This window comes from Physella acuta, unplaced genomic scaffold (assembly GCF_028476545.2).
Source record: "Physella acuta isolate Inbredline_101_S28 unplaced genomic scaffold, ASM2847654v3 ptg000820l, whole genome shotgun sequence".
In the NCBI taxonomy this organism is placed as follows: domain Eukaryota; kingdom Metazoa; phylum Mollusca; class Gastropoda; family Physidae; genus Physella; species Physella acuta.
The window spans coordinates 541169-652653 of record NW_026732338.1 but is presented as its reverse complement, the minus strand read 5'-3'; the positions used below and the strand labels follow the sequence as shown (position 1 = coordinate 652653).

Sequence of the window (111485 nt, the reverse complement as noted above, 5' to 3'; positions counted from 1 at the left end):
AACCAGTAAAGATAATTGGTTACGTATTATTGAACTAAAGATCCATCTGATAGATATCTAGCCGTCCCGTCCAGGCCCTGGCCTATGAAAATAAAAAAAAAACCTATATGTAAAGGACCGTTTAGGAAATATATTAATTTTCCAATTAAATTTCTATATACAAAATAGGCCTATATACAAAATGTCTATTTACTAATATGGACGTTTGAGAAAATAACACATAACCCTAAACCTAACTATAACTCTAAACTTAACGCTAACCACAACCACAAACAAAACACAAACGCAAACGTAACGCAAACGCAAACACAAGATCAAACTTAAACGCAGCACACACGTAACTCAAAAACAAACACAAACGCAAACAAAAATGCAAACACAAACATAGTCATAAGCGCAAACATAAACGCAAACGTAATCTGAAAAGTAAACACGAACATAAACGCGAACCTAAGCGTAAACTTAAACTGAAATATAAACGCTAAAATAAATGCAAACGTAAACATAATCGCAAATGCAAACAATAACGCAGAAAATCAATCAAAACATGAAACACAAACATAAACACAAACTTAAATGCAAACTTCGGCTCAAACATGAACGCAAACATAAAAGCAAACAACGCAAATGCAAATATAAACGAATACATAAACACAAAATTAAATACAAGAACAAACATAGAAATTCAGAAAATAAAGCAAAGATAAACGCGATCATTAAAACAAACTTAAACGAAAGCATAAACGCAAACTGCTCACAGTATAGCCCGGGGCACCAAATCGCTCCCTACCGCGCCTGATTCAATTTAATGAACGACTAAATACCCTATAATATTCGGCCTCTTTAAAACGAACGTAGACGCAATGGCGCTCACGGGAAGACTATAATCCCCAATATTATACGTAATTGGAAAGATAAAAGTTAACATTGAGGAATTTAGGAACGGTATATAGACTGTTATTGATTAAAAATAATATTTAGTAAACAGTACATTCAGTGTATAAAAGGTAGTATTTTAAATATCTGTGTTTTACCTAACACATTGCACTTTATCAATCAGTGTTTCTTCCAGACTTTTTTCTCCGGGGGGGGGGGGGCACTTGAAATTTTCGGGGGGGGGGGGGGGCGGTAGACTTTCTTCGGGGGGGGGGGGGGGCGGACACTGTTAAAAGTATATATTTTCTATATAAATTATATAAATTTCATTTCGTTCGGGGGGGGGGGGGGGGGGGGGGGGGCGGTAAAAAAATTTCGGGGGGGGGGGGGGGGAGACGCAACTTCAACTTTGTGCATAACATCCTTTAAATGATAGGCGTTTTATGCAATTATGAATAAATCTTATGTACATTTTTTTTTGTAAATTGCTTTGTATATATATATATATATATATATATATATATATATATATATATATATATATATATATATATATATATATATATATATATATATATATATATATATAACTACAGACTCACACACATGTTGAAGTTAATCTTTTTAATTGAGACAATTATAATTATTTTTAAATATAATTCAACTTTAGATATTAGATTGGCTAGGTATTGTTTAACTAAAGATCAATCTTATAGATAATTGGATAGATCTTGGTATTATCGAACTAAAGATCAATCTTTTAGATAATTGGCTAGATATTATTGAACTAAAGATCCATCCGAATTTCAACTTTAGTTGCTGACCACTCCAACTGAGTACACACCAAACAAATATAAGTCTACATCTGGTCAAAAGTAAACAGTTAACAAATTTCTCGCTCCATTGCTATAGTGGCCGGCAATTTTCACCGGATCCCACAGCTGACCAAAAAATGACGCCATCTTAATTAGTTAAATAATCCATTTCATGTGATCTTGTCAGGCCGGATATTTACAAGGAAACGTAAACAGGTACAAGGATATCCCAGCGTGACGTCATACGGAGCAATCCCATTGGAGAAAGTTCACAGAGGTCACACCGAAATGGGCGTTATGTACTAGACTAGAATGTTTTCCACACATGTACACATGTACTAGAGCAGTGGTTCCCATCTTGTTGTGTGTACACACACCTCCATTAAACACGTGTACTAAAGCAGTGGTTCCCATCTTGTTGTGTGTACAGATACCTCCATTAAACACGTGTACTAGAGCAGTGGTTCCCATCTTGTTGTGTGTACACATACCTCCATTAAACACGTGTACTAGAGCAGTGGTTCCCATCTTGTTGTGTGTACACATACCTCCATTAAACACGTGTACTAGAGCAGTGGTTCCCATCTTGTTGTGTGTACACACACCTCCATTAAACACGTGTACTAGAGCAGTGGTTCCCATCTTGTTGTGTGTACACATACCTCCATTAAACACGTGTACTAGAGCAGTGGTTCCCATCTTGTTGTGTGTACACATACCTCCATTAAACACGTGTACTAGAGCAGTGGTTCCCATCTTGTTGTGTGTACACACACCTCCATTAAACACGTGTACTAGAGCAGTGGTTCCCATCTTGTTGTGTGTACACACACCTCCATTAAACACGTGTACTAGAGCAGTGGTTCCCATCTTGTTGTGTGTACACACACCTCCATTAAACACGTGTACTAGAGCAGTGGTTCCCATCTTGTTGTGTGTACACATACCTCCATTAAACACGTGTACTAGAGCAGTGGTTCCCATCTTGTTGTGTGTACACACACCTCCATTAAACACGTGTACTAGAGCAGTGGTTCCCATCTTGTTGTGTGTACACACACCTCCATTAAACACGTGTACTAGAGCAGTGGTTCCCATCTTGTTGTGTGTACACATACCCCCATTAAACACGTGTACTAGAGCAGTGGTTCCCATCTTGTTGTGTGTACACATACCTCCATTAAACACGTGTACTAGAGCAGTGGTTCCCATCTTGTTGTGTGTACACATACCTCCATTAAACACGTGTACTAGAGCAGTGGTTCCCATCTTGTTGTGTGTACACATACCTCCATTAAACACGTGTACTAGAGCAGTGGTTCCCATCTTGTTGTGTGTACACACACCTCCATTAAACACGTGTACTAGAGCAGTGGTTCCCATCTTGTTGTGTGTACACACACCTCCATTAAACACGTGTACTAGAGCAGTGGTTCCCATCTTGTTGTGTGTACACATACCTCCATTAAACACGTGTACTAGAGCAGTGGTTCCCATCTTGTTGTGTGTACACATACCCCCATTAAACACGTGTACTAGAGCAGTGGTTCCCATCTTGTTGTGTGTACAGATACCTCCATTAAACACGTGTACTAGAGCAGTGGTTCCCATCTTGTTGTGTGTACACATACCCCCATTAAACACGTGTACTAGAGCAGTGGTTCCCATCTTGTTGTGTGTACACATACCTCCATTAAACACGTGTACTAGAGCAGTGGTTCCCATCTTGTTGTGTGTACACATACCTCCATTAAACACGTGTACTAGAGCAGTGGTTCCCATCTTGTTGTGTGTACACATACCCCCATTAAACACGTGTACTAGAGCAGTGGTTCCCATCTTGTTGTGTGTACACATACCTCCATTAAACACGTGTACTAGAGCAGTGGTTCCCATCTTGTTGTGTGTACACATACCTCCATTAAACACGTGTACTAGAGCAGTGGTTCCCATCTTGTTGTGTGTACACACACCTCCATTAAACACGTGTACTAGAGCAGTGGTTCCCATCTTGTTGTGTGTACACATACCTCCATTAAACACGTGTACTAGAGCAGTGGTTCCCATCTTGTTGTGTGTACACACACCTCCATTAAACACGTGTACTAGAGCAGTGGTTCCCATCTTGTTGTGTGTACACACACCTCCATTAAACACGTGTACTAGAGCAGTGGTTCCCATCTTGTTGTGTGTACACATACCTCCATTAAACACGTGTACTAGAGCAGTGGTTCCCATCTTGTTGTGTGTACACACACCTCCATTAAACACGTGTACTAGAGCAGTGGTTCCCATCTTGTTGTGTGTACACACACCTCCATTAAACACGTGTACTAGAGCAGTGGTTCCCATCTTGTTGTGTGTACACATACCCCCATTAAACACGTGTACTAGAGCAGTGGTTCCCATCTTGTTGTGTGTACACATACCTCCATTAAACACGTGTACTAGAGCAGTGGTTCCCATCTTGTTGTGTGTACACATACCTCCATTAAACACGTGTACTAGAGCAGTGGTTCCCATCTTGTTGTGTGTACACATACCTCCATTAAACACGTGTACTAGAGCAGTGGTTCCCATCTTGTTGTGTGTACACACACCTCCATTAAACACGTGTACTAGAGCAGTGGTTCCCATCTTGTTGTGTGTACACACACCTCCATTAAACACGTGTACTAGAGCAGTGGTTCCCATCTTGTTGTGTGTACACACACCTCCATTAAACACGTGTACTAGAGCAGTGGTTCCCATCTTGTTGTGTGTACACACACCTCCATTAAACACGTGTACTAGAGCAGTGGTTCCCATCTTGTTGTGTGTACACATACCTCCATTAAACACGTGTACTAGAGCAGTGGTTCCCATCTTGTTGTGTGTACACATACCTCCATTAAACACGTGTACTAGAGCAGTGGTTCACATCTTGTTGTGTGTACACATACCTCCATTAAACACGTGTACTAGAGCAGTGGTTCCCATCTTGTTGTGTGTACACATACCTCCATTAAACACGTGTACTAGAGCAGTGGTTCTCATCTTGTGTGTACACACACCTCCATTAAACACGTGTACTAGAGCAGTGGTTCCCATCTTGTTGTGTGTACACACACCTCCATTAAACACGTGTACTAGAGCAGTGGTTCCCATTTTTAAAAACTGAAATAAGTGAGATAAGTAAATTTATTTATAGTTGAAGCGTTAACAAACATTAATTGAGCAAAATAATTTTCGTTTACAAAAATTATGTCAAAAGCTTCCTCGATATAAAATCATCTTCTTGACCCAGTAATTGATTGTTAATTAGTTGTTCCTGGAGCATCCCTAACGATGTCACTTAATTGTCACCCTGAGAATCCTGCATGAACTTTTAAAGCTTTTAAGTTGTTTTTTTGTGTGCTACTGTCGTGTGGAATTTGAACGTCCCACTTGATGAAATTGGATTTAGAATGTCTTACATAGTAACAATTTTAATAAAATTGTCCTTTTCAATTTTTAGCACCCTAAACTTTCTTTGGCAAGTAGGTGAATAAATAGATAGATCAAGATTAATTAAGTTTGGTTATTCATTATTTTTGCGGCAAGATGCAATACGACAATGTTAGCGTAGGTGCAGAGGAGTAGCTAGGAAGGCGGGGGTGGGAGGGGGGGGGGGGCGCCGACCCTTGAGAGCGCCAAAAGGGGTGAAAAATTTAAAAGCTCATTTTAAGTTTCGGTTTTGAATTAAAAACAGTTAAAGTTAGGAAATTTAACGGCTACAAGGCTACATATTTAACTGGTTTTTTAAAATTTGATTATGTAACTGTAAATCAAATACCATTAAGAAACAGTGACCGGCAAAAACCGCTTTCCAGGTTTTCGACAATTAAAATTGCAAGGTTTACACTGGCTTGGTGATTAGATAACGTTTACAACGTAGAAAAGAAACCGACTGCTCGAAAGCATATTACATAAAAGAAAAAGTGTTAAAACCCGATGCACCGACTGTCCAACATGGAGGGGGGGGGGGGCGAAGGGGTGGGCGAGGGTCCGCTTTTTCGTCAACAAAAATCCCAAGGATTTGAACTAAATTGATGAATAGATAAGTGTTCTAGCGCTTAGATAGGAAACCAGTTGTATTGAAGCGTATTGTGTAACAGTAACATAAGAAAAGGTGGGGGGGGGGGGGCGCTTTTTCGCCGATGTAAATGGGAAGAATTTACAACTGAACGGTGACTAGATAAATCTTTTAACACTTAGAATAGAACTAGCCGTTGGTACCCGTTACACGTGAATTATCGGTCTATAAATTTTTAATGGTATACATTTTTTAGAAGAATATTGTATAAAATAGTTATTGGCCAAAACGCAATGTACTTTACTACAGGTGTAACGATATTAGTGACAAAGCAAAGAAATAACCAAATAGCTAAAAGTCCGACACATTTAAAATAACATAGGCTACCTATTAGAAAAAATAATATACATGATTAGTCAACACAACACCATATTAAATGCACACACTGATTAAAAGACTGAAATGACTTCGTTGAAAACCCGGCTTTTCAATTGTATTTATGTTGTTTTTTAAAGTAATTTGTATTAGTTTTGGCCGAGAAAATTATATAAATTTCATAGATTACGTCTCGATAAGTAAATCTATAGATCTAAATCAAATTTTAATGAAGTAGTTCATTTCTTCGTATTCTAAAAATTGGAAAATGACGCCATTGGTTTTGTGTACTTTCCGTACTTCAAACATATGACATGTGACGTCATCGATTTCGGCGTTCTTGTTTCAAATATAAACACTTTTCCGGTTGTACAATTAAAACTGTTTTTCTACATTCGAATATGCCTTTATTTTTTATTTTTCTTCTTTAAATAAAATTTTGTTTATACATTTAAAACATCTACCATATTATTTTCAACAAAAGTCCGTATCAAGTTCTCCATATATCGCTGAAGATTCTGATGTGATATCCTGCGAAAATATTTTGCGGACAGAGAGAAAGAGAGAGAGAGAAGTGCGCACATGGGCTTTTATATATTAGGATGTACGATTTTAACTAGCCAGTTTTGTTAAGAAATATTACTACTAGTTCTCTGTACGATTTTTTCGATTATCCCAACTTCAACATGGAAGATCAGCAGATATTTTTACTTGATTGCACTAGCTTGTTTCATTATACAATCCAAAGATAGAACATAAAAGACTGAACTAAACGAATTAACGCCTGCAAAGAACTATCCTCAAAACTCAGATCAGGTATATTTTTCTGACATTGTTTATCATTTTTAAAGAAACCGGGAGTGATCTCCCCTAAACTTTCTCGAATCTAATATATAAAGCTCAATTCTGTATGTAACATGTAATAAGTTTGTTTGTCGTTGACATACTTCTATGGATTTAAGTGTTAGACTATTACCGTGCTCATAGTCTAAATTTATGAGTTAAATTACTATTGAAAGTGTTGGGAAATAATTTTCATTTTTCAAACTGATAGTAATAATTGTCGGCATGTTCATTAAACACAATTTTAAAAAAATAACAAAAATTCTAATTATGTCTGAAAATTATTTATATTTAGTCCTTTAGCACTTACTTCCCTTTGATAAATTAGAAAAAAACACAATTACTTCCCTTTATAAAACATTGCATTAGTGGAAAAGAATTTACTTTTTATTACTTTGCTTTGGTGTTGGGAAAAAAATAATTACATAATTAGCGGGGATTGATCAAGTGTAAATGTTGTAGGTATTTTACGAATAAGCTTGGAGTATTATAATTGTTCATTTGGTTTGGTTTGGCACCTACGTTCGTTTCAGTGAGTGCAATAGACTATGAATAAGTTGGGGTACTATAGTCGATTATTAAGCTGAAACAGGCGATTCTGCCCCGGGCTAGACTGTGAGCACTTTGCGTTTATGTTCGCGTTAGTGTTTTCTTTGTGTTTAGGTTGGGTTTGCGTTAGTGGTTGCGTTTTGATTTGGTTCGTTTTTGTTCTTTCTATTTTCGTTTTCGTTTGTGTTTTTTTCTTTGGGTTTGTGTTTGTATTTGTGTTTGTGGTTGGTTTTGCGTTTGGATTTAGTTTGTTTTCGTTTGCTTTTTCGTTTGTGTTTTTTTCTTTGTGTTCGTATTGGTGTTTGTGGTTGTGGTTGGGTTTGTTGTTAGGTTTTTGTTTTCGTTTGTATTTGTAATTGTGTTAGCGTTATGTTTGCGTTTTGTTGTTTTGGTTGGTTGTGGTTTGGGTGTGCAAGGCCGGGTTTATGATGATTACCAAACACACAGGTAATGGTCTTTAACAGAAAGGTTTTTCACAGAAGCCAGAGCAGGGCCTGGCCGGGACGGCTAGTATTCTTATATAACACTACGGGGGACGGCACGACGTGATATATACATGAGAAATCGGAAATTGCGTAAATTACTACTTCCGGTCGAAGGAAATTACTCAAATTTCGACAGAAGGCAGAGAATTAGATCTTTTACTTACATCTGAAATTCCATTTATCTATCTGAAATAGTACTCAAGTTATAGGCTTTTGAAAAATAGAAAGTAGAAAAAGTTCCACTTCCAGTTATCGGAAATTGCTGAAATGTTGATACAGATCTACAAATTCGATATAATACTTATATATGAAATTTCATCAGCCTAGCTGTAACGGTACTCAAGTCATCGTGTTTACACACACATACACACACACACACACAGACATACGGACAAGATGGCAAAATTATGTTTTTCCGACACAAGGAGGTGTAAACGTCGAGATTTGCAAATATATACTTTGTGTACGAGGAAGTAACAAACAGGTAGCCAAAATGTAATTTTTATATGATTAAAATTCGGTCACAAAATATTAAGCTTTGATTAAATAAAAGATACATTGATGCCAACGCATCACATTTTTTAAAATATTTAGATAATATAAATAAATATAAAATCCAATTTTAACATTTTCAATTACTTGCTATTTATTTGTTACATATTTGCCTTGGATTTCACTAAAATTTCAGCGAATAACATGGTCTTATTTTGCTTTCATTTTGAAAATGCTGAGTGTCATAAAACGACAATTTTACGGTCTCCCAGTCGTTATTGCCTCCGGACTTTAGGGCGTCTTGCCTGCCCCCTCCTTCACCCTGAAACCGACCGGGTCACGTGATAAACAATGACCTTGTCTCCTGCAGACGGAGGCCAAAGTTTAAGTTGAGAAAACGTCGGTCATCAACGAAAATACAAACATGATGAATCTATTGTGTCCGAAAGTTAAAATTTCACAATTTCACCAGAGGAGGAGGGGGATGTACGTTCCACTATTGAAGTGGATAAGGGGGGGGGGTCCACTACTGAAGGGGGGTGTAAGCTCCACTACTGAAGGAGGGGGGGTGTAGGCTCCACTACTGAAGAGAGGGGTGTAAGCTCCACTACTGAAGAGGGGGGTGTAAGCTCCACTACTAAAGAGGGGGGGGGGGTGTGAGCTCCTCTACTGAAGGGGGGGGGTGTAAGCTCAACTACTGAAGGGGGGTGTAAGCTCCACTACTGAAGAGGGGGTGTAAGCTCCTCTACTGAAGGGGGGGGGTGTAAGCTCCACTACTGAAAGGGGGGATGTAAGCTCCTCTACTGAAGGGGGGGGGGGTGTAAGCTCCACTACTGAAGGGGGGGGGTGTAAGCTCCATTACTGAAGGGGGTGTAAGCTCCACTACTGAAGGGGGGGGGGGTGTAAGCTCCACTACTGAAGGGGGGGTGTAAGCTCCATTACTGAAGTGGGGTGTAAGCTCCACTACTGAAGGGGGGTGTAAGCTCCACTACTGAAGAAGGGTGTAAGCTCCCCTGCTGAAGGACGTATACGCTCCATTACAGGGGGGGTGTAAGCTCCACTACTGAAGGGGGGTGTAAGCTCCACTACTGAAGGGGGTGCAAGCTCCACTACTGAAGATGGGGTGTAAGCTCCACTACTGGGGGGAGGGAGGTGTACGCTCTACTACTGAAGGGGGTGTGTAAGCTCCACTACTAAAGATGGGTGTAAGCCTCAACTTCTGAAGATGGGGTGTAAGCTCCACTACTGGGGTGTAAGCTCTCTGAAGATGGGGTGTAAGCTCCACTACTGAAGGGGGGGGGGTGTAAGCTCCACTACAGAAGGACGTATACGCTCCACTACAGGGGGGGGGTGTAAACTCCACTACTGAAGGGGGGTGTAAGCTTCACTACTGGGGGGGGGGGGTAAGCTCCACTACTGAAGATGGGGTGTAAGCTCCACTACTGAAGGGGGGTGTAAGCTCCACTACTTAAGGGGGGTGTAAGCTCCGCTACTGAAGGGGGGTGTAAGCTCCACTACTTAAGGGGGGTGTAAACTCCACTACTGAAGGGGGGTGTAAGCTTCACTACTGGGGGGGGGGTGTAAGCTCCACTGCTGAAGGGGGGTGTAAGCTCCACTACTGACGGGCGTGCACGCTCCACTACTGAAGGGGGGGGGGTGTAAGCTCCACTACTGACGGGCGTGCACGCTCCACTACTAGCAATGTGTCACCAACCGCTGAACTGTGACGAGCGTCCTTTTTGTTCTGATATCAATCTTTGACAAAAGCCAGTTCAAACCAGTCACGTTCATAGGCTGTGTCAGACAGTTTACAACTGACATGGGCTGTGTGTCACATAGTTTACTGCTGACATGGGCTGTGTGTCACATAGTTTACTACTGACATGGGCTGTGTGTCACATAGTTTACTACTGACATGGGCTGTGTGTCACATAGTTTACTACTGACATGGGCTGTGTGTCACATAGTTTACTGCTGACATGGGCTGTGTGTCATTTACTGCTGACATGGGCTGTGTGTCATGTAGTTTACTGCTGACATTGGCTGTGTGTCATTTACTACTGACATGGGCTGTGTGTCACATAGTTTACTACTGACATGGGCTGTGTGTCACATAGTTTACTGCTGACATGGGCTGTGTGTCATTTACTGCTGACATGGGCTGTGTGTCATGTAGTTTACTGCTGACATGGGCTGTGTGTCACATAGTTTACTACTGACATGGGCTGTGTGTCACATAGTTTACTGCTGACATAGGCTGTGTGTCACATAGTTTACTGCTGACTTTGGCTGTGTGTCACATAGTTTACTGCTGACATGGGCTGTGTGTCACATAGTTTACTACTGACATGGGCTGTGTGTCATTTACTGCTGACATTGGCTGTGTGTCACATAGTTTACTGCTGACATGGGCTGTGTGTCACATAGTTTACTGCTGACTTTGGCTGTGTGTCATTTACTGCTGACATGGGCTGTGTGTCACATAGTTTACTGCTGACATGGGCTGTGTGTCACATAGTTTACTGCTGACTTTGGCTGTGTGTCACATAGTTTACTGCTGACATGGGCTGTGTGTCACATAGTTTACTACTGACATGGGCTGTGTGTCATTTACTGCTGACATGGGCTGTGTGTCATGTAGTTTACTGCTGACATTGGCTGTGTGTCATTTACTGCTGACATGGGCTGTGTGTCACATAGTTTACTACTGACATGGGCTGTGTGTCACATAGTTTACTACTGACATGGGCTGTGTGTCACATAGTTTACTGCTGACATGGGCTGTGTGTCATTTACTGCTGACATGGGCTGTGTGTCATGTAGTTTACTGCTGACATTGGCTGTGTGTCATTTACTGCTGACATGGGCTGTGTGTCACATAGTTTACTACTGACATGGGCTGTGTGTCACATAGTTTACTGCTGACATAGGCTGTGTGTCACATAGTTTACTGCTGACTTTGGCTGTGTGTCACATAGTTTACTGCTGACATGGGCTGTGTGTCACATAGTTTACTACTGACATGGGCTGTGTGTCATTTACTGCTGACATAGGCTGTGTGTCACATAGTTTACTGCTGACATGGGCTGTGTGTCACATAGTTTACTGCTGACTTTGGCTGTGTGTCACATAGTTTACTGCTGACATGGGCTGTGTGTCACATAGTTTACTACTGACATGGGCTGTGTGTCATTTACTGCTGACATGGGCTGTGTGTCATGTAGTTTACTGCTGACATTGGCTGTGTGTCATTTACTGCTGACATGGGCTGTGTGTCACATAGTTTACTGCTGACATGGGCTGTGTGTCATTTACTGCTGACATTGGCTGTGTGTCACATAGTTTACTGCTGACATTGGCTGTGTGTCATTTACTGCTGACATAGGCTGTGTGTCACATAGTTTACTGCTGACATGGGCTGTGTGTCATTTACTGCTGACATTGGCTGTGTGTCACATAGTTTACTGCTGACATTGGCTGTGTGTCATTTACTGCTGACATAGGCTGTGTGTCACATAGTTTACTGCTGACATGGGCTGTGTGTCACATAGTTTACTGCTGACTTTGGCTGTGTGTCACATAGTTTACTGCTGACATGGGCTGTGTGTCACATAGTTTACTGCTGACATGGGCTGTGTGTCACATAGTTTACTGCTGACTTTGGCTGTGTGTCACATAGTTTACTGCTGACATGGGCTGTGTGTCACATAGTTTACTATTGACATGGGCTGTGTGTCATTTACTGCTGACATGGGCTGTGTGTCACATAGTTTACTGCTGACATAGGCTGTGTGTCATTTACTGCTGACATGGGCTGTGTGTCACATAGTTTACTGCTGACATGGGCTGTGTGTCACATAGTTTACTGCTGACTTTGGCTGTGTGTCACATAGTTTACTGCTGACATAGGCTGTGTGTCATTTACTGCTGACATGGGCTGTGTGTCATTTACTGCTGACATGGGCTGTGAGTCACATAGTTTACTGCTGACATTGGCTGTGTGTCACATAGTTTACTGCTGACATGGGCTGTGTGTCATTTCCTGCTGACATGGGCTGTGTGTCACATAGTTTACTGCTGACATGGGCTGTGTGTCACATAGTTTACTGCTGACATGGGCTCTGTGTCATTTACTGCTGACATGGGCTGTGTGTCACATAGTTTACTGCTGACATGGGCTGTGTGTCACATAGTTTACTGCTGACATGGGCTGTGTGTCACATAGTTTACTGCTGACATGGGCTGTGTGTCACATAGTTTACTGCTGACATGGGCTGTGTGTCACATAGTTTAATGCTGACATGGGCTGTGTGTCACATAGTTTACTGCTGACATGGGCTGTGTGTCACATAGTTTACTACTGACATGGGCTGTGTGTCACATAGTTTAATGCTGACATGGGCTGTGTGTCACATAGTTTACTGCTGACATGGGCTGTGTGTCACATAGTTTAATGCTGACATGGGCTGTGTGTCATTTACTGCTGACATGGGCTGTGTGTCACATAGTTTACTGCTGACATGGGCTGTGTGTCACATAGTTTACTGCTGACATAGGCTGTGTTTCATTTACTGCTGACATGGGCTGTGTGTCACATAGTTTACTGCTGACATGGGCTGTGTGTCACATAGTTTACTGCTGACATGGGCTGTTTGTCACATAGTTTACTGCTGACATGGGCTGTGTGTCACATAGTTTACTGCTGACATGGGCTGTGTGTCACATAGTTTAATGCTGACATGGGCTGTGTGTCACATAGTTTACTGCTGACATGGGCTGTGTGTCACATAGTTTACTACTGACATGGGCTGTGTGTCACATAGTTTAATGCTGACATGGGCTGTGTGTCACATAGTTTACTGCTGACATGGGCTGTGTGTCACATAGTTTAATGCTGACATGGGCTGTGTGTCACATAGTTTACTGCTGACATGACGAAGTATGTTTTCCAAATACGTAAGATTTAATATCGTTGTCAACTTTTTTTTTTAAATGAAATGTTAAAAGTGAAAAAAAAAATTAATTACATCAACCTAGCAGTTGTCACTTGTAAGATAAAACCCAGTGAACAAAACAAATAAATCAAACAAATTAAAAAATCTTAAATTTTGTGTGACGTTCTATTTGGTCTGACAAGGTGAACAAAATCTAGGCTACTCGAGATATCCCGGCAACTTTGGGCTACAAATGCAGTTCAATGTAATCCATGGGATAAAAACTAAAGCGAGATACCAACAGCTCCCCAGGGGGAGGCGTGAATTTAAAATAACCCCAGTCATCCATTAGCTGAAGATGTTCACACACACACTTTAAATTCTATTGCCGTTTTCTTGTAATTGAAAAGATAAATCTAACAGTAGGCTACTTACACTACACCTTATTTTAGAAGTTCTAATGATAAACCAAGCATTTAAACAATACACACCACAAACCTAACTCGATCATAACTTAATCTAATCCGAAGTCCGAAAACCTCACGGATCGTACATAGATCACGTTACGTTTTTCACCTCACAGCCCACCCCCAACCTATTTTATACATTCTCAAAATCTGAGACCCACGCCCCTAAAATGTACGCTGAAATCTCCATGTTCGTTAGAGAGCAGATCACCTTTTGAATCTTTTTGATACAACATTGTATTAGTCCATAACAGCTCGTGTGGACGGTAGAGCACCCGAAACTTTTTATTTCTTATTTCTGATGCCGTTAAATGTCCATGAGTCCTCCCCCCCCCCCTCCCCCCATTATAGGTACCCCATTACCCCTTTAAATACCGCGAACAGAAACCTGCCCGTTTGACTTATTGCCCAACAACAACTGTGAGACACTTTCTGTGTTGATGCCCCGCTTCAAGAGACATCGTGTAACATGTTGGCTTGTCAACCTTGCTAAAAGCTAAAACAGATCTACATAATGTATTGAATCAAAATTGGGTCAGGTTTTCTGTAGCTGCATCATTCAAAATGTGTTTTGAAAAAAAAAATTAGAATGCGTTAGGTCTAATCGGCAACTACAGACCTTGTGGATCCAAGTCCTTTCAATGAACAGCGTTCTGCCTGAATAAAAACGGTTGTATCGAAGTATCAACAACGTTGGTTTGCCCGTTTTAACGTAGCGTATTCATGGTCTCAACGAATTGAAATAAGTGTCAGCAAGTGCGAAGCAAAAATGTCAAGTGCTTTTGTCTTGGTTACTTTTGTCGTTTAAAGAACAAAATATGTTATTCAATACATAGTCTGTTGTGATACATTAATAACAGTTTTATTGACTGTAAGTTCAAATAATATTACAGCTATGCCCCCCCCCCAGCTAAACACCGCGTTGAGCCCCGCGTTCAACCCCAGCGGTGTGGGACGTAGTACAGCTCTGAAAACACAAACTACAGGCAATCGGACCAGAGTACAGCTTCAAGTTAGCGACCGTTGAACCTGTGTTGACATCTGAATGTCACGGTGACAAGATGTTGGTGTTATATTGACATCTAAATGCCACAATGACAACACGTTGTGGCATCTGATGGTCTTAAGCTGACAGGAACGAAACAAAATAAAATAAAACAAATATTTTTAAAAAAAACTTTATAGCTTCAAGCTTTTAAGTTCACTGAAAATAATAAAATAAAACTAGTCTGCTTTCTTTCATGAAAAGCTTTGGTCGCTCATGAGAACTTTTACATATTTTAGTGACCAAAGCAGATTAGTTTTTAATCTTACTACCTCCCTTTAGTTTCAAATCGTTTCAAAACTTAATTATCTGCACAGGTCACCAGGCTTTTAGGTTGATCGTCTCTAGAGAGGTATCTCCACTTCTGTTATTGAATATAGTAATCTATCGAGTTATTAATTGTGTTACCTTCTTTTAGTTTCTAAACCGCTTAACTAATTTTTAATGACTGATTAAACGTCCCATTAAATTTAAAAATGTATTGTCATCGAAGTGGAACGTATCTGGACAGTTTGAACGAAATCGCCGCAGTAGAAGTGGGTCAAAATTAAGCTACAAGATTTGCCACAAACCCATAAACAGACGTTACTAAATTAAAGCTTGTAAAAAAGGGGACCTCACTGTTGGTGTAAGATCAGACGATAAAGTGCCACTATTCCTCTTTTTCAATGCGGGTAGGACGAGATGAATGTCTTGATAGAGCTGGTAGAGCCACTGCAGTAACTCAATATGTCTCAAAGATTTTTCCTTTAACCAGAAGATAGGGTTATAAATAGTTTTAGTTTATTAAAATCCTGACGTCTGTGCACAAGAGCCGTCAGAATGAACAGTAAAGACGTTTTAAAATGAGCCAATATTAGCCTTTTTCTGGTTATACTTTATGTGTGCATCAGTCTTTTTCGCTATTTTATAAGATGTGTAAAACAATGTGTTTTGTTGCTGGTCATCTAAACTATTCTTGGTCTTTGAAATACCCGGAAGAAAGAAGTTTCAGCCGCTCTACATAAAAACAAGAACGACAGTCTTTTGGTTTCTTTTCACCAATGGCTAATGGGAAAACCAAAATAATCCCGACCCCAGACAGGTTGGGGGGGGGGGGGGATTTGACAGCCTCATCCAGATAGGTGTGTGTGTGGGGGGGGGGGGGGGTCCTAGTCTCCGAAATAGGTGGGGGTGTTGGCATTCTCTCCTCATAACGTCCCTGGCGAGTAATTAGAATATAACGACGCCCTTTCTTTTGGGCCTCTACGACATTTGACCACACGGTAGAAATAACATAATGGACCATGATCAGTAACAGCGCCGTTTGCCCAACGTAACTTGTGTTTACGTCTCTTAATCTACTCACTGGGATGTTTACGTCTCTTAATCTACTCACTGGGATGTTTACGTCTCTTAATCTACTCACTGGGATGTTTACGTCTCTTAATCTACTCACTGGGATGTTTACATCTCTTAATCTACTCACTGGGATGTTTACGTCTCTTAATCTACTCACTGGGATGTTTACGTCTCTTAATCTACTCACTGGGATGTTTACGTCTCTTAATCTACTCACTGGGATGTTTACGGTCAGACTTGAAGCATGCTAACATTAAGATTTTTCATTTTAAAATGAGTTATTGGGAAATTTTTTTGATTCAATAATGTTTCATTTTTAGATGAAATAATGATGTTACACTTAGATAAAATGATTATTTTACATTTAGATGAAATGATGATGTTACAATTAGATGAAATGATAATTTTACATTTAGATGAAGAGATTATTTTACATTTAGATAAAATGATAATGTTACATTTAGATAAAATGATGATGTAACAATTAAATAAAATGAAGATATTGCCATTACATAAAATGATGTTGTCCTTAGAAAAAATGAAGATGTTGCCATTAGATAAAATGATGATGTTGCCATTAGATAAAATGATGTTGTCATTAGAAAAAATGAAGATGTTGCCATTAGATAAAATGATGATGTTGCCATTACATAAAATTATGTTGTCCTTAGAAAAAATGATGATGTTGTCATTAGAAAAAATGAAGATGTTGTCTTTAGAAAAAATGATGATGTTGCCATAAGATAAAATGAAGATGTTGCCATTACATAAAATGATGTAACATTACAGATTGTCCAGAGGATTGGGTCAGCAACGATGTGTTTTGTTACCAGTTTGCGAGCGACACACCGGCGACCTACGACCGTGCCAGGGACACTTGTAATGTAAGTCTCAACTGGCTCAACAGCTCATTCTTTATTTTAAATATTAGCCCACTTTTACATATCTGTATTTAATAGATGGAACGACTTTTATATATCTGCATTTGATAGATGTAGCAACTTTTATATATCTGCATTTGATAGATGTAGCAACTTTTATATATCTGCATTTGATAGATGTAGCAACTTTTATATATCTGCATTTAATAGGTGTAGCAACTTTTATATATCTGTATTTGATAAATGTACCAACTAGCATATATCTGTATTTAATAGATGTAGCAACTTTTATTTATCTGTATTTAATAGATGTAGCAACTTTTATTTATCTGTATTTAATAGATGTAGCAACTCTAGCCTTTCAACAGTGGAAGTCCAAGTCTAACGAGTCAACGGTTAATTGAGGGATTCGTGATAATGATATAGCCCAATTGTTTCACACCTAATATTGTTTTGTCCAATTGTTTCACACCTAATATTGTTGTGTCCAATTGTTTCACACCTAATATTGTTGTGTCCAATTGTTTCACACCTAATATTGTTTTGTCCAATTGTTTCACACCTAATATTGTTTTGTCCAATTGTTTCACACCTAATATTGTTGTGTCCAATTGTTTCACACCTAATATTGTTTTGTCCAATTGTTTCACACCTAATATTGTTGTGTCCAATTGTTTCACACCTAATATTGTTTTGTCCAATTGTTTCACACCTGATATTGTTGTGTCCAATTGTTTCACACCTAATATTGTAAGACACAAACGTTTAGTGTGTACCAATATTGTAAGACACAAACGTTTAGTGTGTACCAATATTGTAAGACACAAACGTTTAGTGTGTACCAATATTGTAAGACACAAACGTTTAGTGTGTACCAATATTGTAAGACACAAACGTTTAGTGTGTACCAATATTGTAAGACACAAACGTTTAGTGTGTACCAATATTGTAAGACACAAACGTTTAGTGTGTACCAATATTGTAAGACACAAACGTTTAGTGTGTACCAATATTGTAAGACACAAACGTTTAGTGTGTACCAATATTGTAAGACACAAACGTTTAGTGTGTACCAATATTGTAAGACACAAACGTTTAGTGTGTACCAATATTGTAAGACACAAACGTTTAGTGTGTACCAATATTGTAAGACACAAACGTTTAGTGTGTACCAATATTGTAAGACACAAACGTTTAGTGTGTACCAATATTGTAAGACACAAACGTTTAGTGTGTACCAATATTGTAAGACACAAACGTTTAGTGTGTACCAATATTGTAAGACACAAACGTTTAGTGTGTACCAATATTGTAAGACACAAACGTTTAGTGTGTACCAATATTTACCCTGTGTGTAGACCGTGTAAGAAGTGTTGTATTGCATGTATGTGTAATGAGCCGTGCTAACGGCTACGGTTGCTTACATCTGTACACACCCGGCTGATCACGGCTAACTGTTCACAGCTACATGGCGCCGGGGTGCTGAGTGTTGAAACGGCCGCAGAGAGTTCTTTCATCTCGGGCTGGCTACAGAAGAACGACCCGCAACAGTAAGACACGTTAAGACATGGATTAGCACCACGGGTGGTTGGGTTTGGGGGTGGTGGGAGGGGCGGGTGATAACAATCGTTTTATTGTGAAGGTTGGAATTAACTCGGTTGTCTGGGAGGGGGGGGGGGTGTACACTCTAGTCAGACATCTGTGCTAGGATGGAGGTAGGTATAGAAGAGGGGGGGGGGGGGGGGTTTACAATTCTCTAGGTCACACCAATTTTACTTATTCTGGTTCTTAATAAAAAGACTGCATCTAACTCTGATGTTATTATCCTTAAGAAATGTTTTACTGAAGCGAATAATAAAGCTGTATTAGTAAATTATAAATAAATAAAAATGGTAATAAAACTGCTAATGTTAGTAGACATTGAACACAATTACAGGTACAATGGACGGTTCGATGAAATATCCTGTGCATCTAATCCACTTCCATACCTCCCTCCTTACACCACGTCCTTTATCTGCCTTCATCGCGCGTTTTTTTTTTCGGATATTGTGGCATTTAGACAAGACGTGTTTTCACTGTCAAGCTAAGTTCAAAATTATCTTACTGCCTTATTGTCGGGTCTTAGCCACGCTGTTGTGTGCTGTGGAAGACCGGTAAACGAAAAAAAAGTCACAGGAAAAAAAAACACAGAAAAAAAGTCACAGTTTTTGCTAGGAAAAAAAGTCACAGAAAAAAAGTCACAGTGGAAAAATTTTATCGGAAAAAAAGTCACAGAAATAAAGTCACAGAAAAAAAGTCACAAAAATCCTTTTTAGAAATATTTTGATTTATTTGTTAGGAATTGTAAAATTTTGTATGTTTATTGTTGAGGGTTGTATTTTTGATAGCATAAATTATTTATAGACGTTAAAAGCATTATGGTTTATAACAATTGTAAGTAAAAAATACTCTAAGATAATTTACACAACAATCTCAACTTTTGCTACGTATTTAGTGAAATACGCGGTAGAAAAGTTTATAAAAGAAATTTAAGCAAATTTTGCCGTAGGCTATTCTCTGGTCGGCCTCACATCAGTAGGCATTGTCCGAACATATTTTGTGTTGTTGACGTTATGCGTCAATGACAGCCTTTGAACCTTGTCGGCTTTCTGTTTGATCCTAAGTTTAGTTATGTAATGAGCGTGATAAATGTGGGCAGTAAAGGTGGTTGAACTGAGCGTAACTATTGTTGCCATGAGTTGAGGACAGCAAGTCAGATGAACTTACCATTTCACGGTAATTTAATGTTGGTATTTTAAAAAAAAAACACGATGAAAACCGTGGACATTGGAGCATTCTATTAAATGCTACTAATCTTAAGTTTAAAATAATTACAATCTACATACTTCTTACTAAATATTTTTAGATGAATTATAAAAATTACTATGCGTATACAGCCTACACGCATTACATTAAATTTAAATAATCCTAAGTTAATTTGCACTCACTAAATATTTAATGCATAAAAGTATTACCAAATATCAAGCAAATATATATTTGTGACTTTTTTTTCCTGTGACTTTTTTTCCTGTGACTTTTTTTCCTGTGACTTTTTTTCTGTGTTTTTTTTTCCTGTGTTTTTTTTTCCTGTGACTTTTTTTCCTACAATCGGAAGACCTTGGGTCGAAATGTCCATCGTACTTGTCTTTAATTTGTGAGGATACTAACACTGCCCGTTTTATTTTAATTATATTATCCTCAATTCGTTATATCCTCAAAATATTATCCGAAATTTTTATCCTCTAAACATTATCCTAAATTTTTATCCTCTAAACATTATCCTAAATTCTTGTTTAGTGTTCCTAACCTCGTGTCTGAGCATTTGTTTATTTCACCAGACACCAATGGTACACCAGCGGTATTTTAGATACGTCCCAGCCAAAACAGAAATTTTTTGTCTGGGATTCAACAGGAAATGCTATAGACACAACTCTCTTGGACACTCTAATGGTGCAACGTCCGAACATGTCGCTTGACTCAGGGGTCATCATCTACACACAAGGAGGTTCGTTTGGTTTTAGGTCGGGTGTCCGTGGTTGGTCTGTGTGTCCGGTGACATTTTGTTGTCCGTGTGTCCGGTGACATTTTGTTGTACGTGTGTCCGGTGTCATTTTGTTGTACGTGTGTCCGGTGACATTTTGTTGTACGTGTGTCCGGTGTCATTTTGTTGTACGTGTGTCCGGTGTCATTTTGTTGTACGTGTGTCCGGTGTCATTTTGTTGTACGTGTGTCCGGTGTCATTTTGTTGTACGTGTGTCCGGTGTCATTTTGTTGTACGTGTGTCCGGTGTCATTTTGTTATCTGTGTGTCCGGTGACATTTTGTTGTCCGTGTGTCCGGTGTCATTTTGTTGTCTGTGTGTCCGGTGACATTTTGTTGTCCGTGTGTCCGGTGTCATTTTGTTGTACGTGTGTCCGGTGACATTTTGTTGTCCGTGTGTCCGGTGTCATTTTGTTGTCCGTGTGTCCGGTGTCATTTTGTTGTCCGTGTGTCCGGTGTCATTTTGTTGTCTGTGTGTCCGGTGACATTTTGTTGTCCGTGTGTCCGGTGTCATTTTGTTGTCCGTGTGTCCGGTGTCATTTTGTTGTCTGTGTGTCCGTTTATGGCTTGTATGTCATGTGTCTGTATGTGGTCTGTGTCCGTGTGTTTTGTGTACCGGGATAAGTTATCCTCAATCACTGGATCATGACATTGGGGCAAATGGGTATATTTAGCAGAAATCGTGTTTTGAATCACAGGTGATCCCTGTGTAAAACCATATAGAGAAGATAAAACTGAACAGGATAAGAAATAAAGCAACCCAGCGTTTATTGGATCTCTCGAACAAGGAGATTTTTAAGTCTTAAAATATTATGACGTTGTAACTACTTGTCTCTATAGACTACTGGGACATGTATAGACTAGACTATTGGGACATGTATAGACTACTGGCACATGTATAGACTGCTGGGACATGTATAGACTAGACTACTGGGACATGTATAGGGTACTGGGACATGTATAGACTACTGGGATATGTATAGAATACTGGGACATGTGTAGGCTACTGGCACATGTATAGACTACTGGGACATGTATAGATTACTGGGACATGTATAGACTACTGGGACATGTATAGACTACTTGGACATGTATAGACTATTAAGACATGTATAGACTACTAGGACATGTATAGACTATGGGACATGTAAAGACTATTGGGACATTTATAGACTATTGGGACATGTATAGACTACTGGGACATGTATAGGCTACTGGGATATGTATAGATTACTAGGACATGTATAGACTACTGGCACATGTATAGACTACTGGGAAATGTATAGACTACTGGGACATGCATAGACTACTGGGACATGTATAGACTAATAGGACATGCATAGACTACTGGGACATGTATAGACTACTGGGACATGTATAGACTAATAGGACATGCATAGACTACTGGGACATGTATAGACTACTGGGACATGTATAGACTACTGGGACATGTATAGACTACTGGGACATGTATAGACTACTGGGACATGTATAGACTACTGGGACATGTATAGACTAATAGGACATGCATAGACTACTGGGACATGTATAGACTACTGGGACATGTATAGACTACTGGGACATTTATAGACCACTAAACTATGTATAAACTACTAAATATGGGGATGAGTGGTTAAATGACACATGTCGTTTTTAAGAAAATGTTTTCTCCTATATACAGCGACTGGTCCAGGGTGGTTGTTTACAAACCGAACAATGGCCAGGGCTTACATCTGTAAAATTCCACGGGCGGAGGCTTACAGGATCGTTCTCTCTAACCGAGGCTTTGGTAAGTTACGTGTGTCCTACATGACTGTCCTCTCTAGTCGAGGCTTTGGTAAGTTCCGTGTGTCCTACATGACTGTCCTCTCTAGTCGAGGCTTTGGTAAGTTCCGTGTGTCCTACATGACTGTCCTCTCTAGTCGAGGCTTTGGTAAGTTACGTGTGTCCTACATGACTGTCCTCTCTAGTCGAGGCTTTGGTAAGTTACGTGTGTCCTACAGGACTGTCCTCTCTAGTCGAGGCTTTGGTAAGTTACGTGTTTCCTACAGGACTGTCCTCTCTAGTCGAGGCTTTGGTAAGTTACGTGTGTCCTAAAGGACTGTCCTCTCTAGTCGAGGCTTTGGTAAGTTACGTGTGTCCTACAGGACTGTCCTCTCTAGCCGAGGCTTTGGTAAGTTACGTGTTCAACAGGACCCCTCCCCTCTATCATCAAATGTGTATTTATGGGGGTGTGCGCGCTTTTAGAGTTGTTTGCTTCCAATGTTGACATTATTTCAGCAATGAAAGTGACTTTATAAAAGGCTATGGGGTAAGGGGACTTAATATAATATATGCGCATGGAAAGGCTTTATCATTGATACTAAGGTATGGTTTGAGCTGAATGTTAGCTCTGGGGTATGGTTTGAGCTGAATGTTAGCTCTGGGGTTGGGTTCGAGCTAAATGTTAGCTCTAGGTTTGGGTTTGGGGGATAGGCACTTGAAACTTCCGGGGGAGCATGTAAAATTTCTGGAGGGGGGCGGGCGGACACGATACTTTTCTATTTGGATAACATATTTTTTATTTCGTCCGATGGCTGAGGGTGGGGTGGGGGTGGACTTTTTTTGTGACCCCCACCCCCGGAGAGATGCCTGAAAGAAACCATGGTCGGGTGGTCGGGTTACATTAAGGCTAAGATTGGGTGATTGTTACTGGCTAGTTCATAGCCGTGTTTGGTTTGTCGTCGATGCTTAAGTTAGGTTAGATGTCAACTTAGATTTTCACCAAGTAGATCAAATATGTGGTCATCCGTTTATGACATCAACAATTTGTTTTTAATTATTTTAGCTCTCCCTCCCCACCAAAACTGTTGGGGGTGGGATGATAAGCAGAGTTTTTAGAAACTACTTAAATAGACGTGTGCACTGTTTCTTGTAGATTACGGGATCGAAGGCGCCGACATGAAAAATTTAGAAACTGGTCCATTTTTTATCGAGCAACCAAACAGTGTGGTGGTTGTCAGCCAGGTCGAGGATGTGGTTGTCGAATGTCTGGCCACTGGCAACCCGCTCCCTGTCTACAAGTGGTTTAGGGGAGCCAACCTTGACCAGGAGGTCACAGAAAACACGGACCCCAGGTAGGCAGGTGGCTTACACTTGAGGCCCTTCTCTCTTTTTCCTTCTCTCTATCTCTCACTTTATTCCACCCTCTCTCTCTCTCCCCTCTCTCTCTCCTTCTCTCTCTTTCCTTCTCTTCCTCTCTCTCTCTCTCTCTCTCTATATATATATATATATATATCCTTCTTTCTCCTTCTTTCCTTCTCTCTATCTTTCCTTCTCTCTTTCTCTCTTTCTCTGGATGCAGGCATATGAATGTTCGGTGTTAATTTCCCAAACACAAAATTAAAATAAACCGGGAGTGATCTCCCCTAAACTTTCTCGAATATTTTTATATAAAATAACAGGGGATGGGAACTCGGGCTATAGACATGATTTTTAATCCATTTTAAATACTTAAAGTTTTAAAAATAGAATAAAATCTCGTAGACAAAAGAATTGCACACCAAGTGAACGCTAAATAAAAAAGTGCATAATAGTGCGCAATATTATTAGTACTTTAAAAATTTACATTAGTTTTTTGAGAAATCGGAAGTAGCGTAAATTACTACTTCCGTTCAACGGAAATGACTCAAAATTTAACAGAAGGTAGAGAATTAGATCTTTTACTTACATGTGAAATTTCGTTTATCTATCTGAAATAGTACTCAAGTTATAGGCTTTTGAAAATTTCAAAGTAGGAAAAGTACCACTTCCGGTTATCGGAAATCGCTCAAAAGTTGATAAGGATCTACGATTTTGATAAAATACTTATATATGAAATTTCATCAACCTAGCTGTAACGGTACTCAAGTTATCGTGTTTACACACACACACACACACACACAGACAGACAGACACACAGACAGACACACAGACATACGGACAAGATTGCAAAATTATGTTTTTCCGTATCAGTGAGATGTAAATCTCGATTATTTTTTTTGCACGATTACAATACTTTCTCTATACTTCGTATATACGAGAAAGTAAAAATGACCTACAGAAACATGACGGCATGTTTGTGTTGTTACAGCCATAAAACTTGATTTCAAATTGGTGCCAGATAACACTGCAACGTCGGATTGTTTATACTTACGTTTGTTTGTAGTCAAGTTAATTAAATGATTGTAGTTACATAAAGTTGATTGTACATAAAGTTGATTGTTTGAGTACAGATACATAACGTTGATTGTACATAAAGTTGATTGTATGACTGCAGGTACACACTGACCAACGGGAAACTGACCATATCGTCACCCAGTGAAAGATTAGATGGCAACAACTATCGATGTACAGCTGAAAACAAATTCGGAAAAATTATCAGCAACACGATTGAGATCGCTTTCGGATGTGAGTTGTTGCTATCTACTAGATGTTTAACCTCGGTAATAATACAATTAACCAGATCAAAAATAAAATGGCGCCTAGCAATTAATTGAGATATATGGCATAGATTTTAAAATTTACTTCCAAAAATTGTTTCTCAGTTCTCGGCGAGTTCAATAACGTACAAGACGCTGGAACACGGGGGAAGGCTTTTGAAGGCGCCACAGTTGAGTGCAGCAAGATTCGATACAAGCCAGGTACATCACCTTAACTCTTACAAAAACATTGAGTACATACCAGGTACATCGCTCTAACTCTTACAAAAACATTGAGTACATGCCAGGTATATCGCTCTAACTCTTACAAAAACATAGAGTACATGCCAGGTACATCACTCTAACTCTTAAAAAAACATTGAGTACATACCAGGTACATCACTCTAACTCTTACAAAAACATTAAGTACATACCAGGTACATCGCTCTAACTCTTACAAAAACATTAAGTACATTCCAGGTACAACTCTTACAAAAACATTAAGTACATACCAGGTACGTCGCTCTAACTCTTACAAAAACATTGAGTACATTCCAGGTACAACTCTTACAAAAACATTGAGTACATACGAGGTACAACTCTTACAAAAACATTGAGTACATGCCAGGTACAACTCTTACAAAAACATTAAGTACATACCAGGTACAAACTTTTCAAAATCATTGAGTACATATCAGGCAAGGGCGTAGCGAGGGGGGGGGGGGTGCGGACCGCACCGGGTGACACCATTTAGGGGGGTGACACCAAGGCAAAAAATAGCAAAATAATTAAAGAAAAACTTGAGGGAGGCGGGGGGATGCAAATCGAAAGTTTGAAGGGGGGGGGGGTGCAAATCGAAAATTTGAAAGTAATACGAGAGCCCGTGTTTTATCTTTTAAAACTTGAACTTTAATATATTAGACTATAGGTTTAAGTTCTTGCTAGATTATAATGTTTTATTCGTGCCTCCAAGTTTTGCATTAGTGTCTAATTAAATATTGTGTCTGTAATTAAATATTGTGTCTGTAATTAAATATTGTGTCTGTAATTAAATATTGTGTCTGTAATTAATATTGTGTCTGTAATTAAATATTGTGTCTGTAATTAAATATTGTGTCTGTAATTAAATATTGTGTCTGTAATTAAATATTGTGTCTGTAATTAAATATTGTGTCTGTAATTAAATATTGAGTCAGTAATTAAATATTGTGTCTGTAATTAAATATTGTGTCTGTAATTAAATATTGTGTCTGTAATTAATATTGTGTCTGTAATTAAATATTGTGTCTGAAATTAAATATTGAGTCAGTAATTAAATATTGTGTCTATAATTAAATATTGTGTCTGTAATTAAATATTGTGTCTGTAATTAAATATTGGGTCTGTAATTAAATATTGGGTCTGTAATTAAATAGTGTCTAATTAAATATTGTGTCTGCAATTAATATTGTGTCTGTAATATTGTGTCTGTATTAAAATATTGTGTCTGTAATTAATATTGTGTCTGTAATTAAATATTGGGTCTGTCATTAAATATTGAGTCAGTAATTAAATATTGTGTCTGTAATTAAATATTGTGTCTGTAATTAAATATTGTGTCTGTAATTAAATATTGTGTCTGTAATTAAATATTGTGTCTGTAATTAAATATTGAGTCAGTAATTAAATATTGTGTCTGTAATTAAATATTGTGTCTGTAATTAAATATTGTGTCTGTAATTAATATTGTGTCTGTAATTAAATATTGTGTCTGAAATTAAATATTGAGTCAGTAATTAAATATTGAGTCTATAATTAAATATTGTGTCTGTAATTAAATATTGTGTCTGTAATTAAATATTGTGTCTGTAATTAAATATTGGGTCTGTAATTAAATAGTGTCTAATTAAATATTGTGTCTGCAATTAATATTGTGTCTGTAATATTGTGTCTGTATTAAAATATTGTGTCTGTAATTAATATTGTGTCTGTAATTAAATATTGGGTCTGTCATTAAATATTGAGTCAGTAATTAAATATTGTGTCTGTAATTAAATATTGTGTCTGTAATTAAATATTATGTCTGTAATTAAATATTGTGTCTGTAATTAAATATTGTGTCTGTAATTAAATATTGTGTCTGTAATTAAATATTGAGTCAGTAATTAAATATTGTGTCTGTAATTAAATATTGTGTCTGTAATTAAATATTGTGTCTGTAATTAAATATTGTGTCTGTAATTAAATATTGTGTCTGTAATTAAATATTGTGTCTGTAATTAAATATTGTGTCTGTAATTAAATATTGTGTCTGTAATTAAATATTGTGTCTGTAATTAAATACTGTGTCTGTAATTAAATATTGTGTCTGTAATTAAATATTGGGTCTTTAATTTGGTGTTTGTACTTTCTGAAGCTGTCAGCTACAACTGGTACAAGGGCCCTAGCCAGCAGTTCGTCAGGACGGAGTTTCAAACCTACATTTTTATATCCAGAAATGGAAAACTCTACTTCTCAGAGGTGACACGAAATGACGAGGCTGAATACACGTGTGTTGGTAAGAACCTCAGACTCCATTTCTATTTTGTGAGACATACTTCACATAAGATACGAATGTTAGAATTATAAACTAAAAAATTTCTGGTTTCAGTCAATTTGATTGGAGTCAATCAGTTCACTATCGGCAGCAACCGTTCACCATCCAGGAACAGCTTACCCATCCCTCTGCTTGTCCAGGACCAAAGTAAGCACAGAGCGATACGAGCAGTTTATCACAGGCGCATATATATATATATATATATATATATATATATATATATATATATATATATATATATATATATATATATATATATATATATATATAGCCTACTTATAACTTCCCTGTAAATTGTCTACAGCTGCCCAAGCTGACTGGGGACCTGTCATACAAAATGATTTTATTGGTGTCTTCCCGAACCCAGCACTGGCAGGACAAGACATCAGATTAGAATGTTTTGCTTATGGCTCGTAAGTCATTTTTCTTGTTGAAAAATTGCACGTGAACATTTTTGTTGTTGAAAAATTGCACGTGAGCATTTTTATTGTTGAAAAATTGCACGTGAGCAAGGTAAATATGTTTAAAAGCTACATTTTTAAAAATTGTTTTTGTATTTAGGTTTTATGTCGCTTTTTGTACCGTATAAGAATCTATATATAGCGCTACAAAATCCGAACTGAAAATATTTTTTCTCCAAAAATCATTTTTCTTTTTTATGCGTCATTTTACCTTGCCATTTTCGCTTATTTTAAGTATTAAAGGTTTCATGATGGGCTTGTGACGACTGGTACAGATTCACAAATAGTAATACTTATTTCTGACATTTACTTTCATTCATTAAAGATAGTTTACTTAGGCCTATACATAATTTTTTTAAAAAGTCTAATTTCAATATTTTTTTGAACCTGGAAATGTAAATGTGTAATTAAATGGTGATTCAATGTTCTGTGGAGAGAAAAAAATGTAAAAAATAAACCGGGAGTGAACTCCCCTAAACTTTCTCGAATATTCTTATATAAAACAACAGGGGATGGGAACTCGGGCTATAGACATGATTTTTAATCCATTTTGAATACTTAAAGTTTTAAAAATAGAATAAAATCTAGTAGACAAAAGAATTGCACACCAAGTTAACGCCAAATAAAAAAAAGTGCATAATAGTGCGCAATATTATTAGTACTTTAAAAATTTACATTAGTTTTTTGAGAAATCGGAAGTAGCGTAAATTACTACTTCCGGTCAACGGAAATTACTCAAAATTTAACAGTAGGTAGAGAATTAGATCTTTTACTTACATGTGAAATTTCATTTATCTATCTAAAATAGTACTCAAGTTATAGAGTCCTTGCAAACACGTGACCTAAATCACGTGATACCTGCGTCCGCCGCCACGGTGGTGTACACCGGACGTAAACACAATCAGCTGTTCACCAGCGCTGGACGCGTTCACTGTATGTAAAGAACCGCCCCCGCGGAAAAGGAAAAATACGTTAAAAAACTTGAAATTGAAGATCCTTATACTGTTATTGACAGTTTCGTGGCTAATATAAATATTTAGCCGAAATTTCTAAATAAATATTCTGTTAGTTATACTGTTTGCGTTTAGAGTTTAAGTAGGTATATTATAGGTTATCTAATCTGGTTAATGTAGATTATAGATTCTCTGTTAAGTACAAGATTTAGTAGCAATAGATCTAGTACAACCACACTACTGTAGCAAACGTGAGACCACTTAACTCCTACAAAACCCACACTACAACGGCTAATATAATTCATGGGTAATAACCACTGCTGTTCTTAGCGCTCAGGCAATCTGGGTAGCATGTTATACAATTTAAGACCCTTAGAATCCAGAAGGGAAGTGATCAGACACATTAATACTGATGTTCAACCCTCATGATGGCCAGCCCCACCTTTTTTAGCCCACAATAAAACCAAAGAGTAGTCAGTACCACTGCCCTCCCCTGAAAATTTCTCACCTCCGTGATACCCTCAGGGCCCATCAGGGAGAACAAAGGGGAAAGTCCCACTGCTCTCCCCTCAACATTTCTCACCTCGATGTTATGTTATGTCATTTATAGCACACATGGCTTATCAGGGAAAAGCATTAAGGCATTAAGATTTTGGAAAAATATCGATGTTTAAAAAAATTCAACTGCAATTTTGAGGAGGGGGGGGGGGCTGTAGGCTGAGGTGTGACGTCATTTTAGGGGGGTCTGGCTTTTTGTGACAATGTGTGACTTAGGGGAGGGGGGAGGTAAAAATCGTCAATAAAGCATGACGTCATTTATGGATGACCCCCTATGTTAAACACGTTTGAAGTTATTTTCCTGTTCTTCTTAGTTCGACATCGCCATTTACCTACAAATGGACAAGGGAAGACAACCCTATGCCTTCGCGAGCCCAGACTATGGATAGCAACAGAGTTCTCGTTATTTATCAAGCGCAACTAGAAGACAACGGCATTTACCGGTATGTAACCTTTATATGTTTTTAAACGTCTAAGCAAAAACTTGGTGCTACGATAGATAATTCGGGCTTTGTGTTATACCAGTGTCTAATAATGCCATAACAATGAGATCTTCTTAAAATTAGATATATGACTTGCAAATGACAATGTCAACGCTAACAGTAACCCAAGTCCAACCATAGCCTAAGGCCTAACAAAAATCTCTAACCACACACACACACACATATATATATATATATATATATATATATATATATATATATATATATATATATATATATATATATATATATAATATATATAGGCCTATATATAATTTATTTTTCTGAACAGTATTATATTATCAGCCATTGGTAATACCAATACTCCGATTGAACTAAAGCTCAGGATAGGCATATAGAGTAAGATCTCGTATGTCAGTAGCCTCTTATGTTGAGGTTACAAGTGTAGGCCTACTAGATTTTCTACATGTGACTAAGTCTACATTGTACTAGATTTACATATGTTAGTTTTTCTGATGTATTGGTTTATAGATTCTAAATGTAACTGTTGTAATGAACAAATGAGATAAATAGGTAGATAAATAGTATATCTTCTATCTATCTATTTTCTATCAGAATGTATTTTACTGATGTATCACACATTACATTCAAACACATTTACATACATTACCACCTATTACAATCCAACACCTTCACACACAATGTCACACATTCTCACACAATGTCAAACAACATTCCCCCACAATGTCACACAACATTCCCCCACAATGTAACACATTTCACACAACATTCCCACACAGTGTCACTCAACATTCCCACACAATGTCACACAACATTCCCCCACAATGTCACACATTCCCACACAATGTCACAACATTCCCCCACAATGTCACACATTCCCACACAATGTCACACATTTCCACACAATGTCACACAACATCACCCACAATGTCACACATTCCCACACAATGTCACACAACATTTCCACACAAAGTCACACATTTCCACACAATGTCACACATTCCCACATAATGTCACACAACATTCCCACATAATGTCACACAACATTCCCATACAATTTTACACATTCCCACACAATGTCACACAACATCCCCCCCCCCCCCCCCAACAATGTCAGAGATTACACATTCCACACAATGTCGCACATTCCCACACAATGTCACACATTCCCCCACAATGTCACACATTCCCAATTCCCCCACAATGTCACACATTCCCACACAATGTCACACAACATTCCCCCACAACGTCACACAATCCGACAAAATGTCACACATTCCCACACAATGTCACACAACATCCCCCTGACAATGTCGCACATTACACATTACACAATACACACAATGGCACACATTTCACACAATGTCACACAACATTCCCACACATGTCACACAACATTCCCCCACAATGTTACACAACATTCCCCGACAATGTCACACATTCCCACACAATGTCACACAGCATTCCCCCACAATGTCACACAACATTACCACACAATGTCACACAACATCCCCCCCCCCATAATGTCACACATTACACACAATTTCACACCTTTCACACAACATTCCCCCACACTATCACACATTCCCACACAATGTCACGCAACATTCCCACACAATGTCACACATCCACCCCACAATGTCACACATCACTCATTACACACAATTGCTCACATTCCCACACAATGTCACAAAACATTCCCACACAATGTCACACAACATTCCCCGACAATGTCACACATTCCCACACAATGTCACACAACATTTCCCGACAATGTCACACATTTCCACACAATGTCACACAACATTCCCCCACAATGTCACAAATTCCGACACAATGTCACACAACATCCCCCCCCCCACAATGTCAGACATTACACATTCCCACACAATGTCACACATTTCCACACAATGTCACACAACATCCCCCACAATGTCACACATTCCCACACAATGTCACACAACATTCCCCCACAATGTCACACATTCCCACACAATGTCACACAACATTCCCCCACATTCCCACACAATGTCACACATTTCCACACAATGTCACAAAACATCCCCCACAATGTCACACATTCCCACACAATATCACACAACATTCCCCCACAATGTCAGACATTACAAATTCCAACACAATTTCACACATTCCCACACAATGTCACACAACATCCCCCACAATGTCACACATTCCCACACAATGTCACACAACATTCCCACACAATTTCACACATTCCCACACAATATCACACAACATTCCCCCACAATGTCACACATTCCCACACAATGTCACACATTTCCACACAATGTCACACAACATCCCCCACAATGTCACACATTCCCACACAATGTCACACATTCCCACACAATGTCACACAACATCACCCCACAATGTCAGAGATTACACATTCCACTCAATGTCGCATATTCCCACACAATGTCACACAACATTCCCCCACAATGTCACACATTCCCCCACAATGTCACACAACATCCCCCTCACAATGTCACACATTCCCCCACAATGTCACACATTCCCACACAAAGTCACACATTTCCACACAATGTCACACAACATCCCCCACAATGTCACACATTCCCACACAATGTCACACATTCCCACATAATGTCACACAACATCCCCCCACAATGTCAGACATTACACATTCCCACACAATGTCACACATTTCCACACAATGTCACACAACATCCCCCACAATGTCACACATTCCCACACAATGTCACACAACATTCCCCCACAATGTCACACATTCCCACACAATGTCACACATTTCCACACAATGTCACACAACATCCCCCACAATGTCAGAGATTACACATTCCACACAATGTCGCACATTCCCACACAATGTCACACAACATTCCCCCACAATGTCACACATTCCCCCACAATGTCAGAGATTACACATTCCACACAATGTCGCACATTCCCACACAATGTCACACAACATTCCCCCACAATGTCACACATTCCCACACAATGTCACACAACATTCCCCCACAATGTCACACATTCCCCCACAACGTCACACATTCCGACAAAATGTCACACATTCCCACACAATTTCACACAACATCCCCCTCACAATGTCACACATTACACATTACACACAATGGCACACATTCCCCACAATGTCACACATTACACATTCCACACAATGTCACACAACATTCCCCCACAATGTAACACATTCCCCCACAATGTCACACATTCCCACACAATGTCACACATTCCCACACAATGTCACACATTACACATTCCACACAATGTCGCACATTTCCACATAATGTCACACAACATCCCCCCACAATGTCACACATTACACATTCCACACAATGTCGCACATTTCCACATAATGTCACACAACATTCTACACAATGTCACACAACATTCCCCCACAATGTCTCACAACATTCCCCCACAATGTCACACATTCCCCCACAATGTCACACATTCCCATACAATGTCACACAACATTCCCCCACAATATCACTCAACATTCCCACACAATGTCACACAACATCCACCCCACAATGTCACACATTACACATTTCACACAATTGCTCACATTCCCACACAGTGTCACACAATATTCCCCCACAGTGTCGCACAACATTCCCCCACAATATCACACATTTCACACAATGTCACACATCACTCATTACACACAATTGCTCACATTCCCACACAATCTCACAAAACATTCCCACACAATGTCACACAACATTCCCCGACAATGTCACACATTTCCACACAATGTCACACAACATCCCCCCACAATGTCAGAGATTACACATTCCACACAATGTCGCACATTCCCACACAATGTCACACAACATCACCCACAATGTCACACATTCCCACACAATGTCACACAACATTCCCCCACAATGTCACACATTTCCCCACAATGTCACACATTCCCACACAATGTCACACAACATCCCCCTGACAATGTCACACATTACATATTACACATTACACACAATGTCACACAACATTTCCCCACAATGTCACACAACATTCCCCCACAATGTCACACATTCCCGCACAATGTCACACATTCCCACACAATGTCACACAACATTCCCCCACAATGTCACTCAACATTCCCACACAATGTCACACAACATCCACCCCACAATGTCACACATTACACATTTCACACAATGGCACACATTCCCACACAATGTCATATTCCCCCACAGTGTCGCACAACATTCCCCCACAATATCACACATTTCACACAATGTCACACAACATTCCCCCACAATGTCACTCAACATTCCCACACAATGTCACACAACATCCACCCCACAATGTCACACATCACTCATTACACACAATTGCTCACATTCCCACACAATGTCACAAAACATTCCCACACAATGTCACACAACATTCCCCGACAATGTCACACATTCCCACACAATGTCACACAACATTCCCCCACAATGTCACACAACATTCCCCCACAATGTCACAAAACATTCCCACACAATGTCACACATTCCCACACAATGTCACTCAACATTCCCCCACAATGTCACACAACATCCCCCCATAATGTCACACATTACACACAATGGCACACCTTTCACACAACATTCCCCCACACTATCACACATTCCCACACAATGTCACTCAACATTCCCACACAATGTCACACAACATTCCCCCACAATGTCATATATTCCACATTCCACACAATATCACACATTTTACACTATTTCACACAACATTCCCCCACAATGTCACACAACATTCCCCCACAATGTCACACATTCCCACACAATGTCACTCAACATGTCGTGTTTCATTTTTTATCAGGTGCACAGTGAGTCGGGGCGCCTCTGCCAGTGATACAAAAACTCTGCAGCTTACATTAGGAGGTGAGTCTCCTTTTTTATTTAACCACAGAGACATAGTAAAGGACAGAGAAAGAAACTAATTTAAATAACAGAAAAATATAAAACCAGCACAATCTTACCATGAATGGAAAGTGAAAACAAATTTTAAATAATATGCCTAGATAAAATTTATTTAGAGAAAATTATTTTTAAGAAATATTTGTTTTAAGAGTATCACTTATTTAATTAGTTTGAGCTGAAACAAAATTTATTTCTGGTTGTGGTCATTAGAATTACACATAGATTCTAGTTGCATTAGAAATCAAAAGTAATCCAATAGTTCTTTAGGAAATGGAAAGAAGTAACAAAATTGTGAAACATACCACGCCACTAACATACTATAAATTTATAAAGATTAGGTAGATGACCTCTTTGTAATTATGATTTTAATCAAAGGGGTCAGGTCTATTTTCTCTGTCCACAAAGAAATCCCCATTTAATTTGGTCCCTGTTCAATTATGCCTAATTTAAGTGCACCAGTCACCAGGATTGTAAATGATTAAAAAAATTTTTAGATGTAGATCTAGGCCTATACTATAATAAGTTGTAAATAAACTTTTAAATGTTACACTATTTAATATAGATAAATAAAATATTTATAGCTTTATTTTAAAAATTAATTTAGCTTGGTACAAATATTAACTAATTTAGTCGTTTATAAAAAATATTTTGTAAATTAATATAGTCTAGTGATACTTTAAAAATCCAGCTTTACATATGTAAGGAAGGGAGAATAATAAAAATTGTAAACACGCAACAACTAGTGTATTTTTTTAAAGTTTGAATCTGTTTTAAATCTCATTCTTTAATAGTTTTTTCTTTGACTTAGCCCGGCCCTACTTTGTGAGTCCACTAATGAATCAGCATGCAGACATTGACTCGAGACTAACATGGATATGTAATGCCAGAGGTAACCCAGAACCTGTCTACTACTGGTACAAGAATGGAGAGAAAATTCAAACTGATCGTGAAAAAAGAATTCAAGTAATTTGACATTGAGAGTTTAGTTGTTATTGATGCAATACTTTTCAGGACACTTTTGCCTTTTAGAAGTAAACACAGCAGTGATTATTATAATTATATTACACAAGCAGGTCCATTTTTTAAATTATTACTGCTATAATTATTAATTAGTAGTAAGTAGTAAGTTTCCCTTTCAAACCTGACGGTCTAAGGGGAAAGTGAAGTAGCGTTCACTTGTTTCTGTGACCTATAATTCTGTGCTATAATTAGCTAATCACAAAAGTTTTAAATTGAAAAAATTGCCAATTTTTTTATATTTATCGCACCATTCACAATATTTCTATATTGCTTGTAACTGATCAGTTTTTTATCTACAAGAAGCGAGCCACAGGGGTATTATTTGTTTTGAAATAAATTGTTTCATTTAGTTTTAAGCTTTTAAGTTCCACAAAGAAAGTTTGCTCATACAAAGAAATGAAATAAGTGACCAGCACTGTTTAACTTTTGTACTAGGTTGTGAAGAATGTCTTAAGCATTGAGAAGCTGTCTCCAGATCTGCACAATGGCATGTACCAGTGTGGTGCTGAGAACAATTATGGCTCGTCAGCATCATCAGCTCAGCTGCGTGTTTTAGGTCTGTATCTTATCACAGTTACATTAGAATTAAATTACTATTAAATATACTAGTAAAAATATCATAAATACATGCTTCTTTATTTTACAAAATACATTCACAAGATAAATTTATATTTGAATGTAGGTATTGGCAAAGATGAGTGTATAAAAACTTTGCATATGTTGAATACCTTCAGGGCTTTGCTAGTATTTAAAATACAACACCCCTCTTACTGGTATTCAGCAATAATTGGGTTTTTTCTTTAAATGGCTGTCAAATTCTGTCCATGATTCCATTTGATTTTTAGAAATTTTATGTAATATCATGGATTTTATAAATAAGTCTGAATAACTTATTACGTCTTTTTGTTAGCAGTAGCCATCGATTCATGGACTTGTAATAATTAAAAAGTTATATTAAGATTTTTAAGTACTAAATGTTTTAAATAAGTGTATTTTTTGTCAGACTTCTATTGATTCTAATATCTTAATGCTTCATTAAATATGTATATGCATGTTTATATACATACATACATACAATTATATATATATATATATATATATATATATATATATATATATATATATATATATATATATATATATATATATATATATATATATATATATACATATCAATTGTCAATTTTAGCCTTTAAACCAAACCTGGACAAATATCCCCCTCCTGTTACTTTGATGGCTCCACAAAATGGAAACGTGACCATCAGATGTAATCCTGAGGGCTCACCATTTCCAACAATAACATGGACCAAGGATGGAGCCGCATTATCAAGTGGTAAAAGTGTTTTTATAGTTATGGATATTTCATTTTTCAAATCTGACCAAGTGTAATACTAACTGAAATTAAAAATATCCAGCGTTTTTGGCAATAGAAAATAGAGCAATATCTTTGTGTAAAAACATTTCAGTTTTAAAATTAAGTCTATAAAAATTCTAATCTAGTTAACAAGTAACATTTTAAACCAGATGGAGCTAAATACACAATTTATGCCAATGGGAACATTTACATCACATCACTAAGTCCTTCAGATCATGGAGTCTACGTGTGTAAAGCTGTAAATATTTTTGGCGAGGCCCAGGCAAGCACAGCATTAACAATAACAGGTGAGAGGAATTCTTTGAAATGATAACCTTTAGAAATCTTGTAAATAACCAAGATCTTTAAAAATTAATTCAAGTTGAAAGGTTATAATTAATTTTAATATGATTAAAATTGTGCAAACATGGTTAGTTAAAAGTAGCAGGGAAGTTTAAAAATGTATGTGTAAAGTATTTAAAAATTATTTTATTTGTATATTTCATATATTATTCATTATGGTTTTTTCTCCCTCCAGGTGGTGCTGCTATCACTCTAGCTCCATCAGACCAGACGGTGATAGTAAATAATACAGTGTTCCTACCCTGTGAAGCTTCTTACCCCAAGGGTGTTGATCTGGTCTATGAGTGGACGTTCAATGGGTTCCCTTTGTTTCTGGAAGAAGTTTACTACAGACAGGTGAACAGCTCTTTGGGTTTTGTAGAAAGTCAGCTTTAACAATATACAATGATTTGATATAAAATATACAGTGTGTGTGTGTGTACAGAGGTAAATATGCTATGGGCTGGTGGGGTCAAAGCTGGTGGGGGTTAGGGTGGGGTAAGACTTAAAACTTGTGCATAACTTGTGCATGCAGTGGGGACACTGGCATATGCTCTTGTACCTGCTGGGTGTTAGCCAATGGTTCACTCCATGCTGGATGTTAGCCAATGGGTCACCACCTGCTGGGTGTTAGCCAATGGGTCACCACCTGCTGGGTGTTAGTCAATGGGTCACCAGCTGTTAGGTGTTAGCCAATGGGTCACCAGCTGTTGGGTGTTAGCCAATGGGTCACCACCTGCTGGGTGTTAGCCAATGTGTCACTACCTTCTGGGTGTTAGCCAATGGGTCACCACCTGCTGGGTGTTAGTCAATGGGTCACCACCTGCTGGGTGTTAGTCAATGGGTCACCAGCTGTTAGGTGTTAGTCAATGGGTCACCAGCTGTTGGGTGTTAGCCAATGGGTCACCACCTGTTGGGTGTTAGCCAATGGGTCACCACCTGCTGGGTGTTAGCCAATGGGTCATCACCTGCTGTGTTAGCCAATGGGTCACTACCTGCTGGGTGTTAGCCAATAGGTCACCACCTGCTGGGTGTTAGCCAGTGGGTCACCACCTGCTGGGTGTTAGCCAATGGGTCATCACCTGCTGTGTTAGCCAATGGGTCACTACCTGCTGGGTGTTAGCCAATGGGTCACCAGCTGTTGGGTGTTCGCCAATGGGGCACCAGCTGTTGGGTGTTAGCCAATGGGTCACCTCCTGTTGGGTGTTAGCCAATGGGTCACCACCTGTTTGGTGTTAGCCAATGGGTCACCAGCTGTTGGGTGTTAGCCAATGGGTCACCAGCTGTTGGGTGTTAGCCAATGGGTCACCAGCTGTTGGGTGTTAGCCAATGGGTCACCACCTGTTTGGTGTTAGCCAATGGGTCACCACCTGCTGGGTGTTAGCCAATGGGTCACCACCTGCTGGATGTTAGCCAATGAGTCACCACCTGTTGGGTGTTAGCCAATGGATCACTATCTGCTGGGTGTTAGCCAATGGGTCACCACCTGTTGGGTGTTAGCCAATGGGTCACCACCTGTTGGGTGTTAGCCAATGGATCACTATCTGCTGGGTGTTAGCCAATGGGTCACTACCTGCTGTGTTAGCCAAAGGGTCACCAAGTCTAACTTAATTGTCTAGTCCTCACCATGCTTGTAATGAAACTTGATGAGATATAAAATTAACTTGATTGTATTATGCAGCTTGATGTTAAATAAAATGAGTTTGCTGCTTTAATCAGGTACAAGATGCCACCCCAGGTAGTAATGGACTTTACATCTTAAATGCCCAATTCAGGCATGAAGGAGTTTACATCTGCAATTCTAGAACACCATTCAATACTGATACCAAGTCTGCCTATATCAAAGTTAATGGTAAGTCACTTTTTTAAGGAAAAACTCAAATGTAAAAAAAGTAAAACGTTAATGTGTGACCAATTAAAAAAATAAATTCTGTTTTAATTTAATTTTTTCTACCTCATTGGGGGTGGGAACAAGGGTGGTGGACATGAGAGATGTCTGAAAGAAACACTTGCAGTGATTATAATTTGTTTTCTAGTTTTTGTTTTAAAGGAAATAAAAGCTAGGTTTTTAAAAAATATTTTATATGATTGTTACAACCGAGATGTTTGCAAATTTTACTGCCAGCTGATCTGTGTGTGATCTATCCCAGGCCCACCTAAACAGCCAGCAGGTGTTCACAGTTTTGGCGAGTCAACAACCACAAACTCAACTGTCATAGCCTGGACAGCAGGTGCCGACAGCGGCTCTCCAATCACAGAGCACCTGATTCAAGCTGCCAATGAGTTCACACCAGATGAATGGACTGACATGACCAGTAAGTCTAGCCCAAACTTGTCAAAGCTGTCTTGTGTAGATTAAAACATACTTGTGATATTAAAAAAACTTTCTTAACATATCATTAATTGAGATCATTGAGGAGGTATTTTTTAATTTTTAGTGTTAATTATTTTATATAGACCTGTAACATTGTAAGTAGCTTTATCTGATGCTTATTTCTTAATACACCCTGAGTCCTCTCATAGCTCCTGATTTTAGCATGGGTGGAAATATGATTGGATTTTTTTTTCCTGGGTCATTGTGGGGTCGAATAGTTTGAGCCTGTATTGAATAAAGAGTTACATATTAAAAATGAATTTTATCATCATCAAGTTAGCACCAGTTTGTCCTCTCTGTAGCTATAGCTTCTGCTTGTTGGAACATTAATTGTTCTGGAGCACAGAGAAGCTCATTATACTCACAGACTCCCATGTTCTCCCACTGCTCATTAGAAGAATGTAAAAATCAATGCTTGTCCAGAGCAACTAGTTAGGCTAGTGTGACATATTATTATAAATGTAAGTATTTTGTACTCACAGCCATAAAGGTGTCAGACAGCTACAGAACAAATGACCCAGTAGAAAACAAACACTCAGCTACTGTTGAGGGGCTCAATCCTGGCACGGGCTACACATTTAGAGTGCTAGGTAAGGTTATCCAGTAAGGTACAGAGCTCAAAGAGAACATTTTGATGTCTATAATATTTTGTTGGTCCAAAATGATACATAAATACTAATTATATTTATTGAATGGGGTCGGCAGATGAATTACTCACATTTAATACTGGACTACAGTTAATTCACTGTATCTTGCTGAACTAGCATACTGACATACGTGTTATGAGAAGATTAATGTGAAATGATTTCTGTCACATGCAGCACGTAATGTTCATGGATATGGAGAGCCAAGTGATCGGTCTACCATGATCCAAACACTCCAAGCTGCCCCTGCTGTCTTTCCCAAAGAGCTTCGAGGTGGTGGAGGATCTGTTGGAGATCTGACCATACGATGGAATGTAAATATCCTACTTTAGATTGTAAATTGGTTTCAAAAATTGGAATGTTTCTATGGGGTGTAAATATCCTACTTTAGATTGTAAAATGGTTTCAAAAATCAGAATATTTCAATGTAAATAATGTACGAATAAAAGTGTACATAAAAACATATTTTACTCTGTAATAATAGGTGTACATTAAACTGAACAGAACACAGTGTATTTAAAAAAAATTAATTGGCCTGTAAACGTTTAAGCTTGACATAATTTGCTTGTATACCATAGTTCTAAAGGAAAATGTCTGACTTGCAATGTCTTCAATTGACAGCCTCTGCTGAGGTCTGAATATGGATCAGATACAGTAGGGTACAGAATCTTCTGGAGACCCAAGTCAGAGAGTACAATAGGTGGAGGCATGTGGAGAAAGGTAAACATTTGGTTTTGTTATCTTTCAATCTGCTAATCAAAAACTTGGAAGGTAAACATTTGGTTTTGTTTTCTTTCTATCTGCTAATCAAAAACTTGAAAGGTAAACATTTGTGTAAGCCCTGCTAGGGGGGGATACCTAAAATCTACCCTTCTAGGCTTATCTAACTAACTACCGTCCGGTCAGTGCAAGCCCGGCTAAACCCAGGCTGGTTAATAACCTAACCTTAGTCTAAATAATAAAAACAAAAAAATATTTAACAATTAATAAAATTTATTTACCAAAAATATGGAACCAATGAAAAATCACAAAAAAAGAATAGATAAAAACTACTGACACAAAACAGACAAAACAAAACCAAACAAAACCAAACATGCAACAGAATTATATAAAAAGACAATATAAACCATGACAACAATATAAACGAAATATATACAAACTAGCTAGTTCTATAAACAGGGACATAAACAGTGAGACAGCAGCGCCATAATACGGGACTACACAACTAGATCTAAAAACTACGAACAATTTACGACATGAAACGAAATGATACATTCGCCTTCTAAGTTACAAATAATAATAATACACTCCAGCCGCTCACATTTGGTTTTGTTATCTTTCTATCTGCTAATCAAAAACTTGGAAGGTAAACATTTGGTTTTGTTATCTTTCAATCTGCTAATCAAAAACTTGGAAGGTAAACATTTGGTTTTGTTATCTTTCTATCTGCTAATCAAAAACTTGGAAGGTAAACATTTGGTTTTGTTATCTTTTTATCTGCTAATCAAAAACTTGGAAGGTAAACATTTGGTTTTGTTATCTTTCTATCTGCTAATCAAAAACTTGGAAGGTAAACATTTGGTTTTGTTATCTTTCAATCTGCTAATCAAAAACTTGGAAGGTAAACATTTGGTTTTGTTATCTTTCTATCTGCTAATCAAAAACTTGGAAGGTAAACATTTGGTTTTGTTATCTTTTTATCTGCTAATCAAAAACTTGGAAGGTAAACATTTGGTTTTGTTATCTTTCTATCTGCTAATCAAAAACTTGGAAGGTAAACATTTGTGTAAGCCCTGCTAGGGGGGGATACCTAAAATCTACCCTTCTAGGCTTATCTAACTAACTACCGTCCGGTCAGTGCAAACCCGGCTAAACCCAGGCTGGTTAATAACCTAACCTTAGTCTAAATAATAAAAACAAAAAAATCTTTAACAATTAATAAAACTTATTTACCAAAAATATGGAACCAATGAAAAATCACAAAAAAAGAATAGATAAAAACTACTGACACAAAACAGACAAAACAAAACCAAACAAAACCAAACATGCAACAGAATTATATAAAAAGACACTTAATATAAACCATGACAACAATATAAACGAAATATATACAAACTAGCTAGATCTATAAACAGGGACATAAACAGTGAGACAGCAGCGCCATAATACGGGACTACACAACTAGATCTAAAAACTACGAACAATTTACGACATGAAACGAAATGATACATTCGCCTTCTAAGTTACAAATAATAATAATACACTCCAGCCGCTCACATTTGGTTTTGTTATCTTTCTATCTGCTAATCAAAAATTTGGAAGGTAAACATTTGGTTTTGTTATCTTTCAATCTGCTAATCAAAAACTTGGAAGGTAAACATTTGGTTTTGTTATCTTTCTATCTGCTAATCAAAAACTTGGAAGGTAAACATTTGGTTTTGTTATCTTTCAATTTGCTAATCAAAAACTTGGAAGGTAAACGTTTGGTTTTGTTATCCTTCAATTTGCTAATCTAACTCTGTTTGCCCTAGTGACAATTTTTGCCCAAATGTTACAGTTGGGCACTGTGTTGATATTCCTACATGTTTGATCAAAGAACTATTATTGAAATACAGATAACTTTTAACAATTGTAAACTGGTTAATCCATTTACTCAAGTCTTTTAGAAAGTTATGATGGGCTATGTGGGAATGTTGATATAAATAAAGAGATTGTTAAACTTTTTTTGACAGCAAGAGGTGACAGATCCAAATGTGGAATCATTTGTCACACTTGTGGGTGTGGACAATTATTACCTCCCCTACGAGGTGAAGATCCAAGCCTTCAATGTGATGGGTAGTGGTCCTAACAGTTCTATAGCAGAGGTCATGTCTGCTGATGGCAGTAAGTTGTGCAATGTGTACAGGGGATTGTGCAATATGTACTGGGGATTGTGCAATGTGTACAGGGGATTGTGCAATATGTACAGGGGATTGTGCAATATATACTGGGGATTGTGCAAATATTATGCACTTGAGATTATTCAATATATACTCGAGATTGTGTTTTAATGTTATCCGATATTGTTTGTCTATTATATCAATGATAAAAGTGCCTGTTTACCATTTGGTGCTATTTTACCTTCACAGTACCAATAGCCATACCACTGAATGTCAACACACTTACCATCAATGTATCTGCTATACAAGTATGGTGGGACCCACTACCAGAAGACAGAGAAACTGCCAGAGGAAAAATTCTGGGATACCAAGTAAGTTCATATTTTCCTGGCATATTTTTCTGACATATTTTCCTCGCAGAGATTGACATGAGACTTGAACAAAAGGAGCTTGCTCTAACTGGCATACTTTGAAGCAACCAGCCTGTTACCTCCCTCACTCCAGTGTTATTGGATTAACATTTAACATCTATAATTATAAATGACACTCATTGTTTCTCTATGTAAATGGAAAAGAGGGGTGTAGACTAGTTGTTGACATATTGTAAAACTTGTATTATTTTTATTAAACTTTCCTAGTGCAAGCTGTGGGAATTTTTAGAACCATTTGATCTGTGAATATTACTAGTTTCCAATCATCTGAGTCCTACTAGTTTCCAATCATCTGAGTCCTACTTGTTTCCAATCATCTGGGTGCTGCTTAGTTTACAATCAAACAACTTGATTTAGGTGTTAGTTTTCTGTATTTTTCATGAATGGACTGTACTCACTGTTGCAAACAATGTCTCAAGTTACTCATTTCATGTCATAAACTTCATACAAACTGCTGACATGAAATAAATAAAGTCTTGTTCACACAATGTGCCACACTTCATGGAATCTTTGGCACTATCATTATTGAATCTACTGATCAGCCACCTTTTATCCCAATAGCAAGTTTTCCTCATTTCTTTTTTAAATGCAAGTGCAGAGCATGAAATAAACAATAAAGTATGCCTAAATTGCAATGTTAATTTTCTGAAGGTACTATATCAGTTAATAAATATGACCACTTTTTAACCCAGCTCAATTACTGGAATGAAGAAGAGGATCCAGGCTATTACATGCAGTCCATACGTTACTATGGCAACATTGGAGAGGGAAAGGTCATTGGCTTGGATCACGACATCAATTGTGTTGTAGATGTACAGGTAGGTGTCATCTCATTTACCAACATTCCTGTATTACTGAAACACAAACCTCACATTTTTCTCTCCTACACTCAACAAATACTTGACTCTGAACTTCTTCAAAATGGTTTGTCCCTAGAAAACATTACAGGTTAATGAGGCACTCTCCTATGTGAGAAAGTAAAATGGTGTTAAAAGAGATCAGCTGTAAACAATTTTTCTTAATTAGCAATACCATAAAAATAACTTTTTTATGCTAGTTCTTCTTTTTTTAACTCTCAGAAAATATGTTTTGGTGAAGTGCAACCAATAATTCAATCTTATATTTATGTATGCTAGGTTTTGTGATATTCACTCAATTTTCCATTGCAGGTTTATAACCAAGCTGGTCTTGGGCCTCGCTCAAACTATTACATTATGGAGACATCAAGTTTTCGTAAGTTAACGCTTACATTTCTGCATTTTTTTTAAAACTAAGAGACAATTTCTATAGTAGAAATAGATTTATACTAGTAAGTAAACCACCCGAAACAGGGACATAAATTAAAATGTATGTATGTTAAATTTTAAAAACATCTAAGATGACTATGTACAAATTATGGGACACAAATATGTGCCACTTGTTTTTTTTACCTACACCCTACTGTACATGACATTACATAACTTTTCGTTAGACCAGCACTCCCTTATGTTATAGCCTATACCTTTTTTTAGGAACCAGTCTCCAGCACCAGAAAACCACAATAAAATGGGGTGATTTGTTGTTTACAGCCTGTGCTCTCGTTGTTTTAATAATGATTAGATATAAACTGTAGTGGTATGCTACATTATAATGCACAGCCCTATAAGACAAATTATCACTAAAAGATAAAGAATCATAATGTATTTATTTGGGATTAGTCCGTAGTGGTGAAATTAAAGTACTGAAATTATCCTGTAATTTTTGTATTGCCCCTAATAAAACAGCATTGTTGTTGATTCTTAACATTTATTTTAAATTCAACATTTTTGATCCTCCTAGCACCCTTACATTATCCTGAGGAAGTACGAATCACATCAGTTGGTGCAGGCAGAGCTCATGTCTGGTGGCGAGGTCTAACTATCACATATCTAGAGGAGGATATCACAGGATATCTGGTTAGAAAAACTATTAGAAAAACACAAGTAGTCTTTTTGCATGTACCTAAGATATAAGAAATAATATTGTTTATGGTGGGTTAGCCTTACAGAAAAGTACCAAAACTAAACAAATCTATATACACAGAACCTACTATTTCAGTAGCTACTATTTGATAAGATTAGTATAGCTGAAAACTGTTTTTATCAGGATCATCTACAGTTTGTTGGAATTTAATTTTAAAAAATTATTTATGGCACATTGATAATTTAATTTGAATATTATTAAACAAAAGTTTCCGATAACTTTTTATAGTGGTGAGAAATGTTTGCCTATTAGCGATCCGCATTTTACAACCTAGGAAAGGTGGGGTGGGAGGGGGAGGTGCAACATAACTGAGATGCATGTGACCAGTGTATGATGGTTAAAATTCTTTATTATTGTGGTTTTTTTAAAAGGCAAGAGAAAAAAGAAAAATGTAGATTGGCTTAAATTTCATTCAATTTACTTAAACATGACAGAATTTGTTGAGGATTCGGGTATTTATAGAAACTTTTCTAGAAATACATTTTCCATGCCTCATATAGTTATTTACTTCTAACAGATCTATGTTTGGACAGCAACTGAAAATCCTCGGTCAGCAAGAGAAATTAAGGTTGAAGGAAGATTTGGGGTTTATGAGTATACAATCTCCAATCTTACCAATGATAGGATCTATGCTTTGAGGGTTGCAGGTGATGGTAAAGGAGGTACTGGGAAGAAATCCCCAACAATGTATTTTGCTCTAGGTAAGAAACCTTTAAAATGTTTTTCAAAATTCACAATCACTACCCTTAATACAGTGTCGTCGCTAGGTCGGGTGTCACCCGTTGCAGCACCTCATGGTGTCACCCCCACCCACCCACCAAAGGAAAAAAGTATAGGCTATATATATATATATATATATATATATATATATATTATATATATATATATATATATATATATATATTATATATATATATATATATATATATATATATATATATATATATATATATATATATATATAGTCGGTTATTAATACAGCTGGATGTAAGATTCTTTTCTCTACAGTTTGCATGTTTAAGTTATGGTATCACATATAGCACCCCCCCCCCCACACACACACACACTTATCAGGGTTATCACTTTGTACTTAAAATAAATTTTTACTCTAATTAACTGAAAAAAAGCATATTTATTCTATATATTTTGCTGTATTTTGTCTTGGTGTCACCTGGTGCAATCCGCAATACCCCGCCCCCACCTCGTGACGCCTCTGATATAATATTTCAAGTGGAGAAATCACTTAAACTAAAAGAATTAAAAACCTAGTAATTACTTCTGAAAAAATATTTTTAGCAACCACCCCACAGTATATAATGCTATATAATGATTGCATTGACCACTTGATATTATATATATATAAGTTTGTGGGGCATTTTTATTAATAACAATTACTAGTGTGTCTGCTCATGGAATATTTTGTATTAATTATACATAGGAAATCAAACAATGAACTCTTAAAATAAGTAGCAGAAAGATTGGAAATTAAAACAAAAGTATTGTTCCTATAACAAGACTCTTGTCAAATTTTTAATATTATAGCACTGTTAGTAGCACACATCAGTGACACATCTCTTCTCCTCTAGTCACATACAAGCTATATTTATCCATTGCTATATTTTTTTTTTCTTCAGAGGGCCAAATAATGATAGACTCAAGTTTTGCAGAAACTATTGATGTCTTCTTATCAAGTGCATTAACACCTAAATTATCAATACTTTTTTTTGCTTTAAACATTTGTATTGTTATATTATACATCAAACCTTTTTTTTTAAATCAATAATGAAAGATTAGTGCCTTATTATGTTTTTATTCAGAAAGATAAAAATAAGCTGTGTGAATAACATGTCCTGAATAGCTGTTAAAAATTATTGCAGAATATCATTTTAGAGTATTGCCCTTCTGTGTAATTTTTTAACCCAGTGCTCAGGCTAGGATTGACCTTTGTCCACACAATGACTTTTTATGCTGAAAACATCATAGAACTGTTATAATAATATAATATAGATATACAATAAGTTTTATGTCTAAATGGAAAGCCAATTAATTATATCTTTTCCATCTGATCTAACTCAGAACTCTCCAACTCTTTTGGTATAATAAAATAGGTGACATTAGATTTAGATTGCATTTAGTTGGGTTGTCTTTTTAATAGCAATAAAAAGACTTTTCTTTAATGATATTATTCTACTTAGTGATAGTCTCTAAATTTTAATGTTAATTTGTTTATTTTTCTCCACTGTTTTTGGTTTGTTTTGACTGACTTGCTTATAGCATCATTATGCCAGTGGTTAAAATAACTCTTATAGTTGTGATAATAGAATAGTGTGTTCAGTTTTAGGCTTTGTGTAGACTAAAGTGTTAATATGATCAGGTTGGACAATCCTGAACTGAACTGTGTGTAGATAATAAATAAATGTATGTTCTATGACACAGGAAATCCAAGTTACATTATTTGTATTGTTGTACATTTATAACAAAAAGTTATTGCTTAATTTTTCCTGTGTGCAAAATGTAAATAGTGTAAACTTCACATTACGACAACATTCCATATTATTCTAAATCATTTTTGTATAAGTGTATATTTCATGCGTCAGCCTTCCTCCAGAATGTATTTTTTTAGGTATGGGTGGTCTGGTTTGGTTTTATCAGACAGATTTGTAAAAACTGAATAAACTATAAGAATATACCACATTATTTTATTTGGGCATCTTGAAGTCTTTTTGTGCATGTTAAAAATCTGATGAATGTTTGTGTGTTTTAATTTTGACATTGTGATTGTAAAAGAACCACATTTTAAAGAACGTCCTTAATATGATGGGCTACAACAATCAATGAGAAACTTGTGACTAGGGATTGCACCCGACACAACTGTAGTAATGTGATTGGTGGTTGCCAAGAGCGACCCTTAATGCCCCTGACATCTTGACTGTCATCTAGGGTTGCTCTACCTTATCCATTGCAAAGGATGATCAAAGTACACTTAGGGTTTTATACATGGGCAGTAGTGTGGACAAACCCATGCCCTACAACTAAGGTCCAAGAAATTTAGTGCCAACAATGTTTACATTCAAAAGTTTTCTAGCAAAAAAGTCACACATCTAAAAATGGATGCATGTCAAGTATGTGGCCAGCTCACATGTCAACAAACCTGATTTATTTGTCCACTAGATGAAATTTTTTTTTAAATATTGTGTATCAATACTGAACAGATAAGGTGAGAAGAGGGACTTAATATCCAACTTCTCAACAAAGCTAGTTAGTGGCAATATTTTTAAAAAATCTACAAAACATACACAAATAAATCAATGACATTTGAAATAAATAAAGAGCTTCCCCTAACAACAGGACAGTCAGAATAAAAAAAATGCTGAGGAAGTCCAAAGGTTTGTGAAGATCCAAAATTATGTTTATGGGGCATTTCTCTGTACATCTCAAGCAAACAAATTTCTGGCATTGGAAGGATGTTATTGATAAAGTTTTTATTACAGATGTACGCTTTATTTGGATACAATGGAAAACCCCCCAAACTTTGCACTTTCCCACTTCTCACCAATCTCCCCTAGATATATATATATATATATATATATATATATATATATATATATATATATATATATATATATATATATATATATATATATATTGTAATATTCTTGTTTCTATCAGATGTAATGTGTTTGCTGACACCAAATGTAACGTTTTTCTTCTCTTCTGTTTCTTGCTCTCACTCTCAGACGATCAAAAATTATGAAGAATAATTCATGTTCTGTAAATCTTTATTAGACTATCTTCCTTGACCAGGCATTGTCTGTGTAGCGCATGTTAAAGACTATAGCGCCACCCCGCGTGCTGCATAAATTAGTGGCTAGGGTCGTCGTTTCCCCATCCCCTCGAAGGCTAAACCGTCGGTTTATATACCCCATCCACTAGCGTCTCGGATGACACCTTACTCTCGGCCCAAATTCTAGCGCTTACCTGTGAAAATTTCCCCTGGTTTTGTGCTAACCTACCCCAAATAACTCTATATAAAAACTTAACGCGATCTCCTAAAATTCTAATAAACTTATCATCTGAAACCACAGACAATTCCCTTCACAATGATACAAATCTATATATATAATTCTCTTCTGGGAGACGCTAGAAAACAAGCTGTAAGCGCGCTCCCTACCACCCCCACCCCTACATGGTCTAATGAGCTGTAGTTCACGCTAAAAGTTACCATTCGTAGAGACAGGTTTGGTGACGGCTATTAGGGGCATTTAATTTAGTTTGAAACGATTTTAAACGTAGGGGAGGTAACTAAGATCGAGACTGCTTTCAAGGGGGGGGGGGTGTAGGGTAGGGGTTGGGGGAAAGGAGAGTGGGGTTAGTATCGTTCTTAACGACCTACTGATAGTGTTTTAAAGCAAATATTTTCAGTGGCAGCATTGGTACTGTCGAATTCACAAATTATGAATTACTGAAAAGTAGAAAATAAACAACTAAATAGCGGCGTATGATATGCCGCGGGTCGGCTCGTTACATATAACATCAATACGTTGTTCTTAAACAATAATACTTCAAACACGCAAATAACGTAAAAATATCATCAAATACACCTAATTAAAGTAAATTTCCATAATATTGGCTTGGTCCTAACTAACACAAAGATATTCTAATTAAAGATCCTGCTTGGTTCAATAGTTCTTCCAATTATTATGCTATATTAACAACTATTTATTAAGATGCAAATTTTTCTTCTTGCCCTACTAAGCACTCTTGGCTGATTCCTAAAAATTCACTGCAATATATATTCTAATTTATATATATATATGTATATATATATATATATATATATATATATATATATATATATATATATATACACACACACACATATATGTGTATATATTTGTATATATATAGGCCTAAATATATATATATATATATATATCTATATATATAGTATTATATAGGCCTAAATAAATTTATTTATATATATAGGTCCCTCTCTCTCTCTCTCTATATATATAGGGATATATATATATATATATATATATATATATAGGGATATATATATATATATATATATATATATATATATATATATATAGGCCTATATATATACATTTATATAACATTATATAGTAATATATAGGCCCTAGGTTTCCAATATATAGATCTATATATAAATATTGAATATTGGCCTTTTTGACAAAAGACATTTATTGTCATGATGGCTGGATTTGTTTTTGCTAAACACATTTACTACACATTACTACACATTTACAAATGTACTCCTCATAGGGGGGAGTTGATTTAAAAGCTACTTTTTTATATTATTTATCTGCTTGTTGGTATCTAATACGACCTTTCGATGTAAACAAGATGGCGTCAAGTCCAAAGGAAAAGTTTGATGCTGCTGTAAAAGTTATACGAGGGTTGCCAAAGAATGGTTTGTAGATACTAGTAGATAGGCCTCTATCATTCTGTATTGATATTGTGATCAAATTTTAGTACAATATATAATTGCCTGATCTAGGAAGATCTAGATCTAGTTTACATGTGTTAGGAACTGTTGTTGCAAAAGGTTCAATGAAACAATGATTTTCTTATCTTTCTTCTAGATCTAGATTCTAGGTAAAACTCCATTTCAGCGTATTTTATTCTCCGTTGCTTGTTTACCTCCAGTTGAGCGTATTTTATTATAACAACCGAAACACACCAAAACATTAGGAAAACACGATTTATTTTTTGTATTGTATTTTTGTTTTAGCAAATGAATAAAAATGAATATTTAAAAAGCATGACTTGTTTATTTTTATTGTATTTAAAAAAAAAGGCATTTGTCTTATGGTGAAACTGATACACTGTTAATCATTCTGTTTTATATTTTTGTATTTATGCAATAAATGTACAAACTCTGTGTTTTTTAATTTGACAGTTTTGCTAAAACTGAAAAAAATATTTTACTATAGAGTTGTATGTTATTTAAATTCATAGTAAATCTACCATCCTTCCCTTTTTTGTATGAGTAAATTTCTGACTTTAAAAAAAAAAATGATGTGGGGTCGTCCATAAATGACGTCACACTCGTAAGGGAGAGGGGGGGTCAGCAATTTTGTGACGGTGTGTGGGGAGGGGGTGGGGTTTCAGATGGTGTGACGTCCCTTTTTTGCATTATAAAAAAGCAATGTTAGAAAAACAAGTTTTAGCCGTTATTTCACGTTTTAGAAAACGGTTTTAACAAATTGTAATATGAATTGATCAAAATACTCTATGTTGACAGAGTTCTGACAAGATTTTGGAAAAATTATCGATGTTTTAAGAAAAATTCAACAGAAATTTTGAGGGGGGGGGGGGTTGTAGGCTGAGGTGTGACGTCATTTTAGGGGGGGGGGGGTCTGACTTTTTGCGACGACGTGTAACGGAGGGGGGAGGTAAAAATCGTAAAAAAAAAGCGTGTCGTCACAAAAAGCAAGACCCCCCCCCCCCCCCAAAAAAATGACGTAGCACCATCTGAACCCCCCTTCTCATCACACACCGTCACAAAATTACGGACCCCCCCCTCCCCCTATGAGTGTGACGTCATTTATGGACGACCTCTAACATTTTTTTTTTAAAATGACAACGTGAGTTGTCACAATTTCTCTAACACTCCAAGCCATCAGTCACCAAATTCCACCCCCCCCCCCCCTCGGCCCACTTTCGGCAGCATCATTGTGCCTTTTAGTACTTTTATTCAGTTTAGTTGAAATTGGAACACTTAATTGTACAAAGTGTGCATCTCTATTTTTGTAACCAACAAACAAAGCACTTCAGTCAGTCTCTTTGTTGTTTTTTTATTCATTTGTTAAAACAAAAATACAATACAAATAAATAAGTCGTGTTTTTTAAACATTCATTTTATTCATTTGTGAAAACAGAAATACAATACAAAAAATAAATCGTGTTTTTCTAATGTTTTGGTGTGTTTCGGTTATTATAATAAAATACGCTCAACTGGAGGTAAACAAGCAACGGAGAATAAATTACGCTAAAATGGAGTTTTACCCTAGATCTAATCTAGATCTAGATCTATACTGTAGGTTGAATTATGGATTTTTTAAAATAAAATATTCTGTTATTTCAAATACACCATTAACTTCCTTACCCCTTAAGAGAACATTTGACACCACATTTAAATATCTAGCTTACTCGGTTGACGAGAAAAGAGAGAATTTGAAAATTAGGTAATCTATCGTTTTAGGTACGTAAAATCGCCCTCGACTAGTAATGTGAAAAACAGGTGACTCCTTACATTTTAATAATTATTTCACATTTTGAGGAGGATTTATGTTTTGAAAAATACAAAAATGTTTCCTTGTTTCATTTATGTACCTGTTTTTAAACAATTGAATTAAAACTTTTCAGTAATAAATGAACACCAGCAATGTTTCCAACAGATGCAACCATGCTCATTTACTATAGCAGCCATCTTGTTAAAGTTTTATTTTTATAGACTTATAGCGCGAGATTCAGGCGGAAGTCACTCTATTTTACAAATGGCTGCTGTTTATATAGCAAATCTTGCTTGCAGACACTGCTGTTTAAAGTTAATTTCTGGCCTATATTGATATATTTAGCCATTGATTTAGGTTTATTATTCATTTATCTATAATATTTGACACAAACATATCACAATATACTTCTATTACAGCCTTGACAATGAGGTAACGTTTTGGTACGGGCGTTTTTATGTACCCAAAATGATAGATTACCAAAAAACCAAATCATCTTGTTAGAAATAAAGGCCAATCTATCGTTTTAGGCTTAAGGTATGTAAAATCGCCCGCGGCTAGTAATGTACAAAACAGTTACCTCATTGTCAAGGCTTTAATAGAAGTATATTGTGATGATGCATCTATTCGGACCCGGGTCCCAATAGCGGCTGTGGCTATTGGGACCCGGGTCCGAATAGCTTCGGCCGCTATTGGGACCAGCCAATAGAATTGTTAATATTTAGTTATACAAAAACTCTTTTAAGATGCAGTATATATAGTTTTTGTTGTGATTTTTTTCCTGATATATTGAGATCTTGCTTTAAATACCCGATACGTTATGGCGAGCGGGTGTCGTTAGGTCTATAATATAATTATTGCCTATGGTATGAACGTCTATGTCGAGCGAATGTTGAGCGAATGTTGAGCGCGCATGTAAAAATGTCATTATTTTTATTTATTTTTTTCTTCTGTTAAACGTAATTTGATCAGAGTTTCTTCCGAACTAGATGGATTTTATATAGTAAACATATATATAGTGTCTGCCCCCCCCCCCCCCAAAAATGTTGACAGACCCCCCCCCCCCCCGAAAATTTCAAGTGCCCCCCCCCCCCCCCCCCCCGGAGAAAAAAGTCTGGAAAAAAACACTGAATTTGATTTCATGGTCTATCCGTCCAAATACAACACACACACATTTATATATATATATATATATATAAATTTTAAATTGTATAAAATAGCTCTATAGGCTGCAGACTACAGCTCTTGACTACGAATATCTCGCATGCGTTGTAGTACGCTTTTAAGCAATATGTAACATTTGAACTCACAATGACCATAAATCCGTTTTTCCCTCTTGCTGGGTTGGGAGGGGGGAAACTACGACGACGACAAATCTCGACCAGCTCACAGCAATGGTCTTGCTATGGCGTATGCTATACGCCTTCACTGTTCACATCCAAACCAATCTGACCTCACAGTGACCCTGGCCAGACCGTGTTGGTATTTTTCTCGTGCTGACGAGAAAACAAATAACATCAGCGGGCGATCACTGGAGCAACAATGTTTATAATTGGCGTTTTTTAAAACCTAAATCTAGAAAAAAAATATATATAATCTATTTTTAAAAAAAAATATTTAAAAAAGACACTTATGCAAACAACTCTATGAAATGTTAAACTTAGATAAATACACTTTACTTCACGCAAAAACAAGAGCTTTAATAGGTTCCGATCCCGTAACTGATCAAGAATCGGGAGGTACTGCGTTCTCCACTCGACCACGACGTCTTACGGTAATAATAATTATTTAATGATTTTTGTATATGCAGCTAAATATAGGGTATTTAGAAATAGCAACACAAGAACTAACGCTACCTAATCCACATAACTAATTACAATAAAAGACAACAAAATACGAGCAAATCCACAAGAAAAATCAAATAAGCATAAAAGGTATAATTTTAATACAGGTTGTACAAGTGCTTAACGAACTTATTGCCGGGTCCCAATAGCGGCCGAGGCTATTAGGACCCGGGTCCCAATAGCGGCCGTGGCTATTGGGACCCGGGTCCGAATAGCCACTTCCATATTGTGATATATTTGTGTCAAATATTATAGATAAATCAATAATAAACTTAAATCAACGGCTAGGCCTAAATATATCAATATAGCAAGAAATTAACTTTAAACAGCAGTGTTTGCGAGCAGGATTTGCTATATAAAAAGCAGCCATCTGTAAGTCTACAATAAAAAAAATAATAAACAAGATGGCTGCTATAGTAAATGAGCATGGTTGCATCTGTTGGAAACATCGCTAGTCTACATTTATTACTGAAAAGTTTTAATTCAGTTGTTTAAAAAACAGGTAAATAAATGAAACAAGGAAACATTTTTGTATTTTTCAAAACATAAATCCTCCTCAAAATGTGAAATAATTATTAAAATTTAAGGAGTCACCTGTTTTTCACATTACTAGTCATGGGCAATTTTACGTACCTAAAACGATAGATTACCCCTTATTTTATATTCTAGTCCGGCTCATTGCTTACCTTAGAATGCCAGAAAAAATCGCAAGATTCGTGGTTATAAATAATGAGAGGATTTGTAGTGGAGCACTCTCTGTAAAAACTGACTAACGGGGAAAACAGCCAGACTAACTCTAAATTAATATATAATTGATATATTTACCTTGTATATTTACAATTTACAGTATTATTGATTACTTTTTCCAAAATCTTACTCGAAGATGAGGCAGACATTTCTATCGGCTATTTTTAGTATTGTGACGTCATTGTTACGCTAGTTACCTGACAGAAACAACAAGTTCAAAAGCATATACTATAAAAAATAGGGCGGAAAATAGATCACATTCTCAAACATCTATTACTCTACTTTTAGGGTCAATTTTCAAAGTAACAAATATTGACATTTTATATATCAGTTTTGTTGCATCTGTATTCTGCCCTAGCTAAGTTCTGTGTTTGAGTAGGGGGTCTAGAAAAACATTAGGCCTATGAGCTAGAGAACTGTCTAAAAATATTTGAAACTATGTTGTTATCTTATAGATCTAGGCCCCTATGTACAATCCTTTAAAATACTTTAAAATATATATATATAATTCTCTTCATGGAGGGACCATGCGCCACATATACGCACACCGCCCAGGCCCCTCCCTTGCTCTCCAGGCAGACCATATCGCTACCACCCCCACCCCACAATTGTAGAGCCGGTTTGAATTAGTGACGGCTATTAGGGGCAGATAATTTAGTTTTTAAACTATTTGAAACTAAGGAGAGGTGGTAACAAGTTCTGCTTGATCTTTTCATTGTCGTCTGTAAACTGTCATCACGGGCGACTGCTTACACTGGGGTGGGAGGAGGGAGGAGAGGAAAGTAATGTTGAGGATAATCGTCCTTCACGAGCTACTGATTGTGTTTAAAGCAAAATATTTTCAGTCGCAGCTTTGGGTAGTGTTGAATTCACAAATTATGAATTACTGAAAAATACTAAATAAAACAACTAAATAGCGGTGTATGCTACATCACGGGTCAGCTTGTATTAATTATTGTTTGCGGATTGTTACAAAGATAATAAAGTCTACTAATAAAATATCTTGAAAAGTAAAGAAATAAATTATAATTCATTTAAAAAATGTGTGGCACCCCTGTAAATGGGTGCTCTCTTATTTCAGTGCTTTGCATAATTTTTATGTCTTGGACAACATACTGCTTTTCTTGTGTGTCTTTCTCACACTACACATATCTATCACACCAAGCAAATCTAATAGCAGATAATTTATACTTACCATCCTACGAAAATACAAGTTAGCCCTGCAATGTCCTTCAGCAACTATCTCTTTTTACCATTAGCCCAGTCACATATATTAATGCCCCATAACAGAGACATCTACACCATCACTCTAATCTTAAGTTTTTTTTTGCTAATATACAAAAATCTGATATGGCTAACTTTAATAGTGCTGATTTCCTTGATTAATATTGATTTTGAGTCCTTGTATATTTATAATACCATGTCAGTTTGTTCAGTTTTGGGATTTTTTCCTCAGGTTCCTTTCAACCTTCACATGAGCTTATGTTAAAGTTTTATAGCTATTATAAACAAGCTACTGAAGGGCCATGCACCTCTGCTAAACCAGGCTTTTGGGATTTAGTCAACAGAAAAAAATGGTTGGTTCTAAATTCATGTTTCACATAGACAAGCAGTTTCATTGTGGGCTATGATAAAATGAAATTCTTAGCAGCAAATAGGTTTTTCATTCTGCATTCTCCTATTCAACTTTTTTTACTTTAGGCTATTCCAACTTGTGTATTTAATACAATAAATCACATTTTTTGTTTTTTGAGCTCAAGAAGTTAGAATATGTATGTTAAAGAAGTCTACAACATACACTAATGGGTTTGAATCATGAACTGAACATGAGACTTTGGGTGCACTCAACCACACTGTCCCAATAAACTCTACAAGTTCTGATTTAATAAAATTCCTATTTTGTAGGGAAGCTTGGTCAAGTTTAGGTAATATGGATGGTGAAAAGGCTATGCTGTTGTACGTGGATGAGTTGAAAAAAGTGAGCATTAATGTCCGGAAAGTTTACTATCCACCACAGGTACTGATAATGGCAAGCCTCAAATTTTGTTTTGGAATGTTATGAAGTTAACAAATCATTTATATTTATGTCAAATTGTATAACTAAATTATGTCACAGGACACATAACTCTCTGGGACCATGAAGTGATTACGCTTAATTTTTCATAATATAGAAGCTACATTTATTTAAATTGTTTGCTGCATTTTACTAATTATGTACTAAAATAGTTTGTGTTTTAAGTTTTTGAAGAAATTGTAAGTCTCATTTTATCTGAATTATAATATTTATAGTTTCCTATTTTTTAACATTTTAAACAAATTATTTATTCTGTCTTTAAGTTTATTTTTTCTGTTCTGTTTTTTTTTTATATACTAACAAGACACATTATTAGGTACTTAAATTCAAGATGCGCTACACTAAATTGCTTTATTGTATTATGTCTAAAAGAAAATGTAATCCTTCTATAAAATCTTCTTTCATTTATTTCCTAAGTTAACCTAGATCTTGCTTATTTTCTTTTACACACAACCCTGATTGCTTATCTACTGCACTATTTTGGCCCTCGACATGTTTGCTTTCTATTTTATCTTTTTTTTTTTTACTTTTAATTATTGCACTTTTTTCTTACATTTAAATTCCTACTTAGTCAGTTCCTAAGAATACTGGTTAAAGTATAGCTAAATGCATTCTAATGAGGCTTGTCATTATTGGTACATTGATTTGTTTTCTTTTTCTATCTTTTAGATGGTATCAATGTTGTTAATCATAGTTAACAATTGTTTCCTACTTAACTATCACACAACTATTGGAAATATACACCATTTGGTTGTATTGTTATCTCTTTAAACTAATAGTAAAAACTTTTTACACTTCTTAATCAATTAAAAAGTTTTTAAGTCCAAATATAAAAACAAGCTTAAAACCTGAAATTCCACTTACCATTTTATGTGATGAAAATGTTGCACAACTTTTGCCTGTCCATATTATTCTCCAACAAAAGTAAAAATCTGACTTATATTCTGCTTCATTTTTTGACAAATTGTATGTGCAATTAAGAGAGCTGCATTAATGATTGCCTTTAAAATGCAGTGACCCTTTTTTTAATGGAAGCCAATACTGTATACTCAACATAATTGTAAAATTTCATATTTCAAGTCAAACTAAAAAACAGATGGTTGTTGTTTTTTCTTTTATATAATGCTGTAAGTTTTACTTTACCTGATGAAAATATACCTACCTTTTTTTAAGCTAAAGCAAAAAAGCAAGCTTTTAAAAGTGAACTAGGCACAAATGACAGTTTGTATTTAAGATTAGAATTCTTAGTCAGTTTTTTATGTCACCATAAGAAAATATGATCATATTTTTTAAAGATATAATGTTTTTGGTAAATTTTTCAACTTATTTTATTTTCTAACAAACTTGACAGATTGTTGAGACTATGCCACAGACCAATGATGTGTCAGAGTTTTTACAAAAGTTGGATAATTTTTATGAAATGGTGGATGAACAGGAAAGCTTCAATGACAATAAACATGTAGAACAAGCTGGCTTGAATGGGTTAATAGCAGTTATGAAAGGTACATGCTCTGTAATGACATTGAGGAAATGTTTATGTCTATGTAATGAAAGCAAAGATTTTGCTAAAAATGATAAATAATCCCTTTATTATTACTGCAGTAGTAATTGCCAAATCTTTATTGTTGAGTAGTTCTGTGTGGTTCAGTAGTAAAGTACTTGACTGCTAACTAAAAGACACAAGCTCAAATAACAGATTTGATTGTCTAGTCCTCCCTGAGTCCACTCACCTCTAATGGGTTCTAGAATTATGTTAGGAAAGTAAAGGCAACTGGGCATAGTGCTGACCACATCATTCCTCCATATGTTATGGTCAAGAAACATGAGCTCTGCTTCATCAGTCTGATAGGGGAACTTTACTTAGTCAAGTACTTAGATTTGCCTAAACTAAGTCATTAAGTAGAAAAAAGTTTTCCAGTTGAAAATATTTGCAACTAGTGAACAAGTTCCCTTTTTGAACCTAACAGTTCATGGGGTAAGTGTAGTAGAGTTCACTTGTTTCTGTGACCTTGGCATGTGAAGTTAGTGTTTAATTTATGTTTAGAAAATTCCAAAATTATTTGAATTTTAATGATTATTTATTTGTATGCACAATGAACAATTTAATATGATTTTATTAGATTATAAAATATATAAAGAAATCTTTCATCCATGTTATCACTTATTTCATTATTTTTAACTTCAATATTTTCCATTATTTTTGTTATAGAAAAAAAAAATTGGGTCATTATCAGAGTGTAGCAAAGAATTTCAATTTTGTTCCTAATACTTAAAATCTGATAACTGCATTTTTCCCTTTAATTTGATGCCTAGTTTAAATACTTATGTTAGTAGCCTAGAAAATGCTTTTTAAAAGAATTATTTTTTTTTAAATGTATGCCTTTAAAAAAACTTTTTTTTTCTTTCCTATGCAACTATTTGGCTCTCCTTGTAGTTTTTTTACAATGGAAGTGTCTTGTTTAATGATTTAGAATATTTTTCCAGTACTATTACACATTTCAAGTGTCTCAGCTGTTATAGCAACATAAATAGGGGTTCAGATAAACAAAAATAAATAAGCTGTGAATTTCTGGTCAAAATATAAATAAATATATATATACAGTAAGTTAGGGATAATTAACTCTCTTTATAAAATGTTTAGATCATGGATAAAGAGTTATCTCTTTATTGAGTTATATCTTTAAGCGTAGGAAAGTCAGACTTTAAAACTACATTGACCACACAGTCTTTATGTTGAAACTACAAAACCACAAATAAAAATGTTCTATTTTTTTATTTGTAGCACTGAGTGTGATATAAATATTACAAATATAATGTAGATCTAAATAATGCAAGGGTGGTAAGTGAACAAATTTTAAAGTGCAAACTTTTTGTTTTATTTTCCTAGATGTGCGTGGAGAAGTTGAGAATTTATGCATAGAATATGATAATCATATTGTAGATAAAAATAATGCAGGAAAAAGTGGAGAATGGGAAGAGCTAGATAATGAGTTGTCTAATACTTCAATTGTTGATGCAAGTGATAGTGAAACTGATGAATTTTGTGATACTTCGGATGAACCACTAGAGGTATTTTACACATCTTATTCAGTGTTATCTTTTTTATGAAAATTAGACTCAAGCATTCTAGTTTCCACAATTCAGCAAAGGTTCATGGACTCTATCTAATCCTTAATCTAATCTTACTCAAACTTACAAGTCAATTATTTTCCTAACTTTTTAGATATTTCTGTTTCATTTCTTTTTCTTAAACCATATTTTTTAATCACATTGTATCTTAAAAATTAGAAAACTTGTGTTTTTTTTTTTAAATATAGAAATATAGATATTTCCATGCATTGAATATAATAATGATATAATATTGAAATTGTTTTCCAGTCGGTTCATCTTGATGACACAGCAGTAGTGGTTGAAACATCCACTCCAGTGGTGAGGAATAAAACTGTTCACTTTGACACAAGGCCAGTTACCTATAAAGATAGTGAGACTGTGATTTGTCAGGAAAATTCAACCAGTTTCTCCCAAGTTCACATTGAAAAAACATCTTCATCTCAACGTTCCAATAACACTAATACTTCTCCAGACCCTTCTCAACATCAACAGGAAGATAAAGTGGTCAACAGGATATTGAGAGAGAGTAAAGAGATGACACGTGGGACAAGAGATGCTGGTAGACACACTCACATTGGTGAGTGGATGCAAATATTTCTTCTCCCCCCCCCCCCCCCCCCCACCCTTTTTATAACACATGCATCCTCTTCTATTTTATCCTTAGTCCACTTGTCTGAAGCTACAAATATTTAATAAGGAAAGTTTTAGGTACTGAGAGCTCGTGGTTCACATATAACCTTTATGGTTTGAGAGACCTACTTAATTTTACATTTACTTGCACCACCTTATAGTTGAAATATTTAAGAGGCTGTTGAAATTTTGCTTATAATCCTTATATTGGGACCAGGTTTTTGTATAATCCTGTCTAATCTGGTGGTTGTAACAAATGTACTACCATGTTTCAGAGCATTTCTTTCAAAAACAGTTTTCATTTTTTCCCTTAAATTTCTAACCAGACATGAGGCAAGCAAATGGTGAGTTGCCAGGGTCATCCACTTACCATAAAAGTCATCAGCCGGTTAAATGTTGTAGTGTAAATGAGAAAATGAGTCTAACTGTGCAAAGACTTCAACAAGATGTCAAAGAAGCTCAAAAGAGAATTCGTCATTTGGAACACAAAGTGGTGGCTAATAAAATGGTACATACATTTGAAAAATAAAAATATTAAAAGAATTAACTGCATAATCTGTATTTTTTATTAAATACTTTTAAGGAATTGTAGTTTTATACTATATTATGTAACTGATATTGAAAAACATTTTTATAATAATACATTTTCAGTGGTGGTGGCCATTTCCAGAGTTATCTGTGAAATCTGCAGTGATTATTCTCTTATGGCCTGTCATCCTACATCTAACTTTGCGATATATTCAGCAAAGGCACAGGTATACCTTGTTTTATTGTTAATTAATATATTTTAAATGTTTATTATTTAGTTATTGCTTTATGGTTTTATATTTTTTAAATTCTTTGCAAAATCACTACTTGTACTTATTGTCTAATAAAATTCATAATACTAAGATATCTCTATTTTGTATTGTTTTAATAAACAAAATTAATTTAGATAGGAAATTACTAATAAATAGTTAATTAATAAGAATGAACTACATTAGACAGGAAATTAGACAGTTGAAAATGAAATATCTGCTTACAGTTCTGTATTTAAAACAAAGGTTTACTTGGAAGTTTATCTTGAATATATTATGAATTAGATTATAGTTTTAAATATTATTTTTTCCCCAGAAAACAATAAGCACTCAGGAAAAAGATTCAAGAAAAATGTACATAACAAATTAGACACCCATGTTGTTATGACAATAAAGCTCCAGTATTTTTATAGTTTTGTAATTTTGTAAAATGTTGACCTTTCTACCTTGTACTGGAAAATGACACTTCTTGTTCTAAAAATACATGAAGTTGTGGCTGTGATAAAAATTTGGTGTAGACAAAAACCACCAAATGAAACTTTGTTAACCTGCTTTGTCTTAACTGGTCCAGTAATTGAGTGTATAGACAATATTCGTGATGTAAGAACTTGAAAGAAGAACCAGCTTGTTTTACTTCAGTAGAGTTCTTGTCATTTTGGTCAGCTAGGGATTTACATTTATTCAAACTTGAACTATTCATCAATCAATGTTTTAAGTTACTAATGGTGTATTTTAAAAAGTTGTATCCATAGCGTGCAAATAGTTTGATCACATTAGCTCAAGTCAAATCCAGTTTAAAATCTGTTAATTGTGGATGATCCAATTGCAATGTCTTTACTCAATGTACTAATTCATGACAGTTGCTGATGATGTAAGTTGCATATATTGTTATATTGTTACATAAAACAACAGTACATTCCCAATGGAGGGTTTTTAATTTGTCAACCCAAGTCATTTTTTGTATTTGTTGACATGCATTTGAAAATTATCCTATTTTTTAATGGCTGAAATTCTTAGTGTCTAATCTTCTTTCTTTATTATTATCAAGACACTGAGATTCAATTATTTTATTAAGTTAATGAATAAATAAATAATCCATTTCAGGGGTTTTATTTTGTTGATATTTTCATTCATCAATAAAATGTTAGTCTAGTAACAAATCCAATGTTTCCATTCACTTGAAAGCACTCTTGAAATCATGTGACCCCTTTTCTATAGCGAGTCACGCATAAAACTAACATCTCTTGATTCATCATTATGAGTTTAACAGCCAATTACATTCAGTCAATTTTTATTTTCAGTGAATTCAATGCCATACTCAAAATACTGTGACAGTAAAATGACAATCCATTATGTTTATAATTATTATATAATAAGCAAGCGATGTTATTCTTATTAGCATAAATACAACACAGTGTAATACACTGTCATCAGCTTTAGGGTTAAAGTTTTATGACAATAAGCTCATTATAATCAGCCATTTGATTAAGCTATTTGTTCACATGCCATTTATGTTTTCTTAATTTGTCATGACATGTAAAATACAGAAAATTACTATGGGCTTTCAAAATTATTTATTTTAAGAATGATTTGTATTCTTCTTAACTGATCTAGGCCATATGAAATTTTTTTCTTTGAATGCTGAAAATTAAAATCTATTTTTAATTTTAAGAACAGAAATTATCCTTTTGTTTTAAAATTGGTGATTTCCCCCCCCCCCCCCCCCCCCAAGAATGCATATCAATGTTATATTTTTATATCAGTGTGTGTGTTGTGTTGTTTAACTGTGGACAGCTTGATATCTTATTATGATGTGCAAATAATGTAACAGAGTAGCTCACAAAATGTAAAGGTAAATGTCTCAGTCAGCCAATTCAAGTGCCATACATGTAATAGAAAATTGTATTTACATTAAAATATTAATGAACTGTTTACCATTATTACCATGTACTTTTTAAATGTATATACATAATTCAATTGCAGACTTTTCTTTATGTGATGGCTATGTTATGGGCTTGTGTTTTCTATTTTGTCAATAAAAGTTGATTAAAACAAAATATTACAATTAAAAGAGCTGAATTTGATTATGTATACTATCGCATAAAATAAGTGAACAGCCTTCAATTTCAGCATTAGTTTGATAAGCAGCTACAAACATTGAATAACCCCTGAATAGAATGTTAATCTTTAGATATAGATAAAACAATGTGCCAGTTGCCCTACCTCTAATGACACTTTAAGTAGGGTTAATGAGGTCATCAAGAAAATTTCTTTTAATAAAAAATAATTTAAACAACATATCAAGACACAGCAGAAAAAAAAAAGCTGGTATTGAATGAATTCAATGATGTGTACCTCGAGTCAACAGTGATGTGTACATCATTGAGACAACAGCTGTGATGTGTACATCATTGAGACAGCAGCTGTGATGTGTACCTCAAGTCAACAGTGATGTGTACATCATTGAGACAACAGCTGTGATGAGTACATCATTGAGACAGCAGCTGTGATGTGTACCCGAAGTCAACAGTGATGTGTACATCATTGAGACAACAGCTGTGATGTATACCTCAAGTCAACAGTGATGTGTACATCAACAACATATCAAGACACAGCAGAAAAAAAAGCTGGTATTGAGTGAATTCAATGATGTGTACCTCGAGTCAACAGTGATGTGTACATCATTGAGACAACAGCTGTGATGTGTACATCATTGAGACAGCAGCTGTGATGTGTACCTCAAGTCAACAGTGATGTGTACATCATTGAGACAACAGGTGTGATGAGTACATCATTGAGACAGCAGCTGTGATGTGTACCTGAAGTCAACAGTGATGTGTACATCATCGAGACAACAGCTGTAATGTGTACATCATTGAGACAACAGCTGTGATGTGTACATCATTTAGACAACAGCTGTGATTTGTAGCTCATTGAGACAACAGCTGTGATGTGTTGCTCATTGAGACAACTGTGATGTGTACATCATTGAGACAACAGCTGTGATGTGTACATCATTGAGACAACAGCTGTGATGTATTGCTCATTAAGACAACAGCTGTGATGTGTACATCATTGAGACAACAGCTGTGATGTGTACCTCAAGTCAATAGTGATGTGTTGCTCATTGAGACAACAGCTGTGATGTGTACCTCAAGTCAATAGTGATGTGTACATCATTGAGACAACAGCTGTGATGTGTTGCTCATTGAGACAACAGCTGTGATGTGTTGCTCATTAAGACAACAGCTGTGATGTGTAGCTCATTGAGACAACAGCTGTGATGTGTTGCTCATTAAGACAACAGCTGTGATGTATTGCTCGTTGAGACAACAGCTGTGATGTGTACATCATTGAGACAACAGCTGTGATGTGTAGCTCATTGAGACAACAGCTGTGATTTGTAGCTCATTGAGACAACAGCTGTGATGTGTACATCATTAAGACAACAGCTGTGATGTGTACATCATTAAGACAACAGCTGTGATGTGTACATCATTGAGACAACAGCTGTGATGTGTACATCATTAAGACAACAGCTGTGATGTGTACATCATTGAGACAACAGCTGTGATGTGTACATCATTGAGACAACAGCTGTGATTTGTACATCATTGAGACAACAGCTGTGATGTGTACATCATTGAGACAACAGCTGTGATGTGTACATCATTGAGACAACAGCTGTGATGTGTACATCATTGAGACAACAGCTGTGATGTGTACATCATTGAGACAACAGCTGTGATGTGTACATCATTGAGACAACAGCTGTGATGTGTACATCATTGAGACAACAGCTGTGATGTGTACATCATTGAGACAACAGCTGTGATGTGTACATCATTGAGACAACAGCTGTGATGTGTACATCATTGAGACAACAGCTGTGATGTGTAGCTCATTGATAGCTGTGTTAGACTAGATCTAGAATTTACACTATTAAATCTATATCTAGCAGTTTTGATGATCTAGAACGCTAGATTTAATCTAGATCCTAGTACTCAAGTAGAGTATTAGACTAGTCTATTATTTTATTGTGCCTAACATTTTTTTAACTGCAAACGGTATAAAAGAACAAAAGTGCTGGCAGAAGATCCACCAAAAATTTTTCTAGAAAGTTGCAACTTCTGCAGTGCTTAGCTAATTGGAAATCAACCTACTGGGGGGCTACAGATGACACAGAGAGTCCTAACAAGAATAAAGCACAGGCTGATCCAATCCAGCAAAGAAATTCTGCCTCTAAGCGAAAACTTACTTATTGGGATGCAGAACATACTTCCCCTGCACAGTTTACATCAAATCTGCCCAAAAGTTTTGCTGCCTTTCATGAAATGCAACACCTCTTTGCTGAACTTGTGTGCCCCTATTGCCATGAGGCTACTTTACAGGTCATGGTAGACAGTAGCAAGTCAGAAGGCTTGGCACTCTGTTGCGTTATCCACTGTACTACGTCATTGGCTAAAATAGATTCCTTTATGTATGATGTCTACCACCAGTTTGTAGCAGGGTGGCTAAATGCTGATATTGGATATGAAGGAGCTGACAGATTTTGTGGTGTAACAGGAATAATACATTTAATTTAATAAGCATACAAATGCCATTTTGAATGCCTCAAAGGTATTCTCCTCTCTACAAAAAAAGAAAAAACAATACAAAAAGTTAGTAGAGGTTCACTGTGCAAATGGCTCAGAGACATTAGATGTGGCAGTCAGTTTTGATGTATCCTGGCAGAAAGAGGCTGCACAAGTAAACATGGAATCAGTGTTTCTTCCAGACTTTTTTCTAGAGGGGTGGGGGTGGGGGTGGGGGCAGTGTTTCTTCCAGACTTCTTTCTCTAAGGGGGGGCACTCAATATTTTCCAGGGGGGGAGGGGAGTGCGGTCAACATTTTTCCGGGGGCGGACACTAGTATTGTAGTAAAAGTGTATGTTTACTATATACATTCCATCTTGTTCGGCGGGTTAGACTCCCCCCCCCCCTCCCCCCCCCCCCCCCAAAGAGATGCCTGGAAGAAACTGTGCATGGAATTGGTGTAGTCATCGAGTTTGAGACAAGACTAGTAGTTAGTAATTGATTACCACATACTATCAGTAAGAATAATTATTTTTGTAAATTGATCTTATAATCATGATCATATTAATTTCATTTTCCTACATATGGGGAATATATTATACTAAATGTTGTTCATTTTCAGACATGTGCAATCACTGGCCAAGACTTGAAAAAAATTCTCCAGACTATGTTAGATGGCTAGCACAAGGAAGACTGCTGCGCTAACCATACCCGGTCAGCTGGGGCAATAGGGGTAGCTGGTGCCAAAGTGCTTTGGGGTGGATCTTCTGAGTGCCCTGAGGTACACTAAACTTATTTGTGATAATGACTCAAAAACTTTGGTGGAGCTGCAGAAATTGTCACCATACAGAAGAAGGAGGAGTGTGTAAACATGTAAACAAGAGACTCTGAGTTTGGTGTCAGATGTGATAAGGTGTGACTGGGTGGCACAAAATCCAGAAGCTCGACACAGGCATGCTTCCAATCAGTTTACTTTTTACAACCTAATCAAAATTGTTTTCCTTTTGCATAGTTAATATTGCTTCAGAGGTTTTTATTCTTTTGCTTCTTTACAGGCTAAGATAGGCTTTCTGCAGCTATATTACAAGAATGCTGTCATCAGCAACAATGTCCAGGAGCTACAAAATAAACTATGGGCATCATACTACCACTGTACATCAACATTAAGCCAACACATGATATGTGTCCTGATGGAGAAAGCTCCTGGTGTTTTTACAAAAAGGCACAAGGAGAGGCTGTCCCAGTCATGAAAAAATAAACCATTTTAAAATAAAGTTGTGGCTCACTACGTGAAGCCAGTGTATGAGTGGCTAACTCACAATAAACTAATGTCTCTGGGTGTGCTGGGTGTGACCCAGATTGAGAGCTTTCACTCAGTAGTTTGGTCACATTACCCTCAGCACATATTTGTAGGCAGTGAAAGTGTAGCTATAGCCACATAGGAGTGTTAGAATTTGTAGGAGTGTTAGAATTTGTCAAGGCCATAGGCTACAGTGTAACTAGGGAAATGGAAAGTCTGGGTGCTAAAAGGGATCAGGGTAGAGTTTGTAGGGCTGTGAAGGGGAAATGACTGAGGTAAAACATAGGAGGGCAAGAGGACTTTAAATATTAGCAGGGAAGAGGGTTTTGTTGTTGCAGAGGGAAATCTTTATTTAGCTGGGGCTGTGGATGATTAGGTTCATTACTTTCTCTTCTCATTTCTATTCTCAGTTTCTCATGTTTTATTAGAAATTATTAATACATCATTTCTATTGATCTTTGAATGTTTTTCACTTTGTAACCCATGAATAAATGAAATTTTTTTTTTTAAATTGTAAATTCACATTTTTATTTCTTTTTTTTTTTTGGTTTTAGGAATGTTTGTAATTTGATGTCTGATTCTTTTTCTGACAGCTTAGCCATTTATACTTTTACAAGTTTTCTTAGTAAATAAACATGTTCACCTTTCTAAAATCAACTTTGAAATAGTTTTTCATGTTTTACGATTTTTCTAACTTTGGAAAACTATACAGTATATTACTCAATAAGAAAAGGTAAAACAGGATTGAAATTTCCAATGATCATTTCACATACATTAATCTAGAGAATGACCGAAGGGATTTTCCTTCTTTTGTTAGTTTCTTTTTAATCTTTTTTTTATTGGTATGGGTTGACTTTTTTTGGTTGCGCCCCAAAGCAGATTTCAGGGAAAAAATTATATATAACATTTTTAAAATAAGATATAAATAAATCCTTAGGTCATTCAGTATAATAGTACAAGTCAAAGCAAACAGTGAAGTTTCAACTTATTCTGTCTTTGGGTCCACAAAATATTTAAGTATAGTTTGTTGCTAAAATTATGTAAATTTAACGCAAGATCATCACCTAATTAATTTTTCTTTTTAAAACGAAGTTTTAAAATGCTATTTGATACTTATGTTAACATATGTACATCTTGCTATACAATTTCTTTATAAAACTTTGTCTGACCTAAGCCAAAAACATTTTTTGGTTATTACTTGGTCGTTATAAAAAAGATGGCATTGAAAATCATCTCTAATTTCTATTCAAACATTGAAAACAAATGTCTTTATTGTGATCACTACAAAAACTTTGAAAGACATACAACATTGTGAAAATGCTTGTTTGATTTTTAATTTTAAGTATGTATTTATAAAATTCATAGCATCATTCTAAGCACCAACACAACATATACTGAGATTCTTTCAGGATTTAGACATTCTTCACCTCACATTGAAAACTGTTTTAAGAAGATGATATAATAAAATACTAGATCATTTATCACAGAAGGTGACTGTCAATACAGAATATTAAAATATTTCTTTGATTCAAAAGATTGACATCATTTTAATTTAAAGCAGGATCTTTCATTTATCATATATTTGTTTCATTTTAAACAATAAAGCGGACTATTTAAATAGCAGTCACCATGATTTTACCAACTAAAGCGTCTTTAAAAATCTGCAAACTTTTAAGCTGTCTTTAGAAATGTAACCATTAAAGATGCACATTTTATTCATTGAACCATTCAAAACAATAAACAAATTTAAGAAAAATATGTATATCTGTATCACAAACAATTAGGTTTATGTCAGTGAGTTAAAAATGTATATAAAATTCATAAAAGTCATTATATTCATAGCATGGAGTTCATAATTCAAAAGGTCCAATCATCTTGCATTGAAACTTCACTCATTTTCCTAGAAAAATCTTCTTCCTCTACCAAAAGAGCTGTGAATACACAAGCAAAATTTTCCTTAAAAAGCTGCCAATTGCAAAATAAAATAAATTTTTAAAAAACAAAAAAAAAGGCTCACCTTTTGGTGCCTTAGCAATGTCACTGAGTGGCGTTACAGGTTGTAACAAAGACGGCAGCACGGACGAGGATTTGTTTTTGATAGCCTTGAACAGTGCATGGCTCAGTAACTGTGTGGCTGAAGGTCTGGTCAAATATTTCACAGCAGTTTTAGATCACATAAAACATTGGCAACAACACATAGTAAACATTTTATTTAGATCACATAAAACATTGGCAACAACACATAGTAAACATTTTATTTAGATCACATAAAACATTGGCAACAACACATTAGCAAACATTTTATTTAGATCACATAAAACATTGGCAACAACACATAGTAAACATTTCATTTAGATCACATAAAACATTGGCAACAACACATAGTAAACATTTTATTTAGATCACATAAAACATTGGCAACAACACATAGTAAACATTTCATTTAGATCACATAAAACATTGGCAACAACACATTAGCAAACATTTTATTTAGATCACTTAAACATTGATTAAACATTTTATTTAGATCACATGAAACATTGGCAACAACACACAAGTGAAGAACTGATAGAACCAATTAATTTGTACTTTGACCACAAGTCATTGTTAGAAAAACCAGTCATATAAAATAGTCTCAAATTACAGCATGTGATTTGAGTAAGTTGTAAGACAAAGCTAAATGAGACAACTTAGGAAGATTACAGCATGTGATTTGTGTAAGACAAAGCTAAATGAGACAGCTTAGGAAAATTAAAAAGAATCTGAAACCTGCAAAGTTGGTCCCTCTCCAGGCAAACAGACACAAAATCATGCAAGTGTGGGGAAAATGTTCTTCTAAAGAAAATGGCATCAGCTTTCTCTTGTGTGGTAGCAGTCTGATCTTCAATATCATCTAGGACAATAGAAAGATAACACATCATAACAATAGACTGAAATGTAAGGTAATCAACCAAGCAAACAGTTTTGATTTTGGAATAAAAGGTTAATTTATAAAGTGTGTAATTATATGTAGGCAGTCTTATAAGTTGAAAAATATTGTTCTGAGCAATAATGAAGTTTTAAAAAGAACTAGGCCATTAGCAACCATTTGTAAACATATCAAGGCAAATGATAGTGTATCAAGGGAGACAAATATTCATAAGACAACTAAAATCCCAGGCTTTAAATAATCTTTGTGAAACTAGTGCCACAACAAGCACCAACCATATATCATTAGTCAGATCAAGCACCACACCAGATGTCATGTGCCAGATCAAGCACCACACCAGATGTCATGTGCCAGATCAAGCACCACACCAGATGTCATCTGTCACATCAAGCACCACACCAGATGTCATCTGTCACATCAAGAACCACACCAGATGTCATGTGCCAGATCAAGCACCACACCAGATGTCATGTGCCAGATCAAGCACCACACCAGATGTCATCTGTCACATCAAGAACCACACCAGATGTCATGTGCCAGATCAAGCACCACACCAGATGTCATGTGCCAGATCAAGCACCACACCAGATGTCATCTGTCACATCAAGAACCACACCAGATGTCATGTGCCAGATCAAGCACTACACTAGATGTCATGTGCCAGATCAAGCACCACACCAGATGTCATGTGCCAGATCAAGCACCACACCAGATGTCATGTGCCAGATCAAGCACCACACCAGATGTCATCTGTCACACCAAGAACCACACCAGATGTCATGTGCCAGATCAAGCACTACACTAGATGTCATGTGCCAGATCAAGCACCACACCAGATGTCATGTGCCAGATCAAGCACCACACCAGATGTCATGTGCCAGATCAAGCACCACACCAGATGTCATCTGTCACACCAAGAACCACACCAGATGTCATGTGCCAGATCAAGCACCACACCAGATGTCATGTGCCAGATCAAGCACCACACCAGATGTCATGTGCCAGATCAAGCACCACACCAGATGTCATGTGCCAGATCAAGCACCACACCAGATGTCATGTGCCAGATCAAGCACCACACCAGATGTCATCTGTCACATCAAGAACCACACCAGATGTCATGTGCCAGATCAAGCACTACACTAGATGTCATGTGCCAGATCAAGCACTACACTAGATGTCAAGTATCAGATCAAAGATCATCCCAGATGTCATGTGCATGGGCTCTCCTGGTTACTAGATTTATTTTTGATAAAGAAGATATTGAATGTCAGTACCATACCGTCATCAATGACAAATTCACCAACAGTCGTAGAATCAGCTAGTTTTGGTTTTGTAGCATTTAACTTTTCTAGCAACATCTGCAATAAAGTTAACACATTGTTTATATTTACTATTAACTAACTGTTAACATTTCATACAAAACTACATATAGAAGTAATATTCATGCCTTTCAAAATAATTGTATTAACAATGACATTTACATCATATTTTACAGTAAGTTTATATTAGGTTAAAATATAATGTACCTGAGTGGCAGACATATCAGAAAATGGAGACTGTCCATTGGCTAGTTCACACGCCAATATTCCCATGCTATAAATATCTGATTTGTAGTTGTAGCCTGCCAAATTCTAAACAAATTTTTTTTTTTAATGAAAAATAATTTCTTGAAACTTGAACTGACTGCATTAATAAAGTTATGAAAGTTGTAATGTCAAACCAAACTTGAGAGTTACAAACCTGTTCTAATAACTCTGGACTGTAACAATGAACACAATCAATGGTGTGCATTGGGAAATCATGTACTTTTCTAAGTCTTTTGCCATTCTGTATTGTGTTAAAACAGTTGTGTAATCCTGACAGACAGACCTGACCATTTTTTGAAATCAGCACATGGCTTGCTTTAATGCCCCTGTCAATATAAAACAACAATTTGGTTAAAAGATTTTATTTTTAAGTAATTTTAGGTAACATTAAAATAAATAAAAACTAACAACACATTTTTAAAATTATTCTAATTCTAAATAGCTGTGTGCTGGACAGAATTTCCAATCTAAATTTAAAGAATATGGCAGACAAGTGCCAGTGAAGTAAAAAATAAAAGAAAGGAAGAGGGGGTGGACGAAACACCAGCAGAAAGACCATCAAACCACTAGACGGGTGCTTGAGTGCAGACCAAAATATCCAGTAGGAAACTATTTGAAAATGAGATAAGGGACGCTGGAATTCATGGCCAGACTTTAAAAAGTGTCCATAAATTGTGTCCATTGCCAGAGTGTCATCTCAGCTCTATCATGCAAGTTTTGTTTATGCACTCATTTTGTGCTGTCCAACAAACAAATAGTAAATGGTATATAAGGGGGGGAGGGGGCGGGGGAAGAAGTATTTGTCTTTTGTAATTGTACAGAAGGAATGTGTTTTGAATTTTAATGCAATCACAAAGTACTTTTTATGTTGAAATGGATTTTGTTACTATTTTTGACATCTGAAAGAAAATGTACCTGTGAATTATTCCTCTATGATGTATATATTCTAAGGCTAGAAGTACGTCTCTTAAAATAAAAACAATAGCTTGCTCTGGTAACCCAGAGTTAAAGTATGCATGGATCAAGTCCTTACATGAGCCTGTGAACAAGAACGCAAGTCAAATCTAAAAATCTAAATGTTAACAAACTTTAGTGTTTATTGCTAAAACAATGACAAATCAAATGGCTTAACTATTCATATTTTAAGTTATCAATTAAAAATGTAATTATCACATTGAAAGAAAAACAAAAACCATTTCAGCACAACATATTTTTAGAAATAATTAGAAATTGAAATGAATTTACCAAATGCCATAAGTGGCATGATACTCCATAACTCTTGTCCAGAAATAAAACTGCAGTGAATGGGCAACAAACAGGGGTGAGAGAGTTGCTGGGTTATGATGATTTCATTCTGGAGGTAAAGTTTACAGTTTCAGCAACACTAGGAGTAGCTATCTAATTTAAAATTAGCTGTTAGGGCATGCCTTAACGCTTTAGCCTAAAGAAAAAAAAGTTTTCAAATTTTCACCAATGAGTTTAATAACTGTGAAGACCAACTAAAATTTCCAGCTCTAAATAAAGTTTAAATTCTGGTCCTTAAATATACCCTATTTAAGTATTATTTGTAATAGCTTGGCCGCTTGTGTACCCTGACCACCCCCAGAGCTATACCAGTGGAAGTGTAAACTCCGACCATGTCCCCAGAGCTATACCAGTAGAAGTATAAACTCCTGGTTGGTTCAACCAAGCTGGGAAGGTATGCATGGGTAGTGGTCAGATAAAAGCTAGTACACTGGCCCTTCAGGTTGAGGGTTGCGCAACGGGGCAGCAACCTTATAGTAAGGTCAGCAACCTTATATCATAAAAAATAACTTGCTACAGAAACAAAGACAGCTCAGACCAGAGAAAGAATGGATCTCCCGATGGAGAATTTATAAATACTGGATACACCTGGGGACAGTTGGAGAGACTAGTCCAGGACAGAGACGCCTGGAAAGCTCTTGTCAGCCGCCTATGTTCCAGGAGGGGCGGCAGACAAACCTAACTAACCTAACTATTCCTAATACATTATTATACCTAAATCTTAAGAAAATCCAGTTTGAAATTGAGTAGCAATGAGCAATAGTTGAAAACTTGCACCAACCTGCAAATATGACAGCTTGTTATCCCATTCTTCTACATTGATTCTTTTCACAGCTACTAAAGACTCTGATGGTTTGTGCTTTGCCAAAGAAATAGTTGAAGCATTAAGATGACCTTTCCCTGTATAAGTTAAAATATTATTATAATGTTACATTTCAGCCAATGCAATTTAGAAAAGCTGGGAAAAAAATTTCCACAAAATTGTAAAGATATGTCTGTTTCAAACATATATTTTTTCTTATAAATACTTCAAATTATTGCAAATTTTAAAATTTAAACAAATTAAGGTATTTGAAGATTATGAATATGACATAAATATGAATGGATGGGGTTAGCAGTGGTTTATCATTCTGTTGTATAAATAACAACTCATATTTCTCTTATGCAAAACATTTTCAATCTCTTTAACTTTAGTGACATTTTCTTTACATCTAAAATCTAACTTTAAAAAAATAGTTGTTTGATTTTCTCATCACAAATATGATATTGTCAAATAGAATTTTGTTATAAGAAAGAAGCTCACCAATGGTTACAATCAATTCATACTGGGCAATGTTAGGGCTGTATATCTTGAATGTCTGGGAACTCATCCTAGCATTGATCTGTCTACTACTGTCTTGCTTCTTTGACTGCTATACAGTGGTGATATTTGGTAAACAACAGCTTGACATGATATCCATATAAATAAAATACTTTAACAATCAAATTCACTGAGTGTTACTTAAAGATTATTAATATACTTTACACACATGTATATTTTATTACCCCCCCCCCCCCATCACAATGATAACTGGAAATACTTTACCTTTTTGGGAACTTCTTTGCTAATCTTGTCAAAAGAATTTGCTTCAAACAGTTTACTTTCCTTTGATGAACAAGCACAATTCTAGAAAAAGTATTCATTAAAGTACAATAAATTGTATGATATGAAACACAGAGTATGCTGAGACCAGAAGACTGGCGATTGATAAAACTCAATTATTTTTAAAACGCAACACAAATATCCTATCTGTTGTCTTGATGTGTGCAAGAGTATTGATAAGTGTACACAAAATATGAGCCACTTTTAGTTATAATTAGAAATCAATTGTAGCATATTCACATCTGGGTCAAGTCATTTGAATTAATCTGAAGTAAGATTTTTGGAAAATAACAAAAAGGTCATTTAAAGATCCTCTCCAGAAAAACTTGTTGCTGAAGCACTGTAAACAAAAGATAAGAAAGTAAGATTGTACACGCTAAAGGAAGTGGGTACAAATAACGACAAACCACAGAACCATTAGTAAAAATGAAATGTTTCCCCTGTACCAATGGAAAGATATGTTTGGTCTTTTTTGTCAACAAGACTTCAAAGAGTGTAATAAGAAATCTAACATTGTTCAGCTTAATAAAAGCTTACTTCTTTTTTACTTTTACAAGTTTGTTTTGAAAAAATCCTCTAAGCTCAATATATAATACTAAGAGGCTTTGAGGAATAAACTGGTAAACATGTTAATTAAATAAGAAAATTTTGCAAAAATAGTTACAAACAAAAAATGTGTATATGCAAGACACTGAATATGTTTGACAATTTTATAAGCTGATATTATTGTTACTCATCTTTTAGACTTTCTTGAATATTCTTATATAACACTACGGGATGGCTACTCGGGATATAGACAATATTTTAAATCCACTTTTAATTACTTAAACTTTTTAAAATAGAATAGAATCTTGTAGAAAAAAGAATTGCACACCAAGTGAACGCCAAATAAAGCGTGTATAATAGTGTGGAATATTATTAGTACTTTATAAATTCACATGCGTTTTTTGTGAAATCGGAAATACCATAAATTACTACTTCTGGTCAACGGAAGTTACTCATAATTTGATAGAAGGCAGAGAATTAGATCTTTTACTTATATGTGAAATTTCATTTATCTATCTGAAATAGTACTCAAGTTATAGGCATTTGACAAATTGAATGTAGAATAAGTTCCACTTCCGGTTATCAGAAATCGCTGTAAAGTTGATACGGATCTACAAATTTGATATAATACTTATATATGAAATTTCATCAACCTAGCTGTAACGGTACTCAAGTTATCATGTTTACAGACAGACAGACACACACACACACACACAGACATACGGACAAGATTGCAAAACTATGTTTTTCCGACTCAGGGAGGTGTAAAACATCAAGATTTCCAAAAATCTTGATTTTTTTTTTGCACGATTACACTACTTTCTCTATATTTGATTTTTTTTTTAAATTTGCAATTCAACACTATTTTCTTGAAAATGGTAGCTACAGTGAGGAATACTAAATTTACTAAATTGTAATCACATCATATCTGCAGACCAATTTTAAGTACAAAACTTGAGGTTGTAAAGATGTTTCTAATCAGTGTCCATTGAACAACTTTTAAAAGCAGCACAGAAATGAATCATCAGCAAATGGGATAATTAATCAATCACAAATATCATTATTGAATGAATATACCTAGGCAGATGAGGCTTGTAAGCTAGGAACAGCAACCCATATAGGAAAAACTGCTGGGTGGACAAAGGCTATGGGAGCAAATCCAGAAAGAAAGCCGGGGGAAGTCAGAACCAATGGCCATATGGCATATAACATGTTGAGATGAAATATTTAATTGTGTTGAATGAAAGTTCCCTTCAATGTTACAATTAAGAACAAAGAAGAATGGGGGAAAAATATAAATAATAAAATGATAATTTAGTATAGCTTTATACAGTTTACATTTCTGCTAAGTTCTTTGCACCTCTCCCACACACTATGCTTGTGCTCCCAAAGAAAGACCTGCCTCCCAAATGGTGACAGTTAAATTGGAAAACTGATATGTTAAATGGTGCCTTAGTATGCCCAAACTTATAAAATAAAAAAAGGAAATGTCACAGAAAAAATAACAAATTAACTAAAACTTATAACAGAATACATGTTAATTAAAATTATAAAAATATTAACCAAAATGTTTTGGTGTTAAAGATATTTTTCAAAATTAAATTTAAAATGTTTAATGATTTAAGAATGTAAATTCCAATCTAAAACTTTACAATATTATAGCTGCATATTAAGTTGAAAAAATGATAATATAATGCAAAATTTAAATAGGTTGGATACCACTTCAGATAACACACCACAATTTAATTTTTAAATAATTTCATAGTAACAAACAAAAATTTACTTTTACTTACCATCTAATCCCTTGAAATCCATTTCAATGCAATAAATTTACAAAAGAAATATGCACACACAGGTTATTTATACTGTTTTGATAATAATAATAATAGTCATTAGGTTTCCTAAACTCAACAAGACAGTAAGTAGATGCTGGAATATGCCAGGAAAAAAAATGGAAGGATAGGAAAAGTTTTAACTAGTAGTACAAAAAAAGAAGTTTTAGCTTAAACATGGGTTATTTTTTTTTAATCATTTTAGTACATTAAGATATAAGTATAGGATACTTACAAAAAGAGACATTGGTTCTTTAGATTTTTCTCTTAAGCTCCTAAGTAAATTCAATTTTACAAACTAGTTTAATGAAGTCTGTAAAAAAAAAAAAAAAATTAAAATTGTAATAATTGAAATTGGCAAACAAATGTGTATTGGTCAGTGGGGCTAGCACAAAAAGAAATTAGTGGGGACAAGGGTTAATAATTTTTTAGAATACACTGATATATAGCATAAACATATTTCAAATACACCATAGTTTCTTTGCAACGGATATAATGGGTTCATCACCATCTTTTCTTTTGGTGTCCAAAATGTAACTGCCAAAGAAAGCTCTTTCCACTTGGCCGGTCTCTAGCAACTTTCTTTGCAGTTCCCTAAGACAGTCTGACTCTTGTCAGTTGTTTTTCTGCTGTGCACCAAAATGACTACCTTGGGCTTCATTGTCTTTTTTTGTTTTTGAGCCGTTTAGTTCAGTACCATTCTTGTAATCCTTAATTTTAATACATGGCCTTCTATTTTCTGTTACTTCTGAAACTTCTCATTATAACCTATAATTGGAGATTGTAGATGCTTTTTAGCCTTTGCAATCATGTTGTTATCAGGGTGCCGACATCTGTGTCACATCAGCATCTGTCATTGTTCCATGGTGGAGAACTCCCCTTTCACTGGTTTAATACATTCTGCTTTGGTTTAGTAGTGTTTTTTTTATTATTAAATAACTTTGCTCAACCTGCAAGACTTGTCTGACATCTACCCGCACAAATTTTCCCATCTTTCTTATCATTCTTGTTAGTGTAGCTCTAGGGGTTGTTGGATACACAAGCTGCCAGTATACTAGGTGGCCTTACTAAATTTTAAATTGAATTCATTGGTGTGTTATTTTAAACTAATTCCATTGCAAAGAATATCAGTCACAAATAAGCTGAACACTAAATTTCAAACCCCAAACTGTTTTAGGGACTAAAATGATTGAGTTACAAAAAAAACTGAATCTTGTTTCATTGCAGATGAAATTTAAGTTAACTCTAAAAGTTATCATATGACAAACCAACCAATAAAATTTTACTCATACAACCTATTTTTTTATGTTCCTTTACTTTCAATGATGTTATATCCACACAGTTTATTAATAATCAACCATATTTTATTTGACTTGATAATACAGTGTAAAATTATAGTTAGAGATTCAGGGGAGGTCACTCTAATTTTCAAAGGGCTGCTGTTTATATAGCAAATTTTGCTTGCAAGCACTGCTGTTTGTATTAAAGCCATAATAATAAGTCACATTTTTACACATTACTAGCCTTGGCTGATTTTACATACCTAAAATCATACTAAAATGATAGATTACCATATTTAATCCATTAGGCACTAATTTTCAAGTTTTTAGTTTGTTTTAAACTAAATTACTTAATTTAATATTTATTGTCACTCACTGCCATGACATGACAAACCTCTCCATGACAACACATGTTATATCACTCTTACATTTGAGGCAAACCACGAATCAGTTTGACTTTTTAGTTGGCTATGCTTTTCTGGCATATAGATCTATAGCCCAGCTGCCACCTATGGTTTGTTTTTATATTGCGAAAACCACCCCGCCATTTTGCTCGTGGTAAACATTTTAAACAGTAATTTTAAGAAGGTCACTGGAACTAAGACGAAAAATCATCAGAAGTCATGCATCCGGTGTGTACGCCATATTATTGTTAGCAATCGGCCACACCTCCGGGTAAGCGAGTAATACTGTTTACTGTTAAGTGTTTAGAACTGTTTAGTAGTTAGGCCAACGTGTTGAGTGTTGTCTTGATGAGACAGGGATAAACACCATAAATACTTAAATACTAGATATAAATAGGCTATTAAAATAGATTCTTAAAAAATATTATATACTTAAGCTTTACACTAGAACTCTTTGCTAGCTATACTACGTGTATAAACCCTCAACCCCTGACGACCAGAAGCGCAACTGCTCGACCACACAGTCCAGATAGTTTTGTCAGAAGAATAAAGCTAAAAGAGTAATTGATCACATTGTGCAGTTAAAAAAGAATAAATTGAGTCTGTTGCGCAGCTATTAATAGTATTTAAATTGAGCCCATTGCACAGAAATTTAGGTCATTGCTTTTTGCATCTTTTCCCGGCCAGATAGCGCTTGGGTGGAAAATCTTTATCCAAAGAGTCACTTCGTTAAATTATAATGGTTTAGACAATCCAAAGAGTAAATAATTATTAATTGGGGTAATTATTCACTATGGGTTTAGTAATTTTACTAATTTAGTTTTACTAGTTATAGATACATGAAATCTGTCAAGGTTAGTAATGTGAAAAAAAGGTGAGTTATTAAATTTTAGTAATTAGGTCTATTTCACATTTTTAGGAAGATTTTAATGTTTTAAAAGTTACAAGAATGTTTCAAAAATTCCACTCATGAACCTGTTTTAAACAATTGAATTAAAACTTTTCAGTAATAAAGAAAGACTAACGATGATTTCATTTACTTTAGCAGCCATCTTGTTTAAGCTTTTTTTTTGGTAAAATTGTAGTTAGAGATTCAGGGGAAACCACTCTAATTTAGAGATGGCCGCTGTTTATGTAGCAAATCTTGCTTGCAAACACTTTAAAGTTAATTTCTGGCCTATATTGCTGTATTTAGCCATTGCTTTTGGTTTATTATTCAGTTATCTATTATATTTGACACAGATAGAGTCTATATCACAATATACTTCTATTTAAGCCATAACAATGAGGCAACTTTTTTCACATTACTAGCCTCGGCCGATTTTACACACCTAAAATGATAGATTACCTTAAATATTAAAGGCCGATGCTAGCCGGAAAAAAGATACGCATGCGCAATGGAGAGAAACTACTACTTGCCAATGCGGCGATGTTTTCGATGGTACTGCGCATGCGTGTGTTTACAACCGCAGAAACCTCAAAAACCTAACCTTAATCCTATCCCTACCCCTAACCGTAATCCTATCCCTAACCCTAATACTAGCCCTAACCCTAGCCATAGGTCACTGCGCATGCGCAGAACTATCTTTTGCCGACTAAGTGGAGACGTTGGGAAGAAAAATCTTTTTCCAAGTAGGCACTTCGAATATTAAATATGGATGTCTATCTATATATATAATTCTCTTCTTGGATACGGTAGAAAACACCAAGCTGTAAGCGCGCCCATCAGCCCCCTCTCTTCCTCTCTAAGCATACCCCTACCACCCCACCATGGTCTGGTGAGATGTGGTTCACGCTACAATCGTAGAGCCGGGTTTAGTGACGGCTAACGGCTATCAGGGGCAGATAATTTGGTTTGAAACGATTTTAAACTTATGGGAGGTAACTAAGAGTAAGCTGCTTTAACAGGGGGGGGGGGGGGGTAGAGTAGGGGTTGGGGTAAAAGGAGGGGGGGGGGGGGGTTATCTTCCTTAACAACCTACTGATAGTGTTTTAAACAATATTCTCAGTGGCAGCATTGGTACTGTCGAATTTACAAATTATGAATTACTGAAAAGTAGAAAATAAAACAACTAAATAGCAGCATATTATACGTTCGTTATTATAATATTATTATTCAGTGATCATGTTTAAATTGAAAATTGAGTAAATTTTAGATTTAGTGAAAAAAATCTAGATTTAGTAAACAGCGATCATGTAGATTAGAAAGAATGTAGATTATTTAGGTAAAATCACGATATACCGTCGTAAATTATCTGGTGATTTTTGTTGAGTTTCGTTAACATTTGTTACCGTAAACAATATTTTATTTCACCTATGAAATAAAAATAAAGTCAAGTGCCTTAAATGCCTTAAATTAATGTTTTAACTTAATTTAAAGTTGAATTGACAGAAAATTAGCAACAATTAGTAAATCTAAATATTTTTAATAAAGCCGAGTGCAATAATAAATGTTTGTTAAGAAACACAGAAAAAAACTTGCAGAATATTTGCGACAACTAGATCTAGATCTAGTACATTTAAACAAGAAGACGATTAGATTAACTAGTTAAAAGTAGTAAGAAGAACTAGAACTATGTTTAGTAGCAGCAATAGTTAGCACATACTTTTAAAATAATTAATTAGAAATACAAAATAAATAGCTAAACAGTATTTAAAATGCAACTAAAATCAATCCATGCAAATTTTTAAACATTATGTATTAAAAATAATATGACGGCAAACAAATGATGGTTTACAGTATTTCTGGTGGTTTCTGGAACGGCCCGACAAACTACGTCATGGTTTTACTGTTTTTTACTGGTGTACGATTCCGGAATAATAAAGGTCGCTATATCGTGATTTTACCATTATTTAAAAGGCTGATGCTAGCCGGAATAAGATACGCATCCGCAATGGAGAGAAACTACGACTTGCCTTTGCGCCGATCTTTTCGATGGTACTGCGCATGCGTGTGTTTACAACCGCAGAACCCTAACACCAACCCTAATCCTATCCCTAACACTATCCCTAACCCTAATCCTACCCCTAACCCTCATTCTAGCCCTAACCCTAGGTCACTGCGCATGCGCAGAGCTATCTTTTGCCAACTAAGTGGAGACGTTGGGGAGAAAAATCTTCTTCCGAGTAGTCACTTCGTATTTAAAAATATTTTGAAGATTTAGAGAAAGAATTAGAATGTGTCAATGTACTTGAATGTACTAAACTAATGTTATGTAGTATGTAGTAATATGTTGATTAATGACAATTAATATTAATGACTAGGCCTAATTATTAATTATAATTAATTTTAGTAATTTAAATCAATAAATGTAGGCCTAGATGAGTAGATGTCACTAGATATGACAAGGAGGAAAAAAAAACAGGTAGTTGAGGTAGGCCTAGGCGGTAAACCTCCAGTTTAGCGTATTTTATTCCCTGCTTCACGTTCACCTCCAGTTGAGCGTATTTTATTATAAACACAACCGAAACACACAAAAACGTCAGGAAAACACTAGATCTACTTATTTTTTTAATGAATGTGATTTTTAATTAGAAAAAAAAAAAACTATCGAATCTCGAGTAATCGTCAGCGGGAGAAAAATCCTTACACGGTCGCAGGTTCACCGTGAGTTCACATTGACATTGAATTATCAGCATACCTCATAGCTCGGGCAATTGCTATTTGAAATTGTGTTGGTCTCAGTTTTGGGGTCATTGTAAGTTCATTAATGTTTATTTGTAGTAAAAATAGTATCATGCCTGGGAGATACTTGTAACAATACAAACTTAACCGCCTTGCAATTGTGAGTTATGTTTACGTACTTCACCCATTGTCATGAAAATTCTGACACACGAACATTGCACATTCAATATTCTAAATTTGGATTTTTCTCAAGTTTTAACTTTAACAAAACTAAATTATTTTAAAATTATCAAAATCTAAAACAAAGACAGTTTCTTTGTTTTTTTAATTCATTTTTATTAATTTGTAAAACAAAAATACAATACAAATAAATGAATCGTGTTTTCCTATGTTTCGGTTGTTATAATAAAATTCGCTCAACTGGAGGTAAACAAGCAGTGGAGAAATAAAATACGCTAAAATGGAGTTTTACCGGCCTAGGCCTAATTATTATACTAGGTCTAAAATATACTTAAATATAGGTAGTAGAGCTATGTTCTTTATCCTAATAATTATTTAATTAACTGATTTTAAACAAAAGAATAAGAATGAAAAGTTGTTATTGTAAAATAGATGTAGGTAGATTAACTAATAACTAGTTTACTAGCATTTCAATTACATTTAATATTTAACATTAGAGCAGCGAAAGGCTTCTGGTGTTGTTTACAAATTTTCTTAACTGGTTTGAATAAATATCGAAACGAACAAAATAGATACTGACGCCCTTTAGATTATTTAATCTAGATCTAGTCAAAATTGTTAAAACAAATTATTTTGAATCCCCAAGTGCTTTTATATTTAATTTATTAATTTTTACTATACTTTTCACTTTTGAGTTTTATATTAGTTATAGGCCTAGTTATAATTCCGAAATAATTCGAATTCGGCGCTTATATATATTATATTATTAATATTATTTATTCAAAATAACCCTTTCTCCATACAATTTGTTACTGATTGACGATTGTTATTTACTGGGCTTTTTTTGTCAGTAGATTCTATATATTTTACTAGGCCTATATATATATATATATATATATATATATATATATATATATATATATATTATTAGGCCTAATATTATTAATAATATTAAAGGAAGTGGCTATTCGGCCTTATAGTGCATCCAATATTAATAGGTATTACTATTATGAGAGATGGGATAGTATTACGACAATGCTTAATTTAAAGCCACGCCAAAGCAAAAATAACTTGTAATAGTACTAAGCAGATCTTCTTCTTCTTCGTTCTTAATTATTAGTGTTGAAGGGGATCGACATTCATCTGCCTGTGGGACTAAGCAGATAATTTACTAAATTTAGGTCTAGATTCTGCAGTGATCAACCTCCCCACCATAAAATTATAAAAAAAAGTAAGATTATGTGACAAATGGTAAATGTCGACATTTAGAGCATTTAAAAAAAAAAGAAATATATTTTTTTATTTAGATAATTTAGATCTATATATTAATTTTAACATGTAATTTGTTCTAAGATATAGTATAAAGAAAAATAGAAAAAATATTGCTATTTATTTTAAAATCGTTTTTAAAAGTGTAAATATTTAGATCTATAACGCAAAAGAGCATTCATGGAAAAATATTTAAGATGGCTGCTTGACAACACAAACAAATAGATACGAAATAGTGAAATACCATAGGTCAGGATTGATGCTGAGTGAGTATGGATCATACACATATTCATAGAATTTATTGTATAGATTATTTAACAATACGAAGTTAACAAATTACATTAGGTAGATTAATTGTCTATTAATGATTTAATATTAATAATGCAAATTCAAAGTAGTACTGAGTACTGCTACTGTACTCAACTGTATTGTAATTATTTAATATTTATTTAGTTATATAGTTAAGTGTACAGTGTAGTGTAGAAGTAGAAGAGTAGAAGTGTAGTTGTTTTTTTTAGTAGTCATGTCAAACATATATTATTAATATTATCATTAGAATGATAGTAATGATAAGTAGTACATACAAGTAGTAGTAGGCCTAATAAAATTAAGTAAGATTAGTAAGTAGTACTAAGTAGTAGTGGTCAGTAGTAGTACTAGTAACTAGCTATAACTAGATCTAGTACTACTAGTAGGCCTAAATAAATATTAGTAAATAAATACAAATAGTGTAAGTGTAAATAACTAAATAGTAAATAGGCGTAATTAATATTTAATATTTTAGTATAGTCGGAGTATAGAGTAGGACAGGCCTACTTACTTTAATTTTAATACTTACTACTGTGTAGTGTCACTAGTCATGACTGGTGAAAGTGTACTACTTAGAGAAGATACTATGTCTACTAGTAGTCTAGTACAAAAATAAGCTATTATTAGCACAATAGCAGGAACCAAATGTTTGTTTTTTGCTCAGTACTCTGTACAAAGTTTTATTAGATCAAGGATAGGATAAATAAAAGATTAGAAAATGTCTTTAAATTCTCTCTAAAAAGTTGTAGTATAATGAAATTCTGATTACATTTTCACAATGTATACTATTGTGTGTGCTTGCCATCCCACAAGCTTAGCCCATCCTGTGTCCAAATATTGTAAGCACAAAACAAAGGTGCAGTTATTCTTTATACCCAGTGGCTAAGCTAGAGTAAGCAAGGCATATGGGCCCAAGGAAAGTAGGGGCCCTTTTCCCTCTTTAAATTTTTAAAAAACTTTTGCATTGGATTATTAATATTTGTATTATTAAAATAATTTTTAAAAGAAAACGGAAATCCAGTTTCTCAGTATTATTAATAACACTATAGGCATTGTTGCATTGTAGGGATAGCCGTTGAGAAAATTAGCCTATAAATAGACTTGAACATTGACTCTTTTGTGAGATTGGCATCCAGCACTCACAAATTAATACGCATCACTAAAAACTCTCTACCCCACTGCCACAAACCTGCACCCCCTCCCCTCTCAACTCTCTGTCTTCACCGAAATTCCATCTATCCATGATTACAATTAAGCTGAAGACAGTGTTTTCACAACAAGCTACATCAAAATTGTGTCAATGTTTTTCTAGTTTTAACCTTAATCACAATTTGTTTGTTGATCTAATTTATCTCTAATCAATATGCCGCTACTTAAAGATTTATGTTTGTCTGTCTCCTTTGTCCTTTACGCATTAATACAAAAATGTTCCAATCGTCAAGAAACATTGGGAAGTCATTTAGAATAATTCAGACAAACCTCTACTGACCGGGAAAATTTCCTACCACAACCCCACACATGAGGAGCAGTGCCTCTCCTGAGTCTCCTCTTGAAGAGAAGCCAGAAAGAAACTTGTTCTACTGCAAAGTTTTCTGCCATTATATTTTTTTTTATTTCATTCGGAGAGCTGCCCGTTGACAATAAGGCAGTTCGGTTTGCCAACCAGAGTTTCCCAGCAACTTTCTTAGCACCTGGGGTCAGTTAGTTGGGTGTCCTGCACAAGGGGTCAGGGTCACTGCTTAATCAAAGGTCAAACTGCACATGTGCATCAGCCGGCGCCCCGGGCTCCCCCTGTTAGCACTACGGCACATACACTTGTGTCACGCCTAAATTGTGAGGCCCCCGACTCGTGAAGCTACTGTGTTAGGTTACTTAAAGGTTACAGGCTAACAGTTAGTTTGTTTTTTCATAAAAGTAATATAAAATCAAAGGTATTTTATGTTACGGGGTACAACATAATAATACCGTATAAATACACAATTAGGACATATAAAATACACAATTTACAGATTAATATAGGGGCCCAATAATAATTTTTGCATAGGGGCCCGAAAATCCTAGATACGCCACTGTTTATGCCCCATGGGTCTAATAATGATCAGATGTGTAAAGCACCACACAATTAATCTTAATTCTTTAGGTACTTGAAATATTGCACTACTCATACAAAACCTTTGTCTCTCATTATAAGTAATTGTATTTTTCTCACATTACTTGTTCCAATATACTTAAAATGTATAAACTAGTGTTTCTGCTGTGCATACAAGGCTATTGTCAATAAGTAAGCCATTTCAAATAACTGAAGGCCATTTCAAATAACTGAAGGCCATTTTAAATAACTGAAGGCCATTTTAAATAACTGAAGGCCATTTTAAATAACTGAAGCCTTCTTAATAAAAATAGAAAATGGAGAAACTCTTCTGTCACTGTTTCTATTAACTGTCCCCTCTTATGATAATATACATCATTGGGACTGCATAGTCTAGCAATCATTCCCTGTGTGAACAGTCCCTCATGTCCAAACCAGGTGGTGCAATGCTATAGTAATATGGGTGACATCAATTCTTAACCCTGTTCTTGTCTGCCTGGACAGTGAACAAAAGCTTGAGCTGGTAATGACCATCTACCAGAGAGAGATAACAGACATCACCTAGAACAGGGCAACTAGAATGAGAATGTCTGTAGTAATCTTAAGTTCAACGGAATGCATAAAATGTTCTTGCACTAACTATTAAGGAGCAGGAAAATTGAAGCTTACTTCTTGATATGTCTTTTTTCCAGCTCTCAAATTATTGTATTAATGTTTGTATTGCACGCAAGCAAGAATTTATCTTTGGAAAGAAATCTAACATACTCTTCAATAACAATACACCTATAAGTAATAATAAATATAGATATTTTTTTCTTTAAAGATTTTCTAAATCTTTTACTTTAATTTTATTACAGTTTTAGTTGTGGATAGGCCATAAAAATGCCTAGTGCAGGTGCACTACCTGCTCCATTTATAACTCCAATCCATAAGGATTGTCAATTACCAGGAAATAAAATTGATGTTTCTACACTTATTGAATTAAGTTCAGGTAAGTTATTTATATCTGTTATCTTTACAGAAAAAGATATATTACCACTAAAATAAATAATTTTAAAAAATACGTCTGATATATAGAATTTTATTTATTGTATTATTTCCTTTTAGCTTTTTCTAAAACAAATAATTTTTTTAACCATATTAAATTTAAATTCATAATCATGGCAGATAGAAAAAGAAAATAAATGTTTCTAAGTGTTTTTTTTTTTTGTTTATTACAGAAACTCCCAATACTAAAATCTACTTCACAACTGACGGTAGTAAACCTCTTCCTTTTAAAAAAAAAATTGGAGGGAAGGAAAGAACATTCAAATATTTTGCCCCTTTTAGTTTAAAACCTGGAAAAAGAACAATAAAAGCTGTGGCTGTTTCTAGGTAAGTTATAAACAGAGTTTTCCTTCAACAAACAAACGCTTTGTGAATTAAAGAAATAAAAAAAGTAATGAAAAAAAAATAATTTTTAGTAGTTGTTGTAGCAATTTCATTATGCCCAAACAGTTTGGGTTTTAACTTATTTTTAATCCTAGTTTTCAGCTAATTAATAAATGTAATTATGTTAATATTTTTTTAGGGATGGACTTTTGGAAAGTGCAGTTGTATCTAAAGACTTAACTGTTGTAGATGCAATAAATTCATCAATGCAGGATGGTTATGATAGTAGTGCAAGTGGAATGACATTGCAATCTTTTTTTGATGATAATTCTGATGCAGATTTTAACTTAAAACCTGGAAAAGTCAATGGTTTTCGCTCTGTGAGTAGCTTCATTTTCTCATTTGTTATAATAAAATGTATTTTAAAGCCCTAAACATTGACATCAAACAAGATTTATTTTCTGAAATGTTTACAGATAATTATTAAACACCAAGCAGTTAATCTTTGATGATTTTATTTTTTAGAAAAAGTCTCCAAAAAAATCAAGGTCAACTTTACCAAAAGAAGCTTGGAGTGGTACTTATTATCAAGATCCCTCAGCAACTGGTGCATCAGAGAGTAAGTTTTTACTTGAAATTTGTTTAATGATTTATCAGTGTTTTAAAATGTTTAAAATAATACATTGCTTTTTATTGAAATAAAAGATATAATTTCAAAGCTGGCTATACATGGGGTAGATAAAGTGAAGTTCATCTGTTACTGTGATCTCAGCATATAAAGGAATAGTGTGGTCAGTACTATACCCAGCATCCTTTACTTTATCTCATGTAAGTCAGGTACTTATTAGAGCTGGGTGGACTCAATGATACCTCAGGATGCAAGACCAGTATGTGAACTTGAAACTTTTGAGTTAGCTACCATCCGACCATGCTACTTCTCCATTGTAATTTTTATGTTAAAAATAATTTTTACAATGTTAGTTTCAGATATCTAATTAAAAATATTCTATTAAAATTATATTTTTCTCTCTTCTTATTACCAAAAAAAACATGTAATTTGTAATATAAATTTGTTGTTTGAAAATTCAAAGCAAATTATATAAAAGCTTTGAGAAAATGTACATTTATATTTATAAAGTAACATTTGTTAAAATTTGCTGTATTCCTTCTAGATCAATACCCGCCTATTCCTGATGGACCATTCAATCCAACAAATTATTCAGGAACTCAAATCAATGTATGGGGAGCGCCACCTGGGTCTTGGCCAGGCATGCATGCTAACAATGGAATGATCACCTTTGGTAATGGCCCACCAGCTCCACCTTATCCTGTACAGTATGGGTTTTTAACAGAGAATATGATACATGTGAGTATCTCATGCCTCAATATCAGTTCACATCAGACTGCTGGTAAACCATTTATTGGTAGATTAATCTCTTACATTTTTAAATTAGGGACTCAAGAAAAAAGAGGAACCAAAAAAACCAGATGGTTTGACCCTGGGAGATATAAGAAAACTGATGGAAGAAGCTAAACCAAAAACACCACCACCTGCTATTGAGTACAAAACAGTTTGGAAGGATCCTCCCTTAAATGCTGTTAGCCCAGGGAATGGTATAACATTTTTCATATTTGTTTTATGTTCTTTTGTAAAAAGAATATTTTTGATAAAAGCAAAAAAAAACAACTTAAAATGATTGTTGTACTTTTTAAGTAGAAACATTTATTCAAGGTGTAATTATTTATTCCAGACGATTTTCAAGGCAATATTCTTCACATATATGCTCATATGCTAGACATGGCTAAAAATAAAGTAAACTTCAAGAAGAATATTGGAGAATTTAAAATGGGAAAGGTTGTCCAAATTTTAATTTTATTTATTTAAGTGTTAGTTAAAACAGCTTTTTCTATTCTAGCCCTTTAAAAAAATTGATTAAATTTTTTTTTTTAAATTGACATAATTGTGTTGACTGCTAAATAAATATAGATAATTAGGTATCTTCTATGTGTTAAGAATTGTGTTTTAAGTAATAATTTCAATATCATTTATCTTGTTATAGATTTTGGAGGCCAAGGTAGAAGATGAAGGCGATGGGTACAAACTTAATATTGTTTTTGAAAAGCCAGGAACACAAAGTAATTAAATAATATACTATTTAATTCTGAATAATGAATTATTATTCATTTTGAAAATTAAAATTTAGTTTTGTAGTACAATGGCCATTAGATTTTTTTTTCTACTAAATTTATGACTAAATAGATTATGTGCTTTAATTTTATTATTTTTATTGTACTGTTACTTGAAAGCTCAGCAGCCACAGCTGAATATGATACTTTTGAAAAAAAAATCTCATTATTTTTACTAATACATTTTTAATAATGATTAAAAATGAGAAGATACATAGCTGTTAAAATGTTTATCAGATTCAACATTTGAGCATTATTTTTTGCTAGGAGGGTTAAACAAAAAATCAGCCAAACCTCCTGTTGTCAAAAAAACACTGCCCAAAGAAGTTAAAGCAGCCACTCCACCCCCATCTCCACCTAAACCTGTAGAGCCACCAAAACCTAAGGATGTACCTAAACCTAAACCAGAGAAAAAAGCTGATCCTTACTATGAAAAAGAAATTGAAAATCTGCCAGTAAGTGTTTCATTAGTATATTACTGCACTAAGTTCACTAGTAACAAAATATTTTTGTTTTGAAAAATAAATATAGATGTTATATAGATGAAGACAACCAACATACAGTTAAAAAGCAGAGGTTTCATTCAATAAACACAATTAATGATAATTAAGTCTGTCAGAATACATTTTAAAATGAACTTAAAAATAGCAAAATTTCTGAAAACTGATCATGAATTTTAATCCATCAAGACTGGAAATCACTGTGTATTCAGTGGTAATTAATTTAAAACAAGAAGCTGCTCAATGGTATATTTTGTACTTCCTTTTTTCAAATAGGCCCACTTGAAATTTTTTCCTTGAGGTTTATGTTTAAAAAATAACAGACAGTTATGTAATTTTCTTTTGACAGTGTGAGGGCACACTAAAGCCTTATGAACCATTTAAAGCTGAAGCAGATGCTGAAACATTGAGAAATGCAATGAAAGGATTAGGTTGGATTTTAAATTACTCTACTGATTATAAATATAGAATAGGCTTGCAGTTTTCTATCTAAGGAGGAATCACATTGTTTAAAAATAATTTTCATTAATAATTCAAATATTATTTTGAGTTCTGTATTTTTATATTTACAAGATTTCAATATTTCCTATTAGATACGTATAAAACATTATTTATATTTATATTAGCATTTGAAAAGTTATATAATAATCATTAGAAAAGCTTAATGTCATTATTGATGAGTTCATACCAGATGTTTTACATATCTAAAGTACAGTATTCAACCAGAAAGTATGGTTACTTATACCTTGCTTCCTACCATTATATTTTAACAATAAACAGATTTCATTTTAAAAAGTTAATTTCAGTTAAGCAATGGCAAAATAAGCCATTGTTTTTTTTAGATTATACAACTAAAATCCATTTCAGTTGTTCTTTAGTCTTCTCTGTACTTTTGTTTCAGGCACAGATGAAAATGCCCTAATTAATATTTTGGCCTACAGGGCAAACCCCCAGAGAGCAGAAATAGTTGCAGCATATAAAACTCTTTTTGGCAAGGTTAGTTTTAATTATACCTATTCATTTTATGTAGTTAAATATGGATTATATATGTAGTTTAATAAACATTGTGTAACCAACATAATTAAGGATTCAACTCAGTACTTTACTCAACACTCAGGACTTAGTTGAAGATATCAAAAGTGAAACAAGTGGCAACTTCTGTGAGGCCTTGAAAGGACTACTCCTGAAACCAGCGGAGTTTGATGCACTAATGCTTAGAAATGCAATGAAGGTCAATTTCATGTTTGTTTTTTTTTGCTTTTGCAATTTTTAAAATGTATTTTAAAATCATAAGCAAGCTTACAGAGTTTGTAATTTATTTGGGACTTCATTATTCAATAGGGCTTGGGAACGGATGAAGATGTTTTAATTGAGATATTATGTACACGTTCAAATGTACAAATTCAAGAAATTAAAAAAGTATACAAAGAAAGTAAGTATAAATTTTGATTCAATCAGACTCATTCATAACCCTGTCCAAACAGACTAACAGATCCTGGTCACATTTGTGTTCTTTGATTTTAAGAAATCCTATAAATGTTTATATTTTTCTCCATTTTAGAATTCAACAAAGATCTTGAAAAGGACATAATAGTGGACACTTCAGGACATTTTAAGAAACTACTCGTGTCGCTGATCCAAGGAAATAGGTCAGACAGTAATGAAGTTGACAGAAACATGGCACATGCAGATGCCAAGGTTACATTTATTATATTTATATTCATCTTTAAAAATCAAGTAGATATTTTTTTAAATGAAAATACATGACTGAATTATGAGATGAAATCAAATAGCTGTATGCAACTATAAAGCACAATTTATGGGACTGTCAGTTCAGTTCAAACAGTTTTATTTATAATTTAACTATAATGTATCAAATTGATATAAAAAGTAAAGTTCCCTTTTCAAACCTGGCGGTCTATAGGGCAAGTGAAGTAGAGTTCACTTGTTTCTGTGACCTCGGCATATGAAGAGATAGTTTGGTCAGCACTATACCCAGCCGCCTTTACTTTCCCTAACATGAGTTAGGTATCCATCAGAGTTGGGTGGACTCTGGGACAATCTGCTGACTTGAACCCGGATTCGATCTTACCGGTTAGCAGTCCAGCTTTGGTTACTTATCTGATGCCAAAGTACCTAATTGATTTTGTTTTGAAAATTTTTAACTTACATTTAAAAACATTATCAAATATTTTTAATATTATTTAAAAATTATTTTATTTTGAAAAAAACCATAGATCTAAATGACAGTGTCTTTGATTATCTAATAACTTTTTATAAAGGATGAGTAACAACTGTGTAGATTTTATTGTCAGAGCTTAGAGACTCAAGTGTAGTTAGATGCTGTCATTTATAGATGATATAGATAAATAATGTTAGTAGATGCTCTTGTTTTGATGCTTACATTTATGTGTTCTTGGATAAAAATCCTCCACCAATTATTGTAGAAAGCTTACGTTTTAAAGAGTTGATAGTTTGAGTTCAGGGACATTAATTTTGGATACTTTATTGAGTTCTCATTTTATATCAATGCAAGTATTTTATTATCATCTGTACATAGGCACTTTTCCAAGCTGGAGAACAAAAATGGGGGACAGATGAATCCCAGTTCAATAAAATTTTGGTGTCACGCAGTTTTCCACAAATACGTGCTACCCTTGAAGAATATTCAAAAATATCAAAGAAAGATATGGAGGAAGTATTGAAAAGTGAATTCTCTGGTGATGTGCTCAGTGGCATGAAATCAATTGGTAAGATTAACATATATATTTTTTAAATGTGTGCAATAGATCTTTTTCTATTGTTGATAACATAAATTAAATTTGTATGCTTAAAAATGTTAATATAAATTTTTTGTTAACACTTTAAAAGTAAACCTAGAATTACATTTTTAGAAATACACTTAAAATGTTTATTAAAATCAATTTATCAAAACATTTGAATACAGTGGCAGCTCGTTTAAAAGCATTCATGGGTTTTATCAAAATAATTTAAAAACACTAGTGAATAGATTTACAAATGTATTAAGTTAAAAATTAAATTGAGGATTGTATTGTATCAATTCACTTTAAATTTAATATAAATAACATTTTTGTTTCAGTTAGGTGTGTGAAAAACAGATTTCAACATTTTGCTAGACAACTCCAGAAGACAGTGTCAGGACTTGGGACTGATGATAGCAGCCTTATTCGAATTATTATCAGTCGCTGTGAGATAGATTTGGTGCAGATTAAAGATGAATTTAAAAAACTTACAGGAAAAACCTTGGAACAGTTTATAGCAGTATGGTTTTAAAATATAGAAATCTCATAATTTGTTTCTGAATTTTAAATTTTTTTTTTAAAAATAAACTTTGTTTTTTATGTAGTGTGAAACAATAACTTAAAAATTGTTGAAAAATAAATTATCAGGAGACTATAGCATACATGTTATTTATAAGTTTTAATGTGTAAAATTAAATCATTTTTTAAAAATATATATTTTAGGATGATATCTCAGGAGACTATCAACGACTGATGCTAGCATTAGCTACTGGTGGACCACCCCCTAAACCTACATGTAATTTTATTTTATCTAATTTTTTCCTAATGTTATTATAACAAGAAAAACTTTGACTCTGCATAAATATGTTTGTTTTTGTTGTTTTCTTAAATTTGAAAACATTACTATTGCTTCAGAAAAAAATAATTTTATCTATACTTTCCACTTCAGCTGGAAAAGCCTTTGTAGAATCTGTAAAATACAAGACAGACGAGCAGCTAGATGAAGAGGTCAAGTTAGAGAATGAACCCAAGAAGGTAAATAATTGTCACTTATTCAGTGCAAATAAAAGTCTGTTGTTGTTTTTAAACAAGGTCTGTTGATGCATCTCAAATTCATTAGTCAAGCCTGATTGCATCTCAAAGTATTGGTAATGAAAAGAATGATCAGTAAAGCTCCATTCTGTGGGAAAGAGCGGTTGTATTGCAACCTCAACTAAAACAATTTTAAAAAATAATGCAATAATTTTACAGGAGGATCCCACACTTTTGCCATATCAGGCTTTTAATCCAGAGCAGGACTGTGCTGTACTGCAAAAAGCAATGAAAGGTTTTGGTAAGTAATTATGTTCATCATACTATAGTTGTAGACAAATTTGAAAAGTGAAACAGATTAAGAAACTCATTTGACTTTAAATAAGGCAGATTAAAAAGTAGGGTTCACCTTCTTCTATTTCTATGACCTCAGCATTTAAAGGGATCATGTGCTCAGTTCTATGCCCAGCTGCCTTTACTTTCCACAATTAGAGTCAGGTAACCATTAGAGCTGGGTGAACTCAAGGAAATTCTACAGACTCAAGTATTCTGAAAATTCAAATAAGCAATAATGTATTTTCACAGTAATGCTTAATTTGTTCAAACATAGTCTATTTTTTGAGTGAATAACTTGTTATAACTGCTTTATAAACGCCAATTTAATTGTAATGCTTATAGGTACAGATGAAAAGGCTATCATAAGTGTATTAGGATACCGGTCAATGGATCAAAGACAAAAAATTGCCCTTACTTACAAGACACAGTTTGGAAAGGTACACTATATCCATAATTAATATCTGTCTTTTTGTATAAATAATGTTATGTTCATTATGGCTAAATTTTGTATTTGACTAAAGCAAAACAATTATGTTAAAGTTTTTAGTGTTTGGATAGAGCATGATATTTTCTCATGAAATAAATACTGAACTAAATAAAAAAACATTTTAATTTTCAAATTCTCCATATGCCTATGATCTATTAAATGTCAACTCACGTGCCTGCAGGATCTAGGAGCTGAACTTTCAAGTGAACTTAGTGGAAATTTTAAAACACTTTGCATAGACATGCTACTAGGTCAAGCTGACTTTGATGCCAAACAGTTGAATAAAGCCATAAAGGTAACTAAAAATTCTGCACTTCATTTATATTAAATATATGTATCTTTTGTACAACAACAGATGTAAACAAAGTGTTTTCTTGGCATCCATTTTGAGATCTCCCTCCATGAAAACCGCCCACTGCCTGTGTGCTAACTGATAAGTGCTGGAAAAAAGGAATAAATATAATAAATAATAATAAATAAATAATAAATAACACACATCATCATTATGATTCAGCTTGGTTATTTGTAAGTTTGGTTAGGTATTAGAGTTGTTTCCCTTTGTTTATTAATCCAATTTAAATGAGTCTTTTTTCATTAACTAGTCTAAGCTTACAAAAGCATGTCATTAGAATTTGTCAACATGGGGGGAGGTGGAAAAAAGTTACATACCTTTTAAAACCTATAAAAGGTTAGTAGGCTACACATTAATAATGGGGGCCCATAGCTGATTGCATCATTGCCATCAGGGGGGGACTGACCCAATTGTCTGCTGGGAAAAATTTCCCAGGTCTTTTGGACACAGCCAGTTCACCCCTGATTGCCATTGTCTACCAAGTAGATTTTTAAAATAAAGATTACTTGTTGAATTGAGTTATATTTATATTATATACTACTTGTTGTGAGTGGTGGTGATGGGGACGTATACCAACAACATTGATTACATACGAAGACAAAGGCCACTTGTATAAATACATATATCTTTTATTTGGACAGTGGCACACGAGCACACAACATGTTGCTTGAGTCAGTCGTCCCCGGGCTTCCAATCCCCTGTCTTATATAGTCTATCCTGGCCAAGGTCAACCTAAGGTGTCAGCCTCGGGTCAGCATCTTGGGGCTGCACACCATGGCCATCGTTGAGCGCTATTAACGGTCTGTCATTTGATAGTCGTGTGTAGCACCTGTCCAGGTCATATTGACCTGTGGGGATCTCCCGCTGCTCCGTCCTGGTCTGTTATTTGATAACTGTGGTACAGTCCGGGTCACAACACTACCCCTGCCTACAATTCACTACCTTTATTCAGATAAATAACATACATAATATAACAATACCATAAGCTGTATAAACAATCACTTTTAAAGCCCTTGTATTAATTTGTTTTAAACTCTCAAGGGTCTTGGAACTGATGAAAATGCACTTGTTGAGATCATATGTACACGTACCAATGCCCAGCTGAATAACATCAAAACCTCATACAAAACAAGTAAGCTATATTATTATTAACTAGTGTGAGCTTTGTACAAACACATTTTCTTTGAAAAAAGACACATAGCACTATGATCTAATATATATATTTGACTTGAGTGAAGTTTAAATAAAATATTAGTTATATCAACACATTAATAAACTAAAACTTGTTGATTTCATGTTCAGTGTTTAACAAAGAGTTAGAAAAGGATATAGCAGGGGATACATCTGGCCATTTCAAGAGATTACTTGTAGGGTGTCTGCAGGCAAATAGACCTGAGGGAACAGAGTTCAATCGTGTTATGGCTAAACAGGATGCTCAGGTGCTTTATCAAATATTTTAATTATCTTTGGGCAGTTTTAAAAAATAGTCTCTATTTTTTTTTCTTAGTTTGTTCTCATGATATTTAAAACATAGCTGCTCTATTTTAATTTCTATAAAATAATTGCTTTCTAAATTGAAGTTTTATGTTAATAGGCTTTGTTGGACGCTGGTGAGAAGAAATGGGGAACTGATGAATCTCGTTTCCATACAATTCTTGTATCTCGAAGTTATGCACAACTGAGAGCTACCTTCCAAGAGTATGCAAAATTAGCCAACAAAGATATAGAAGATAGTATCAAATCAGAAATGAGTGGGGACATAAAGGAAGGCATGTTAGCAATAGGTTAGTCTAACTTGTTGATATTATGTTGATTTTTTAAAATAATTTTTGTAAAATCTGCATTAATATTTATCAATTCCTTTAACCTCAGGAGCATTTGCTTGATTTCTAAGGGTACAAATATTTTTTTTTCAGTTCGAGTGATCAGAAATAAATCTGCATACTTTGCTTCGGAACTGCATCGTTCTATGAAAGGTTTGGGAACAGATGACAATACATTAGTTCGTATTGTTGCTTCTCGGTGTGAAGTTGACATGGTACAAATAAAAGAAGAATTCCAGAAAGCTTATAAGCAGACCCTTGGAATGTTCATTAAAGTGAGAATGTTTGCATTATTCAACAATCATATTATCAACATTAACATTGCTGTAACTATTATTAATCTGATGTCAAACTTAGGATATATTGGACAATTTTGTTGTTAATACTGTGCATTCTCTTGTCTATTTTTAGGATGATACATCCGGTGATTATCGTACAATGCTGTTAACTCTAATTGGAGAACCACCTGCCAAATAATTTTAATTTTACAATCAAAACTTAGTACATAAAGCCAGTAATCATTGTAACCATTAAATACATTTTTAAAATATATTTAAATTTAAGTAAAATAATGTTTTATTGGTACTTTCTATTGTTTAAATTCTGTGATAAATATTGTTACATAATAATATCGGCTATTATTTACATAACTCCAGCTGTCTCACATTGTCCCCCATACTTTCATGTTTTTTAAGATATATCTATGAGAAGTAAACAAAGGTTATTGAGTTAGTTTACTATTTTAATCAATAACATGCTAAAATGTTAACCATTAGCCATAATAAAACCTGCAGAATGATTATTGAACAAGCCCATGAGTCTTTACTAATTTTTTTTAGTTGTCAGCAGCCTAGTAAAATAAATTCTTAAAATTAGAATCAGAAATTTTGATTTTTTTGTTAATCATGTATGGATATAAATAATTAAGATCTTTTACCTTTAACTGTAATAAACAATGTATTAGCTTCTTTAACTTTCTCTTTAAAAACTTCAAAAAATTATTTGTCTTATAAACATTATAAGTTATATTTTACTTTTTTTTTAATGATAGCCAACATATTCTTATTATCTTATAATTAATTATAGATTTATATGTAATACTAGGGTTTGGGAAACATTACACCAATAAACTCCTCTGAATGATTCATTTTTCATATAAATGTACTAGCTTTAATGTTTTATATTTTTAAAATTGTAAATATAGAATTTTTTTTGATGTCTATTTTCAATTTGGTAATTACTGTAATTTTTTATATAACTGTATTACAAAATAATAGGAACTTTTTTGCAATGATAAGTTGTCTTCTTTAATATAAAGGATTCTGTCTTTACATTTCAAAATAAATTTTCTAAAAATATATATTTGTTTCATGCATTTTATCCTGTTTTCTGTCTATAAATTGATTTTTAGAAAAAAAAACAGATTTTATAAGAATGTTGATTATTTGGCCTAGTTCATCTTTTAAAAAAACAAAAAATAACAATATATTACTGTATCTTTCATGCAATCTGCATGGTTAGCCATCGCAGTGTTGCTATAAATTGTCCCCATTTAAAAAATGGTACTATTTTTGCATTACTAAAATAAAAATTTACTCAATATAAAAATTATTACTATAGAGCCAGATCTAAGCCTATAGTTGAGTAAAATGAATTGTTTTAAATATAAAACAATATATATTTCCATCTACCATCACTGCTGTATAGATCTAGAAACAACAATTTCTGATTCAACCTTTGATACATTTTTATTCATCACTATCTTTTCCTTTTTGTGCCCAAGACACATAGGACCTCCACAGAATGCTCCCTCCACTTTTGTTGTTCACCCAGTGCCGGCGCCAGTTTACTTAGCACCCGAGGCAAAACTTATTAAAACGCCCCCCCCCCCATTTTTTTCATATATATATATATATATATATATATATATATATATATATATATATATATATATATATATATTATATATACCTATATGTGGGTGTGTGTATTAGAATATTAATTCTGTTTAGGATCTTGTGGTGCCAACAATTAATTTTGTTTGAAAATCTAAATCTCTCCCAGGCTAACGAGATTTCTAATTCAAAGTGAGAGAAAATAAGACTTAGCCCTATAAAAATTGCACAGGCGCCTATTCAATGGGTGCGGCAAATGCAGAGGCGTAGCGACCCTTCCCGGCGCCCGGGGACAAACTTTTCGATTTGCACCCCCCCCTCAAGATTTCGATTTGCACCCCCCTCAACCTTTCAATTTATTTTTCCAACCCATTTTGGTGCCCCCTTAGGTCGGCGCCCGGGGACATATGTTTCCCCCCCCCCCCGCCCCACCCCTCGCTACGATACTGGGCAAATGCGGTGATAATATTACAAAAAGTTCATTACTGAATCATAGACAGTCAAAATAAAGATAGTTGACTGCTACTTGGCATTATTTAGTTGTTTTCTGCATCAATTTCTTGACACCAAAATAAAAAGGCAAACGGACTGGTAAAAAGTGCCCCGACCTTTCCTGGTGAGGGAGGTTAGGGTGCATTTTCACCAACGCGAGTAACTATAAATATAAGCCTTTGTATATTACCCTAAAGTTTTAAGTTTATATAATGTATCAAAGTTATTCATTATTAGGTACTTTTTATTATTGGAGATTACACATTTTTGCGCCCCCCCCCCCTGTGGATAGCGCCCTAGGCGACCGCCTAGTTCGCCTTATAGGTAGCGCCGGCCCTGCGTTCATCTGCCATTTTCCTGGCAGTCCCCCATAGTCATAGTACTGCCTCTGCAAGCTGCTTCCCCGCAGTGCGCCTCCACTACTCCCTATAATAATCTTTTATTCAGTTCACGATGCCTGTGATTATTTTTTTCTAGGCCTAATTTGTGGCAAATCTTGTTACTCAATTTTAATCCACTTTTAATGCAGCGATTTTGTTCAAACGTTCTTCGGTGACAGTGCAGTGATGTCTAATTTTAACTGTTTTTATCTAATTAGATAAAAAATTAGTCATTTCAATTAAATTTGAAAATTTCTAAATTTAGTAACAAAAAATAAAAGAGATAACATCTATTAACAATTATTCTCTATCAGCCTGGTTAGATTAAACTTAAACGCCAATAAATGGTGAACTGAGGGTCAGAACTGTTGATCTCGTGAGTCGGACAGCTGATGTTAATTCACATCAAAATGTTTTTTAATGCACATTTACTATTTATTGCCAAAAAATTTAAGTTAAAAACAATTACTTTTTCAACGCAAATGGAAAACTTTACCCTAACCCTAACCTTCCTCCCCACACCCACGCCCCTTTCCTTTTTCTTTTTTGTTTTTTTAAAGTGTGACGTGACGTTATTTTTTTTTTTTTTTCAGAAAGCCGCATTAAGACTTTTAGTCCCGATATTAGATTAATGATTAAGTGTTAAGCTAGATCTAAATTAAAACAACTATTGGTTTTATTTTAGCCATCAAAGGAGACGCAGTTGTTTTTTGTTTTTTTTAATTTTAAAATGTCGCTGACTGCCCATCTCAGTGCTTGCCGTGCTGAACTTGGGGGTCAAAGGTTCTCAGAATGAACTTTGAACCCTACACATGTCAAATCAAAATACCAACATTGGGACAACTTAAAATCTAGATCTACAAAATACAAAAGACTACAACTAACTTAAAAATTTTAAAATATGGCAACAGATGGAATTGCAGATTCTGATAGTTTATTTCTTGGTTTTGATTTCAGCACACAGCAAGTAGGCAAATTTTATAATGATAAGTAAAATGAAATAATAATAATATTTTTTATAGTGCCTAAAAAATAAAAATTTAATAATTATTAAATAATAAATTAATAATACAAACTATAAAATTATAATAAAATAGTAGTAGTCTAGTAATAGTAATAATAATACTATTATAAACTATTATTGTCTTATACTATACTATACACTTTAGTCTTAGACCTAGAGATAATATTAATAAATATAAATATATATTATATATTAATATTAAATAATAATATAAACTATTAGAAATATAATAATAGCCTTATATTTTATATATATATATACTTTACTATAAAATAGTTATATAATTTAAATAAATGAAATATTAATATTATAAATCTTTTTATTATAAATGTCCAAAATGACAAATGTAGTGTCTTGTAATATAGTCTGAGACTCAAGTCTCACAAATACTCAGACTCACATTAATCACCAAAGGCAAAGGCCATTAACTGCATGAATAATCTGGTAATAGTGTGAGGTTGATCATATCAGCTCTACACTAAAACGGCACACTTTCTCAACTCATCATACATAGTCATTCTTCAAATGCACAAGTCCTGAGTTCGAACCTCTGGCAGATGAGACTCATTAGTTGGAGACAGAAACCTAACTTAAAATTCAGACCATTTGAGGCTTGTGGCACATAACATGTTGACACATAACACTTACTTGTGTTGGAGGGTAGCCCCTTTAATATTACAGTTAATTACAGTTAAGAACCAACTTCTATGTAGGATTAAGAAATATAACTAATATGTATTTATGCTTACTTGAAGCCTTCCAAGCTTTTCTTCTTCCTTCTTAATTATAATGTTGGATGGGATTTCCTGCAACACAATCAAGTAAGCATTATGTGTCAACCTGTTATGTGCCATATATTATAAGCCATTGATTCCAATTTCAGAGGAAAAACTTTAAGACATACATTATTGTCTAATGTTTTTTAAAAGTTTTTTTTATGTACATTTATTAAAATTTAGGTAAACAGTTCTACTAACATAACTTTTTCAATGAACTGCTTTTAGGTCAAAGTTATAGCTGTCACAGAAACTTTACGTGTTGTCTATGAGAAACATGTGCAATTTGACTCTGATTTACCTGAATTTGGGTAATGTACCATACTTAATTTTCTAAACAATATGATACACATCTGCATAAGATCAACTAATTCAAACTATGTAGTTTAAATCATCTATTTTAAAATTTCTAATTTTTAGATGAGAGTTAATTATATAACAGTCAGTAATAATTACTTTAAACTACAGTATGTATAATATGTCACTATATAATATATAGAAAATTTCAATTTAATTTGTGGTCATTGTTTATAAAATCCAAAAAGTCCTACTGTGTTTACTTGTTACACAATGTAGTCTATTGTTGTGTAACAATCCATCAAACCTGGAAGACAAAGTATTAGTAAAAGCACTATAACAGAAAATGACGTGTATATTAGTCGTGGTTCATTTACTATTTTTATTTTATTTTTTTATACTAAACTGTGAAACCGGAGACTGAGAAATGATTAATACATAATCTTTATCTTCAATAATAATGCCTAACCCAAATCTGTCTCTTACCCCAAAATTAATCCTGAACTCCTTCAGCTTAACCTTTAATTGTACCACCTGTCTCTATTTAAAATATCGCATTTATAAAACTATTCCTCTCTATATAAAGAAGTTCAAAATGTGAGGGATATATATATATATATATATATATATATATATATATATATATATATATATATATATATATATATATATATATATATATATATATATATATATATATATATATATATATATGATAGAATGATGTATAATGAAAAAAAATTGCCAAAAGCCATCCTGTAAAGCACAATACACAATAGTATGTGCAATGGAGAATAGAATTACACATCTATAGGGTTATAACTAATTTTTAAAAAAATGATAGTCACTTTAGAGCAATAAAAATTTAAAAGAGAACATTAGCATGTATAGCTCAGTAATTTTATTTTTAGAAATTTTGAAACATTTTTACTAGGACACATGGTGGTGTGCATGTTCATGAAGATGGTATTACAGTAACTGCTCCCACCAAAATGTGGGTTAGAGCTTTTGATGTTCTGTTAGAAAAAATGAAAGGAGACAATTTTCCATTCCAAAATGTGGTTGCTCTCTCAGGAGCTGGTCAGGTTTGTTTGAATTTGAATTTTAGGGAGATAAAAAAAATTTAAAATGTAAAGATAAAACAATATAACCCTGCCATTTCAGTGTTTTAGAAAATGGTATAAAGTGTGTAGGTTATTTACCTTACTAATTTTTATTCAGTTGCTGTATTTTTGTAAAGTAATATTATAAAAGAAAAGTGTGTGTAGCAAAATATTATAAATAATAAAGTAGGGTACTAATAATTTATTTTCAGCAACATGGGAGTGTGTACTGGAAAAATGGTTCAAGGCAAATTTTGAGGAATGCAAATCCAGATGAATCTTTATTTAATCAGCTTAAGGTAAATATTTATTGCTGTAAAAAAACAACTAATCTTGAACATTTACTCTTAACTGTATGTCTCGGAAAATAAAATATTTATTTTAGATAACATCACAATTGGAAATATTGTGCTAAATAAAGGTGTTACTCAATATGCACAGTTTGTGAAACTTCATAGAAAATGATTAAACATTAAAGTTCACCTCACGAAAAATAATGATTTAAGTTGTATACAACATTTCAAGAGTTATTTACAGTATTTATATAACTACCTTAGTGGAGATATGGTGTGATGTCACCCACTGAGGTGTAGTGTTTTAATGGGCTGATACTGAGAGATAACAAAACCAAAGATGTTTCTTGCTTTTGGATTGCATAGAATAGTACAATTGCAAGTACATAGGTAGATCAAGTACAAGTTTTAAAACAAGTCCTTAAACAAGTCCAAGTACAAGTCCTTAAACAAGTCCAAGTACAAGTCCTTAAACAAGTCCAAGTACAAACCCTTAAACAAGTCCAAGTACAAGTCCTTAAACAAGTCCTTCATTAGGTCGATGCCCATGTTAGCAACAGTCCTGGTCATCAGCAGCCTGGGGTTTGAATGCTGTGGACCCTTTTGCAACTAGCCAGAGTCCCAGAGGTCACATGACATGGGAAAACACTGGGCAACATAGAAGAGCATGCAAAAATAACATTACATCAAAGATTGTAGTCCCACAGGGGCCGCAACCAAATATGGTTTAAGTTATCTCCCCTGACTGGTAACCCAATTTATGTGTTACATATAAATGATCACATAATACTAAACAAACCAAACTTATAAATGGTTTTGTTTGTTTCATTTTTTTGTATACAAAAAGGTCAAAATAGATGTATATTCATTGACATTTTTTGTAAATGCTATAATTCTTAGATCGTATTATCTTTTACTTTCAAGCACTGCTTTAGTGTTGAAGACTCTCCAGTTTGGATGGATTCAAGCACTAGCAGTCAATGTACTTTGTTAGAAGGAAAAATAGGAGGACCACAGGTAGTGACCTTTTTTTTCTCAGTAGAATTATTTGATTACAAGTCTCAATAGCCCACTAATTTTTCAGCTCTTCAGCTGTTTCCCACTCAGTTTCTTCCCCCAACTAAATAGAATTATGTACGAAATATATACTTCAGCTAATGTGTGTTCTCCCCAGGGTGGAGAAAAAAATGTCTGAAATAAGCTCTGTGACCACTAACTGTCTTTTTACTGCTACCAATACCATATCATAATTAACACTTTGAATTAAATCAAGTTTTTCTATGAAAAGTTTAATTATATTGCCTTTTTATAAATTTTTCTAGCTTTTTGCATAATTTAAAATCTATAAATAATTATTGATGCTATTAAAGGTTGTACTTAATTATTTACTTTTAGGCCTTAGCACAAATTACTGGCTCAAAAGCTTATGAAAGATTTACTGGATCTCAAATTATGAAAATATTTCAGACAAGAAGAAATGCTTATGATAATACTGAAGTAAGAGCACTTTAAATTTTTAAATGTTATAGTCATTATATACAACTTAAAAAATGAATGATGAATAAATGGTTTAGGATTTGGAGTCTTTAGGATCTGCTGCCCAAACTAATTTGGTTTAAAATATATTTTTTCAGATAATCTTTGCATAATTTAGACTGTTTTCTTAAAAATTCAATCTTTAATTTTGATCTACATTATCTTCAAATTTACACAGAAAAGTTAAATAAGTTACTATGGAAACTTATAGATCTACTTAAACTTGTCAAAATCATTTTTACTGTTTTAATAAAGTTAATTTAATTAACTATTTAGTCTTTTTTACTTTGTAAAATGACATTTCTTCTAAAAATGTTTAATCAATATTTCTTTTAGAGGATATCTTTAGTAAGTAGTTTCGCAGCAAGTTTATTTATTGGAGATTATGCTGACATTGACTACAGTGATGCCACTGGAATGAACTTACTGGACATTTGGACTAAAGAATGGTCACAATGTTGCCTTGAGGTTTGTTCTTTCAGTTTTATAATGTGGTTATATTATTGTTGAGAAATGGCTATATTTAAACCTTTTTCAGTGTCCTAAGTTGACAAGGGTGCATAAATAGTCATCATAAAGATTGAACAGTGACTATTTTTGTACCTTGTATAGTCAGGGTGTTACAATAACACTTCTTCAGTTACCAAGCCTGTAATATCTCTCTCTAGATAAATTTCATAAATGTTTTACTTCCTAACCTTAAGAATTAGCTTTTTTTTAATACCCAGAATATAACTGGCATATAACAATACATCTAACTAGTTCAAGCGCATACTTCAAACCAATAAAATTGAGGAGTGTAAGGGCCCTACATGTAGTTATATAAAAAATTGCAATGGAAGTAGATATGCTAGAAAGAGTTTATGTAGATTCTATAAAGTTTTAATTTTGGAAACAAAGATGAGATATGTGACCTTTAAAACTATATTATTTGCTTTTCTATTCAGTGTTCGGCATTAATTTATTTGATTGAATATACCTTAGTTTTAGTTTTATTTCTTTATTCTTTTTCAGATATGTGGTATAGATCTAGAAGCAAAACTTGGGTCTCCTATTCCCTCAGCCACATGTATAGTGAGTTAATCAAACATTTAACCTGGATTCAAATTTTTGAATTTTTTTTTGATAACTTGTTAAAAATTTAAATGTATAAAAAATGTCAATTATCATTTTAAACCTAAGTGGTGTTACATTAAAAGAATAATGTGTTGCTTAACATTACATACTTGTGTGGTTTTTTTAAAAATAGTAATTTCTTCCCTTTTGTAGGGGAAAATTTCACAATACTTAATCTCAAGATTTGCCTTCAATCCAGACTGTATTGTTGCAGCCTTTGTTGGTGACAACCCAGGTAAATTTAACAAATCTACCATTTTGATACTTGACAGAACATTTTTGTTATTTTCATTTTATAAATAGATCTTCAAAGACTTATAAATTTTCAGTTTCTTGATCAAGTTTTTGTAATTAAAAAAAAGGTAGTTACTTTTTTTGACCTGTTGGTCAGTAGAGTTGATGAAGTTTGTTCTTGTGACCACGGCATGTGAAGGGCTAGTGTGGTCATTACCATGCCCAGCTGCTTTTCCCTAATGTGGGTCAGGTAAGAGCTAGGTGGACATGAGTCTGAGACCCAACTTTCACTCCACTGCCTAGCCACACCATATCATATATTTATAATTTAATTGGTATTATGCTGCATCTGTCACCTTATTATCAAAGTTTGATGTAACATTTTTATTTTGATAAAACAAAATGATTTGTAGCATCACTTGCTGGGCTAGCACCAGAAGAAGGAGATGTGATTGTAAGTTTTAAGAAATATTTTTTTTTTACTTCTGATAATTTCTAGTTAATTAAAGTTATTGTATTTTAAGTACTAAAGTGTACTCAGAATTGTGGAGAATGGAAATGACTGTCACAATGTAGTTGTTTGAACCTCAATTTGGTATCTATTAATATTAAACATACCTATTCACCCTTGATATTTTAGTTGCAAAGTAATTAATCTACTAAGTGTGCATATGTATTTGTTTAGTCTTTTGGTACTGAGATAATATTAGAAATTAAAACAAAAAACAGATTTAGTACATAAGCTGTGATGTATCCCTAGGTCAGTCTTGGTACAAGTGATACAGTGTTTGTGTGGTTGACCCAACCTGTACCTGGTCTTACTGGACATATTTTTGCCAATCCTCTCAACAGAGATGACTTTATGGCTTTAACATGGTAATTTTAAAAACTAGATACAAACCGAGGATTGAAATATTTTTTATTTTTTTTTGCTGACACAATACCTTTGAGTTTCAACTTTACCAAAAACTAAACTACATAAATAACTTTTTAATAATTTATTACAAAACAATGATTGAAGGCTGAAAACAATCCCATATCTGCTTGTGACACACATTCACTTTGCCTTTCTAAAACTTTCTTTTAACAGAGATGTTACACAAAACAAAATTTGTGTGGTCTACAATACTTAAATATTTCATTACCAATTTGTATCTTAATACTTTAAAATAACTAAATCATATTATAAATTTGATTACATTGATTACACGAATAACTCATGTTAATTGGTCTGGGGATACACATAAATCAGTTATTGTTAAGATAATGAAATTGTATACTCCATATGTATATCATTTATATGTAGAATGTGAAAATAGAAATGCATTAGTAGATAATATAAAGTGTAAGTTTGATGGTTGATAAAGTCACACATAAAAAATGTATATTTCATGTCACTGAAGTTTTAAAAATGGTTCTCTAACAAGAGAGCGAATCAGAGATGAAAGTGCTGGTGGTTCGTGGGAGGTTTTTAGTGAATTGCTCAAGAAAACGCCTCCTGGTAACAATGGAAACTTAGGTAAGAAAATTTTAGTTCACATTTGGGATAGTTTTTTGTGAGAACATATGTTAAATTGAACAGGAGTATGCATTCACTACATAAATGGTTGAAACATTGTGTAAACTTTTATTTTGATTTCATCATTAGGCATTTATTTTGATATGATGGAAATACAACCTCATGCTAAAGGTGTATTCAGGTTTGGTGACCAGGGAAATCTGGTATGTATCAAGTCATGTCTTTCTTTAGTAATTTTTGTCCTAAAGTGTAAAATTAAAAATATCCTTTCAATTTGATTTATAAATTGCCTGAATTTTACGATTACTTAAATAATTACCAAATGATATTATTTAAAGACAAATTGTTAATTTACTTAACTGACAAAAGACATTTTCAAAAATGTCAGTCTTGAACAATAGATTCTAATGTGTTAGGATGTTTGTCTAATCACATGAGGTTACTAATCAAATTCCTGAATACTAAAATGAAATCTTCTTGACACCTTGAGTAAAAATCATCAGTTTTGAGACAGCTGCATCTTTTGCCATCATTTACATACTTGTATTGAACAGGTCGATTCCTTCTCACCTGAGGTAGAGGTAAGAGCTGTGTTGGAAGGTCAATTTGTAGCTCGTAGAGTACATGCTGAAAAAGTTGGCTGTAAATTAGGTACGATTTACCTTTCACATTTAATTACAATCAGAAATGTAATGAAATGTGGGTTACCTTTCTGGTTAACTGCCTGAGTTGTATCAGGCAAAAGATATACCAGTAATCAATCAATATTTGAAAACTTAAGAAATATTAAATTTATACAAATAATTTGTTAGGGAACGGCAGTTTTAACTCTCTTGAAAATCTTACTTTAATTTATCAAGGTAATAAAACAAGAATCATTGCAACCGGTGGAGGATCAAAAAATAAAGACATCTTACAGGTGATTTTAGTGGTGTTCATTTACTTTAGTATATCAAGAATTTGTAAACAAGAGTTTGAAGTGTTTGCTTTAATGGGCAAGTGAATTTAGAATGTTCATGTTACAGGTTCTTGCTGATGTGTTTAACACACCTGTCTATGTTAAAGATGTGCCAAATTCTGCTTGCCTAGGATGTGCAATAAGAGCTAAACATAGTAAGATCCATTTTAGAAATTCTGCATTAACAGATATATCACATAGCTACTACCTCCGGAGGTACAGACTTTATTTTTAGAATTTACTTGCTTCCACTAGCAGACTGTATTAACCAACTTACAATATGTTTTTCTTTAAAAAAATGTAAAAACTAAAGATGACAAAAACATCTAACCTATGTTATTTTTGAAGATAAACTATAGGCTACTAGATCTATACCTATGTGCTATGTTGGTCTTTAAGATAACCTATAGGCTTCTAATTAATTTATAAAGTAATGTTCAGTTGAGTTGCATTTTTTTACATTTTGAAAATACATTATAGATAGTTCAAGGATGCTAACTTACTTTGTGGTTTGGTGGTTGCTGTGAGTCACTTTGATAAAAAAAAAGGCAACAAAACTGTAATACCACATTGTCTTTTTAGCATCATTAGGGGGAGATGTGACATACTCTCAAGTTGCTCATATACCATGTTGTCCTTTTAGCATCATTAGGGGGAGATGTGACATATTCTCAAGTTGCTCATATACCACATTGTCCTTTTAGCATCATTAGGGGGAGATGTGACATACTCTCAAGTTGCTCATATACCATGTTGTCCTTTTAGCATCATTAGGGGGAGATGTGACATATTCTCAAGTTGCTCATATACCACATTGTCCTTTTAGCATCATTAGGGGGAGATGTGACATATTCTCAAGTTGCTCATTTAACTCAGGCACCACTGCTGGTCACTACCCCAGGAAACTGGACTAAGGTAAATCTCTAGCAATTTTCTTAAACTATCATAAATACATTTCTTTCACAAAAATTGTATGACTCTAAAAGTTACCTAATTTATTTAGCAGAAAAATAATATAAAATTCTCACTTCCAGGAATATGAAACTTTGTGTGCCAAGTATCTAGAGTTTGAGAAAACATGTGGAAATTAATTGAAATTAATTGAACAACTTTGGCATGCTAACAGTAGGCCTATATTTAAGGCTTTGAATTGTTTGACTCTCTCATCTTGCCTGTTAAGTTTTGGGAGAGTGTACTTTTGCAATGTTTATAATTTACAAAGTGATTTTTTTTTTCTTTTATCAAGTAATAAAAGTTAATAAAACTTAAATAACTTTTTTTTTATATCACCCTTTTAAATGCACCAAAAATAAAAAAAATAAAACAAACAAACAAGTGTTTGCTAAAATGTGTCAAAATTTCATGATTGACTGAACAGTGCTTTTACTAAAGAAAACTGAAACGGTTTTCACCCTATCTTGTTCTAACACACACAGAAACAGACATAAAGACCAGATTCAGACTGAGAAAGGTGTAAAATGTCAATAGC

At 34.5% G+C, this 111485-nt stretch overlaps 5 protein-coding genes across 13 annotated transcripts; 4 read left to right on the top strand and 1 right to left on the bottom strand.

Moving 5' to 3' along the window:
- The first annotated feature begins 17070 nt into the window (after positions 1 to 17070).
- LOC131951663 (contactin) lies at positions 17071 to 48879 on the top strand. Its single transcript, XM_059314012.1, has 29 exons — positions 17071 to 17160; positions 18622 to 18707; positions 20535 to 20701; positions 22417 to 22524; positions 23653 to 23851; positions 25033 to 25163; positions 25301 to 25396; positions 27570 to 27710; positions 27804 to 27896; positions 28054 to 28162; positions 30036 to 30164; positions 35040 to 35101; positions 35949 to 36103; positions 36596 to 36716; positions 37350 to 37493; positions 37685 to 37822; positions 38053 to 38213; positions 39576 to 39708; positions 40007 to 40171; positions 40713 to 40820; positions 41052 to 41188; positions 41496 to 41594; positions 43607 to 43757; positions 44003 to 44124; positions 44877 to 45002; positions 45354 to 45417; positions 46003 to 46118; positions 46703 to 46886; positions 47820 to 48879. Exons 3-29 carry the CDS (start codon positions 20644 to 20646, stop codon positions 47966 to 47968), a joined length of 3399 nt encoding a protein of 1132 aa, XP_059169995.1. The 5' UTR covers positions 17071 to 17160; positions 18622 to 18707; positions 20535 to 20643; the 3' UTR covers positions 47969 to 48879.
- Positions 48880 to 51544: 2665 nt separating this feature from the next.
- LOC131951664 (acyl-CoA-binding domain-containing protein 5) lies at positions 51545 to 64371 on the top strand. 3 transcript variants are annotated; one of them, XM_059314015.1, is made up of 9 exons: positions 51545 to 51622; positions 57495 to 57615; positions 57944 to 58016; positions 59464 to 59614; positions 61000 to 61181; positions 61491 to 61800; positions 62180 to 62361; positions 62505 to 62608; positions 62967 to 64371. In XM_059314015.1, the coding sequence occupies exons 1-9, from the start codon at positions 51556 to 51558 to the stop codon at positions 62974 to 62976; spliced, it is 1200 nt and encodes a 399-aa protein (XP_059169998.1). In that variant the 5' UTR covers positions 51545 to 51555; the 3' UTR covers positions 62977 to 64371. The 3 variants fall into 3 exon arrangements, with proteins under 3 accessions (XP_059169998.1, XP_059169997.1, XP_059169996.1); XM_059314014.1 differs by having other exon boundaries at positions 57944 to 58055; positions 61491 to 61791; positions 62177 to 62361; XM_059314013.1 differs by having other exon boundaries at positions 57944 to 58055.
- Positions 64372 to 69649: 5278 nt separating this feature from the next.
- LOC131951669 (STE20-related kinase adapter protein alpha) lies at positions 69650 to 84390 on the bottom strand. Of its 5 annotated transcripts, none has more exons than XM_059314024.1 (13): positions 84342 to 84390; positions 78603 to 78680; positions 75933 to 76013; positions 75651 to 75756; positions 75129 to 75247; positions 74288 to 74396; positions 73958 to 74081; positions 73197 to 73368; positions 72983 to 73087; positions 72736 to 72814; positions 71294 to 71417; positions 70542 to 70666; positions 69650 to 70455 (listed from the first exon to the last, which is right to left on the bottom strand). In XM_059314024.1, the coding sequence occupies exons 2-13, from the start codon at positions 78612 to 78614 to the stop codon at positions 70382 to 70384; spliced, it is 1230 nt and encodes a 409-aa protein (XP_059170007.1). In that variant the 5' UTR covers positions 78615 to 78680; positions 84342 to 84390; the 3' UTR covers positions 69650 to 70381. The 5 variants fall into 5 exon arrangements, with proteins under 5 accessions (XP_059170007.1, XP_059170009.1, XP_059170005.1 ...); XM_059314026.1 differs by lacking the exon at positions 84342 to 84390 and adding an exon at positions 78329 to 78400 and having other exon boundaries at positions 78603 to 78686; XM_059314022.1 differs by having other exon boundaries at positions 69651 to 70455; positions 75651 to 75759.
- Positions 84391 to 85244: 854 nt separating this feature from the next.
- Positions 85245 to 99680, top strand: LOC131951666 (annexin A6). Of its 2 annotated transcripts, none has more exons than XM_059314016.1 (27): positions 85245 to 85391; positions 88381 to 88514; positions 88744 to 88897; positions 89094 to 89274; positions 89420 to 89513; positions 90067 to 90260; positions 90349 to 90508; positions 90646 to 90749; positions 90955 to 91030; positions 91349 to 91536; positions 91931 to 92012; positions 92483 to 92577; positions 92699 to 92812; positions 92923 to 93013; positions 93143 to 93279; positions 94142 to 94331; positions 94682 to 94863; positions 95067 to 95139; positions 95293 to 95378; positions 95595 to 95676; positions 96054 to 96148; positions 96380 to 96493; positions 97592 to 97682; positions 97853 to 97989; positions 98145 to 98334; positions 98467 to 98648; positions 98785 to 99680. In XM_059314016.1, the coding sequence occupies exons 2-27, from the start codon at positions 88406 to 88408 to the stop codon at positions 98848 to 98850; spliced, it is 3267 nt and encodes a 1088-aa protein (XP_059169999.1). In that variant the 5' UTR covers positions 85245 to 85391; positions 88381 to 88405; the 3' UTR covers positions 98851 to 99680. The 2 variants fall into 2 exon arrangements, with proteins under 2 accessions (XP_059169999.1, XP_059170000.1); XM_059314017.1 differs by having other exon boundaries at positions 85248 to 85374.
- A 2230-nt stretch (positions 99681 to 101910) lies between these two features.
- On the top strand, positions 101911 to 111101 carry LOC131951668 (xylulose kinase). Of its 2 annotated transcripts, XM_059314020.1 has the most exons (18): positions 101913 to 102107; positions 103169 to 103251; positions 104172 to 104322; positions 104553 to 104639; positions 105558 to 105650; positions 106029 to 106130; positions 106506 to 106637; positions 107184 to 107243; positions 107439 to 107520; positions 107933 to 107973; positions 108280 to 108395; positions 108923 to 109038; positions 109168 to 109241; positions 109593 to 109689; positions 109899 to 109957; positions 110064 to 110151; positions 110823 to 110911; positions 111031 to 111101. In XM_059314020.1, exons 1-18 carry the CDS (start codon positions 102042 to 102044, stop codon positions 111085 to 111087), a joined length of 1593 nt encoding a protein of 530 aa, XP_059170003.1. In that variant the 5' UTR covers positions 101913 to 102041; the 3' UTR covers positions 111088 to 111101. The 2 variants fall into 2 exon arrangements, with proteins under 2 accessions (XP_059170004.1, XP_059170003.1); XM_059314021.1 differs by lacking the exons at positions 110823 to 110911; positions 111031 to 111101 and adding an exon at positions 110640 to 110811 and having other exon boundaries at positions 101911 to 102107.
- Positions 111102 to 111485: the final 384 nt, after the last annotated feature.

Bases quoted from the DNA above. Each gene is read 5' to 3' on its own strand.
- LOC131951666 (XM_059314016.1), top strand. From the start codon at position 88,406: ATGCCTAGTGCAGGTGCACTACCTGCTCCATTTATAACTCCAATCCAT. The intron at 89,514-90,066 runs GTAAGTTTTTAC...TATTCCTTCTAG, and splicing joins AGCAACTGGTGCATCAGAGA to ATCAATACCCGCCTATTCCT. The intron at 90,750-90,954 runs GTTGTCCAAATT...ATCTTGTTATAG, and splicing joins GAGAATTTAAAATGGGAAAG to ATTTTGGAGGCCAAGGTAGA.
- LOC131951668 (XM_059314020.1), top strand. From the start codon at position 102,042: ATGGCAACAGATGGAATTGCAGATTCTGATAGTTTATTTCTTGGTTTT. The intron at 102,108-103,168 runs GTAGGCAAATTT...AACTGCTTTTAG, and splicing joins TTGATTTCAGCACACAGCAA to GTCAAAGTTATAGCTGTCAC. The intron at 110,152-110,822 runs GTAAGATCCATT...TTGTCCTTTTAG, and splicing joins TGCAATAAGAGCTAAACATA to CATCATTAGGGGGAGATGTG.
- LOC131951669 (XM_059314022.1), bottom strand. The intron at 74,397-75,128 runs GTTGGTGCAAGT...CTTTACCTCCAG, and splicing joins ACAAGCTGTCATATTTGCAG to AATGAAATCATCATAACCCA. The intron at 70,456-70,541 runs GTGAGCCTTTTT...GTGTATTCACAG, and splicing joins CATTGCTAAGGCACCAAAAG to CTCTTTTGGTAGAGGAAGAA.
- LOC131951663 (XM_059314012.1), top strand. From the start codon at position 20,644: ATGGTGCAACGTCCGAACATGTCGCTTGACTCAGGGGTCATCATCTAC. The intron at 23,852-25,032 runs GTAGGCAGGTGG...GTATGACTGCAG, and splicing joins ACAGAAAACACGGACCCCAG to GTACACACTGACCAACGGGA. The intron at 25,164-25,300 runs GTGAGTTGTTGC...ATTGTTTCTCAG, and splicing joins GATTGAGATCGCTTTCGGAT to TTCTCGGCGAGTTCAATAAC.
- LOC131951664 (XM_059314013.1), top strand. From the start codon at position 51,556: ATGGCGTCAAGTCCAAAGGAAAAGTTTGATGCTGCTGTAAAAGTTATA. The intron at 51,623-57,494 runs GTTTGTAGATAC...TTTTTTCCTCAG, and splicing joins ACGAGGGTTGCCAAAGAATG to GTTCCTTTCAACCTTCACAT. The intron at 61,801-62,179 runs GTGAGTGGATGC...ATTTCTAACCAG, and splicing joins TGGTAGACACACTCACATTG to ACATGAGGCAAGCAAATGGT.